Source organism: Pseudorca crassidens, chromosome 8, assembly GCF_039906515.1.
Source record: "Pseudorca crassidens isolate mPseCra1 chromosome 8, mPseCra1.hap1, whole genome shotgun sequence".
Lineage (NCBI taxonomy): Eukaryota > Metazoa > Chordata > Mammalia > Artiodactyla > Delphinidae > Pseudorca > Pseudorca crassidens.
Genome location: NC_090303.1, coordinates 8,408,055 through 8,511,281, shown reverse-complemented (window position 1 = coordinate 8,511,281; position 103,227 = coordinate 8,408,055). Strand labels below are relative to the sequence as shown.

Below are 103,227 nucleotides of genomic sequence, written 5' to 3'. Positions count from 1 at the left end.
TCCCCTATCCCCTGCATCGGCAAGCGGATTCTTAACCACTGCGCCACCAGGGAAGCCCTAAACAACTTATTTTTTAACACCTTGTTGTTCCTAATCCTCAGGTGTCACTAACATCCATTCCCACCAGAAGCCAATTCTTTACTGTAATTGGTTTATGCCGTGCATTCTTTACAAGCTGATCATCTACCCTGCGACCCCACCCCCCACCCCCTCTTGGCCTTTAACAATGCTTTGCCGAAACCCTTCGGGGAGCTCAAGGCTTTTCAGGGAATGAGTCACCTCATCTCATTGCATGGCCTTGCAATAAACCTTTCTCTGTTCCAAACTCCGACGTTTTAGTTTGTCTGGCCTCACTGTGCTTTGGGCACACAAACTTGTGTTAAGGATCCCAAATAAACCCATCTTTGCCGTAGAAATAACTGGCAGTCTTATTTGTTTCAGGTCAACAACCCATTAATGAGGGAACCAGAGGATGACAAGGCTGCTTCAAAGGAGAATGCAGGCAACTGACTATGTGTACACAGCCAGCGAAAAAGAGCAGAAAAGGAAACTCTTGGGATGAGATCGATAAATCAAGCAGAAACCTGGTTAATGTTCTGAGCTGGCAGAGGTCATTTGCATTTTTACCAGATAAAATCATTTACATCACCACTGGAGGAAAAAATTTGCATCTCTATTACACAACAAAGCTTGTGTTTGGTTTTCTACAAGTTAACTTCTACCCTTAAAAGAGTAATAAGGGCTTCCCTGGTGGCGCAGTGGTTGGGAGTCTGCCTGTCAGTGCAGGGGACGCGGGTTCGGGCCCTGGTCCAGGGGGATCCCACATGCCGCGGAGCGGCTGGGCCCGTGCGCCACAACTGCTGAGCCTGCGCTCTGGAGCCCGCAAGCCACAACTACTGAGCCCACGTGCCACAACTGCTGAGGCCCGTGTGCCTGGAGCCCATGCTCCGCAACGGGAGAGGCCACTGCAATGAGAGGCACGCGCACTGCAACGAAGAGAAGCCCCCGCTTGACACAACTAGAGGAGAGCCCGCGCGCAGCAACGAAGACCCAATGCAGCCAAAAATAAAGAAAAAAAAAAAAAGAGTAATAAAATGCCCTCATTTAAAATAGTAAGTCAGGGCTTCCCTGGTGGTGCAGTGGTTGAGAGTCCGCCTGTCGATGCAGGGAACACGGGTTCGTGCCCCGGTCCGGGAGGATCCCACATGCCGCGGAACGGCTGGGCCCGTGAGCCATGGCCACTGAGCCTGCGTGTCCGGGGCCTGTGCTCCGAAATGGGAGAAGCCACAACAGTGAGAGGCCCGCGTACCGCAAAAAATATATAAATAAATAAATAAAATAAAATAGTAAGTCAAAGTTACTAAAATCCCAGGCAGGACCCTTGGTGGTCTTGTCTGATACTGTATTACCATGACAATGAAGGCCACCAAGCCTCTTTTCTGCTTGACTTGCAAGTTCTGGTTCCAACAGGTGTGGTCTGGTGGTGCATGTTTTAGAGTCATCAGATGAGTAAATATGTTGAAGTCTGGAAAGCTTTTGGGACATGCATTAGGTAACATCTATTTCCCTGACCCCTCCCTTCACCTCCAGTCACCGGTAGGTTCATGTCCTTTATTATCCTGTACCTCCTGGTGTGCGCACCCAGCACTTTGCATCCTATTCGTGGAAGTGACTATCTCTCCCTTTGGACACCAGGCAGAGTTTTCTTGCCCCCCTCTATGTACTGGCTCTCCAGCTCAGGGTCTGGTACAACTTACAAGTTCAGTAAATGCTTGTTGAATAACTGTATAAATGAGATGGAATCTGAGCCATGTTGTGAAAAAACCATGGTAGGTACGAGGTAGTGGGGGGAAGAAAGTCAGTTCAGCAGAGGCAAGGACATCGCAAACTTACTAGCGGGAGGGTGGGCTTCAATGTGGGCCAATTGTGCGGGGAGTACAGGCAGGGCCAGCACAGGAGGATGCGGGCATGAAAGCACCACATCTAAGCGAGAGGTGAAGCGCAGGGATTCTTCCATTCTCCGTCTGCCTCATCCTTTGGCCGTCCTTGCCGTCACACGTCGGGAGGGTGCACCGCCCCCACGGTGTGCAGGGATGGGAGGGACGGTGAAGAACCTGGAGGCACACAACGGGTTCATGTATCTCCCTCTGGAACAAGCCTCACTCCGCGGAGACTTTGCTTCTTTTAAAAACCTTACCAGGTCTATTCAGGGGTGACTGGGCGGTCTCCTAGGAGGGAGGAAACAGCTGGCCCCTCCCCTCCCATTCGCCAGCCTCTGCGACTCATCTCCCAGCTCCTGGCGCGCGCACTCCGGCGGGGCTGACCCTGACACCCCGTAGCTGAGCCGGGGGCGCGCGAGCCGGGGGCGCGCGCGGCGAGGGCTTAGCGGCTCAGCCCGGCTCCCCGCCCGCCAGCCCGAACCCCTGTGACTCCGGGCCGGGATCCCGCCCGCCAGCCGGCTGGCCCCCTCGTAGGGGACGTGCTGCTGGCCCGCGCCTGCGACCAGGAGGACGCGCAGCCATGGGCCGCCTGGCCGGGAGTGCGGCGGCGCTGCTGCTCGGGCTGCTCGTGGAGGTAGGGCCGGGCCGGGCGGGGCTGAGCGGTAACGGCACCGAGGCGCCCGGGAGACCGTGTGCGGGAGCCCTGAAGGCTGAGGGCCGAGAGCCGCGGCCTCACGGACCCGCACAAGCCCCCGTGCGGAAGGCGTCCGCGCCCTGGTGACGGGGTCGTCCCAGCCCTCCCCGCTCCTCCGACGGCCCTCAGTCCCCCCGCCCCGCGTTACCGATTCTCGCGCGTGGGGAGGACCCGGGAGAACCCTTTGCGCGCTGTGCGCCCGACCCCTCCCCTCGCCTCCCCCGGGGGCCCGGGTCTGGTGGGGCTGGCGGGCGGGTGGTCCCTGAAGCGGCGCAGGCGCAGAGTCAGGGCGACCAGCGGTTTGGGGCTGGGGAGGGGGCGCCGCCGGGTCGGGGCGCGACCGCGCGGAGACGTGGATGAGGGAGGTGTCACGGGTCCCCGAGTGAGATGGCGGGACTGAGCAGGAGTAAATGTCCCCGCCGGTGAGGATGAAGCGCAGTCTTCCGAAGCGAGAGAAAACCCCCGAAGAGCCGGGGTGGGTGTGGTCTTTTGGAGCCGAGACAGGGGACTTGTTGAAGCGACGGCGGAGGAATTGCTGGTGACCGCAACCTCGTGGGGACCTCGGCTGCCCCCGGCCGGAAAGTTGCGCCCTCAGATGGCGACCACCCCCTTCTTGCTACAGCGGTTTCTTTAAAATGGGAGCTAGTGGGGCCCTAGGGTGCAGTCTGGATTAAGGTTTGTTCTATTCCCTGCTCACTTCCATTATTTTGAATGAAATTTTATTAAATTAATGAAGTCAAAGTAAATGAGTGGTGAGGTTCTTACGTTTTCTCTTTTAGGTAGTAAAACTCTGGAAACGACTCCTTGGTTTTCTTCATGTATAAGGAAATCAGTGTTACAAAATGGGAGGGAGAGTCTGAGCTCTCCTGAAAAGAAGGTTGATGGAAAAGTTTCTTGCCCCCGGCCCTGCCATAGCAAAGACTTACTCTTTTTGTTCTTCTGTCTCCCTGGCTGAGTGGTTCATGTTTTTGTGGAGTGCCCTCCACTTGCGTCCTTTTTGTTGATTCATAATTTTATGACCTTAGGTATCACGTCTCCTGGGTGATCACCAGACAGATAATGGAGACGTGAATCTGAGACCACTATTCACATAAAAACGCATGCATCTGTACCTACACATGCGATCCCCCCACTGTTAAATCAGCACTTGGTGAAATTACCTAGCATTTCGTTGGTTCTGCCTCCTGCACGTCTTTAGTGTGTGTGGTGCTGTGCCCTGTACGTAGCCTAGACTGCTTCAAGGACTCAGTTCTTTTCAAAATACTTAAGCCTGGGACACAGCCTCTCAGATCACTCGGAGGGACTGCTCTGAAGGGTTAAGGGAGGAGCCAGGATACAGAGGAGGTTTTTTTAATATAAAATTATTTATTTATTTTTGGCTGCGTTGGGTCTTCGTTGCTGCCCGTGGGGTTTCTCTAGTTGTGGTGAGTGGGGGCTGCTCTTCGTTGCAGTGTGCGGCTTCTCATTGCAGTGGTTTCTTTTGTTGTGGAGCATGGGTTCTAGGCACACGGGCTTCAGTAGTTATGGTGCGCGGGCTCAGTAGTTGTGGCTCACGGGCTCTAGAGCTCAGGCTCAGTGGTTGTGGCGCACGGGCTTAGTAGTTCCGCAGCATGTGGAATCTTCCCGGACTAGGGCTCGAACTTGTGTTCCCTGCGTTGGCAGGGGAATTCTTAACCACTGTGCCACCAAGGAAGCCCCCTATAGAGGAGTTTTTGCCAAACAAAAACAGAAACCAAACAAAAAACCCCCAGGTAGTTGGAACATCAAAAGATTACTATTAAAGAAAACCAGACATCTCAGGTTAATGAATTTAGCACTTTTCTATGTATGGGAAGTTGCAAGAGTTTGAGCATATTGAAATCATTCCTTTGATATGCACCTCAGCTATCTGGGGCCAGTATCCTGTTTTTCTCCATCCTGAATCCCCTCTGGGTGCACAGTCTGGGAGACGCGACGTTCTTCAGGAATTTATCATCTTAAGAGAGAGTTCAAATCAGGCCTGAAAGGTTCAAATGATATTAAGCAGAACTGTGACAAACACTAAAATTTTTTTTGCGGTACACGGGCCTGTCACTGTTGTGGCCTCTCCCGTTGCGGAGCACAGGCTCCGGACGTGCAGGCTCAGCGGCCATGGTTCACGGGCCCAGCCGCTCCGCGGCATGTGGGATCTTCCCGGACCGGGGCACGAACCCATGTCCCCTGCATCGGCAGGTGGACTCCCAACCACTGCGCCACGAGGGAAGCCCATACACTAAAATTTAAAGGAGTAAATTGATGCTTTCACAAAGTCAGATATCTAGATGATTGGTAATTTTTGTTTTCATGGGATGGTGTGGTGTAGCCCACTTTTGCACGACTGTCCCAAGCACCTGTTTTGTTTGTGGTAGAGGGGTGTCTCTCTGAGGAATTAAGGAGATTTCTTTCTAATGTATCACATGGAATCTTACATGTGAGTTATACATCTGAGATCTTTTCATCTTGAGTGGGTTGCTCTGAATTTCATCTAATATTGGTTGTTATCAGTACGCCTCTGATGCTTTTGAGGTCCTGAATCACATACATAAATGTGCTATTTCCATTGCCGAGTATGTGATGAGGCAAAGAGCTCTCTTCAATTTGAGGGCCTAAGACAACGGGGGGAGATGTTTGAAGGCTTCTGACAGCCAGCTGCAACCTGGAATACCTGTCTTTGTTCTGCTTGAGCTGGTTTCACTGTGGCTGTCGTGTAGTTGACCATAAACCACCTGGCAGCCTTTATGCTGCCCTGGCCCTCTGGCATCCTGTTCCTAGGCAGCACCGCGCAGGGTTGTGTGGGGCGGGCTTGGGGCGGGGGTGGTGTGCTCGGGAGAAGTCCTTGAGCATGGAGGGTGTCTAAAAGTTGTTTAAGAAGGGCTTTCCTCCCCTGCCTCACATCCTCCTATAGAAGTTCACTTACCTGTTAGACAGCTAGACTGCGTGTTGGTTTTTCACTTAGCAGAGTGCTTCCCCTGTGTTCTAAGCACATGACAAATATTAACTCGTTAATCTTCTTAGCAATTACTTTTAGTCCCATTTTTGTGTCAAATGGGGATGTTAAAGAGCTTGTCCACAGTCTCACTGCTGTGACGTGTGAGGGCCTGAGATGCTAACCCAGCCAGCGGGGCTCCGACTGCCGCATCCTGTGCCTCTCCCACTGCTGGACACAGAGACATGGAGAGAATCTGTACTCGGTCTGTCCCGAGGCCAGTGGTAGACTTGGATGGGTATGGCCCCACGAAAACCAGCAAAATTCCCTCTAGGAACTCAGCTCCATTTAGGGGACCATATAATTTAGCATGCAAACTGTGACACTGGAGAGTGACGCTGGGGACTGTTAACAGTCGTGCCCGCACAGCAGGCATCAGTAGGACTGTCCTGGAAGCCCTGGCCTGTGCTCACCCCAAAGCCCAGGCAGAGCTGTTAGTAGGAGCCGGCTGGGGGGCAGCATTATCCCTTCCCTGGGGAGGCTTCTGGGACGCTCATCACTGAAGTGACCTTTCCTTTCTGTTAACCGGACTTGCCTGTGAATCGCATGGGAAGCCGGCAGGGACCCTTATTTCATCTTCCCTCCTCCCCAGTTGCTCCGTGCCAGCTGGGTAGATATCCCAGGCACGTGGGCCATGGGGCGCCCACAGAATAGGGGAATCCCGCGGCGCTTCTTGGGTCATGAAATGCTAAAGTTGTGTGTTGTCCTCCTGTCCACTGGTCTGTGTGAGGCCCTGTGAACAGTGGCTGCAGGAACGGTGACGGTGCTGAGCCGTCTCCCAGTACCCCTGGTGAACTAGTCCGCTAGTGCGCTGGGTGGCAGCCGCAGCATAGAAACTGAAGAAGAAAAGCGGTTCCAAGCCTGAGTATGGCTTAGCAGAACCCGAGGAGTCATTAGGTGCTGAGCATATGCGCCCCCCGTGGGCTTTTGTCAGAATACGTGGCTTTCTGGATATTGTCACAGCAGTCTCTTTCTAGAGGTCAGGTTGTTGACACGTCTGTAATATACTGAGCAGTATTTGTTACGCGTTCTGTCCTTCCTGAAATGATCCCAGAAATGTGTAATGCACTATTTAGTATAAATCCCCCTGTGCCAGGGTTGGGGGCTCTGCTGCATCCATCCGTGGGGGAAAGAACTCTACTAGGTTATTTTATTCAAGAGACCGGCATCAGTATCTTTCTGTTCCTCCCCTGGAACCCAAAGCTGGAAACCTTGAAGTGAGGCCGCCATGTGGTTCAAACTTATTCCGGCCAAAGAACATCCCTTCTGGGGCTAGAAAAAGGAGTGGTCTTCTCTTCGAGAGAGAGGATTGGAAGGGGAACATCGTCTTTTGACACTAGGGAAATTCACAGGATTACTGAGTATTTTTCTAAAGTCCTTTGTATTTTGATGCCCAGGAGTCTTGAAATTAGAACCAAGTCATGTTTAAGGGTGTTTTTTGTCTCATGCCAAATGTTTTTTGTACCCTGGAATTGCGATGAATGTGGCAGCCCTTGGACGCCAATTTTCTGAAATAAACTACTGCCACCTTCCCACTCTTCAGAGTTTTTAGAATCTGAGCAACATGCAGTTTGAGTGAAAGAGAAGACTGTGGGGGAGTTTGTTATCTATGGAAGCTCCACGGAGGCTGGGTGCTGAGGACGAGGGGTGGCAGTGATACGTGAGCCTGGTGGCGAGGGCTCCACTCTGAACTGGGGGAAACTGGCTCCGGGTGTGTGAGGAGGGCCTGGGGCTCTGGGCCCTGACTTGGGGCCCTCCCTGGCCCTTGCTTTCCTGTGGCTTGTGCAAACCTATAAAGACCAACGAGGGGGCCGTGACTCTAGAAGCACATGGATCAGGCTTTTGGCCACTGGATTATCTAGCCATGGGATGGCAAGTCCTTTTCTTAGAACGTCCATTTATCCGCTCAGTGAGGCCTCAAATGTCACCCTTTTGATGAGGCCTACCTTGACCACCCTATATAAAATCTCAACCCAATTCTCCTCCCAGCACTCTGGCTCTGACCAATTCTCTCCTTTCTCTGTATCTCTTACCTTCAAAACATGATGGAATTTCCCTTCCACAATCTACACATTATAGGAGCAAAGGTTTTGATCCATTTTGTTCACTGAAATATCCCCAGCTCCTGGAACAGTGCCTGGCACACAGCAAGGACTCAGTAAATATTTGAATGAGTACAAAGAACAGTGGTAATGACCCTGCAGGAGGGAGCTGACTAGGTCTACAGTAGGAGAGGGGAAGGTAGCTGATCAGCTATGACTCTGAAGGGGGCCTTGTGTGTTAGGACTTAGAGCTAAATCATTATTTGAACACCTCTGGTGATGGAAACTCACTATCTCAAAGCAAGGCATCAGCTTTTTGGACAATTTTAGTTGTTAAAGTTTTCTGTTATACTGAGTAGAAATGTCCGCATTGTTTCTACCTGGTTCTACTTTTGTACCCCTTGGGCTTTTCAGAATAAACATGTTCACAATGACAGTCCCTCAGTTGAACACAGCTGTGCTGGTCTCCGCGCACCCCCTGTTCCCCACCCCGTGTTCTTCTCCTGGCATCATTTCCTTCTGTTATTTCTCACAAGATGTGGTTTTGAATCATCTCACCGTCCTCACAGCTGCCCTCTGAAAACTGCCAAACTGGATGAACAGTGGTCAGGAAATCATCACTGTCTGAAAAAAATGGTCCTAGAAAAAGGCCACTCAAAGTGAATCCACTTAAAACAGGGATCAAAATTTCATAGTTAATAGTGAGGAAAAAGTTTCAGCTTAATTTGGAAAAACAAAGCCCAGATAATAAAACTAAGATAATTCCATCCCAAGTACCCATTTTTAGAATTGAATCAATTTGGGCGGGGGAGATTAATTTCTCTGATAAAAGTCTGTGATGCATAATAGCATAGTCTTCACTTGACCTTGAAAGTTAGTGGCATGATCATAGTAAGGGACTTTTCTTTTTTTCCCAGAATTATTTGCTCGAGTGATCAAACCCCGCCGTACGTCCACCTCTAGCTTCTCTTGGTCTTTTTTATTCATATCATTCTGTTTGGGGCATCTGTTGGGTCATTATTAACGGGTACCTGCCAGAGCCTTTTGTCTCTTCCATAGACTTCGCGTATCTTTGCAAGATCTGCAGGGTCACTTTGCCGTCCATCTGTGTGGTATTTGTGTCGTACTTGCCTGTGATCCTGACACCGGAGGCTGATTATGGAGCTGCTGTGTTAAGTGGGCTGCGGTGTTGGTACACTGTTTTAGAAGGAATGAGTTCAGTGTTGGGTGCATTTTGTCATGCAGCCTTTGGCTTGCCTCCCATCTCTTCCCCATTGGGACTTGTTTGAACAATAAGGACACTCTGTTCTGTAGATGTGGTCTCACTGGCACTGTCACAGCCCTTGTTTGGACCTTTGCATTATGCAGAGAAGCCAAGAGATTTACACTGAGTTTGCAGTGACACAGATGTTTTTAACATCTGTTGGTGGTAACCCACAAATCCTCATAACAGTTGTAGAGTGTTGAGTATAATATATAAAACCTAAATTGAGGACTATATATTAATTCTATTTTACATTACTTCCTTCATCTCATCTCCTTAAGCCTGTCAACCTCTGTTTGAATGCTATCTTTTAAAATCCAGTACCTTTATGGTTTTGTGCCATATACAGATTTGATTATCGTACCGTGTCAGCTTTGCCCAATGGAGTAAAAAAAATGTTAAATCGAGCCAAGTCAAAGATGGAGACTTACATCTGGGTTGAAGTAGATGATTGAGATTTTTTTAAAGTTAATTAATTAATTTTTGGCTGCGTTCGGTCTTCGTTGCTGTGCACAGGCTTTCTCTAGTTGCGGCGAGCGGGGGCTACTCTTCATTGTGGTACGCGGGCTTCTCCTTGCGGTGGCTTCTCTTTGTTGTGGAGCATGGCCTCTAGGCGCACAGGCTCAGTAGTTGTGGCTTGCGGGCTCAGTAGTTGTGGCTCGCAGGTTCAGTAGTTGTGGCTCACGGGCTTAGTTGCTCCGTGGCGCGTGGGATCTTCCCGGACAAGGGCTCGACCCCGTGTCCGCTGCATTGGCAGATGGATTCTTAACCACCGTGCCACCAGGGAAGTCCCTGGTTGAGATTTTGACTTGGAGAATACTGATGTCCTTAATTTTAAAAAGTCAGAATTTAGATTTAAACGTGCAGTGTTTTGAAGTGTTTGATCATCTGCCCTCTGTGAGGAAAGATCCAAGAGTCTAGCCAGATATCTAAATTTGGGAGTTATCTGCGCTCATGCTGCAGAGCAGTTGAGAGCCTTATGCACGGCCGTTGTGTTCGGTGAGTAGGACACGGTGACCTTTGCTGGTTGGGGTAAGGAGTCAAGTGGTCAGCGGATACAGGGAGGCAATGAGTATGAATATATATATTTTCACGAAGTGTAGCTGCATACTTCGAAGCTCTTGATTAGAGCACAACATCCTCCGACCAGAACAAAGAAGTAGTATCTTATAAATCAGGTTTGAAATTGATCGATTGTGTACTTGAGGCACAGAAGACCCCTGATGGGAGTTAAGTTTCTTGTTTAGATAGTGTCTTAGTGCATTTGAGCTGTTATAACAAAATACAAAATACCACCTACCGGGTAGTTTATAAACAGCACAATTTCTGGAGGCTGGGTGGTCAGTCAAGGCACCAGCAAGGTCCAGTTCGGTGAGGGCCCTCTTCCTGGTTCAAAGCTGGCGCCTCTGGCTGTGTCTTCCCATGGTGGAAGGGTAAGCAGTCTCTGTGGGGCCTCTTTCATAAAAGCATCTATCCCACTCGCGAGGGCTCCACCCTTGCGATCTAATCACACCCTAAGTGCCCCTACTTCTTAATCCCACCGCATTGGCGTTAGCACTTCAGCGTGAATTTTGAGGGGACATGAACATTCAGACCATAGCAGATGGCAACATAGGGATGTTTTGTGGAATCTCAGCCCTTTGTGTATTGGCTGGGAGTCTTTTGGGTAAATTACTTAGGCTCTCATTGACTCCACTGAGTCACCTGTAAGAAGAGAAGTGCCCCAGGGTAGAGGGAAGCTTGGGGGAAAAGCCACCACTTGGAATTTAGCTCTGCACAGTTTGGACCAACAGATTGTGAACATTGTCAGTTGTTTCTAAGCAAGGTGCCTTGCCCAGGTTCCCTGCCAAAATGGAGAGAGGGCTCCAAAAATACCTTTTTATTTAATAATTGTGCTTTCTTCCCTTTTTAGTATATCTGTGACTAGATTGAAAAGAAACTTGGTCATTAGTGTCCAAAACAAGGGAAAGGAAGATTGTGATTACTACCATCTTTGGCTCTCAATTTTTGCTCTGGGTAAAGCAATAAAAGGGTTCAAACTAGAATGCTCTACCCCTTTGATGCTTTTTGGATGGCGGAGCAGAAGGCAGCATCCACAAAGGTAACACCTTGACTTTTAACTAACTGGGAGTAAAGTTGAGTGAAACCCTTTGGCTCTGTGGCTGGTCTCCGTCTCTTGGTATCTTGTGATTTATGCCTGTGTTGTCCAAAGAATCAAACTATGGCTTCCTGGAGAGAGTGGGGACAGATCTTAAACTCTTATGGGGGGGGGCAGGGAGTGTGGGAGTTAGTTTGATTGTGAGAGTTTGTGAAAGTTCCTAGTTGTGGTACTTTGTTTCCTTAGTTGTATAGAAAACAAACGGATGAGAAGGGGGTGGGGTGTGTGAGGCAAGTCCCACAGCCTCAGGGCATCGTTCTCACACTGCTGCAGGGTCTCCCCACTTGGTTAAAATCTCTGCAACCTCAGCTGCTCTCTACTGACTTCAAGGTACATTCCAAGCAGTTCAGGATTCTTTTTCCGGAACCCTGGCTTCTTTCTTTTGTTCTTTTTTACTTATTTCTTGTCACTTTCCTCCTGACCGTTTTTCTCTAGCTCAGAGAGTGTCAAACCTTTTGTTTGTATACTCTCTTAAGGAATTTTCAAAAACTGTATACCCCTGCACATATTTTTTGAGTTGACTTGCAATATTTTTATCACAGATTTTAAATGACGAATGAATTGGATCCAGTGAGATTATTGGATTTGATCTCTTGTGTATTGTGAAAATTAACTATTTAAAATTGAACTAGAAGAGCACTCAGTGTATACAGTGGAATTTAAATACCAGGAGCAATTTGATACTGATTATTGTAGAGGAAGGATGTCACTGGCCACATCAGTTAACAAAGGTTGTTGCGGCCATCAAGCCCTCAGCCACTGCAGCCTCCCCAGACTGTGCACCCTGAGGGGTTCAGGATAGAAAAAAACAGGTTACCGGCCCTAAGTAGTTAAGATGCAGCTCAAAGGAACGATTTCAAAGAGCCTAGACTCTTGCATCTTCCCATACATAGAAAAGTGCTAAATTCATTAACTTGAGATGCCTGGTGTTCTTTAACAGTAATCTTTTGATGTTCCAACTACCTGGGAGGTTTTTGTTGTTGTTTTTAGAGAAAGACAGAGATACAGATATCTCTCTCTATAAATCTATCTCTTCGCTCCTCCCCGACCTCTTCAGAATAGTCCCTTAGAGCTACCTGAGAGCCTGTCTCCAGGGCTTAAGTCCTCAGTGTATCTCCTGAATAAAACATAATTCTCAACTTTTAGGCTGTGCACTATCATTCCTTTAAAAATATGCAAACAAGCTCATCTTTAACAGTTGGAAATTTTACATCACCTCCTTTTCTCTTTGATCTGCTTCCATTCTGCTTCCCACACAGAACTTTAATGAAATCTATGCTTGAAAGTCTGTTTTTGCCATCCTCTTTTTGGTCACAAAAATATATATCGAGTTAATTTTTAAAACGTTTCCTCAGATAAACGATTAAAAGATTAAAAATTTACTAACAGAGTTATCATTACAGTTATTACACATTCGATGGAAACACTGTAAATATATTACCAACTGAATATTAGTAAACAGAAAAGTTTACTGGCAATAATTTTCTGAGTGGGGTGGGGGAGGATTTTATTTTTTCAGTTGGATCATGTATCACGGGTAGAAATGGAAGAAGTTTCATATTGAACTTCTTCTGAGTCATGGGCCCAAACCTCACAGTAAACTGTGATCAGGTCATTTTTCAATTTAATTTAAAGCAAAGAGTTTGAGAGCGCCTGAGGTGCAAAGTGTGTGTTGACAAAGGTAGTCTCCTTGACGGAACTTCAGTGAGGTTCCTCTGTGCTGTCTTGACTGGGCCTCTCCCTGGCCTTCTTCGTCTGTCTGCGCTGACCCACGTTTAGCAAGGATCTTGCTACATTGTCCCCCTATCCTTGATATGCGATTACTTTGACCTGCCTTCAGCAAGAATTCTGTTAAATCAACTTAGCAGGAATGCCCCTCCCATTGATATGTCCTCTTAGTGATTTTCCGTCCCTTGATTCCTTCACTCTGTTCCTTGGCTGTAAATCCCCCCTTGTCCTTTTTGAGTTTGGGATTGAGCTTCATCACACTCTCCCCTGGTGCCATAGTCTTTTTTTTCGCGGTACGCGGGCCTCTCACCGCCGTGGCCCCTCCCATTGCGGAGCACAGGCTCCGGACGCGCAGGCTCAGCGGCCCAGCCGCTCCGCGGCACATGGGATCTTCCCGGACCGGGGCACGAACCTGCGTCCCCTGCATCGGCAGGCGGACTCCCAACCGCTGCGCCACCAGGGAAGCCCTGGTGCCACAGTCTTGAATAAAGTCTTCCTTACCATTTTAACAAGCGGCAGAGTAATGTCTCTTCGACAGAGCTGATACCAGTATTTGCAATGGCCTTAGAAAGACACCCTGAACAGTTTTCAGTTCTAGACCAGCACATCCTGTAAGAGTAGGAATGGGTGGGAGGTGTACCTTGTTTTGTAGAGAGATGAAGGGTGGTTGTGAAAGGGGAACTAGCATGGCCACTTGACCAGCATCTTCACCAGAGCCTGTGTTCCCAGGCAGGTCAGTTTTAGGAAAGAGGGCCTCTGGGGGTTAAGGTCTAGAAATTGCATTTTTAACAGTATGTGGAATTGAGACCACAGGTTCCTTGATGTACTTCGTGCTTTTACCACTTTCTTGCAGGAAAGGAGCTGGTGTTCAAAATCATGACACCTGGGCTTTGGTCAGCGGAGCCGGGTGTGAGAGGCCATCACTGTGGCAGCTGGTCCGGCTGCCATGTGGTCAGCTCTGTGGGCAGTGGCTGTTCTTGGAGACCTCCTCCTGGACAGGAGTCATACTTCTCCCATAAGACTAGAGGGGTCAGCCTCTTCATTAGGCCACCATCTGGTCCCTTTCCAAGTGTCAGCATGACCTGGTGGTGACGTATTTCGTACAGCTGCCGAGAGTAGAGGTAGGTTTATTTAGTGATGATTGTCACAACTAGAATTGAGACCTTTTCTGGATCCCTCCCTTGTGATCAGAATTGGTTGTGTGTCTAGTTCTTCTTTTGGTAGTTGACTCAGGATCTCATTGAAATCATCATCTGTCCACCTAACACCTGACATCCACCTGACCTAAGTTGTCTATGTACCTTGAGCACAGATATAATTAATACAGGTAAGTCTTCAGAAGGAAACTTAAAGTGATTTAAAGCTTTTCAGTGAAGCTAGCTCCTCTCTGACCTTGAACTCTGACCTTCCCTTTGCCTTCTCCTCTGGTTTTTAGCAAGTCTGCATTATTATTGCTGAAAAGGTCTGAGGACGCTAAAATAGCTCTTTCTTTGATGGTCAGCTTCACCCGTGATGCCAGGGTCTGGTGGTGTCCCTTTAGCCTGCTGTGTTTTAGGCCATGGTCTGAAGTCCTTACTCTGTGGGGTCTCTGGCTACAAGGAGGCCGGGGTGAGAGTGCGGGCGGATATGTGAGTGAACACGGGAGGGAAGAGGTTGCACAGTGCAGTGCAGTCACGCTACCTCTGTACAGGGAGATCACGGCTCCTGGGAGAGCCGTCTCCTGAGCAGAGATGGTTGGAATTGGTATCAGCAGAGCTTTTATAGGGTGGCAGAGTCCCCCCACTGATGAAAGCGGCATCTTCCATGCAGTCGTGCACATGTAAACAAGTCAGCAGGTGTGAAACATTCACATTGTTGTATGAGCTTACATTTATTTCTCTGGGGAGAAGTTTAAAGTAAACGTGAAAAAATAGGATTTTCTTGTGTGCCTCTAATTATGGAGTACTCATTAGACTGTGTATCCACTAGAAGGCTTTCAGCCCTGAGTAACAGGATTCTGTCCTTGTGGTTGCATTGTGGGTCGCGACAATCCTTCATGATATGCAAATAAATCAACTTCCACAGCATCTCTGTTAGGACATAGATGTGTTTGTTCTGTCCTGGCCTAGCAGTATGACTTGGTTCCCCTCGCTCCGACTCAATATTTCCCAATGGGAAACTCGTTTTGGAGGAGGATGGTGTTAGATGGGTCCTCAAGGACCAGCATTTTCGAATAAAAAATCAATCCAGTGATTCAGATATAAACACATATAGAGACCTTCTTGCTAGTATGTGGCGTTAATTACTTTTTTTTTTTTTTTTTTTTTTGTGGTACGCGGGCCTCTCACTGTTGTGGCCTCTCCCGTTGCGGAGCACAGGCTCCGGACACGCAGGCTCAGCGGCCATGGCTCACGGGCCCAGCCGCTCCGCGGCATGTGGGATCTTCCCGGACCGGGGCACGAACCGGCGTCCCCTGCATCGGCAGGCGGACTCTCAACCACTGTGCCGCCAGGGAAGCCCAATTACTTTTTTGAAACATCTTAGAGTATTTTTAAAACTCTCCAACATTCTTTACTTTCTCTGATTTATAAGAGATGATGGTGATGATGTGATAACTAGCACTTACTGTGTGTTTACTATGTGCCAAAGACTATTTTTTTAAAAAATTTTTGATACTTTCCAATTTTCTTTTTCTCTTTTTTCTAGCTTTACTGAGGTATACTTGACAAATTAAAATTATATATATTTAAGGAGTATAATGTGCTGGTTTGATATGTGTATACATTGTGAAATGATCACCCCATTCAAGCTCATTAACACTTCACACCTCACGTCACCTTGTGTATGTGTGGTGAGAACACTTAAGATCAATTCTCTCAGAAAAGTTCAAGTACAGTTTTATTAATGACAGTCACCGTGCTGTACCTGAAATCTCCAGAACTTAGGCATCCCGCATAACTGCATCTCTGTACCCTTGGACCAACACCTTTTCATTTCCCCATCCTCTCAGCTCTTGGCAACTGCCATTCTACTCTCTGCTTCTATGAGTTTAACTCTTTTACATTCCACATATAAGTAAGATTAGGTAGTATTTGTCTTGAGTTGTCTTATTTCACTTAGCATAATGTCCTCCAGGTTCATCTATATTGTTAAATGGCAGGATGTTCTTTTTTTTAAGATTTTTTTTTTGGATGTGGATCATTTTTAAAGTCTTTATTAAATTTGTTACAATATTGCTTCTGTTTTATGTTTTTTGGTTTTTTGGCTGCAAATTGTGTGGGATCTTAGCTCTCTGACCAGGGATCAAATTGTACCCCTGGAATTGGAAGGCAAAGTCTTAACCACTGGACCGCCAGGGAAGTCCCAGTATATTCTTCTTTTTTAAGACTGAATCGTATTCCATTATACATATAACATTATATTTTCTAAATAAATAAATTTATTTAAATAAGTTACTTTTATTTAAATACATGTATATTTATTTACTTTATTTTATTTAAATAAATACATATATATAAATATGTAAAATTTAAATGAATATATAAATAAATTAAATTTTATTTTACGTAAATATGTATTATATATAAATATGTTTAATATGTTTATATATATATATATATATATATATAAATAAATGTTTTCTTTATCTATTCATCCATTGTTGAACACCAGGGTTGTTTCCTCATCTTAGCTACTGCAAATAATGCTGCAGTGAGCATGAGGGTTCAGATATCTCTTCAAGATAGTGATGTTATTTCTTTTGGAGTCGTACCCAGCAATGGGATTGTTGAATCATACGGTAGCTCTATTCTTAATTTGTTGAGGAGTCTCCATGCTGTTTTCCATAATGGCTGCACCAGTTTACATTCCCATTAATAGTGTGCAAGTGTTCCCTTTGCTCCACATCCTTGCCAACACTTGTTCTCTTGTGGTTTTGATAATAGCCATTATAACAGGTGTTAGGTGATATCTCATTGTGGTTTTGATTTACATTTCCCTGATAATTAGTGATGTTGAGCTGCTTTTCAGGTACCCGTTGGCCATCTGTATGTCTTCTCTGGGAAAATGTATTTTCAGGTATGTTGCCTAATTTTATTGGGTTATTTATTGTTTTGTTTGTTTGTTTGTTTTATTTTTTTGTTACTGAGTTGTATGAGTTTCTTGTATATTTTAGATATTAACCCCTTATCAGGTTTGGTTTACAAGTATTTTATACCCCTCTGCAGGTTGCCTTTTCATTTTGTTGTTTCCTTTGCTGTGCAGAAGTTATCTAGTTAGATATTTAGTTACTTGTTTATTTTTACTTTTGTTGCCTCTGCTTTTGGTGTCATATTCAAAAACATACTGCCAAGACCCATGTCAAGGAGCTTTTTCCCTGTGTTTTCTTCTGGGTGTTTTGCAGTTTCAGGTCTTACATTTAAGGCTTTGAACTGGTAATGCTTTGATCTGTTTGAAATTTTTACAACCTGTTTTGTGAACTGTGATGTGATCTGTCTTGCAGAATGTTCTGTGCGCACTTGAGAAGTGTGTGTATTCTTCTGTTGTTGATGGAAAGTTCTGTATATGTCTGTTAGGTCTATTTGGTCTATAGTGTTGTTCAGCTCTGCTGTTTCCTTACTGGTATTCTCTTTGGGTGACTTATCCATTTTGAGAGTGGGATACTGAACTCTCCTGTTATTATTGTGTTTCTGTCTATTTCTCCCTTCAGATCTGTCAGTATTTGCTTTATATATTTAGATGCTTTGATGGTGGGTAAATATATATTTATAACTTACAGTTTCCTGTTGAATTGACCTTTTATCATTATGTAATGACCTTCTTTGTCTCTTTTGACAGTTTTGACTTAAGGTCAATTTTGTCTAATATAAGAATGGTTTACCCTTGAACAATGGGGGTTAGGGGTGCCAACTGCATGTAACGTTACAGTGAGCCCTGTGCATTCAAGATTCTGCATTCACAAATTCAACCAACTGTGGATCGTGTAGTACTGTGTACGTATTTATCAAAAAACATCTGCGTAAAAGTGGACTAGCATAGTTCAACACTGGCACAGTGTTGTTAAGACAACTTAGGACAACTGGGGCTTCCCTGGTGGCGCAGTGGTTGAGAGTCCACCTGCCGATGCAGGGGACACGGGTTCGTGCCCCGGTCTGGGAAGATCCCACATGCCGCGGAGCGGCTGGGCCCGTGAGCCATGGCCGCTGAGCCTGCGCGTCCGGAGCCTGTGCTCCGCAACGGGAGAGGCCACAGCAGTGAGAGGCCCCCATACCGCAAAAAAAAAAAAAAAAAAAAAAAGAGGGACAACTGTGTAGCCACTCCTGCTCTCTTTTGGTTAACATTTGCATGGAATATCTTCTTCCATCCGTTTAAGCCTATGTGTATTTTTAAAGCTTGAGTCTCTTGCATGTAGCATATAGTTGGATATTGTATTCTCATTCATTTAGCCACTTTGTTTTCTTGATTGGATAATTTAATCTGTTTACATTTAAAGTCATTATTGACAGGTAAGAACTTACTCTTGCCATTTTGTCCAGTATTTTCTGACTTTTTTGTAGTTTCTTTGTTCCTTTCTTCCTCTTGAAGAATGCCCTTTAGCGTTTCTTGTAAGACAGGTCTAGTGGTGATGATTCCCTAGTCACCACCATCATCTAGTGGTGATTTTGTTTGTCTGAGAAAGTCTTTGTCTTGTCTTCATTTCTGAAGGGCAGCTTTGCTGGGTATAGTATTCTTCATTGGTCATCTTTTTCTTTCATCACTTTGAATATATTTTCCCACTGTCTCCTGGCTTGTAAGTTTTCTGCTGAGAAATCCACTTATAGCCTTATAGGGTTTCCTTTGTATATCATAAATCCTTTTTTCTCTTGCTGCTTTTAAAATTTTCTCTTTGTCTTTGACTGTTGATAATTTAATTATAATGTGTTTCTGTGTAACATTCTTTGGGTTGATCCTGTTTGGGGACCTTTGAGCTTCAGGAACCTGGATGGGCATAATACCCCTCTCAAGATTTGGGAAAGTTTCAGCCATTATTCCTTTAACTAAACTTTCTGGTCCTTTCTCTCTCTTTTCTCCTTTTCAGAGTCCCATAGTGCATCTGTTGAGTTGCTTGATGGTGTCCCATAAATCCCATTGGCTGTCTTCACTATGTTTCATTCTTCCCCCCCGCCGACTGGATAATTTCAAATGACCTGTTTTTGAGTTCACAGATTCTTTCTTCTTCTTGATCAGGTAGTGCTGAAGGAATCTGTTGGATTTTTCATTTCATTCATTGTGTTCCTCAGTTCCAGAATTTCTGTTTGGGTCTTTTTTTATGATTCCTCTTTTTTGAAATTCTCATCTTGTCCGTGTGTCGTTATCCTGATTTTGTTGAGTTGTCTACCTGTGTTCTCTTGTAGCTTATTGAGCTACCTTAAGACCATTGTTTTGAATTCTTCGCGAGGCAAGTCACAGATTTCCAGTTCTGTATGGTGGGTGACTGGGGCTTTATCAGTTTCCTGTGGTGGGGCATGTTTGCCTGATTCATCGTTGTCCGTGTAGCCTTGTGTTGGTGTCTGTGCACTTGAAGGAGCAAACACCTCTTCCTGTCTTTACAGGCTGGATTTTAGTAAGCAAAGACCTGCTGCCCTGTCCCCGGACTGATGGGCCTGCCTCAGGGATTGCATTGGAGCAGGGCTAGAGCCTGGTCACTTGGCTGCCACCGGGTCTGCGGCTGTGTTCACCGTTGGCGGGCTTGTTACTGGGGATGCAGGTGGGTTGAATCCTGTCTGTCACCTGGGTGATGGGCCTGCCTCCAGGGCTGTGGTTGAGCAGCCTGGTCATGGTGCCATTTCTAGGCCTGTTACCAGGGTCATGGGTGAGGGTGGCATCTGCTGTATCCCTAAGCGTGCTCCCACCAGGTCTCTGGGTAGGCGGCACTGCCTCTGGGACCAGGGTAGAGTGGGGTTAGAATAGGGTCACAGGGCTGCTTCAGGATTTGCAATCAGAACTGAGGTCAGCAGACCTGCCAGTGGGGGCTCGGACAGGCGTGTCTCACACTGGTTTCCTGGGTGGGCGGTATTGCCCCTGGACCATGGCATATTGGGCCTGGAATCAAGTCATAGGGCCCTTTGAGGGTCTGCAGCTGGGACTGAAGTCAGCAGTCCTGCTACCAGGGGCAAAGGTGGGTATGGCTGGGTCCCTGGGCCGGCAGGAGTGACTCTAAACCACCTTAGAGTGGGGCTGGGGCCGGTCACAGGTCGGGTCTGAGGTTGGAGATCCTGTTAACAGGGGCATAGACAGGGTGGCACCTCCTGGTGCCTAGGCAGCATGGCTCTGTGCAGGACCGTGGCCAAGCTGGGCCACAGCCGAGTCCATGGGGGCAGGGCTGCTTTCGGTCTGTATCCAGGGCCACTGTCAGGGAGCCTGCCTTCTCCCAGCGACTCTTCTCGGTCTTGGGCTCCACCAGGGTTTTGCAGCTTTGTACCTGGATCCCAAAGCTCCCATGAGGACCCTTTGGTCTGTGGATGGATGTCAGTTTGTTCTTAACGTGGGGGATGTGAGCTGGGCACCTTCTATTCAGACATCTTGCTGATACCCTGCTAAGCACGGCTTTAAACACTTGACGTTTCATCTCTACAACCCTTCTCTGAGTTTAGTGCTGCATTATATCCATCTTGCAGGTGAACCAGGTGAGGCGCAGGAGATTAAGAAACTTGTCCAAGGTTTTCTAGCTAGAGCCAGGATTCCAACCTCGTCAGACTGGCTTCAGAGTTTGTGTTCTTAAATACTGTTGGTTCCCCTGCCCCAGGTGTTTACGTTCGTATAATAATAATGTTCTCTTCTCTGCGGGTCCTGTCTGGGCTGCCCTGGAAGGAGTTCCCGCTAGATGGTTCACGTTTAGGACTTTTTCATTCTCAGAGTCTGAGAAATTCAGCCGTGTTACCCTAAGTGATATATCTTTATTGTAAATAGTATATGGAAATGGGGACTATGGGAATTTTGGTTCACGGAATCCAGAAACATATGAACAAGCTTAAGATCTGGAAGGTAGCTCAGGAACCAGAGTGCCTCATTGGGTTGTCTTTGTGGCATTTGAGTCACATCTCCTGCTGACCTGCCCCCCACCAGCGCCCCTGAGCCCCTACCTTGCTAGGTAGGCTGCAGTCAGGGGCCCAGCCTGTTCGGCCCAGTGCTTTGTGCCACCACGGGTCAGGGAGGGTTTAAGGGGGCTTGACAGGCACTGTGGGAGTGGAAGACTGCAGAAGCAGGCTTCAGAGGTGCTAGGCGAGTGCCTTGTATTTGTAAATGTGACTGCTTGGTCCCTGCACACCTACCCATTGTGGCATTGCCATGTAGAAATTATTATGAAAATCTGTTGGAAAATATCTTAGAGCACATATAAAAGAAAACAAACAAAAGAGTGGGTTTTGGTTTATGAACTCTTTGGCATTATTCATTAATTTATATTTATTTCCTCTCTTTATTTTCATTAGTAGAGCTCATTGAAGGAATTCTAGTGCAAGCGGTCTTTTTTTTTTGTTGGCTGCGTAGTATATGGGATCTTAGTTCCCCCACCAGGGATCGAACCTGTGTCCCCTGCAGTGGAAGCACGGAGTCTTAACCTCTGGACTGCCGGGGAAGTCCCAAGCAGTCTTTAAATCAGTGGGATTATAATCCTTGAAAGGCCTTGCTAAGTAGAAATTACGTGAGTGAAATTTGGTTTTCTTTTTAAAACTCATCATAAAGACTTATGTTCTCAGGCAAAGGCATGCCACTCCTGTGAAAATAATTAGCCACTACTGCTGTATTTAATAATGAGGTATGGGGCAGGGAGATGAGGGGCCCATACTTAGCTTTTGCTACTTGGACACTTAGGGAAAGGGCCACCTAGAACAATACACTGGGCTAAGATGGCACTCCCGCCCGTAAGAGCCGGATCTCATCTGCGCCCAGTGTGCCGCGCACCGTTTTAGTTGTGTGCCTTACTTGTGTTCCCCACGCGAACCTTGTAAATGTCGTCACTCCACTTTACAGGGTGCAAACTAAGGTTGAGAAGTTAAGTGATTTATTAAAGGTCACGTGTGCAGTCAAAGAAGATGGTAGGAGCTTTCTTTTCAGCTTTCCCGTGTGGGGAAACTGAGGCACTAAAGTTTAGTGGTTGTTGCAAGTCAGCATCTGTTATACATGTTGTCCTTCAAGGGCTGGGGTTTGAGCCAGGGAGAAGGGAGCGGGCAGCAGTGCTGACGGGTGAGGGGGGTGTCGACACAGGGCCCCCGCCTTGCCCAATCCCCTGCACCCTCACCTTCTATCCCAGCCCCGCGTTTCGCTGCTTTCCTTCCCCCTTTTTTTTTGCGACTTCTCCCAAGTCTGCAGACAGGCTGATACTTTTTTAAAAGACTTTTTAAAGGTGTATTTCTCTGTGTACCTTAAGTTTCAGGTGGATCGTCCTTTGGCTTACAAGCATGTTTCAGTGTAACGGGCTAACTTGGAAGCAGCACCACTTCATGAAGCTCTTCTTCCCAGCACACAGCAGCACCCCTCCTCAGGGGCTCTTCTTTCACCGTCCCCGTCCCGACCTCTCGTCTGCACCTTCGATGCTCATGTCTTCTAGGCTTGGTTGAGCACCTCCTCGTCTTCCCGTTCTCTGAAAGATCCCGAGGAATCTCATTCACATCTAAATCTTCAATCACAGTATTTACGCCAATGTCTCCAGAATCTGTGTTTCTAGCCCAAGAATTCCCTGCTCAGTGACAGCCCTTATCGATCCAGTTGCCTAATAGAAATCTCTCAGACCCTGTATCTGAAACAGAGCCCATCCTTTCTCCAAGTGGCCCCCGATGGTTTTCATCTTGGTCAGTGGCCGCGCCACCCAGCCAGGAGGCTGCTCCAGAAGCCTGGACCACTCCAGCCCCGCCCCCTCTGCATTCTCCGCAGTCCTGTTGACCCTTCCTCCAAGGTTCTAGAATGCACCTCTCTCAGGCCTCCGTCCTGCACGCCTGCCTCAGTCCTGGCTGTTCTCCCTGTGGACGGCCCTCTTCCTTCTGCCTGTGTGATCTCTTGAAACCCTAACCCAAGCTGTCACTTCCTTATTTGAAATCCATGAATGAACCTAAAATTTCACCCACCCTTAGCTTAGTTCAAAGTGCCCATCGGTGCCCCGTCCGTTCCTTAGGTGATGTGTGGTGTTTCTGTCCTGTCCCAAGCCTTGCTGACTCCACGCCCTTGCCCTGACCAGGTGCTGTGTCTAAGAGTGAGGCGGCAGACGTCACACATTTTTAAGTGTGTTTTTTTATCTTACGAGAATTAACTGATCACTGTACGAGTTTTAGAGCCTGTCTCGTCAGCAGTGAGTGGGGGAGGAGGGCCTCTGAATGGCTCGTTCTCTCTGCCTCGCCTCTCTTTACCCGTGATCACAGTTCTGGATGAGGGTTCACTTTCTGGAAATCACAACGGGTTGGAGGGAAAGAGATCCAAGATTGTAAATTTTGAACAGGGTGGGCAGCGTTGCTAAGATGCAACCAGGATATGCCTGTCAGAGCAGAGTCTTTCTGAATGGTACCTGCTGTGTTGTGCAGTGTGCCGTCCGTGGTGCCGACCAGGACGGACTTGGGAGCAGCCCTGCTGTGAGGCTCCAGGGTCTGGAAGGAAACGATGCCTGGCTGTGCGGCTTAGGAAGAGTGTGAGTGAGTGTGTGTGTGTGTGTGTGTGTGTGTGTGTGTAGGACACGGAGCACGGTGATACCAGTGGAATCAGAGGTTGGGAGGGCTTCTTACGTGGTGATGAATGACCTAAGCAGCTGTGGTGTGTGCAGGGATGGAGCTGCTGGGGTTGGGGATATAGGGACTGGGGGCGTCTGTTAGGGCTGAGGGGAGCCCCAGTGTGTCTCATTGGTTTTGTTCCGGGAAATATTTAAAGCAAAACCAAAATCTTGAGGCCTAGGTCTGTAATCTAAATATTGTTTGTCTGGCAGGAGATGAATTGGCGCTTACAGCTAAGCCTAGGAACCTTGTTTTAGGGTCTATGTTATAGGTAGACAGCCTCTGGCTCCCCAGGCTAGTCGTCTATTTCCCTCACTTTGAAAGCAGGCCTCCTACAAAGATTTTTCACTGGTGAGAATGCCACCAGCCCTGCCCTGACTCTTCCTCCCAAGTGGTACAAAAGTGGAAATGAAAATATATCCCCATTAAATTATGCTAGGTGGTGGAACTGTAGTTGCTAGGGACTAGAGGCATTAAAAACTTTCCCCCAGGGCTTCCCTGGTGGTGCAGTGGTTGAGTGTCCGCCTGCCCATGCAGGGGACGTGGGTTCGTGCCCTGGTCCAGGAAGATCCCACATAGTGTGGAGCGGCTGGGCCCGTGAGCCATGCCCGCTGAGCCTGCGCCTCCGGAGCCTGTGCTCCGCAGCGGGAGAGTCCGCAACAGTGAGAGGCCCGCGTACCGCAAAAAAAAAAAAAAAAACTTTCCCCCAAACCTCTCCTTTTTGTGGAAAAAAAAAAAAAAATCTTGAATTGAAAATTTAAAATTAGCCGGTACGACGGATGAACGATGGTTCCTTTCCAGCAATAACCTCCTGGCGGTGTAATGCACACTGGGAATAAGGTTATGAGATGCAGTTAACTCCTGTGCCTACTGTTGCTCCCTGAATGGTTTCCAAGTTTAATTCCTTGTAGGAAGATTGGCAGTTGTAATTATGTTGTCAAGCGTTTGTCTTTTTTGCTGTAGCAACACTGACACCCAGACAGAGAGCTCCGCCCTGACTTTGACTAGCGCGAGGCGCAGGTCTTGGTCGCGTGTCTTTCCCAAAGTATGTCATCGTTCATCAGCACTTTGCAGCCAGTGCTGTGTGTACTTTTTTCTCTGGGTTCAAGGGTACAGTCTAGGGAATCCTGTGTCTCTTCCTCACAGCGTTCTGTCAACTTTCTGAGTTTAGCACAGTTGGCACTTGGACATTCTCCTGGGAGAACAGGGCTCCACCGGCTGCCTTATCACTTTTTTCTATGAGTGAATCTCTGTCAGCTGCTTGGTAGATCAGACTCCATGACCTGAGGTCTCCCCCAGTTTGGGGAGGTGATGTGATGTGGTAGAAAAAGGGCAACTTTGGAGCCAGGCAGGCTTGAGTTTTAAACTGACCTCTAGCATTTCGTTTTGGGGCGTGTGTCGCTTAGGTTTCCTGGGCTTCCTTTGTAACCCAGGGGAACTCTTGCCGGGGGTGTGTGAGTGTGAAGGTCTGCCAGGTAAGAGACATTTAGTAGACCGTGCCTTATGTCCTTAAAATGTCTTATGCTTTCTGATAGGAGCAGCCGTTCAATGTAAGGTGGGAAGGAAAATACTTGCCACCCCATTTCTAGAGACAGTGTGGAGAGAACAGCCTGTGAAGGCAACTTAAGCTTCTAGCGGGGAGACGCATTTTGTGCAGAGCTTTTGAAATCACCTAACTTCTCTCCTTGCTGTTCCTAAATCCCAAGGTCGATCGTGTTTGTCCGTCTCGTCTAGTCCTTTAATGGACCGCCTTACCCATGCAATGCATGTTAAAACCCAGCAGAAGGCCCGGGCCTCGACGGCAGCGGGTCCCACCATGGCCTTGGTCCTGTGTCGCTGGTCTCTGACTTGCCTTCCAGCGCCGTCCCTCCACCTCTCCGCCCTTTATATCAGTTCAGCACCCACTTTGTATTGTCCGTGTGCTCCAGCTTCCATTCCCTCCTTTGCTGTGTTTCCGTCTGCCTTCTTCCTGTACCAGAGGGAATCCAAGCCCTCTTTCTCTGCCTCATGGACCCTTCCCACTCAGGACTTCCCTTTGGAGGAATGAATAAGACGACCCTTCTCCGTTTATTTTTGTGCACTTTAGACATTCGCTTGGATGGGAAAATTGACCTTGGAGATATGAGGTGTGCTCAGAATCTGATTTGGCACTGAACACGTCTTGTGCTGTTTCAGCCCGCTAGGAAATTTGTAGGTAATTTGCCAACCAAACTGGACTGATCAGTGTTTCCACAGAAGAACCTGTCCCTTTGCTTCTGGTGGCGCTGTTCCCCGCCCTGGGAACGCCCTCTCTCTTTGTCTTTCTGTTTTCACTTCAAATACAGCCTCCCCCGGGAAGCCTGTCCTGATGCCTCAAGCCAGTGTAATCTCTGACTTTCCAACTTCATAGTTAAAACATTGCTATGTTTATTATGAAAATGAAACTAACGCATTCTAATCATGGAATAATTTTAAACTAGAGAAATACACAGAGAAACAAAACCACGTCTCATAATTCACCAGGACAGGAGCTGTCAATGTCGAATGACGTTTTCCTTCCAGCCATTTTCTTTGCATTCTTCATACAGTGGTCATAACCTGTATAAAGTTTTGTATTCTCCTGTCATGATCACTCCCATTCCGTTTTTTTTGTTTTGTTTTGTTTTTTTGCTGTACGCAGGCCTCTCACTGCTGTGGCCTCTCCCGCCGCAGAGCACAGGCTCCGGACCCGCAGGCCCAGCGGCCATGGCTCACGGGCCCAGCCGCTCCGCGGCATGTGGGATCCTCCCGGACCGGGGCATGAACCCGTGTCCCCTGCATTGGCGGGTGGATTCTTAGCCACTGTGCCACCAGGGAAGCCCTTCCATTCCGTTTTAAATTACCTGTAAACATTGTAGTAGCTGTATAATATTTCATGATGTCGCTATTGATTGACTCATCATTCTTCTGATGTTGAATATTTAGCTCGTTCCTTATTTTCCTGTGTTTTAAGAATCCTAAGATAAGCATCTTTGTGCATTTTGGATTTTTTTTTAAGATAGGTTTCTAGAAATGGTATAACCAGACCAGAGCTCATTGACAGATTTTTTTTTAAAGAATGAAGTGGAGGGCTTCCCTGGTGCCGCAGTGGTTAAGAATCCACCTGCCAATGCAGGGGACATGGGTTCGAGCCCTGGTCCGGGAAGATCCCACATGCCGTGGAACAACTAAGCCCGTGCGCCACAACTACTGAGCCCGTACTCTAGAGCCCGTGCTCTGCAACAAGAGGAGCCAACGCAGTGAGAAGCCTGCGCACTGCAACGAACAGTAGCCCCCGCTCACCGCAACTAGAGAAAGCCCACGTGCAGCAGCAAAGACCCAACGCAGCCCAAAACAAATAAATTAAAAAAAAAAAGAATGAAGTGGACCATTTTTATTTAAAAAAATAAACTTATTTATTTATTTATTTTTGGCTTTGTTGGGTCTTCATTGCTGCGCATGGGCTTCCTCTAGTTGCAGCGATCGGGGGCTGCTCTTCCTTGCAGCGTGCGTGTTTCTCACTGTGGTGGCTTCTCTTGTTGTGCAGCACGGGTTCTAGGCATGTGGGCTTCAGTAGCTGTGGCACGTGGGCTCAGTAGTTGTGGCTCACAAGCTCTAGAGCCCAGGCACAGTAGTTGTGGTGCACGGGCTTAGTTGCTCTGCGACATGTGGGATCTTCCCGGACCAGGGCTCGAACCCATGTCCCCTGCATTGGCAGGCGGATTCTTAACCACTGGGCCACCAGGAACGACCCCAAAGTGGACCATTTTTAAAGTCTTTATTGAATTTGTTACAATATTGCTTCTGTTTTATGTTTTGGTTTTTTTGGCTGCGAGGCACGTGGGTTCTTAGCTCCCTGACCAGAGATCGAACCTGCACCCCCTGCATTGGAAGGTGAAGTCTTAACTACAGGACCGCCAGGGAAGTCCCTATTGACAGATTTAAAGGCATCTGATATGTCTTACCAGACTGACTTTCAGAAAGTTTACTTTTTAAGCCAAATTGATACTCCCTCCCGCAGTGTGTATGACTACAGGGTCAAATATTATATGTTTGCTTATTTGAACAAACATACATTTTCCCCATGTTACAAGACGCAGAGGTTTAAGACACTAGCATGTGTGTGTGTTCACTGGGTGTTGGCTGGTGTCCTCTCGGAGGCGGACCAAGAGTCCACCCTCTTGTCCCACTCTCACGCCAGGTAGACTGGCCTCTCGGCTGGTGTTGGATTGGACTGAGTTACGCAGTGATAGGAAGTGGGATTCTGCCGGGAGTCCTTGGACTGATGCCGTGCCCTCTCCCAAGCACCGTGTTCTCCGGTGTCCTCCTTCATTCTGCTCGGCTGTTCTGGCCCCTTGACCCCCGCCCTGTGGTCCTCAGGGACCTGGGCTCTGGGGGCATCCTGGAAAGCAGCCAGTCTGGATGTGGATGACCCAGGGGCTGTTTTCCTGGTCAGGGCAGTCAGTCCCTGCAGTCACCCTGATGGGAGTGGGTGAAAATGAGCCTTTTCCTGATTTGAGAGCACCATTTTTTCCTTCAGAAAGGATGGAAGTGGAAGCTTTTAAATATATGGGATTTCTATACGCGGGCCTCTCACTGTTGTGGCCTCTCCCGTTGCGGAGCACAGGCTCCGGACTCACAGACTCAGTGGCCATGGCTCACGGGTCCAGCCGCTCCGCGGCATGCGGGATCCCCCCAGACCGGGGCACGAACCCGCGTCCCCTGCATCGGCAGGCGGACTCTCAACCACTGCGCCACCAGGGAAGCCCGGGGGATTTCTTTGAGAATAGTTCCACATTCTCTTGTCTGGAAAGCAGGCAAAGTCTTCTTCATACAGTTGGGTATGTGTCTGTCTAGAATGTAGCGTTTGGGGTAAAGGAAGTCGATAAAGCCTTGCATGCGTCAGCATACGCTTCCTCTCTTTGTTTTGTCTTCAGGGTAAGTGTTCAGTGCAGAGTGTCTGCCCGTGCAGCCCTGACTCTACCAGTCCCCCTGGGGAGGATGTGAAGGTAGAGCAGAGTGTTTCAAAGGGTGGGAAAAGTGAGAAGGTCTCTAAGAACATGGGGCCCTGGTTCTGTCCCAGTTGCAAAAATGACGTTTGAGGGTCACTGCCTTTCTCAGCTTTTGTCCAGATGAGTCACAGATTTGGGGTTTTGGTAGAAATTAAGCCATATCACCAAGGCTCCTGTTCCGTGGATTGTGGATGCCTGACCTGGGGGCCCCTTGCCCTGAGGGAAAGGCAGATGGTAAAAGACTTGGGCCCCTTGCTAACCTTCTTGTCCCCTGATGTCTGTAGAAATGGGCCTTTGCTTTAAGAGCCTGGGTGTTTGTAATGCTTGGGAATGGTTTATGATGAGTTAGTCCTGTCTCCTTTATCAAGCCTTTAGGTAATTTCGGGTCCATTTGGAATACCTGGTCTCCCGCTGCCTGGACTGTCCGTTGTCGGCTGGGAAACCTCTCAGATGTGCCTTCTCCCTGCCATGCAGGACCTCACGTGACCCTCCTCCAGTGCTGACATCAGGCCCTGTATGTGACCAGCCCCACTGTCGTCACTCCAGGCTGTTCCGAGACATAAATGGTGATAAAACAAGACGCCCCTCTCTCCCTCCTAAGATTGTTGATCTTGTTGGTTATTGGGAGATGCTGTTTTTTCATTATCCTGTAGTACCTGTTGCAGAACCCGTAACATTTGCCAGCTTTTCCTCATATTTCGCTTACTCCTAGCTTCATCTCATCCCAGGTAATGGGAAGGAAGGTGGTGATCCAGCGCGGTCTCGTCATGTGAAAGGCATGTTGGCGGGGGGGCAGGGGGAGGGAGACGGTAGGTACCACTCAAGGTCCAGGTGATTGTCGACAGGGCCTTGGATTTGTCCCAAAAAGCTGAACATCTAGCTTTTTCTGTAAAGTTTCCTTATCTTAAAACTGCTGTGGGCCAAACAAAACGCATCCGTGGGTGGCTAGCTGGAGATGACCGTTCCGAGCTCAGCTTCCGGTAAGGGCTTGCATGATTGGTGCATTTAGTTCTGGGTGTTCAGAGGTCTCTGTAAAGGAATTGTCCTGCTGTTTCTCGAATTAAGTGGTTCTGTAACTCCCAAGAAGCTGGCAGGATTTATTGGTATGCAGAGACTTAAGTATAAGTTACGGATCCCTGCACTTAAATGTCACAGAACAGGACTTCACTCTAAGCTTAGCCAACATGCCCCGCCTCAGTACTCCACGTGGCATGACAGTTGGGAGGAGCCTCAGAGGTCACTTGGGCGCCCCTCGTTCTCTTCGGGCCTCCGGGGGACGGGATGACCATCCTCCTGCGGGATTCTATTTGTGAAATCCCTGGGGTCTCTTGTGTCTTGTTCCCCAGCCTCGGGGGGTGGGGCAGGGTTTGACAGGAATGTTAGCAGGCGTGAGCTGAGAGGATTGGAAAAATATCTAGCGCACCAACATCCCGCTCTGCTTCCTAGAGCCGTGCCAGCTGCCCCCATGTCCTTACCACTGACCTGGGGCTGCTGAAATCCAGGTCACAGGGATTATGAAGGGCCCAGTTCTGCCACGCTGGACACTTGGTGTCCTGTGGGTCAGGAGAGCTGACTCGCCAAGCTCACTTCTGTGCTCAGGTGCGGGTTCACTCATCTGTACCCCGAGGCCTGCCCATCAGCCCGTGTCCCAGAGGCTTCCCCTCACACTCAGGATGAAGCCTCAGGGCGAGGCTTGAGGGACGGTCACCCCGACCAGTCCTTCCCCATCCCGCCTGCCTCTGCTCTTTGCGCTTGAAAGCCAGGAACCTTCGTTGAGGTTTTGTGGACGTTGTTGTTGTCTATTTGTTTTTGGCACAATATGTATATTTTTAGTCAGCTTTTAACTTTGAAAAGAGTTTAGATTTATAGCAAAGTTGCAAAGCCAATGTAGAGTTCCTATATACCCCTTACCCATTTTCTGCTAATTTAACATCCGCTATTGCCACACTATATTTGCTTAAAAAAAACAAACCTACATTGATAATGTTACGATTAATTAAACTTCTGGCTTTATTTGAATTTCACTAGTTTTCCCACTTGTGTCTTTTCCTGTTGCAGGATTCCATGTTGAATTTAGGCTTAGTTCAGTGTTACCCTAGCTTCCTGCCTCCCTTTCCCTTTTCTTTCCAGGTTCTCTCTGTGTAACCATTCTCAACCTGGGGCACTCCTGGGAAGGGGGTACAGCTAACACAAACCCACGTGGGGGGCTTCTCAGGGGCCTTGGAAGCAGAATAGGGGCACAGCCACCCCGAGCTCTGTCGGACGTGTAACCGGTGCGGCCCACAAGCTGGGACTCCAGCTGCAGTCATGTCTGTTTTATTTTTCCAGTCACACCAGGGTGTCATCATACCTGCATTTCTCTCTGGGTAAAGTCAGCTATGCCCACCGGGCCAGAAGGTGGGAGCAGGAAAGGACACAGTGTGGACCGCACCCATGCGCGTCGGCCGTGTTGGGGCTGGCGGGAGGCCCCGGCCAGGCGCCGGCGGGTGGGCGAGCTCCTCCACCACAGCACCAGGGGCTCCTCACCTGGTCTCACCCGGTACCTTCTTTGCTAGAAGCCATGTTCACAGCTTATACTGACTATAAATGATGTTTGCTGTATGTAGCTGGTTTATTTTTATTTTATTATTATTATTATTATTATTTTTGCGGTACGCGGGCCTCTCACTGTCGCGGCCTCTCCCGTTGTGGAGCACAGGCTCCGGACGCACAGGCCCAGCGGTCACGGCTCACGGGCCCAGCTGCTCCGCGGCACGTGGGATCTTCCCGGACCGGGGTACGAACCCGCGTCCCCTGCATCGGCAGGCGGACTCCCAACCACTGCGCCACCAGGGAAGCCCTATTATTTTTTATTTTTAAGAAAGTGACATATGCATATCAGTGGAAACGCTGAATAGTGCCAGAGCTTAAAACTAAGAAGAGTAGCCCCCTTATGCCTCTGCTATGGTGGTCTGCTTCTGAAAGGCAACGACGTTCAACTTTTTTAGCTGGTTCATTTAATATTTGCCTCCAGATTTAAAAATAATACACATATACTTCTAGCTGTAGACTCAGCGGTGTTGGACATTATCTATTCAGTCTCTCTCCCTCTGTCCTCTCAGTGTATTCGGTTATAGCAGTACACGTACGACACAGTTTGTATACAATATTTGGCTAAATCCCTACCCAGATCCTCATTATTATGACCGTTTAAACTTCGCTGACTGTTGAGCCATGTAGAATACTAACATTTTACCTCTTTTATTGGACAACTTTTTCGTTTTACCTTGAGTTCAAAGAGGCCTCATGTTTTCATTAACTTAGTTTATTTAGAATGCGTGGCTGAGCTCCCAAGGTCTCCACCAGGCTCTGCAGAAATCCTCAACAGCATTTTCCAGAGTTTAACATCAGATGACATTGTCAGTTGCAGTTCCCCTCTGGGGAGGCCCTCCCTGGAACCCTGAACTCTCTTTCATGCCACTCACACTGTGTTCTCCTTGGGAAGAACATTCCGATATCAGAAAGATGACTGATCCTCTGAATTTTCTCCCATCTGATGGATCTTGGGATGTTCTGGCTGATCACGTTTCTGTCTGCCTTGGCCTCTGGAAGCTGGGCGCCCACCTCCTTCATCCACCAGCCATACTGCCCCAGATCACCAACGTTGTGTTATTTCGTGTATGTCGTTCATTCCAGTTTCATCATATTGATATTTTCCTCTTGTTTCCATTTTGCTCAGCTGTCATTTAAAAAAAATGTATCTTAGAAATTAACACAAACGAATACATGCTGGTTGCTCTTATATTTTTTTAAAGCAGTTTAATTGAGATATAATTCACATACCATACACTTTGCCCGCTTAAATTGTACAGTTCAATATATTCTAGTATATTCACAGGGTTATGCAACCATCACCATGATCTAATTTTAGAATATTTTTTACCTCCTGAAAGAAACCTCATGTGCATTAGCAGTCACTCCCCATTCTGCCCCACCCCGTGCCCAGCCCTAAGCAACTGTTGATCTACTTTCTGTCTCTCTAAATTTACTCGTTACGGACACGTTATGTAAATGGAGCGTACAATATGTGGTCTTCTGTGACTGACTTCCTCCCTGTTATAGCACGTATTAGTACTTCATTCCTTTTTTATTGCCCAGGAATAGGCCAAAGTATTTATTCATCCGTTGATGTACTTTTTGAGTTGTTTCCACTTTTTTTTTTTTTTATGCATAATGCTGCTCTGGGCATTTGTGTACAAGTTTTTATGTGGATGTATGTTTTAATCTCTGTTGAGTGCATACCTGGGCATGAAATTGCTGGGTCATATGCTAACTGTTTAGCCTTTTGAAAACCAGCCAGAACGGTTTTCAAAGCGGCTGCACCATTTTATATTCTCAGAATCAATGTACGAGGGCTCCAGTTTCTCACATCCTTGTCAACACTTTTAATTGTGTCTTTTTTATCATAGTCATCCTAGTGAGTGTGGTGTCTCATTGTGATTTTGACTTGCATTTTCTTAATGACTAATGATGTTGAGCATCTTTTTATGTGCTTAATGGCCATCTGTATTTCTTCCTTGGAGAAATATCTATTCAAATAATTGCCCATTTAAAGAAGAACAATTTTATTGAGTTATAATCCACATACAAGCAATTCACCATTTAAAGTGAACAAGTCAGTGGTTTTTAACATTCAGAGTTGTGCAAGTCAGTGGTTTTTAACACTCACAGAGTTGTACAAGTCAGTGGTTTTTAACATTCAGAGTTGTGCAAGTCAGTGGTTTTTAACATTCAGAGTTGTGCAAGTCAGTGGTTTTTAACACTCACAGAGTTGTACAAGTCAGTGGTTTTTAACATTCACAGAGTTGTGCAAGTCTGGTTTTTTAACATTCACAGAGTTGTGCAAACGTATTACCACAGTCATTCCTTTGTCCCTTTTTCATGGGTTGTCTTTTTATTGATGAGTTTTAAGACTTCTTTATAGAAGTTGCTTATCAGCTGTAGGACTGGCAAATATTTTCTCCCATTCTATGGGTTGCCTTTTTACTTTCTTGATGGTGTTGTTTGCAGCATAACAGTTTTTTTTTGTTGTTGTTTTTGGCTGCGTTGTGTCTTCATTGCCGTGCACGGGCTTTCTCTAGTTGAGGCGAGTGGGGGCTACTCTTTGTTGCGGTGCGCGGGCTTCTCATTGCAGTGGCTTCTCTTGTTGTGGAGCATGGGCTCTAGGCACGCGGGCTTCAGTAGTTGTGGCTCACGGGCTCAGTAGTTGTGGCTTGTGGGCTCTAGAGCACAGGCTCAGTAGTTGTGGCGCACGGGCTTAGTTGCTCCGCGGCATGTGGAATCTTCCCGGACCAGAGACTGAACCCATGTCCCCTGCATTGGCAGGTGGACTCTCAACCACTGCGCCACCAGGGAAGTCCCAGCGTAACAGTTTTAAATTTTGCTGTAGTCCCGTTTATTTATCTATTTTTTCTTTCAATACATTTGCCTTTGGTGTTTTTTTTTTTTTTTTTTTTTTTCCGGTACACGGGCCTCTCACTGCTGTGGCGTCTCCCGCTGCGGAGCACAGGCTCCGGACGTGCAGGCTCACGGGCCCAGCCGCTCCGCGGCATGTGGGATCTTCCCGGACCGGGGCACGAACCCGTGTCCCCTGCATCGGCAGGCGGACTCTCAACCACTGTGCCACCAGGGAAGCCCATGCCTTGTGTTTTTAATTGGTATTTATTTCTATAGTCTCCTCAGACCTTTTTTTTTGTTTTGTTTTTTGTTTTTTTTGTTTTTTGCGGTACACGGGCCTCTCACTGTTGTGGCCTCTCCCGTTGCGGAGCACAGGCTCCGGACGCGCAGGCCCAGCAGCCATGGCTCACGGGCCTAGCCGCTCCGCGGCATGTGGGTCTTCTCGGACCGGGGCACGAACCCATGTCCCCTGCATCGGCAGGTGGACTCTCAACCACTGCGCCACCAGGGAAGCCCTCCTCAGACCTTTTTTGAGATCAAAGTCAGACATAAAAATAAATAAGACAAAAGCTGTGTGGCAACGGCATGGACTCTCGGCAGGGAAATCAGTAATGAGTTTTCAATATCGAAGCCTCATTGGAGGCAAGGACCTTTCCAGCGTCAGGAGGGATCAGTTGCCTTCAGCCGGGCGTCCCTAAACCTTTCTTTTTCAGCCTCTGCCTCAGGCTGGTGTGGGGCAGCAGGTGGGACCTGGAAGAGAGTTGGTCCTCGAGGCTGATCAACCTCCAGTGCTGTAGCCAGTGCTTCACTCCTGCGGGGAGGCGGGCTGAGGAAGCACGGATGGGGGTCCCCAGCAGACAGTTCTGAGCCAATCACAAGGACAGAGGGGGGTTCATTTATTTCATGAGCTAAGAAGAAATTGGTTGGCTAGCCAGGAAGTTTAGCCACATGTATACCATTATTTCTGTGAGAAAATGGGTCCTAAATTCTAAACCATCAGTTTAGAAATAGACTTTTGGGGGCTTCCCTGGTGGCTCAGTGGTTGAGAATTCGCCTGCCGATGCAGGGGACACGGGTTCGTGCCCCGGTCCAGGAAGATCCCACGTGCCGCAGAGCGGTTGGGCCTGTGAGCGATGGCCGCTGGGCCTGCGCGTCCGGAGCCTGTGCTCCGCAACGGGAGAGGCCACAACAGTGAGAGGCCCGCGTACCGCAAAAAAATAACAAAAAAAGAAATAGACTTTTGAAATGTGATCTCTTTCTAAGTTGGGCTGTACCTGTGCTCATTCATCAGTGTTCTTTTCAGTAGCTGTTCCACCACATGGGGGCTGTGTGTGTGCAGTTTTATGTGCATTTATTGAGCCTGCCTACGAGCGTCACTGTCCCAGGACCAAGGCGGCGTGCCCGGGGCGGCCGTCCTCCTTCAGACCCCGCAGTCTGTTAGGGAGAACGTGAGCTGTGCCCGAGGCTGGTCTGAGTGGGCTGTGGCCCTTGCTCATGAAGAGCTGATGATTATCCAGATGTGAATTAGAGCCTTTTTTTCTCTTCCTTTCAGACTCACATTTGGCCATTTCATGGCTCATTAGTTTTAAGGACGGGCAGAGAGAGATGAATAGGGAAAAAGTGAATTCAGTTTGGAGCTTTTTAAAAAGTGGTGGATGTGAACTGAAATGGCATTCTTAAATGATCTGGGGATTTCATCTATGTTGATCCTGTTCTATAGTATCATAGATAACTGATTTGATGGGTTTTTTTAAACAAAATGAATGCATGTATATGGTTAAAAAGGGGTATGAAACGGAACGTGAGGGCCTCTCTCCCTCCCCAATTCCTCCCCAACGCTAGCCTCTCTGCAGAGATAGCTACTGTTAAGTTTCTTTTGCTGCCCTCTGAATTTTAAAAAATGTATATGCTAGATACCTTGTTAAAGGTACACAGATGGGATCATATTACACACAGTGTTCTGCATCTTGTTTCTCCTTTTTTCATAAGGGATATTGCTTGGAACTGTTTCCGTGTTGGCATGCACTGACCTACTGCATTCCCCTTAGAACTGCAGAGCGTTCCTTTATATGAATGATCATGACTCTCTTCATCTGCTCTCTTTTCGTGGACATTTAGGTAGTTTCTAGCTTTTTGTTGTTACAGTGCCCCATGAAACTCTTGGGCAAGTGTCTGTCTTTTGCTCTTCTGCAAGTTTACATTAATGGATTGTTATGTTTCCCTTAAACCATGAAAGGTCCTGGTTTACAGTGATTCCCAGCTGGGCCGTGGAATCATGAGGCTTTGGACTGTAGGCTGATTTGTTGTATATGGTTTGGGTGCAGCCTGGTAGGAGACACTTGTATTCAGATTTTGTTTTTGAGAAGATACTGGAGCATGAAGTTAGAAAAGGACCCAAACATATTGTCTATTTTGGGGTGCTGAACTTACACTTTGTGTCTTTGTAATACTTTGAAGGCTGCAAGGACCCTTGGCTAAATCTTTGCCTGGATTTGCAGATGGACTGGAGGAAGTAGCTAGGTTAGAGAATACAGGCCCAAGCAGGACACAGGCAGCTGTCCCGAGTGCGGGGAGCATGGGGGCGGAATGGGTGATCAGCACTTACTCTTTCTGGTCTACAGGAATAGACTTCGCAACATTTCCTGGTCTAGAAGCACTTTCACAGTTAGATGGAGGTATAGTCTGCAGAGTGGATCAGTGGTAAAAGTTCTCTGCCATGTCAGCTGGTGAGGACAGGTGTCTTGAAGCCCAGGGTCCGGGCATGTGGGGATGTGGCAGGGGGTAGCTTGGCCTGACTGAGCTGGACAGGGGTTGGGTGATTGCGTCTGGCTGTGCGAGCCTCCCTGCTCGGACCTGCAGTTTTCCAAGCAGAGATCTCGACCTCCTCGTTGGCTTGTGAAGAGCTAGCAAAAGAAACGAAGGGTGTAGACAGGAGATGGCCCTGGTCCATCTAACCCCTGCCCCCCCCCCCTCCCCCAGTACCTGGCGTGGCAGTCAGCACTTACTAGCACTTACTAAGTGGGTTTTGGGAGGATGAACTTTTGTGGATAGTTTGGGAGTTGGAGTTTCATGAAATGGTTTGGAGCAGTTGGAGTGGGAAGACCTGGAAGATACAGGAAGGTTGGTTGTTTCTTGATGGCCAGGGAAAGGGTGGCAGTCCCATTTTCATGCTTTTACACATATTAGCTCATAGAGTCTTTATAACACCCTCAGTGAGGGAGATGTTATTATCTGCATTTAATGGATGAGGATATGAGCGGAGTCAGCGTTTTACTTATGGTCGATCTGTAATGGGTTTCGTTCGTGTGGCCTGTCGATGGCAGGTAACTGTGGGCCAGCCACTGACTGTGCTTCTTTGCTCTGTGTCTTTCCTGGCACCCAGCGTGATGCTGAACTGAACACAGGATATCCTTATCCATTCAGGTGATCGTAGGGCGGATGGTTGAGTTTGCCGAAGCCTGGCGCAAAGTTGGGGCGTCTCTTCTCAGGAAGAAGAGTGTTGTTCGGACGTTGTACCTTATCTTCCCCAAAACTCGAACGTAAGCTTACTTTGTCTGACGTATGGTATGCCTCTACTTGCTCAAAAAAAAAAGCGGATGGCCTGATCGCTGTTCCCTGCTGGGTTTAGTTCATGTCGATTTTCTTTCTTTTTAAATATTTATTTATTTGGCTGTACCGCGTCTTAGTTGCGGCACGCGGGATCTTCGTTCCTGCACGTGGGATCTTTAGTTGCGGCATGCTAACTAACTCTTAGTTGCAGCATGTGGGATCTAGTTCCCTGACCAGGGATCGAACCCAGGCCCGCTGCATTGGGAGCGCCGAGTCTTAGCCACTGGACCACCAGGGAAGTCCCTCGATTTTCTCATAGTGAAAGCATCCTCAGGAATGATGTGCGAGCGAAAGTGCTAGCTGCCTCACCTTAGAGAGGCTTGCAAGAGGTGCGTGGCTCGTCTTTCATGGCTTCGCTGAGCACTGTGGGTGCTCAGGGCACACAGATGGACTATGGGGGAGCAGCCTTTCTCCCCACAGTTCCAGCTGGTTCCGGAAGAGGGACCTGACAGCCCTTCCCAGTTAGGGAATTACACAGGGTTAGGTGGAAAGGTCTTTGACTCACCATCGACATTCGGTCAGCTGTCAGAAAATGGCCAGTCCCCTCCCTCCACAAGTTTCTGACTACTTGGAGTTTCTATTAAACCCTCCAAACTTCTTAGACACAACTTTAAATCCAGTTTTGCCGCCAGTTCTCCTGCCTCCGTCCGCAGTTCGGCTGCAAGAGCTATGGATTTCACACTGTACGATCTATTCTGTTCACTTTCTGTGAAAGTTCTGGGGAGTTAGTGCATTTCCCGTCTTGCGGGGAGCAGTGCGGTGTGCCTGCATTGACCCCGGACGGGGGTTGGGGGGAAGCGTGCCTTTCCTGCTGCTGACGCCCTGCCCCGACAGTCGTCAGAACTGCTGCCCTGTCGTCACTCTCCCCAGCACCCCGGCCGGTGTCCTCCACCAGCGGTGTTTTGTTTTCACATCAGTCTTATTGTTCAATCCTGCGCGTGTCACATGCTTTCCCATCACTCTCGCCCTTCTTTTGGAGACGCGCCGGGATCTTGTCCCTCTTTGTTCCCTCAGCAGCCCTCACAGCACGCTGGGCTTTCAAGTTGTCTGTCCTCGCTGCGCAGAGTGTCGCCTCGGTGTTAACTGGAAAGTGAGCAGGGCCGGGGTCCAAACTGCAGTGTGTTTAGTCAAATCAAATTAAAACTTTTTTTTTTTTTTTTCGGTACGCGGGACTCTCACTGTTGTGGCCTCTCCCGTTGCGGAGCACAGGCTCCGGACGCGCAGGCCCAGCGGCCACGGCTCACAGGCCCAGCCGCTCCGCGGCACGTGGGATCCTCCCAGACCGGGGCACGAACCCGTGTCCCCTGCATCGGCAGGCGGACTCTCAACCACTGCGCCACCAGGGAAGCCCTCAAATTAAAACTTTTGAGCAGGCACTAGAGGAGGAGGATACGTGAGCATTTCCACAAAAGCGTTTCCTGAACCCCTGCCCTGGGCCATACGTTGGCGGTCACAGGGCGGATGTGACAGGACCCCTAAACTCCCGAGGCGCCTGGTCTGCGGGAGGAGAGCACCCGAGCAGTGGGTGGGCAGGGGTGTGAAAGAGTGGGCCTCACGGGGACAGCACACAGGCACTTGGAGACAGCCTCATACCAGCTGCCAGGTGGGTGCCACACGCTCCCTGATGTAAGAGGGATGGTTCCCCCCCACTGCCATCACAGCATGAGACGGCCCACCCCACGCTAAGCATGCCTCCAGCCTCAGCAGCCTGCCCATTCATACAACACTTTTAGGACCAAATAAGATAATGCAAATGAAACTTTTTGTGCTAATGATTTTAGTAAAATTTAGAGCCCCAAGGAGAAAACTAACATCTCCTTTTCTGAAAGTTCAGGAAATTTTCATCCACGCGACACTGAGCCGTGCCCCAAACCATGGGAGCTCCAGGGAAGAGCATTGCAGGTGGAGATAAAGAAGACCTAGACTTGTCTTCAGGAGCTCGCCCTCTAGAGGCGGTGGATGGCAGGGGATGGAAGGTGGCCATGGAGTGGCAGAGACTGGAGCTCTAGTGGGCTGGGGGCCGTGGCCAGGACCTTCCCTGGTTGTCTGGATTTTAATCTGTCAGTGAGACATTTCAGGGTTTCTGGGGAAACCGGTACAGGCCAGGCTCTCTGAGCCCCACCACTTTTGCTTGTTCCGTATGTATGCAGTCCTGTCTAGGCTCAAATTATATTCAGAAGGAAGGGTTTTGTGACCTCCAGGAAAGAAGAAAAGAGAGAAACGTGCAATGAATGGGGATCCACCGGAGAACCGCAAGCAAGGAGTGGGTGTGCTCGCTCTCTTCCCTCTGGGCTGTCCTCTGCAGAGCCCTGTGTAGCCACCCGAGCCTTGTAGTCTCGTGAGAAGGGAGGGAGGCAGGTGCAGTGCCAGCAGCGCCCCGAGCCTGGCCTCCCGGGGTGCAGGAGGTCATGCGGGCTGTTGAGGATGCAGGAGCGGCCCTGGGCTCTCCTGTCCCCACTGGTCTCCACCTGCCTCTCCTCGTCTTCCGCATCCCCTCCTTTACCACGGGCAAGCCCATACGCGCTCGCTCTTCATCTCCCGGCCCCGGACCAGGCTCGCTGACCAGGTGCGTGGGGAGGAGCTGGCCCTGGCGGGCTGGAATGCTGTCTTGGGTGGCGCTGCTGCTCCCAGCTAGGAGCCCGAGGGGCCAGAGGCGGTGGAGGCTCTCTGCTGGGATGCCAGGGTGAGGTTACAGCAGGCACGGGGTCAAGGTGCCAGGTGGCAGGTGGAGAGAGGTCCCCAGCTCAGTAGAGAACCGCGTTGCATTCTGGCCTGTGTTGTGCTCAGGACACCCGCAAGAGGGCCACAATGGAGACACGTGGGGGACTTGAGGTCAGACTTGGGGAAACTGCACAGCAAACTCAGAAGCAGAAAGCCAGTTGGGGGCAGTACTGAACATCGGGCTCTGAATGACAGACGGAGGCAGAGATGCGGCGTGAGGCTGTGGGCAGCCCCAGCTTCCCAAACAGCTGCCCGCCCCGGGAGTAGAATCGGCACATGCTGCAAGTAACTGTTGAAGGACCTTGTCCTTGCCAGGACTGCACAGGAGAAAATTGCATGAGAATTGAAGCTGAGTCCACCAGTGGAATTTGTCATCTGCTTGCATTTGCTTTTTTACCACCAGACGGTCTTCCTCTTCTCTCTCCATCCCCTGTTCCCTTAAGGAAAAAAAAAGCTGTACAAAACAATCTCCGTCACAGATTTTTAAAAGCAGGACACAGTGACAGCTATTAGAAATGATAGCTGACAAGCTAGGAGACAGAGCTATAAAAAGTTTGCTGACATTCTTCCAGAAATGTGCTGCATTGGGCGGAGAGCCATGGCTGTCTACGATACTTAAAGAATTGCTTTCCTTTTTGACCCGAGTTCTGCTCCTCCATGTGGGTGTTTTCCCCCAGCCCACCCCAGCCCACTTCCTCAGTAGGAGAAAAGGTGAGGCGGCACCCAAAACAGAGCATCAAGACGGTGATGTCCCCACGAGATCAGTTGCGTGTAGCCGCTGTCAGATGTGGGCCAGCAGGTCATTCAGACTACGTGCCCTGGACTGTTTCAGGGCATATGTCCGTTCACTTTTTAAACTCAGATATTATGCACCGTGTACCTGCAAGGGCCAAGTGTGAGGTCATGCCGATGCGTCCCTGCCCTCCCGTTTAGGGGGGGCAGGGGTGGTGACAGCAGGTGACGCCAAGCACTGCGCCCGCTGTGCATTTCCTGGAGAGACGAGAGTCCAGGAGATGTACGCATGGGGCTCAGACGGCACCGGGGTGGTCAGTTCAGCAGAGTCCTCCCGGGTAGATTCAGATCTAGGAGGAACTTCATGTTTAAGCTGAGACCTGAAGGAGGAGTGGCGGCTGCTGTGGAGTCGGCACGGGGATGCCTCTGGTAAGTCGAAGCTGCAGGACGGGACTTGCGGGGCACAAGCAAAGGGCTGCAGGTTCCTGCCCCAGGGTGAGGGGTAGGTCACGTCGCCTCTGCCCACGGGGAGCCACGTCAAACCTCAGCTCTTGTCACTCTCTTGTCCTCTTTACAGTTAGAATCCAGACTTTTAGAAACCTATCTGTCATCACACAATCCGACACACATTCCTTCCAAAACATAAATCGAATAGGGAGGGAGGGCAGTACACAACCTAAGTTAGGGAATCCTTACCTACTCTGGCATTTTTGCTCTCAAAGCTGCTGCTGTTACTAATCAGTCTTTCTAGGCATTCCTCTCCACACAAGCTGAGAAGTTGCTATTTTCTCCTCTGTCTGGTGGTTAAGTTTTGGGTCTGCCGGTAAAGACTTAGGCCCAGTACATATCTGTTATCCCATTTGTGGGGACTGTGTGATGTGGTTGGAAACAACGTATCTTTCTCACATTCTCACTCACTCCCCATGAGGTCATTAAAGCAGCGTGTCCCCTGCCCCCCGGCCCGCGGTTGCAGAGCTGCTCTGTTGGCCTCTTCACGTTGCAGCTCTTGAGCTCCGGGCAGTGCCATTGAAAGGGGTGCCTTTCCTGGATTAGGCCCTTAGGGAGAGTATTGAAGGTCTGGTCTTTCTGTAGTGCTTCTGTTGGAATTGAGCCCATAACCAAGGTTGATTATATTCGTTTGTTGCCAGCAGATAACAGTGGCACTGCTATTTCCATCTGTTATCACTGCTTTCAGATCATTCTAATTAAATCTCCTAGTCATCAGTTTCTGAATGAATTATGTTTTGGGGCATTTGGAAAATTTGTCACATAAACCCTTTGGGCCGCAGCCCATGCATTCATTTCATGTTGTTTTGTGCCCCAAAGTTGCACCTCTGAATATTTTTAGGAGCTGAGAACTCTCTTCTAAGGGCACGAGGGGTTGTTTTGTGGTTTGCCTCTAAGACGGGCTTTGGGCCCCCTTGGTTTGTGGTTGTTCATGGCAGGTCAGCCATTCTGAGTACCTTTGTTTTGATTTTGCTCTCAGAGGTACAGTAATTGGTAGTTGACATAGCTGAAGTATAATCCCTAATATCCCGTTAAAGGAGATGGAGGTGGGCTCTTCCATGTGGTTTCAATTGTCATTTTAGTTCTCTTCTAGACAGTGAAATGATGCCTAAAATAAACCTCATTCTGACTCCTTGTGAGAGATGTGTCAGACATCCCAAAGAATGAGATTATGCATCATTGTGGCACGGGAAACGGCAGCATCTATATACTGCCAGAGAACGTGCACAGACGTTAGAAACCGACTGACCTCATTCAAACCCAACTTTCTGCTTGCTTCTTGTGTTAACCTTGGCCAAGTTAATTCACCTCTCCCATAGTTTACCCCTCTGTAAGTACATAAGCTGCCTAATTCCCAGGGTTGTTAGGCTGTTGCATGAGATTTCATATGAAAAGCCCCTGGAGGATAATAGGTTCTCCATAAATGGTGGCTGCTACCTTACAATTGAGCCGGTGTGAAAAGATGCTCTACCTCATTGTTAGGGAAATGCCGGTTAAAACCACGGTGGGATACCAGTACAATACCAGATGATTAATGTGGAGAAACTGGACCCTCATACATTGCTGGTGGGAATGTAAAATAGTGCGGCTGCTTGGAAAACAGGAGGTTCCTCAAAAAGTTAAATGTAGAGTTGCCACCTGACCCAACAATTCCACTCCCAGGTATCTACCCAAGGAATGAAGACACAGGTCCACACAAAGACCTGCATGTAAATGTTCATAGCAGCCTTATTCATAGTAGCCAAAACGAGGAAACAACCCAAATGAATGGATAAACAAATTGTGGTGTATCCATTCAAGAGAATACTATTTAGCACTGAAAAGGAGTGAACTGCCGATAAATGCAAGGTTGATGGACATATGCAGACATGAAAGACTATAAGTTGTATGATTCTTATTTAATTGAACCTTGTAGAAAAGGCAGAGCTATAGAGATGGAGAATTGGTTGGTGTTGCCTGGGCTGCAGTGAGAGCTGGACTTGACTGCAGAAGGAAATGAGAGAACTTTTACGGGGGATGGAAATGTTCTAAAACTTGACTGTGGTGTTGAATGCACAGCTGAGTAAATTTCTAAAACTCAGCAAGCTGTGCATTGAAAATGGGTGACTTTTAGGAACTCCCTGGTGGTCCAGTGGCTAGTACTACATGCTTTCACTGCCGAGGGCCTGGGTTCAATCCCTGGTCAGGGAACTAAGATCCCACAAGCTGTGCAGCTCGAGTCCCCCCAAAAGAAAGAAAAGAAAGAAAATGAGTGACTTTTATGGTTGTGATTTTGTGACTTATAGTGAGAAATATATACCCCTGTAAAGGTGTCTGTTGTTAGGTTAAGGGAGTGACTTTTGGAAAGCCCGTAGGTAGTCTAAGGATGGGGGCTGCTTCCAGGGGAACCAGCCATGTGATTAGAGGATTGGAACTTTCAGTCCACCCCCAGATCTCCAGAGGAACGGACAAGAGCGGCAGATTGAATCTGTTTACCAGTGGCCAATGATTGCATCATGCCTGTGTAATGAAGCCTCCATAAAAACCCAAAAGGATGGGGTTCACAGGCTTCCAGGGTGACCACGTGGAGATTCGGGAAGAGCGGTACACAGAGAGCATGGAGACTGTGCCCTGCCCTTCCCCCAGACCTTGCCCTATGCGTTGCTTCCATCTGGCTGCTCCTGAGTTATATCCCTTTACAATAAACCAGTGATCTAGTGAGTAAAATGTTTCCATGAGTTCTGTGAGCTGCTCTAGCAAATTGACGGAACCCAAGGAGGGGGTCGTGGGAACCTCCAATCTATAGCTGGTTGGTCAGAAGCACAGGTGACAACCTGGACTTGCGATTGATGTCTGAGAGGGGAGGGGAGTAGGGCAGTCATGGAGGACTGAGCCCTTGACCTGTGGGCTCTGACGCTGTCTCCAGGTAGTGTCAGATGGAGTTGAAGTGTAGGACCCCCGGCTGGTGTCGGAGCATTGCTTGGTGAGGGGGAAGCCCACGCACATCGGGCATCAGATGTGTTGTGAGTGTGGTCATTGTGTGTGAGGGAAGCACAGGAGGAGTGTGGCTTTTCCAACGCAGTGGTGTATAAATTAAACCTCATGTTGAGCTGGAACTTGGATGACATGACAGTCTCATAAATTACGCTTTCTATTGATAATTACGTTAACAAAATAACGTGGTTTTCAGAACTCTTGTGTTCAGGTGAACAGGAGCGCTGCACGCCTGTTTTGAGTGCTTCAGGGGATCCTGTCTTTTGCACTAATTTAGGGTTATGTGCCTGTTGTTACCACAACAGCTTCTGATTATTGTTAGAGGAACTTAAGACTCAACGGAGAGATATTTGTAAAGTAACCCAAAAGAAATCACACTGTCCAAAAATAACACTATACAGTTAAGCTTATATATAGTCCCATTCTTTTTCCTATGAATATACATTAATATTTATTTTTATATTGTTAAAATCAAGTATATGTAATGTGTTTAAGACTGACTGCATAAAATGAGCATTTTCCATGATGTTAAAATTTTTATAAATACGGTTTTAATTACTGACTACGTGAGTATTTGTTTCAGTAACCCCCTCTGGCCTTGTATATTCTTTTTAACAAACTTTGCTTATCTGTTACTTCTTATTTAATTCCTACCTGGATAACGTTTACTTTTGTCAACCAATTATATTTCCTTAATTTCAATATCTCTTTATATCCACTCTCGAATTCTGTATTGGACCGCAAATGATCTGCTTTTTAAAGTGACATTTATCATCAGTATTTTGAAATATATCTTTTCATGTTATTTTCTCTCTCCTATGATGTATAACAAAAATATACTATCTTAGATATACTATTTTACTGACTTTATTTTTCTTAGCAAAATATTCCCGTGCTATTGTATGCTTCTCTACAATGTCTTTTGGATGTGTTATAATATTGTTAGCCAAACCCATATTCTGAAAATTTTGGTTATTTCCAATTTTTATTAATAACATTTTTTCACAATTGTTAATATTATTTCCTTGGGATAAATGGTTTTTTTTTAACATCTTTATTGGAGTATAATTGCTTTACAATGGTGTGTTAGTTTCTGCTTTATAACAAAGTGAATCAGTTATACATATATCCCCATATCTCTTCCCTCTTGCGTCTCCCTCCCTCTCACCCTCCCTATCCCACCCCTCCAGGCGGTCACAGAGCACCGAGCTGATCTCCCTGTGCTATGCGGCTGCTTCCCACTAGCTATCTACCTTACGTTTGGTAGTGTATATATGTCCATGCCTCTCTGTCGCTTTGTCACAGCTTACCCTTCCCCCTCCCCATATCCTCAAGTCCCTTCTCTAGTAGGTCTGTGTCTTTATTCCTGTCTTACCCCTAGGTTCTTCATGACATTCTTTTTTCTTAAATTCCATATATATGTGTTAGCATACGGTATTTGTCTTTCTCTTTCTGACTTACTTCGCTCTGTATGACAGACTCTAGGTCTATCCACCTCATTACAAATAGCTCAATTTCGTTTCTTTTTATGGCTGAGTAATATTCCATTGTATATATGTGCCACATCTTCTTTATCCATTCATCCAATGATGGACAAGGGATAAATGTTAATAACCCTGTTTAAGTTATGTACATTTCAAAGGTTCTTTGACATATATTGAAAAATTGTCCTCCTGAGACATTATACTTCCAACAGTATCATGTGATATGTATTTTCCTTCATGCCTTCATCAACTGTAGATACTAGGTCTTTTTCTTTTTCATTAAATAATTTGATATATAAATCCATACTATTATAATTTACATTTATTTGATTACTAATGAACTGCATCTTTTCAAATAGGTTTATTGATCTTTTGTGTTTCTTCTTTGAAGAATTCTCATTTCTATCACTTTTATTTTTTCCTATTGGGATTTTTATCCTTTCTTATTGGATTATATAAGCTCTTTATTGTTTAAGGGCATTAGTCTTATTCTATTTGAATGCTTTCCTCTATTTTCCTTTTAATTTTGGTGATCTAATTGAACTTGAGGAAATCTGCTCTCCTACCATTCTTTTATGAAAAACCAAAGCAGATAAAGCAGAGACTTTATTTAGAGTAAGTTATGGGAGTTCACAGAATTTTCTCAGGGCTATGCAGCTGGGACTACTTATGTCTTATAGTCTCCATGACCCTAAGATCTTCAGGATATTAGTAGATAGTGCTACCTCTCTGTTGGTTATTTGCTGGCCATTTATGATGTGGTTTCTTCTGTAAGACACTGGAAGATTCTTTAATTCTGTTTTCTTGAGTTTCTCTGCTTTTTTCTCCTTTAATAAATGATGTTTATGAGCAGCCTCATACTCTTATTTCTAAAGACAGCAGCAACAACAAAACAAACACAAAAAAACCAAGGTTCCTTGGAAATGTGCTCCTGAAAAAAATGAATGTCCAGAAACCCAAGGATTAAGTAATAAACACTTAGGGAATTGATTTAAATTCCAGTACAGGAATTTAAAGCATGATCATTCCTATTTATTATTTGAAATTCGGAGACCTTGAGATAATTAACTGTCACTCCCTCCATAAATTCTTGATCAGACTTCAAGGCCTCTCCACGCCTCGTGCCTCTGTCCCTGGTCCTGAGCACAAAACCCACCAGCGTCCGGGAGGCTCCCTCTTTCAGACTGCAGAGTGTGGAGCCCATGCTAACTGGGCTGAACTGAACGCAGCCGGATCTCAAGGCGCATCTGAGTTCAGCTTTTGACCAGTGTGAAAGCAGCACCTTGTCCCAGCACAGCGCGGAGAGAGTCGTCGGGCTGATTTCTCTTGGGGCAGAGCAGATTGTGGGCTTACTGGCCCACGGACAGACTGGCTAAAGTTATTACCACAATAAGTAAAATAAGGATCCTTACTTTCCAGGTGTGGGTGGGATTAGTTCTGTTAGTGAAGCCCTCGTTTGCCAGTTTGCTATTCATTTAAAGATCCCACCTAAACTGCCACTGAACAGAAGGAAGAATGGTAGGATTTAGATAAAATCCTCCGTGCTTTGAATCCCTTCGACTTTGCTCTTGACTACCACGTGTCCCAAAGTCACAGGTGGATTCACTTCTCTCAGAGTCGATCAGAATTGTGGTACAGCTATTCTTTGAGCTTGGAATAGAAAAAGGATGTACTATTTTATTAAATGGTGGCATCCTGGTTCTTCCTATAGGCAGTAGAGATAGATGTAGAATAATTTATGTCAGCATGACGATTATTATTTGGGATTAGCAAGGATTTGTTCTTTGGGGCTTATTTAGATCTTGGCTAACTATGGATAACTATATTTAGGAGGGCTTAACTACATTTATAGATATCCTAGTCCTTCAATAACAGGCCACTGGGATTCTTTCCTGAGTACAGATGTCTTACAAGCCTTTCCAGTTTAAAGCTTACATTCCCTCACTTGGATTTCTCCTGACACTAGATGTTCTCTCACAATTCCACAGATTCTGCTTTGTTAATAGTTTGTAAATTGTATGTCGCTACTCTTTACACTCTCTTCAGGAAATAGATGCTTGTGCTATCAGTGCTTCCACTAGACACATCACGAGCTCTTTGAAGGCCTGCCGTTTGCCCGGAACGTGGTAGAGCATCTTGGCTATTGTGGGCGCCCAGTCAGTGACAGAAAGTAGCCGACCTGACCTCTCCTAACAAGTGTATTTTCTGTTTCAGTAGAGGGTCAGTTTTTGAGAAATCACGGTAGTATCTTTGCAGAATGCATAGAGCTACTTTTAGGGGTAGACGTAAAACCCTGAAATTGATTTTTCCCCCCTTATTTACTTTTCAAAGTCTTTTTGGAGAGGGGCTTATTGTTTTTAGGGAGATTTTGGAAAACTGCATACCACAGAGTTTTCCAAAATGTAAGGTATTACATATTTAGAATCTTTGTTCTCAGGAGGTTCGGAAGCATGGCTTCTGCTTAAATGATAGATGGTCACGGGAAAAATGAGCCTTGGAAGTCATTTGTTCTAGAGAATTGAGAAAGCTGGCTTCAGGGTGTGCATTTCGGGCTAGAGTTGCTAACGGTGGCTGTGGCATTTAGTCAGCTATGCCCCGGTCTGGCATTTAGATATGTGCGGTCTCAGTTACTTCATAAAGCCGTCTTATACATTCAGCAGGGAGGAGAGTCTGTCCTGTTTTATTTATTTTTGACTTTTTTATAACATCTTTATTGGAGTATAATTGCTTTACAGTGGTGTGTTAGTTTCTGCTTTATAACAAAGTGAATCAGCTGTACATATACATATATCCCCATATCTCCTCCCTCTTGCGTCTCCTTCCCACCCGCCCTGTCCCACCCCTCTAGGTGGTCACAAAGCACCGATCTGTCCTGTTTCAGAAGTAAGGAAGCTGAGATCCGGACTAACTGGCAACGTGGCTGGTGAGTGGCAGTCAGGATTGGAACCCAGTTTTCTAGGCTTTAATCCATCCTTCCTCTGTGGGGTGGATTCATCCGGGCCCCTGTGCCGTGGAACCTGGCACAGTGCTTCTGTCTGCTTTTCCCCATGCTGCCATCTGCCTGCCTGTGGTGTTGCCTCTGACAGCCCAGCATTGTTGGGCAGTATTCTGGAAAGCCCCGCGTCACTCATCCTTTACAAACTCCCATTTTGACCACATCTGCAAAGTTCCAAGCTGTCTGGCTCTGCCCGGAATCCTGGTGTTTATGCTGATTTGGAAATTGCAATCGGTAGGCTAACTGTGGCTCTGCTGGTGGACTTTCACTTGGCAGGAACTGGCTCTTCATCCTGGGTGGTTTCCAGCAGGAATCTCCCTCTGCACTTCCTACCTGTGGAACCTAATCTCCATTTTTAGCACGAGGCCTCTCGGATGCTGTGCAAACCGACTTGGACACCGGTGTGCAGTTAACCAGCGTTTACTGGAGGAGAGACTCAGCAATGGAAAGGATCAGAGCTCCCCAGTCCTCATTCACTGTTTTTCAGTTGATTCATGAAATGTGACTTGCGTTCTTCCTATTCTCCAGCTCTAAAATGGTATAATAATGTGTTAACTTTTGTGAGGTACCATATATACGTGTTGCTACGGTATCGACATTCCTTACAGGAAAGCTGTTGTAAAAAGTCCAGCGTCCAAAAGTAGTGAAGACCTTGCCTGGATATTAGCAAATTTCAAGCAGCTCAGTTTAAAAGGGATTTTTCTCTTCTCAGGAAATATGGCCGCAACATTTTCTTAAGAGAATCTCTAATAAAGGAACAAACGGGGTTCATACTTTAAAAATTGGTCTTACTTGAGTGGCTTAGTGAAAAATGGTGAAAGGTTATCAGCAAAGAACTGAGAAAGAGTAACAAACAAGCACCAGTGGAGTTACTGGATACCCCAGCAAACGCTGGGAAGAGACTGTGGGAGGTCTGAGCGCGAGTGGGTGGAGCTAGTGACCTTGGCATCTGAGGGCCCAGGAGGAGAGGGTGTCCTTGTAAGTTTCGTGTGCGCGTTAATCCCAGCTCCCTCCATGTGGTCACTCCTGGCAAAGGGGTGGCCTGTGTAGGAGCTCCGTGATGGCACTTAGGGAATCTCTTTGGGCCGGGGAGAGTGGAGTTAAAAAAAAATCTGGGCCCGTTGCCCTGAGTCTCCGTTGAGATGCCTTTTGGGGTGGCCAGGGCAGCAGGAAGGGAGGTTTTGTTTTTTTTTTAATTTTTATTTATTTATTTTTGGCTGCGTTGTCTTCCTTGCGGTGCACGGGCTTCTCACTGTGGCGGCTTCTCTTGTTGCAGAGCACGGGCACTAGGCACGTGGGCTCAGTAGTTGTGGCATGCGGGCTCAGTAGTTGCAGCGCAATGGGCTCCAGGTGCGTGGGCTCAGTAGTTGTGGCTTGCAGGCTCTAGAGCGCAGGCTCAGTAGTTGTGGTGCATGGGCTTAGTTGCTCTGCGGCATGTGGGATCTTCCTGGACCAGGGCTGAGAACCCGTGTCCCCTGCATTGGCAGGCGGATTCTTAACCACTGCGCCACCAGGGAAGTCCAAGGGAGGGGTTTTGGACTTGGGCTCTGGTGTCCTGAGCTTCGGGACTGGCATCAGGGGCACCGTTTCTTGACTGTGTGTGGAACTTGAGTGTCAAATTCCAAGAAAGTGTGTCTGTCTCTAGCGGTGATGGAGAATGAAGAAGAGACGTTGGAAATGCCACCTGGAAATAAGACCCAGTTTCTCAGTTTATCGTAGAAGACTCTAGTGAAATGAGTTGTAATTTAGGGCAGAGACCTGAAATTGCTCTTCCTTGCCAAAATAAATTGATTTCTTCAGCTGTCTGAACTTCATTTCTTGAACTGGACAAGAGCTAACCTAGTCTAAATTAAACTCATTTTCCATTAATAAAACTGGGTCACTTCAGGTTGCCTGAATGTGCTTCTGAGTGTCTTAAAGCATATATATATTTTTAAAATCCCACGTTTCATGCTCTTTTCATAACTCATCTAATTTAGCCAGCATAACACATAACAATTTTTTAATATATTTATTTATTTATTTGGCTGTGTTGGGTCTTCGTTGCTGCGCGCGGACTTTCTCTAGTTGCAGCGAGCGGGGTCTACTCTTTGTTGTGGTGCACGGGCTTCTCATTCTCATGGCTTCTCTTGTTGCAGAGCACGGGCTCTAGGCATGCAGGCTTCAGTAGTTGTGGCTCACGGACTCTAGAGCGCAGGCTCAGTAGTTGTGGCGCACGGGCTTTGTTGCTCCGTGGCATGTGGGATCTTCCCGGATCAGGGCTCAGAACCCGTGTCCCCTGCATTGGCAGGCGGATTCTTAACCACTGCGCCACCAGGGAAGTCCAACACATAACATTTGAACTCACTTCTCCCTTGGCATTCTGCAATAGATTTGGGGTCTGTTTCTGAACTTCTACAGCTGTCAGGCAGACTGAGGCAGGAGGACATCACCATACTCCTGCAGGGGTAGGCACTGGACAAGACAGTTCGTCCCTGCCTTGCCCAAAGAAAGCTTTGTTTTCACTGTGCCTTTTCCTGCTGGTAGGGAACGATGAACATGGATCATGGAGGTAGGAAGTCGTGTATTTTTAAAGTGATGGCATGAGTGGATTAATTTTAGAAGAGCCTTGCTCAGCTAGGTCAGAGCGTTTCTGCTTGGAGCGCTCACTTGCAGTTGGTGCCACTGGCTTCCTCTTACTTGTCAGGTGTTTGAGATACTGAAGCCTTCAGGGTGGCATCGCACCTGCTCTGCCCTGCCCTCCCCTCCAGAAAGTTCAGCATCCACTTCCTTGGAAAACACAGGGAAGTCTCTCCTTGTCCCCCTCTTCCGTCTTTCTCCTCCCTGGGAATGATCAAGGGCAGGGCCCCTGCGGATGTGTCAGGTCAGTTCTGCCTCACAGAGTCTGGCAGACGAGGGTGCCCACTGGGGAATCAACGACTTGAATATGGCTTTTGGAAGACAGGGGACCCTTGAACAACGTAGGTTTGAACTGCATGGATCCACTTATACCTGAATTGTTTTCCGTGGTAAATACGACAGCACTACACAATCTGTGGGGACGGAGGGCTGACCAAAGTTCTACGCGAATTTTCAACTGTGTGGACAGTGGGTGCCCCGAACGTCTGCGTTGTTCGAGGGTCAGCTGTATTCTGAAATATAAAGGTCTGGAAATGTTAAGACTCTGGGAAATGTCTTTCAAAACCAAAAATTGGGTGAAATCTTTGTAATAATTTACTTCTATCATTCTTTAGATATTTGAAGTGTCATAGCATGTGAATTTTTAAGAATGGATTGTTTTTAATCTGCATTTTTAATGAATTATTCATCCCCATTTAGTTTTTTATTTATTTGGCTGGGCTGGGTCTTAGCTGTGGCACACGGGATCTTCGTTGCAGCCTGCTGGGTCTTGAGTTGCGGCATGTGAACTCTTACTTGTGGCATGTGGGATCTAGTTCCCCGACCAGGGATCGAACCCGGGCCCCGTGCATTGGGAGCACAGAATCTTAGCCACTGGACCACCAGGGAAGTCCCCCCACCCCTTGTATTTAGAGCTATGAAAAGCTAGAAAAATTATAGGGAAATAGATGTTTTCCTATGTTTTCTTCTCTTTCAAAAATTTTGAAGAAATAACAAGTCATGTTGGGGATGGATCTCCCTCTAGTTCATCGTCCCCCCAACCCCTGCTTCTCACGCTTTAAGCTGCATTCACTCATCCTTCCTTGTTTCTTTTCATGGGATCTTCTCAACAATATGCAAACTACTTTTCACTGACAAAGCTTTTCTTCCTTCTATTTCCAGTGCACAGAGGCCAAAAAGCATTGCTGGTATTTTGAAGGACTCTATCCAACCTATTACATGTAAGTATTTGCACTTATCTGTTGGTTTGATTCTGTGGGCACATCTTTCTCTGGGAATTATTTCTTTCATAGGTCACAGGACTGGTTATGGGATGGGGCATGCCCAGCCTCACGAGGCCTCCACCCCACAATGAGCAGGCGACCTCCCTAAGGATGCTCTCCACCCAGACCAGCTGCTCTGAGGACAGCATGGAATTCTGGGTGCTCTGTTCTGTGAGGCATGTTAGCTTGTACATGATTGGTCACAAAGGGCAAAATGTCTGAACAAGGCCAGAGTTATGCTGGTTTATACAAATCTTCCTAGGCAAAGGGAGGAAAGGTAGTGGGAAAGAATTTTGAACTTGAGCAGGACAGGACAAAGTACTTAGCTCAGCTGCTGTGACTGTGTGAGAGAGAGAGAGAGAGGGAGGGGGAGAGAGAGAGAGAGAGAGAGAGAGAGAGACGACAGTGATCACAAGGGTCACCCAGCCTGGCCCCTCCCCAGGCAGGTGCAGTCAGCCTTGTATGGCTCTTGGTTCAGGGCAGGTTATGCCTCTTCCTGTGCCCTCAGCACCTGCCAATATTACTCTTATTAAAAGCATTGCCATATTTTCTCCCTATTGTTTTTCTGTATTTTTAATATCTGCTGTGTTAGCCACTAGCTCTGCTGAGCCACCTGCCTAGGTGGCCAGATTAACTCTCTAGATTATTAATTATTATTTTTGATAGTGTTTTGAAGTTCTGTAAGTTTTGAGTGGAATGAGCCCAATTAATTTTTCCCAGAAACTCTTCTATTGAATTTTGTGAAACATGAGAAATTTCAGTAATGCATATAATTGTGTTATAGAAGAAACACTCTCTTTTCTAGTATATAGGGAGATTGGACAGGAAATACTACACAAAGAGGATTAGTTCTTAATTGGCTAAGATGTATGTTTTTCTTACCTGGCATTCTTGGGGAGTTTTTAATCTCAGAGAGACCAGTGTAGGTGGGGAAGGTTGCTGGGCTGTGAATGGGGACGAAGCACAGGGAAATGGGCAGTTTTCCAGCCTTGGCTTCATATCAACAAGCAGGAGTCCTTACTGCCCTACGTGGTGGGAGTCCTGGCAGAAATCCTCTGCAACTGCAAAAAGACAAAATCCACTTGGAAGGTAAAGCAGCAGCAAAAGGGCTTCGGTTCTAATTACAGAGTCGTCAGGTTGAAGAAAAATGGTTGTGGGATAAAAGGGAGATGAAAAACTTGGTTCTTAGTACAGTGGGTTTTCCCTGGGAAGCTTTAGTTCTTGATTCAACTTCTTACGCAGGTGTGGCAGGTGTGAATCAACCGTGTCTTCCTTTGAGCTCTTTCTCCAGCTTTTTTGTAGATCAGCTGATGAACCATTTCCTGGTTTTTCAGAGGTTGGTAGTCAGAGGTCCTTGCTGTTCTTGTACTTACTTGCTCGTTTGTTCCTTTATACGTTATTTATTCACTACATATTTTGAAAGTGTTTTTGCATTGACAGAAAATACAGAGACAAGCCCTGTTTTGTCACTCAGACCTGCTGGTTTGGATTCCTTTCACCTCTCTTCTCTGCTGATAGTGAGGGGAAGGGTCCTAAAAATTAAAAAGTAAAGTCACTCTGCTTTTAGAGTACTGAAGCTCAGTATAAAAGTAACAACAGGTGACATTCATTGAGCACTTAATATAGGCTAGGCAGTTTTACGTCCCTTACATGAATTTATGTCACTTAATCCCCTAGCCATTCCTCTCCTCTCTGTTCCCACTGCCTCCACCTGAGTCCATACCTCTGTCAATGCTCATCTGAAGCACTGTATAAACTCCCCCCGCCCAGTGTTACTGAGCTATAATTGGCATATAACATTGTATAGGTTTAAGGTGTATAACGTGATGATTTGATACACTTATATATTACAAAATGATTACCACAATAGCGTTAGCTAACACCTACATCACATCACATAATTACATTTTTTTGGTGATGAGAACATTTAAGATGTACTCTTTTAGTAACTTTAAAGTATATAATAAAGTATTGTTAACTATAATCACCATGCTGTACATTAGAGCCCCAGAACTACTTATTTATCTTATAACTGGAAGTTTGTACTCCTTAACACGTCTCCTCATTCCACGCCCCCTGCCCCAGTCCCTGGTAACCACCATTCTACCCTCTTTTTCTTTTTAATAAATTTATTTATTTATTTTTGGCTGCATTGGGTCTTCGTTGCTGCGCACGGGCTTTCTCTAGCTGTGGCGAGCAGGGGCTGCTCTTCATTGCGATGCACGGGCTTCTCCTTGCGGAGCACGGGCTCTAGGCGCACGGGCTTCAGTAGTTGTGGCACTCAGGCTCAGTAGTTGTAGCTCGCGGGCTCTAGAGCACAGGCTCAGTAGTTGTGGCGCACAGGCTTAGTTGTTCCGCGGCATGTGGGATCTTCCTGGACCAGGGCTTGAACCCGTGTCCCCTGCATTGGCAGGTGGATTCTTTTTTTTTTTTTTTTTTTTTGTGGTACGCAGGCTTCTCACTGTTGTGGCCTCTCCCGTTGCGGAGCACAGGCTCTGGACGCTCAGACTCAGCGGCCATGGCTCACGGGCCCAGCCGCTCTGCGGCATGTGGGATCCTCCCGGACCGGGGCACGAACCTGTGTCCCCTGCATCGGCAGGCAGACTCCCAACCACTGTGCCACCAGGGAAGCCCGGCAGGTGGATTCTTAACCACTGTGCCACCAGGGAAGTCCTACCCTCTTTTTCTAAGAGTTCTGTGTTTTAGATTCCACATGTAAGTGAGATCATAACGATTTATCTTTCTCTGTCTTATTTCGCTTAGCATAATGCCCTCAAAGTCCATCTATGTTGTTGCAAATGGCAGGATTTCCCTCTTCCTCAGGACTGAATAAAATTCCATTGTGTATATATGTACCAGATCGTCTTTATCCATTCATCCATCGACAGACAGGTTGTTTCCATGTCTTGGCTATTGTGAATGATGCTACAATGAACCATAAGATTGCAGATACCTCTTTGAGATCTTGTTTCCACTTCCTTTGCATATACACCCAGAAGTAGAATTGGCAGCTCTATTTTTAATTTTTTGCTGTTCTCCATAGTGGCTGTACCAATTTACATTCCTACCAACAGTGCACAGGGTTCACATTTTTTCCACACCAACACTTATCTTGTCTTTTTGATGATAGCCATTCTAACAGGTGTGAGGTGATACCTCTGTGTGGTTTTGGTTTGCATTTCCCTGTTGATTCATGATGATTGAGCACTTTTCATGTACCTGTTGGCTATCTCTGTGTCTTCTTTGGAAAATGATCTGTTCAGTTCCTCTGCCCATTTTTTTTTTTTTGCGGTATGCAGGCCTCTTACTGTTGTGGCCTCTCCCGTTGCAGAGCACAGGCTCCAGACGCGCAGGCCCAGCAGCCATGGCTCACGGGCCCAGCCGCTCCGCGGCATGTGGGATCCTCCCGGACTGGGGCACGAACCCATGTCCCCTGCATCGGCAGGTGGACTCTCAACCACTGCGCCACCAGGGAAGCCCCCCTCTGCCCATTTTTTAATTGGATTATTTGGGTTTTTTGCTGTTGAGTTATATGAGTTCCTTGTATGTTTTAGATATTAATCCCTTATCTGATATATGGTTTGCAAATATTTTCTTCCATTCAGTAGACTGCCTTTTCATTTTGTTGAGTGTTTCTTCTGCTGAACAGAAGTGTTTTAGTTTGATGTAGTCCCTTTTGTTTTTTGTGTTTTTGTTGTTTGTGCTTTTGGTGTCATGTCCAAAGTCATTGCCAAGACCAGTGTTGAGGAGTTTCAGTTTCTTCCCTACAGTTTCTTCTAGGAGTTTTAGATCCATTTCAAGTTAATTTTTGTGAGTGGTGTAAGATAGGGGTTCAATTTCATTTTTCTCCATGTGTTTCTTCAGTTTTCCCAGAGCTATTTGTTAAAGAGACTATCTTTCCCCATTGGATGCTTTTGGCTCTTGTGTTAAATATTAGTTGACCTTTTATGCTAGGGTTTATTTCTGGGCTTTTTATTCTGTTCCATTGTCTATATTCATGTCAGTACCAAACTGTTTTATTACTGTAGCTTTGTTGTATAATCTGAAGTCAGGGAGTGTGATACCTCCAGCTTAGTTCTTTTCAGGGTTGCTTTGGCTATTCAAGGTCTTTTGTGATTCCATACAAATTTTAGGATTGTTTTTTCTATTTCTGTAAAAATGCCATTGGAATTTTGATAGGAATTCCAGTGATGCTCTAGATGACTTTATAATGGATCTCCTTTCATTCTCTTCTCCCATCAAGTTCTCACTTCTTTCTAAATTACTGAAAATTTTGTGTCACTCTCCTACTTAAAAACGTCAGGAACAAAGTTCAAATCCTTAGCCAACTGTAAACAGGTTTCCATGATACTTGGCTGGTTTTATCTTCTTTATTGTGAGTCCCATGAAGGCAAGGCCCACAGCTTTATTTTAAAAATTTTCTTATTTGTCTTTTTTTTTTAATTGAAGTAAAGTTTATTTACAATGTTGTGTTAGTTTCAGGTGTACAGCAAAGTGACTCAGTTATTTTTTTTTATATATATATATATATATATATATAAAGAATATATATTCTTATCAGATTCTTTTCCATTATAGGTTATTACAAGATATTGAATGTAGTTCCCTGTACAACAGTAGGTCCTTGCTGTTTATCTATTTTATCTAGTAGTTGTGCCTGTTAATCCCAAACTCCTAATTTATCCTTCCCCCCTTCCCCCTTTGGTAGCCATAAGTTTGTTCTCTATGTCTGTGAGTATATTTCTGTTTTGTATTAATGAACTTATGTATGTTCATTTGTATAGTTTTTTAGATTCCACATATAAGTGGTATCATGTGATATATGTCTTTCTTTGTCTGGTTTACTTCAGCTTAGTATGATAATCTCTAGGTCCACCCATGTTGCTGCAAATGGCATTATTTCATTCTTTTTAAAAAATTTTTGTTGAAGTATAGTTGATTTACAATGTTGTGTTAATTTCTGCTGTACAGCAAAGTGATTCAGTTATACATATATATATTCCTTTTCATATTATTTTCCATTATGGTTTATCACAAGATATTGAATGTAGTTCCCTGTGCTATATGGTAGGACCTTGTTGTTTACCTATCCTGTGTATTATAGCATCTGCTAATCCCAAACTCCCAACCCTTTCCTCCCCCACCCCTCCCCTTGGCAACCACAAGTCTGTTCTCTATGTCTGTTTCTGTTTTGTAGATATGTTCATTTGTGTTGTATTTTAGATTCCACATATAAATGATATATGGTATTTGTCTTTCTCTTTCTGACTTATTTTGCTTAGTATGATAATCTCTAGGTCCATTCATGTTGCTGCAAATGGCATTATTTCATTCTTTTTATGGCTGAGAAATAATCCATTGTATATATGTACCACATCTTCCTTATCCATTCATCTGGTGATAGACATTTAGGTTGCTTCCATGTCTTAGCTACTGTACATACTGCTGCAATGAACACTGGGGTGCATGTTTGAAATAGAGCTTTTGTCTTTTCCGGATATATGCCCAGGAGTGGGATTGCAGGATCATACGGTAATTTTTAGTTTTTTAAGGAACCTCCATACTGTTCTCCATAGTGGCTGCACCAATTTACATTCCCACCAACAGTGGAGGAGGGTTCCCTTTTCTCCACACCCTCTCCAGCATTTATTGTTTGTACACTTTCTGATGATGGCCGTTCTGACTGGTGTAAGTTGGTACCTCATTGTAGTTTTGATTTGCATTTCTCTAATAATTAGCAATGTTGAGCTTCTTTTCATGTCCCTATTAGGGCCCACAACTTTTAAATGAACTCTCCATGCTAGGACAGTGCCTGGCACACAGGGGACATCCCTGAATGTTAAGTGGATTTGAGTGGATGCTTTTCCATCCAGTCACCACCACTGGTCAGCATTGGCTCTGCTGGTTCCTCTCAGGCATTTCCATGTTCTCTGCCGGGCAGGGTCCTAAGTTTCTCCTTCCTAGTTGGCTCTGATATAGCATCTTAGAGGGTCTTCACACAGTGTTGTGTGTCCACTGAGGGCTTCTGAGATTGGGCCTTGATGTGTGCATCTGCTTGGCCTCAGTGTGTGGCATAGTACGTGGCACTTGATGCTTGTCTTCACGTTTGCAGTTTGTTTACTACCAGCTTGTTTTGCCCTGATTTCATTTCCCATATTCTGGAACCTTGTCCTTAAATAGATCTTTAAGTGTTCTGGGGTCCAGAAGATCAGGGGTCAAATATTTGCTCTATTACTTTTTTACAAAACTGAGATGAAACTTACCACGAAAAAAGAAAATTACAGGCCAATATCACTGATGAACATAGGTGCAAAAATCCTTGACAAAATACAAGCAAACTTAATCCAACAGTACATTAAAAGGATCATACACTGGGTTCAAGATGGCAGAGTAAAAGGACGTGCTCTCACTCCCTCTTGTAGCAACACCAGAATTACAACTAACTGCTGAACAATCATCAACAGGAAGACACTGGAACTCAGCAAAAAGGATACCCCACATCCAAAGACAAAGGAGTAGCCACAGTGAGACACCAGTAGGAGGGGCGCAATCACAATAAAATCAAATCCCATAACTGCTGGGTGGGTGACTCACAAACTGGAGAACACTTATACCACAGAAGTCCACCCACTGGAGTGAAGGTTCTGAGCCCCACGTCAGGCTTCCCAACCTTGGGGCCTGGCAATGGGAGGAGGAATTCCTAGAGAATCAGACTTTGAAGGCTAGCGGGATTTGATTGCAAGATTTCGACAGGACTGGGGGAAACAGAGACTCCACTCTTGGAGGGCACACACAAAGTAGTGTGTGCATCGGGACCCAGGGGAAGGAGCAGTGACCCCATAGGAGACTGAACCAGACCTACCTGCTAGTGTTGGAGGGTCTCCTGCAGAGGCAGGGTGTGGCTGTGTGTCACCGTGAGGACAAGGACACTGGCAGCAGAAGTTCTGGGAAGTACTCCTTGGCATGAGCCCTCCCAGATTCCACCATTAGCCCCACCAAAGAGCCCAGGTAGGCTCCAGTGTTGGGTTGCCTCAGGCCAAAAAACCAACAGGGAGGGAACCCAGCCCCACCCATCAGCAGACAAGTGCATTAAAGTTTTACTTAGCTCTGCCCACCAAAGCAACAGCCAGCTGTACCCACCACCAGTCCCTCCCATCAGGTAACTTGTGCAGGCCTCTTAGATAGCCTCATCCACCACAGGGCAGACAGCAGAAGCAAGAAGAACTACAATCCTGCAGCCTGTGGAACAAAAAACACATTCACAGAAAGATAGACAAGATGAAAAGGCAGAGGGCTATGTACCAGATGAAGGAACAAGATAAAACCCCAGAAAAATAATGAAATGAAGTGAAGATAGGCAACCTTCCAGAAAAAGAATTCAGAATAATGATAGTGAAAGTGATCCAGGACCTTGGAAAAAGAATGGAGGCAAAGATCGAGAAGATGGAAGAACTGTTTAACAAAGACCTAGATGAATTAAAGAACAAACAAACAGAGATGAACAACACAATAACTGAAATGAAAACTACACTAGAAGGAATAGCAGAATAACTGAGGCAGAAGAACGGATAAGTGACCTGGAAGACAGAATGGTGGACTTCACTGCTGCAGAGCAGAATAAAGAAAAAAGAATGAAAAGAAATAAAGACAGCCTAAGAGACCTCTGGGACAACATTAAACGCAACAACATTCACATTATAGGGGTCCCAAAAGGAGAAGAGAGAGAGAGAAAGGACCCGAGAAAATATTTGAAGAGATTATAGTCGAAAACTCCCCTAACATGGGAAAGGAAATAGCCACCCAAGTCCAGGAAGTACAGAGTCCCATACAGGATGAACCCAAGGAGAAACACGCTGAGACACATAGTAATCAAATTGGCAAAAATTAAAGACAAAGAAAAATTATTGAAAGCAACAAGGGAAAAATGACAAATAACATACAAGGGAACTCCCATAAGGTTAACAGCTGATTACTCAGCAGAAACTCTACAAGCCAGAGGGAGTGGCATGATATACTTAAAGTGATGAAAGGGAAGAACCTACAACAAAGGTTACTCTACCCAGCAAGGATCTCATTCAGATTCAATGGAGAAATCAAAAGCTTTACAGACAAGCAAAAGCTGAGAGAATTCAGCACCACCAAACCAGCTCTACAACAAATGCTAAAGGAACTTCTCTAAGTGGGAAACACAAGAGAAGAAAAGGACCTACAAAAACAAACCCATAACAGTTAAGAAAATCGTAATAGGAACATACATATTGATAATTACCTTAAATGTGAATGGATTAAATGCTCCAACCAAAAGACACAGGCTTGCTGAATGGATACAAAAACAAGACCCATATATATGCTGTCTACAAGAGACCCACTTCAGAGCTAGGGACACATTCAGACTGAAAGTGAGGAGATGGAAAAAGATATTCCATGCAAATGGATATCAAAAGAAAGCTGGAGTAGCAATAATTATATCAGATAAAATAGACTTTAAAATAAAGAATGTTACAAGAGACAAGGAAGGACACTACATAATGATCAAGGGATCAATCCAAGAAAAAGATATAACAATTAGAAATATATATACACCCAACATAGGAGCACCTCAATATATAAGGCAACTGCTAACAGCTCTAAAAGAGGAAATTGACAGTAACACAATAATAGTGGGGGACTTTAACACCTCACTTACACCAATGGACAGATCATCCAAACAGAAAATTAATAAGGAAACACACACTTTAAATGACACAATAAACCGGACAGATTTAATTGTTAGTTATAGGACATTCCATCCAAAAACCGCAGATTACACTTTCTTCTCAAGTGCACATGGAACATTCTCCAGGATAGATCACATCTTGGGTCACGAATCAAGCCTCAGTAAATTTAAGAAAATTGAAATCATATCAAGCATCTTTTGTGATCACAACGCTATGAGATTAGAAATCAGTTACAGGGAAAAAAAGGTAAAAAGCACAAACACGTGGAGGCTAAACAATACGTTACTAAATAACCAAGAGATCACTGAAGAAATCAAAGAGGAAATCAAAAAATACCTAGAGACAAATGACAATGAAAACACGACGATCCAAAACCTATGGGATGCAGCAAAAGCAGTTCTAAGAGGGAAGTTTGTAGCTATACAGGCCTACCTCAAGAAACAAGAAAAATCTCAAATAAACAATCTAACATTACACCTAAAGGAACTGGAGAAAGAAGAACAAACAAAACCCAAAGTTAGTAGAAGGAAAAAAATCATAAAGATCAGAGCAGAAATAAATGAATTAGAAACAAAGAAAACAATGGCAAAGATCAATAAAACTAAAAGCTGGTTCTTTGAGAAGATAAACAAAATAGATAAACCATTAGCCAGACTCATCAAGAGGGAGAGGACTCAAATCAATAAAATTACAAATGAAAAAGGAGAAATCACAACTGACACTGCAGAAATACAAAGGATTATAAGAGATTACTACAAACAACTCTATGCCAATAAAATGTTCAACCTGGAAGAAATGGACAAATTCTTAGAAAGGTATAACCTTCCAAGACTGAACCAGGAAGAAATAGAAAATATGAACAGACCAATCACAAGTAATGAAATTCAAACTGTGATTAAAAATCTTCCAACAAACTAAAATCCAGGATCAGATGGCTTCACAGGTGAGTTCTATCAAACATTTAGAGAAGAGCTAACACCCATCCTTCTCAAACTCTTCCAAAAAATTGCAGAGGAAGGAACACTCCCAAACTCATTCCATGAGGCCACCACCACCCTAAAACCAAAACCAGACCAAGATACTACTAAAAAAGAAAATTACAGACCAATATCACTGATGAATATAGATGCAAAAATCCTCAACAAAATATTAGCAAACAAAATCCAACAACACATTAAAAGGATCATACACCATGATCAAGTGGGATTAATCCCAGGGATGCAAGGATTCTTCAATACATGCAAATCAATCAATGTGATACACCATATTAACAAATTGAAGAAGAAAAACCATATGATCATCTCAATAGATGCAGAAAAAGCTTTTGACAAAATTCAACACCCATTTATGATAAAAACTCTCCAGAAAGTGGGCATAGAGGAAACCTACCTCAACATAATAAAGGCCCTGTATGACAAACCCATAGCAAACATCATTCTCAATGGTGAAAAACTGAAAGCATTTCCTCTAAGATCAGGAACCAGACAAGGATGTCCACTCTCGCCACTATTATTCAACATAGTTTTGGAAGTCCTAGTCACAGCAATCAGAGAAGAAAAAGAAATAAAAGGAATCCAAATTGGAAAAGAAGAAGTAAAACTGTCACTGTTTGCAGATGACATGATACTATACATAGAGAATCCTAAAGATGCCACCAGAAAATTACTAGAGCTAATCAATGAATTTGGTAAAGTTGCAGGATACAAAATTAATGCACAGAAATCTTTTGCATTCCTAAACACTAATGATGAAAAATCTAAAAGAGAAATTAAGGAAACACTCCCATTTACCATTGCAACAAAAAGAATAAAATATCTAGGAATAAACCTACCTAGGAAGACAAAAGACCTGTATGCAGAAAACTATAAGACACTGTTGAAAGAAATTAAAGATGATACCAACAGATGGAGAGATATTCCATGTTCTTGGATTGGAAGACTCAACATTGTTAAAATGACTCTACTACCCGAAGCAATCTACAGATTCAATGCAATCCCTATCAAATTACCAATGGCGTTTTTTTTTTTATAGAACTAGAACAAAAAAATCTTAAAATTTGTATGGAGACACAAAAGACCCCGAATAGCCAAATCAGTCTTGAGGGGAAAAAATGGAGTTGGAGGAATCAGACTCCCTGACTTCAGACTATACTACAAAGCTACAGCAATCAAGACAATATGGTACTGGCACAAAAATAGAAATATAGATCAATGGAACAGGATAGAAAGCCCAGAGATAAACCCACACACCTATGGTCAACTAGTCTATACAAAGGAGGCAAGGATATACAATGGAGAAAAGACAGTCTCTTCAATAAGTGGTGCTGGGAAAACTGGACAGCTACGTGTAAAAGAATGAAATTAGAACACTCCCCAACACCATACACAAAAATAAACTCAAAATGGATTAGAGACCTAAATGTAAGACCGGACACTATGAAACTCTTAGAGGAAAACATAGGAAGAACACTCTTTGACATAAATCATAGCAGGATCTTTTTCGATCCACCTCCTAGAGTAATGGAAATAAAAACAAAAATAAACAAATGGGACCTAATGAAACTTTAAAAGCTTTTGCAAAGCAAAGGAAACTACAAGGAAGACAAAAAGACAACCCTCAGAATGGGAAAAAATATTTGCAAACAAATCAACGGACAAAGGATTAATCTCCAAAATATATAAACAGCTCATGATGCTCAATATTAAAAAAACAAACAACCCAATCAAAACATGGGCAGAAGACCTAAATAAGCATTTCTCCAAAGAGGACATACAGATGGCCAAGAAGCACATGAAAAGCTGCTCAACATCACTAATTATTAGAGAAATGCAAATCAAAACTACAATGAATTATCACCTCACACCAGTTAGAATGGGCATCATCAGAAAATCTACAAACAACAAATGCTAGAGAGGGTGTGGAGAAAAGGGAACCTCCTACACTGTTGCTGATAATGTAAATTGGTGCAGCCACTGTGGAGAACAGTATGGAGGTTCTTTAAAAACTAAAAATAAAACTACAACATTATCCTGCAATCCTACTTCTGGGCATATACCCAGAAAAGATGAAAACTCTAATTTAAAAGACACACGCACCCCAATGTTCGTTGCAGCATTACTTACAATAGCTAAGACATGGAACCAACCTAAATGTCCATCAACGGAGGAATGGATAAAGGAGATGTGGTATATATATATATATATATATATATATACACCACATATATAATGGAATATTACTCAGCCATAAAAAAGAATGAAATTATGCCATTTGTGGCAACATGGATGGACCTGGAGATTATCATACTACTAAGTGAAGTAAGCCAGACAGAGAAAGACAACTATCATATGATTATCACTTATATGTGGAATATAAAAAAAAAGATACAAATGAACTTATATACAAAACAGAAATAGACCCACAGACTTAGAAAACAAACTTATGGTTACCAAAGGGGGAAGGTAGGGGGAGGGATAAATTAGGAGTTTGGGACTATCATACACACACTGCTATATATAAACTAGATAAACAACAGGGACCTACTTTATAGCACAGGAAACTCTACTCAATATTTTACAATAACCTATAAGGGAAAAGATTCTGAAAAAGAATATATATATATTTATATATATGTGTATATATGTGTGTGTGTGTGTATTGTGTATATATATATACACATATATACACACACACATATATGCATAACAATCACTTTGCTGTACACCTGAAACACAACATTGTAAATCAACTATAGTTCAATTAAAAAAAAAAAAGAACAGGTGAAATTTACATAACAGAATGAACCATTTTGAAGTGAACAGCGCGGTGGCATTGTAGTTCGGGGCCTGTGCATGGCCAGCACTGAAATCATATGCAGATGCATACACACCCAAGTGTAGCTTGCATCTGTGCTGTGTATGCACACAAGGTTGGTTCTTACACAAACCGACCTTGCCACTTGCCTCCACCCTTGAGGCGTGTTGATGTCCTGACACACCCACGGGCTCAGTGTGCTGCTGGCAGAAGAGCTGCTTTTTACCGTCTGCTCCATTTAGCATGTGAAAGCTCATCTCCCGGCTTTCCATCAAGCTGGGGCAATGGAGTGCTTATATCCAAGGGGAGTCAGGAGCAGTGACTTAGATGTATTCTACTCTGTCCCAGCTTTCGTCGCTCAAGGATCGATTTGCTGCAGGCTAGATACCAGCCGCAGACCGATCACAACCTAGGCTAGAAGCACTTGCGCCTGTGTGTCGTTCCCGGAAGCCAACCCCATCGTGGTTTCTGTGGACGTGGCACAGATGGTGGTGCAGGTAAAGGAGACTCGCTTACAGCTCAGGCTTGCCCTTGCTGGGGGCCTGGGCATCAAGGTCCAGCACTGTGGTCTGCATGGCACACCAGACCTGCCTCTGGACACACGTCCGGTGCCACGTGCTTACTGCTCGAGGAGCCGGATGCTACACCTCCTTCGTTCAATCCCCCGATGCCTGTTGAGTGTCTGCCACATGCCGGCTGTTGGGGTCCGGTGGTGCAGGTCAGGGGTGGTACTGTGCCCCAGGGAGCTGGGACACAATAATGTGTGACCGACCAGTTAATATTTTGAAGCACCTTTAACATTAAATTGAAAAATCATGAGTTATGACAGATCTCATTTAACAAATATATTCCTGGTATATTCTGCCTTCCATTTCTTCTGGGCAAAGTGCTTTGTGTAAGATTCTCCTAGATAGATAATTCCTGAAAGATATGTTGACTCAAGATGGTATTTTAATTCTGTTTGAGGGTTCCCCCCTGTGGAAAAACATGTTACAAACAACACCTCTGTTTTGTGCTTATAACTTACCACGGAGCACACTGGGGAGAGAACATGCAGGTCACACACTTGTTTTACAGATTTTACTCTTGCTTTTGAAATCTAATTTCATTTGACTCACCAGAAGTCCCAGAAGTAGACACTCCTTCTGCTTCCTTTGTCTGTCTTCATGTTCCTGAATTTCATTCTAGCATTGTAGTCATCAAGCTACTAGAGGCTAATTTTTTTAAAAAGATAATTAGGTTTCCACTGTAGCTACCTGGACGTGTAAAATGACTCTCCCCTGATTGGTTTGTTGATCCAAACTATATCTCTGTCTGCCCTCTCCCTTCATCAAGGTTTTTGATTTCTTTAATTTTTTCATTTATGGAATATGTATATGTACAAGCAAAAGGTATTCTCATTTTTGAAGAAAAAGTCCCTTTGGAATCTGAACAGAGAAGCAACACATATTTCAACCCTCTTTCCTATGATTTTTTTCTTTCCATCTGTCCTTCACTACCTTTCTTTCCTATCTACAGTCTGAGCTTTCAAAAGCTTTTAATTGAAATGTACCTTTTCTTTTTTTTTTGGCTGTGTTGGGTCTTCGTTGCTGCACACGGGCTTTCTCTAGTTGCGGCGAGTGGGGGCTACTCTTCCTTGCAGTGCGTGGGCTTCTCATTGCAGTGGCTTCCCTTGTTGCAGGGCACAGGCTCTAGGCGCGCAGACTTCAGTAGTTGCAGCATGGGGGCTCAGTAGTTGTGGCTCACGGGCTCAGTAGTTGTGGCTCACGGGCTGTAGAGTGCAGGTTTCAGTAGTTGTGGCTCGTGGGCTCAGTAGTTGTGGCTCATGGGTTCTAGAGTGCAGGCTTCAGTAGTTGTGGCTTGCGGGCTGTAGAGTGCAGGCTTCAGTAGTTGTGGCTCGTGGGCTCAGTAGTTGTGGCTCGTGGGCTTTAGAGCACAGGCTCAGTAGTTGTGGCACACAGGCTTAGTTGTTCTGCAGCATGTGGGATTTTCCCGGACCAGGGCTCGAACCCGTGTCCCCTGCATTGGCAGGCAGATTCTTAACCTGCACCACCAGGGAAGTCCTAAAATGTACGTTTTTTGTGCTTTGGTTCTGGGCTTACTAGATACATCCTCTTAGCAACAGTGTGATTTAAAAATAGCAGGGAGGTCACGTGGCCTCACCAGTCCCGTCCCTTTGCTTTCATTCTCGACTTGAGTTGTTCTTGGGCCAAGGACTTGCTCATTCAGCCCCTCTGTCTGCTGCAGGGGCGGGTGAGGTGAGCAGATGGGGACGGGCCTGCTGAGGAGCCCTTGCCACTGCGTGCAGGCCTGCACACGTCTGCAGGGCCTGGCTTCCTTCCTGTGTGTTCAGAGTCCAGAGGGCACTGCAGACCAAGGTGGCAGTTGTCAGGGAAGAGTCCCAGTGCAGTGTCACATCCTGGAGCACTTCGATGCCCTGGTGGCTGGCGGGAGCGCCTGTCCTGCTGGGAGGTGCACCCCGGGCTCCGCTCCTGCGTGTGCAGGAGGGCAGGCACGGGGCACGGGGCTGGCTCTGCTCCAGCTGCTCTCACCAGCAGACCCCTTGGCCTCTACGCCTTGGTTCTTGGGGTCCCGTGGCTGTGGTCATGGTCACTACCACATTCAGTTTCTGAGAGGGTAGATACTGCCCTGCGCGTCCTTAGCGTCTATAATCATCACTGATATTTGCAGTTTCCTGGTGGCTTGGAGAGGGTCAGTGGGTCTGTGTCCAGAGGTGACCAGATGGGGCCCCTGACTTTAGATGTGGGCACTGCTGCCCCAGAGAGAGGCAGGAGGGCTGGGCGAACCTGCCTCACTGTGGGGTACAATCCTGGTGACTCTGGGAGGGCCCTTCCGCTTGTCTCCAGTGTCCAGAGGGGCCCTGGTGGACCACCACGGCCACAGTCGACCCCCTTGTGGGCAGAGGGGGCCTCTCAGATCAGGAACAGTGTCTGCCTGTCGATGAGAAATGTCACGCTTTCTGCTGAGATCTGTAGCCCCGAGGCTCGCTTGCCCACAGCCGCCGTCCGCGGAAGGATGTGAGTGTCCAAGGGCAGAGGTGGGAGGCAGAACCAGGTGGAAGGCGGAGGGTGCTGGGTCTGTGTCGGCCGCTTGGACTCGTGTGAGTCTCCAAGTATGGGGCCCAGGGACCTCAGGGCCTTCTCTGAAGTTCACGGTGGTGGAAGGACGTCAGTGCCCTGGCGCACCCGCCAGCACTCACCGGGAGCCACCCATGCTTCCGCGTCTCCCTCAGACCAAGACGGAGCAGAGCGTGTCCCTGACTTTTCCCAGACTGTAGCTGAGGCGGAGCGCTCCACGGCGGCGAGGAAATTGTCCGGGAATTAATCGTAATACAAAGACTAAGAATAATAACAGCTGACATTCATTGAGTGCTTACGGCACGCAGTGGACTTCTCTGAGCACGCTACATGCATACTCTTCCGAGAGCTTTTGAGAGCGGCCCCTCTCTCCTCCTCCCCTCCCTTCTTTTCCCTCCGTTTCAGCTGAGGGACCTGTGTCCTTCTCGTCCTTTGGTACCACGCTCCATCCTCGGACTTACTGTTGCTGAAATAAAACATCCATTGTTTCCTCCCTAGACTGGGGGTTCGTTGAGGGCACGAGTTCTGTCTTCTGTGCTGACACACTGTCAGGCACATGGAAAGCACTCGGTACTCGTTTAGTAACTCACACGTGGTGGCCTGGAGCAGGGTTGGGGAAGGAAAGAGTGACTCACTGTCATTCTTCAGTGATGGAAATTGTTTTAGGGGCCTAATGTCAAGAGACCTCTAGCCCTGCTCTGCCATTAGGTTGCTCTGTGATCTCGATCAAGTCTCCTAACCTTTCTGGGCCCCAACTTCCTGGGCTATATAATCTCCAAGGTCTTATACTGCTTAATTCTATGACACCCTCTGGCTGGCTGTGCAGAATCATTTAGAGCATAGAGAACAAACAATGAACGACCAAGCAGGCTTATGTGTTGTAGCAGAGACAAGGGTACAGATATGAGACGGTTTTTAGCGCATTAAGGGTCCAACCTGCTTGCCAAGTACAAAGCAATCACCTAACATTTCCTTTCTAAGCAGTGAGTCATCTTTCTTCTGCAGGTCTTAGTATTGACACAACAGTGGGGAGGAGATGTTAATCACACAGTCAGATGGTGGAATGGATCTGGGAGCCTGGGACCACTCCCTGCTCCAGACTGGGAGGTTCCTGAGATGTCTTATTAGGTGCTGAACTGGGCCTTCGTGGGAGTCAGGTACATGGATGCTTACTTAAACCATGACTGTTTTCATTGGATTTTAAACAAGCCAGAGAAAGCTGGTGATTTAGACGTGCATGTTTCCTGTTCTTTAGGAATAGAGTTGGATCTGGTAATTCCTTCCAGAAAATTGAGGGTAGGTTAGAAATGGGTTGGGTCTTCTTAACTAGACACGAGTGATTTAAAAACAAGATGAACCAGTGGCGCCCTGTAGAGCCGGCCAGTGGGAAAGGACCCAAAGGGGGTCCTTGATTTACCTATAGTCTCCTGGAATACCAAGGAAACCTTAAGACCCTCCCTACCTAGTTTTACAAATGAAGTAATTGACAGCACCCACCTGGGCCCACAGTGTCTTCAGGGGCCTTACTGTCTGACTGGGTCACACCTCTGGCCGCCACGTGGATGGAACAGAGCTGCAGGGCATTTGGGTCCTGGGTGTTGTGTTTGCACACTTATTCTAGTTTCTGGTTCAGCTCTTAAGTACCACTGAAGAAGAGAATGTGGGGACGCTTGTCTTAATCATCTCCACTGAGACTTGAGGGAATCCCCAACTGCCCAGCTCAAGGGAGAGAGTGAAAGGCAACAGATGGTTGGAAAGCACTTTGGTCAGACATATAAAAGGAAGATAGGATGCATGAAACAGTGAGGACACACATCAGGGTCATGCACTGATGACCCTGACGTGTGTGCTTTGTTGAGTACCTGTTACGTGCACACCACCGCTACGGGGGAGGGAGTGAGCGTGTACCAACCCTGGGAGTAGAGACACAGGGGCGGGCCTCAGGCCCACCTCCTGCAGCTCTAGGAAGGGCCGTTCCTTCCAGCACTGCCCTCCTCTGGCTATCGGTTTCGACCAGGCCATTCTCAGGCCCTGTGCCCAAGTTTCCCATTGGAGTGTTGAAGCTTCTTTCAAAGTACTCCCATTACCCTGGTTTATCGTATCTTTCTTTCTGGGTTCATTCCTCAGCTGTGAATAATTAATGGTGTGAATGGGTGAAGTGTTTGCAGGTGTCAGATCAAGATCCCAGATTCAGGCTTTGCAGAGCCTGCACCCAGCTAGGAGGTTGGTGCCAAGGTCAGTTCAGGGGCCCTGCGACACAAGGTCCCCCCGAGCAGTAGCAGGCTGTGTTGTGACCTGGGCCCGGTGCCCTGCGCCCTCTGTGCCCAGCTCCCCAGCAGCTTGGGGAGCCTGAGGTGTGTGCAGGGTGGGGCAGGGGAGGGGGGGCTTCAGCTGGTGAAGCAGCTGAGCACAGCCTTTGGAAGCAGCCTGGGGAGGGGGAGGTGTCTGGTCTGGGGACAGATACCGAAAAGAAGAATTTTTCTCCTCCCTCACTCCTTGTTGTTGGGCTTCTCATTGAAGACTGCTGGTGTAAGTTGGGGGCATTTTCGTGTCCTTAGAACAGGGAGAAAGGTTTCACCGTCATCCCCCTTTCGGATCGCTAGACTCCTGTTGTGGTCTGAATATTTGTGTCCCCCGCAAATTCACACGTGGAGTCCTAACCCCCAAAGGTGATAGTATTAGGAAGTAAGGACTTTGGGAGGAGCTGAGGTCCTGAGGGTGGAGCTTTTGTAAATGGGATTCGTGCTCTTGTATAAGAGCCTCCAGAGGGCTCCCTTGCGCCATCCACCATGTGAGGACACAGGCTGTGAACCGGAAGGGGGCCCTCACCAAAACACGACCATCAGCTTGATCTTGGACCTCCCAGCCCCCAGAACTGTGAGAAGTAAATTTATGTTGTTTGTAAGCCGGTGGTATTTTGTTATAGCAGCCGGAACAGACTAAGACAGCCTCTAAAATGTCATGTTTCTCTATATATTCTGTAACTGGATTTTTTCCCCTTAACTATAGATTATAAATCTTCTTCTAAATCAGTATACAAAGCAACCTCATTGTTTTTCTTAATGACAGAGCGTTCCCTGGGGAGGTACCATAGTTCTTTTACACATTCCATTATAAGCATTGTACATTCAGGTAGTGCCACTTTTGTTTTGTTTTTACTACTGAAGGTCTGCATATCCTTACCTGTTATTCCAGAATTTGAGACAGTGACCATAAACAAATTTTTTAATACTTGGTAGCAGGAATGGATTTGGACAACACGAGGCTTTTAAAATTCTTTTTAGAATTCCATTTAGTAGGATGTGCTACTGAGGCATATTAAAGTTTTCAGGAGTTTATCTGAGGAAACATCAATTCACATTGGGCAGTGATGAGCATTCCACCTCCAGAAGCCAGGGGCGAGGTGTTTATAGAGAATCAAACAAGGAAGTGATTTGATTGGCTACAGTTTAAGAGCTTGCCTAGTCTGGGAAAGTCCTGTTGGCAGTTGGTCATTGGTTTCCTTCCCAACATGAGGCATTCACGGGAATCCACTCTGCCTTAGGTTTCAGTTTGCTTCCAAAGGCAACACAACTGTCAGAGCCCCCTCAGGCTAACGGCCTTCTTGTTTGAGAACTTTAACAGACGTTTTGTGTATTTCAGTGCAGATTTCTGCTGGTAGTGTTATGTAGCACGTGGTTACCTATCTTATAATTCATGAATCCAGACAGTTCTCAGTCTCCACATATCTGGTCCCCGGAGTTTGGAGAAAGGATTCTGATATGCCCCCGTACTCACTAAACATCTTCCTACACGTACTAGAACTTATTTTGTCGTGAAATGGATTTGCAGAAATAGAATTGCTGAAGCAAAGGTTATGCTTGTTTCATATTTTAATAAATGCTGTTAGTCTCCCAAACGTTGTCGATATAATCGGCCATCAGGGTGTGAGAGCGGCTGCTTTCGACCATCCTCAGCACCACTGGGTGTAACACCATAATCAGAGGACGCTTTGTACTCTGGGTTCTTGTTAGTTATGTGTTGTCTCATCCCAGGGAGTCTCTTTCTGCTGCGACATCACTTCCGCTGAAGGCAGACACATATGATGTGCCGGGAACCATGGTAGGCACCTGGGCTATACATAGAGGAATGAGATAGGATTGCTCTTGAGCTCATGGTCTGGTGGCGGATCTATAGATGCCTTTAACGGTGAACAAATATTGTACGTGGTCAGAGCTGGAGACCCAGCAAAGGGAGGATCCTGGCCTGGCGGGGAGGACGAGGGGATGGTGCTGAGAAAGACCTCACAGAGCTGATCTTTGACGGCTGACGAGCAGTTTCAGAGGCTCTAGTGAGAGTGTATTTGGGGCAGCACAAGGCTGGAGTGTAGGCTGCCCTGCCTACGGCAGGGGCTGAGATGAATAAGGAGGGGGAGGGGCCTTGAATGTCCTTCTGAGGAGCTGAGACTTCCTTCTGCACAAAGCAAGGCAAGAGCACCAGCTTGGCCTCTCAGAAGGCTGCTGGCACAGCACTGGGCTGGGAGGTGGAGGCTGGAGCTAAGGAGGTTGCTGTGTAGTAAGGGCACAGCGTGGAGGGTCTCTTTCAGTGAAGATGGGCTGAGAGACCGGTCGGTGGGCTCCAGTGTATCTCAGAAGCATCAGTGTGGGGCTGAAGAGTGGTCTCTGCTTGGCAGACAGTGAGAGAGGGTGCAGAGAACGGGTTCAGCGAGGGGTCTCGCAGAAGGGGGAGAGGGGGGCGGTGAGTTGAAGTTCTTGCAGAGCATCCAGGCAGTGGGGCTTTGCTTCTGCAGCTCCGGAGGGTCCACGGACAGAATGTAGATTTGAGAGTTCTGAGCAGGTAAGGAAAGTGAAACCAACTCAAGTAAAAGTCAAGCTGAGAAAGTCAGCCGGGTGTCAGCCTGAATCCAGGTTTCTAGACTTTTGAGCTAATGGGGACTGGAGTCTGTCTGCTTTCCAGAGCTCATGGCCACACTCATCATGCCATTTATATTTGCCTTACTTGTGTTATTTCAGTGAAATGCAACCTAGTATCAGGTTTCAATTCTATAAGATCACGGGAGGACTTCTGTTTTTCATGTTCAGTATTGCCTCACTGACCAGCATTTATTTTTTAACCTGAGGGTTAATCAACCCAAGCTATAGAAGGATAAGTTTCTTGTTTTCCAGGTTAGAGTTGAATAGAACTGATATTGAATGATCAGCAGTTTACTGAAAGGAGGAAGAGGAGAAACCTCTACCCCAGAAACACAAGGGCAGAGTTTCAAAATCTGGAGCTGGCCAAGGTCAGCAGTCATGGGAAAGCGTCTAGGCCATCTTTCCTTGTCCGCTTACTCAGCTCCGGGGGCAGCTGGGCTTGGAGGCAGCGGCTGTTCAAGGGTTAAAATGGCGAGGAAATGAGCACTTTCTAACCCATTCGGTCTGTTAATTTTAGGGCTTATAATAAGCACTTACAATACTTCCTCCGTGGAAGAAGTAGAGTGGAATTTCCCTGTGTAAATCCCATAAGCCACCCTAAGTACAAGCAATTTTGGTTTATTCCAGTTTGAGATGTTTTCTGGTAAAAGATGTGTCTCTGGAGGAATGACTCCCAGGGCACGTGTCCTCCCAACCCCCAAAGGCTCAAGATCGGGTCTCATCAGAGCCACTGTGGTCCCTTCTTTAGAGCCCATAGATGTGTGACTTTGCCATGGAGTGTTAAAAGGTCATCAAACTCTAACCATCTGTTTCCACAGACGGGCACATCCCCGCCTGTCAGGGAGATCAAGTCAGACTGGAAGGAAAATATTCTGACATATGAATTGTCAGCTGAGATTGACAGAAAGAACCGTCAGTTCATCCTCAGATCTGTGAAGTTTTTGACTTGACAGCCAGACACGTATAAGGTCTAAAACCTGTGATTGGAGAGATGAAAGTTCTTTTTTTAAAAAAATTTTATTTATTTAATATATTTATTTTTGGCTGCGTTGGGTCTTTGTGGCTGCGCGCGGGCTTTCTCTAGTTGTGGTGAGCGGGGGCTACTCTTCGTTGTGGTGCGTGGGCTTCTCATTGCAGTGGCTTCTCTTGTTGCGGAGCAGGGCTCTAGGCGCATGGCCTTCAGTAGTTGTGGCACGTGGGCTCAGTAGATGTGGCTCACGGGCTCTAGAGTGCAGGCTCGGTAGTTGTGGCATATGGGCTTAGTTGCTCCGTGGCATGTGGAATCTTCCCGGACCAGGGCTTGAACCCGTGTCCCCTGCACTGGCAGGCGGATTCTTAACCACTGCACCACCAGGGAAGCCCGAAAGTTCTTCTGAAATGACTTTTTCTTACAGATATTCAATATTGAAACTTATGAGAATATGTCTATTACCTCTTGTGTGATGATGGTGTCACGGATTTGTGTGGGTCCAAACTCAACATATTGTACCTATTAAATACGTACAGTTGTTTGTATATCAATTATACTTCAGTAGAACTGTTTTTTAAAAAAAAACAATCAGGAAAGCCAAAACAGCGTCTCCTCCCCTGCTATGTTCCTGCCGGGTGCCCCGAGAGGAAACACCGACAAGCGGGTGGTTCTCCGTCCCGGCTGTGTCCTAGACTCACCTGAGGAGCGATTACCAACCCACAGGCAGAGGCGTGTCTTAAAGCTGCCCAGTAATTGGGAGGTGAGCCAGGGTCGAGAACCACTGCTTTCCAGAGTGCTCATCACAGAGTGACCACCTGAAGCTGCAGAGGTTCCTCCTGGGCTGCCTCCTTTCCTGTTATACGCCCACAGGTGGAGGGTTCTGCTACTTCGTTCAAATGGAGAACTTTCCCATGGCAGGTTTGGGCCCTTAAGGAAAAGCTGGAGAGATGGTCTCCATGTTAGGCCATAATAAGGCTAAAAATAAATAAATATTGAAACATTAAATAATATTTTAAAAGCTTGTTATAGGAAGGTAGAATTGGTGGTGAGTAGTATATTTTAGGATGATAGACTCAATATTGGGAAAGAGATGGCTGTGACACATTGATACCCATCTGAACGGGAAGAGTGCTTCGGGGAATTAGTGGGAAACCCGAAATGTCACGAAGATCGCAGAGACCTAGTTTAAGGAGGGAAGAGGCGGGAATTCCCAGGATGTCAGTATACTAAGGAAACAAGCAGCCTGCTGGGGTGAGATTTTAACAGCGCACGTGCGAAAGATGAAGAGTGGGCTCATCACCCAGCGCAGGGTGGTAGGGAACCTACATGAAGGCTTCAGGAGAATCATCTAAAACAGATTATTAAAGGGGCCTTTTGTGATCATTTGGAACTAATTTGGGTTTGCCTGTTAACGTCCTGTGAGGTTGGGCTCATTTTTTCGATGGGACCGTGAGACGGGGAGATCTGTGACTTGACAGTGTGCCCGAGTTGCATGAAGACATTTAATAGCAACTCACTCCGTATTTCAGCTGATAAGATAGAAAGTCTGGTCTAAACAAACAGGCCAGTTAGGTAGATTTGTGGCTGGTGTAATAGCTGTACCTATAAAAGTACGATTAGTAAAATACCACCATGGAAGGAAGGTCTTTAATGGAATTGACCATTGGCTCCATCATCACTATTTTATAATTGATTTGAATGAAAATATGGAAGGCATGCTGTAGCAGTCATATTCTCAGGTTGTAGGGAGAGGGGTATCGCATCCAGCTCTTTCTTTTTAAAAGTTCTTTTAAATTTTTATTTATTTAGTTTATTTATTTTCGGTTGCATTGGGTCTTCGTTGCTGTGCACGGGCTCTCTCTAGTTGTGGCAAGCGGGGGCTGCTCTTCGTTGCGGTGCGTGGCTTCTCTTGTTGCGGAGCACGGGCTCCAGGCGCGCGGGCTCTAGAGCGCAGGTTCAGTAGTTGTGGCGCGTGGGCTTAGTTGCTCCACGGCATGTGGGATTTTTCTGGACCAGGGCTGGAACCTGTGTCCCCTGAATTGGCAGACAGATTCTTAACCACTGCGCCACCAGAGAAGCCTTCCATCTCTTTTCTTTTCCTTTTCCTTTCCTTCTTTCTCCCTCTCCCTCCCTCCTTTCCTTCCTTCCTCATTTTTTTTTTTTTTTTTTTTTTTGCGGTACGCGGGCCTCTCACTGCTGTGGCCTCTCCCGTTGCGGAGCACAGGCTCCGGACGCGCAGGGTCAGCGGCCATGGCTCACGGGCCTAGCTGCTCCGCGGCATGTGGGATCTTCCCGGACCGGGGCACGAACCCGCGTCCCCTGCATCGGCAGGCGGACTCTCAACCACTGCGCCACCAGGGAAACCCTTAACTAATGTTTTATAGGGAGCTATTTTCTACATATTTTTCTACATAAAACAAGTCAATTTGTACTGGAATTACCTACAAATTGTGTCCAAGGTCTTGGATCAAATTGTGCATTTCTCCCAACTACTTTTTTGTTTTTAAAAGAAAAAAATTGCCAGGAACCTAGATCACAATTCTGTGATCATTTAATACGATTGAGAAACAGCCTTGCCCACCCTCGCACACACCCAGTCCACTGCCCCTTGGACTGATATTGCTTTAGTGAAAGTGTCTCTGTGAAAACCAAAGTGCAGACGTTTTCACAGCTCCTCTCTTTTCATAAAGAAGGCGGGGCTGGAGAAGAGTGGGAATATTGAAGGAGGCCAAAATAACCGCTTGGAGCCTGGACCCTGACCTGCTCTGGACCTGCCCTCGGAGGGCGAGGGCCTTTCTCAGGGATCTTCTGGGGGAGGGAGGGTGCTGAGCGCTGTGAGTGTCAGCATCGCGGGGGCAGGACAGGTGTGAGCAGCCCTGGCCCTTGTCAGCACTTCACACGAGGATGCTGGCCTTCAGACTTAAAACAGCGCTGTAAGGAGCTCCTGCCCACCCACCCCTTTTGCTTATGGGGAAACTGAGGCTCACAGCGGTTGAATAACTTGCTAGAAGTCCTGCAGCTGGCAAGTGGCAAGACCAGGACTCAACCACCTGACTTGTCTGACTTCGTAACCTCTTCCCTTGACCTCGCTGGCCTTGTCGGTACAGAGTCCCATCTTCTGACGGGGGTCAGCGCTGAGCAGGGTCTACAGCGCTCTGATGCTCCCCTCTGGTTTCATGCAGGTGTTTGGTCATCCAGTTACAGGGGCCTCCCTGGAAGGAAACCACTGTGATTCTGCCCACAGGATATGGAGCAGACAGGTGCTTTGCATGACACTGTCCCTCTCAGCGCCTTCTGTTTGGGCCACCCGTTTGGACTACCACAGCTCCGCTAGTTTCCTAAAGTGCAGTGGTGGCAGTTCTGTCCTTTGCACTGAAGTCTGCCTGGACCTCCCGACTGGTCTGGCCCTTCTTCCGCAGGGTGCTGACGGCCTGTGTCCTCTCTCCCGCAGATGCCGCCCCTACGAGGACTGCTGTGGTTCCAGGTGCTGTGTGCGGGCCCTCTCCATCCAGAGGCTCTGGTATTTTTGGTAGGTCACGACTCTTCCTGGTCTCAGCTGCTCCCCCTGCCCTCCCCCAGGGGTCTGCCCGGTCAGTTTGTCACAGCCAAGGTGACGTCACCTTCCCCTGAGGACGTGGTCTCTGGGTGGCCTCAAGAAAGCGGGTACGTTGGGGCTGGCTTCATGTCAAGCACTTCTGCTCACGGAGTTTGGAGAAAGCTCGTCCCCATTTCCACAGACTTGTGGCTCAGAAAGCAGACTTACTCTTTCGGAAGCTGGACTGTACAGAAGCTGGTCCTTCAGCGGCTCCTCCACCGATTTCTGAAAGGGAGCTGAGGCCAGTTGTGTTAATCAGAGAATCGGCCCATCTCGTTATAACGTTTCCACTGCCTGGAAATCTTCCGTATTCGCATTGTGTCAGCTGAGTCCTGACGTTCCAGACAGACAGCCCGCATCCTTGCCCATCTTCCAGCTCAACCGGGGGAAGTTGGAAGACCTGTCTGGAGTCTGTAAGATTGGACCTTGGGAGAGAATGAGGGAGTAAAGCTGACAGGAACCTCCCGTGAGTGGCCACCCTCAGAGGATGCCTGTTTGGAGGTTTGCCTGAAGATTCATCTGACTTTGTAGATGAGAGGTAGGCTTCAGATGACAGAGATGGCAGAGTATGTGTGGGAAAGGATTTGCCTAAAACCAAAAGGGCATCTCCTGTGCCTGCCGCGCTCTCCTCTGCACCACTGCAGAGGTACAGTCTTCGAGGCAAACCCCGTGAGGGATTAGGACCCAGCTTTAAGGTTTAAGCTTCTTCATGGGTTTCAGATTCTGACATTCCTGACGTCTAAAGACTTTAAGGCCTTTCCTGAGCATGTGGCGGCAGACACCTGAATTTCTGGTGAGATTTTTTGCCTTTGCCTCCTGACGGCTGTTCCTAATGTTTGATTAGGGAAGTCAGCAGGAAGTGGGTACTCCACCTGCCACGTTTTCTTTAATAGGAGACCCTCTTCTCGTTCTCACCATCACCACCTCCTTGATGGGCCTTTGGCCATTTGGGGGCTGGACTCACCTGTCACGTCGGGCCCTGAACAGTGCCACGCTGGTGTTGGCTCCTCCCCACCTCCTAGTTGCTAGTGCCTCAAACTCTATAGTAGAAGGAGAACTTTTTTACCCTGAGATTTTCCACATGTGAACACCTCTGTGTACCTATCAAGGTGGAAGGGACTGGTGCCAAAGCTGGGGTGAGGAGGGCCGGGGGGGGGCATTTCAGAGCTTTGCCTGGCTTTACACACGCGCCCCCTCAGAACTTGCCTCCCCGGGGCCTTGTGGTCGAGGGTCCCGAAAGGGATCAGCCGTGCTTCTGGTTGGCCTGAAACACCAGGCGAATGATGATGAGATTGTGGAAATGCTCCTAAAAAATGAGAAAACGTGTCAAAGTTTAGACATCACGTGATTAGAAAGAAGGAAAAATGGAAAGTCCAGGAGAGCTCTGAGGGCCTGGCTGCTAGAGCAGCTTCTGTCGACCTTCCCTGGAAGCGTTCGTTTCCTGAGCTGGTAGCCGGTGCTTCTGAGCTGTCGGCCGGCGTCACTTGTCAGGGTCAGGGCACCTCGGCGAGCCAGTGGGTCCCTACACAGAGGCACCTCATGAGAGCCGTGGAAGGAGGGCAGGTCTCCAAGGTCGGGGTGCCAGATACCAGAAGGTTTGGTTGAGTTCTTTGAGTTGAGATTCTGATACCAGATAGCAGCTTCTAAACTGGGGATACAGCCAGAGAGCACCTTGAGATGCAAGCCTGAGGTGCCCCAGCTGAAGTCAGAGGACACAGGGTTTCCGCTCCATGGGTTCCTTCTCTCAGTTATGTATCTGGTATGGGGAAGGCCCCACGGCAGCCGGGCTCCTGAAACAGACAGATGTCTAGACACATGGAGAGTTTTAAACCAGTGTTCTGGAAACGAAGCGTGCAGCCTCTGATGCCACAGACGTTGGGGAGAGCTGCACAGCTTCTGACCGGGCCTCAGAGAGGGGCCTTCCCTGCGAAGGGCCCAGCACACTGCACTCAGGGAGGGCCTTCCCTGCAAAGGGCCCAGCACATTGCACAGGCAGGGACGTAGGCATGCCCCTGGTGAGGGGGTGATGGGCAGCTGGTGTGGGGGCAGGTTTGCAGGGCGGGCAGGAGGTTGGCAGGATGGAGCTGGGCATCGCGCGGAAGGAGGGCGGCTCTCCAAGCTGGTCCCACTTGACTCTGGAGGAATTTGGGCTCCTTACCATAACACAAGAGGTTTTGGAGGAGGATGCTTTCAGAAGTCCCTGCCAGCTCTAAAATCTTAAGTAATCTTTAACCAGGATAGTCAAATGAAAGCCCCAGGATCAGAAAAGGTGTAGAGTTGGAGAGCGCACTGCAACAGAGTGCAGCCTGGCAGGTGAGTGCAGCCCTGCTGCCAGGGCTGCCGCGGGGCTGGGGGCTGGGGCAGGCCGGCCCTGGATCTGCAGGGGCTCTGCTGCTGCCTGGGGCCTGCACTGGGAGCTGAGAACTGCTGTTCCAAGTGCTGCGGCGGGGAGGCAGGAAGGGACTGGAAAAACAAATTGAATTGAAGAAACCGGATTACTTTTGATGACAGAAAAGGCACATACTTCCTCTCTTGATCCCAGGGAAGCTCCCCAGACCCGCTCAGCAGTGGAAGAGAATGTCTAGGAAACAATCGTCCTGTAACTCACAGCACTTCCAAGAGCTGCTTTCATACCGTGGCACGCCTTCCCTCACGGCCACCCTGCTTCCTCTCGCTGCTACCAGAAGCTCATTCCCCTGCACCCTTGTTATTTTCTCTCACACTACTGCTTCAGTAAGGACTGAGTCTGATGATTGCCCCCCAAGCCGGGAGTTGGTCTCCTGCCATGTGACTTTGTTCTTATTAGCTTGCACCTGTGTGCTCGCCAGCAGCCCACGGTGTGAGGTGTGTATCACTTTTATGTGTCTAGGAAGAAATATGTATTCCATTTGACGGTGTAACCGACATTTTGGCTTGTCTCGTGGAAGAGACCGAGACCTCGTATGGCTTCTGCATTTCTGATCCAGAGAGCCTGGCCCCTTGGGAGTGAGCAGTAGTGTTACTGAGAAGGGAAGCCCTCACGTGCACTTAGCTTCCCTGTGCCTTACCTTTCTGCCCAGGTGTTTAGAGTTGGACCCAGGGTTGAACGTAAGATTATCCTGGAGTCCAGATGAAGCTGTCCCCTTGGGCTTCCAGCATCTGACTTCGGAGAGGGCCTTGTTTTGCACACCTTGGATTCCTCTAGCTCCCCAAGACTGCGCCCCTCTGACCCCCTCCCCATCTGCAGCTCACAGCTGTCCTCTCTGGGTCTCTCACCCACCCAGCTTTTCCTGTGGGAGCACCTGTGCTGTTCTTTCCACCCAGAAAGAAAGCTCCTTCCCTTCCCTTCAATTTGTCTCTTTCTTTCCATCATTCAGACTCAGCTCAGATGTCGCTCCGAAGGAAAAGAAGCTTCCTCGCTCTGACAGATGCCCTTGTTAACCCTCTTGTTGCATTGAACTGTACCCTTGAAATGATGAACACAATTGTGTGTTATGCATGTTTTACCCGCCACTCCCACCCCGAACCTATGTTGTATCCTTGCTTTTCTTAGCGCTATCAGAGCTGTAAATAAACACTTTTGTTAATTTGTTGTTTACTGTCCCCCTCCTCTATGAGAACTCAAGTTCAGTGAGGGGGAGACCCCACCTGTCTTACGCCCTGGAATGCACAGACTGGTGCTGGGAGCATGGCAGGTGTTTAACAGAATTTTTGTTGAATGAATACTGAATTAGACGAGAGATCAGAAAGCCACAATTTCAGTCCTTTTCCTGAATCATTTCCTGTCTGGTGCCCCTGATCTTTGTTCGTGTTCAGTGCTCCAGGGTTGTCTGGTAAACGCTTACTGACTGACTAATGGACTTAATTTAACCCTTAACATTATGTTAATTATTCTTGAAGGCTTTATTGTCTCCTCTTTTCTTAAATTTCATTTGTGTGTGGACAGGTGCCTTTAGACCATGACATGGCCAGCTCTGCTGTGTGTGCATCCTTCACAAGAGTGTGCGTGCGTGTTGAGTGAGGTTCTGGAAGGTTCTGTGAGTCCCATCGTCATATCAGTTTAGAGATGGGCAAGTTTCTCAGTTATGTCTGTGTGGAACAGACAACTCGGCCCTTCTCAGAATGACTCCCCCTGTTTCTAGAAAAACAGGTGTAGTGCAAATGTGAGGTGGGAAGAGTCATTCATTATTTATTGAATGCCAGTGATACATCTGAGAATTCTTAGATGATTTGGACAAAGGTCCGATCCTTAGCTGTCCGCTCTGTGTCCATTAGACTGTAGGGTCATGGTAGAAGGTTCAGCCATACTTAGAACCTAGAGATTTAAAAACAGCCTGTTTATTGATTGTGAGTGTTTTCTCTATTCCTATAGTTTCTCTATAATTAAGAAGTGCTCTAGGAAGGGCACTTAAAAAAATTTTTTTTATGGATGTTCATATAATAACGGAGAGAAAACTGCTAGAAAGGATCACGTGCTTACTCTTCTTGCTTTGACAGTAAAGAAAAGTGAGGGAAATAGACAGTGAAGACCAGCAGTAGTGTTCAAACTGGATTGAAAAGGCATCTCCCGTTTTGACTAAAATATCGAGTTGAGGTCAGGAAGGTAATTGCACCAGCCCTTTGAAGCCAACAGCCATTTGGAGCTTTTGAAGCAGAAAGCTCACTTCGAGAGCTTCTCAGCACGAGTGGCCTCCATCCAGGGGCACCCAGAGCTCTGCAAGCCGGCTGTCTCCCTGGTGTGCTCCACCGGGCCCGTCCCGGGGGAAGGTGGTCGGGGAGGACCAGCCAGGGAGGCCTGCCGTCTGCCCGGGCCTCTGCCTGGGGCCTCACCCTGTGCTCTCGCCCAGGTTCCTCCTGATGATGGGCGTGCTCTTCTGCTGTGGAGCCGGCTTCTTCATCCGGAGGCGCATGTACCCCCCGCCGCTGATCGAGGAGCCGGCGTTCAACGTGTCCTACACCAGGCAGCCCCCGAACCCCACTCCAGGTCAGCCAAGCCCTCTGTCCTTGTCTCTCCTCCTTTCAGTTTACATGTTCTCTGTAAGCATGTTCTCTGCCACGGAATATGCTGGAAGAAAAAATTCAGGCCGTGCTTATTCATTTAAGTTCTGATGATCAACCTTACTGTGCATCTGTGCTGGTAATAAGTGCAATGTCTGCTGTGTTGTGTGTCTGTCACCTCTTATTCTTACCTAATTATTGGTGCATCTTTTATGCATGTTTATGCAGCACATTATTTGCTCTTTTTTCCTAAAAATTATTTCATGTGTAAATTTTTATGTAGAAACTGTACTGTCCATGATATTCTTAATGCTTCTGGACTAAATATTAATCGTGTTACTAAATGGTGATTTGCTTAGATAGTCTGTCCTTGCTGATCATTTGTTTTCTTTTGTTTTGCTTTTCATTCGTTCATTCAATAAGCGTTTGCTGTGCGTTTATGAGTATTGTGAGTACTTATTAATTGTGCTGCTATAGACATGTCTGCACAAGTTACATTTGGCCTATTTAGGGAACATTACCCAGAGTGGTACCCCAGGGTCAAAAAGAATTCGTGGTTTCCTAATTCTTATAAAACGCTGCTTTAACTACCTAAACCTCAGACATACTGTGGTGGGTGAATTCAAGTTTCCCTCGGGACACGAGCCCGTTCCTTGTTTTGAAATTACATGTGAGATGTTTCCCTTCCCTTTGGGGGCAGGGGGCGCCAGGGACTCTGCAGGGCTGGGGAGGCACTGCTCCTTGAGCTCCTGTCTTTGGGCCCGTGTGGTGGGCCAGTGGCTGCGTGGCTCCCCTGCGTGCCACCTGCCCCGTCAGGCTTCCCACCTCCAGAGTGTGGGTGGGTTCCCTCTATTCATCACACGCCACAGGGAGACAGTCGGACATCTAGAGTTCTGTTCCAGTTTTTACAGAGTTCCGGTTCTGTAAGATAAGTCCTAAGATCTGCTGGACAGCGTGGGACCTATAGTTAGTAACGCTGTGTCGTATACTCACGCCTTTGCTGAGTGGAGGTCTTATGTTGTGTCATCACAAATTCAGAGGGCAGCAGGAAATGCTTGGAGGTGATGGACAGGTTTATGGCATATACTGTGGTGACGGCTTCACGGTGTATATGTATTTCGAAACTCATCAAGTTGTAGACGTTACATATGTTCACCTTTCTGTATGTCAGTCACACCTCAAAGAGAAAAGAAAGAAGTTGGGGGGTTGAGCGTGGGAAGAGCTCTCTCTCATCTGCCCTTTAGACACAGAGATGCAGAGATGGGCATGTGCTGGTCTGTGTTTTATAGTTTTATTCCACCAAACACTCCGCCGGGTTTTCTTTTATTATTTTTTAAAACGTTGCTAAAAATCTGAATATGTGTTTTCCACAACAGTTCTGAGGTTGCTGTAGCTTAAACTTTCTCTCAGGGTTAGTACCACTTTTCATGCATAAGTGGATTTTTATTCTTTCATATTTGGAAAGATTTGAACAGCTTCAAATCTATGCTCCAGCATAGGGCAAAGTGAAAATTTTCAGTTAAAATGGGAGGCCAAACCTAGATTTTATCTGGCTTAGTCTGAGTTGTCAGTCCTTTGATTTTTTTTTTTTTCCAAGAAGCAGACAGTAGATCAGAGACATGGGTAAAAGACTAATGAATTTCCTTTTCCTTCTGTCTTCATGACACGGATTTTTAGTGGCCTGTGTGGCCACAGATGCAAGATGCCGCGTGTGCTTGGCCCACAGCGTCAGGCCTGGGCTGGGGCCCGGGAGCGGAGCTGCCTGCACACAGCGGCCTCTTTTCTTTCTTTCTTTTTTTTTTTTGGCAGTACGTGGGCCTCTCGCTGTTGTGGCCTCTCCTGTTGCGGAGCACAGGCTCCAGACGCGCAGGCTCAGTGAATGACCTATCAATGAAAAATTAATACAAAAACATATGCAATGTAAGTGAACTGACATTTAAAGGTAAATTCATAGCCTTATTCTTTGTTACAAGTTTAAAATAAGAAAGTGAATTAGCTGACCTCTCCTTGAAAGAGGTTCAGAAATTAATAAACTCACAGAAAGCAGTAAGAAGTACATAATAAAAAATAAAAATTAATTACAGGAAAAAGAAAAATCGATTTGCAGATCTAAAAGTTAGTGCTTGGTGAAAGGCAATAAAAGTAAATGATATTGCTAATATAGGTCCAGAAAAAACTTTAATTGGAAAAGATACATGCACCCCTATGTTCACAGCAGCAGTATTTGCAATAGGCAAGACATGGAAGCAACCTAATGTCCATCGACAGATAAATGGCTAAGGAAGATGTGGTATATATACACAAAGGAATATTACTCAGCCATAAAAAGAATGAAATGATGCCATTTGCAGCAACATGGATGGACTTATCATATTAAGTGAAGTAAGTCAGAAAGAGAAAGACAAATACCATATGATATCACTTACATGTAGACTCTAAAATATAACACAAGTGAACTTCTCTACAAAACAGAAACAGGCTCACAGCCATAAAGAACAGACTTGTGGTTTCCAAGGGGGAAAGGGGTGGGAGAGGGATGGAGTGGGCGTTTGGGATTTCCAGATGCAAACTATTATGTATAGAATGGATAAACAACAAGATCCTGCTGTATAGCACAGGGAACTATATTCAATATCCTGTAATAAACCATAATGGAAAAGAATATAAAAAAGAATATATATATATATATGTCACTTTGCTGTACAGCAGAAATTAACACAACGTTGTAAATCAACTGTACTTCAATAAAGTAAATTTTAAATAAAGTAAATGACATTGCCAATCCCATCCCTGATAAATCTAATTAGTAAAGCTGGATAAAGAAGAAGTAAAATCATAAATTGAAACATTACATATCCAGAGATTAAAAATTACAAAGAAGTACTCCTGAAATGGAAAATTTTGGTAAGATAGGAAAGTGTACATTACCAAAGATTCATTAGAATATTGAAAATTTCAGTGGTCCACAAAGCAAGCAAGAGTTTGAGGATGTTTTGAAAGAGTTAGCTCTCAGAATGGCTCCAAATTCATATGGTATCTTTGAAACTTTTAAGAAACAGTTCATGTCAATGCTTATGAATTACTACAAGTATAGAAAGTTATGGAAATTACCTAATTTGTTTTGTAAAGCTAGTATAACTTGTAGAACTAGTGTAACCAAAGTAAAATTATATTGGATCATGTTTAATGATCGTAAATACAAAAATCTTGGGAAACGGAATTAAACAGTGTGTCTGCTCGGTTGGGGCGCTTGTCAGTCGACGCATCTCTGCTGAATCTAGGGCTCCCTCTCAAATCGCACAGAGACTCTCAAGGAGGAAGAGACGATGGCTGCAAGGGGTGGAATAACTTCAAGTCTCCGGAGAAGAAGGCTGTGGCCGGCTTAAGAGCGCAGCCCGGGGCGGGTGGTGGAGCCCGGGGAGCCTGGGCCGTGACAGCCCCCAGCCAAGCCCTTAGTCCTCGGATGGCGCCCAGAATGTCGGTCCCTGACGTCACCAGCCTTCTCTGGTTTTGCCCGTCCCTCTTTAGCCGGAACTTCTTCCCCCATTTCCTCACCCCGTCGTGAGACACACGCCACAGTGGCAACAGCCTGGGCTTGCCAGTACACTACTGGGTGCAAATTCCAGCGCCTCCATGTGGCAGCTGTGTGACCTTGGCACGTTTTGTCTCGCTGAGCCTCCGTGTCTTCAGGAAAGTGGATGCAAGGCCGATACCCTTGCTGTCCCCACCGCGCCCTCCGCATAGGGTAGAGATGCAATGCAGGTGAGGGAACAGCGGGGGCAGCGGTGTGGCTGCAGCCGTTTTGCCCACTTCTCCTGGTCCTTTCCTCTCTATCTCCTGGAGAAACAGTCTTCCTCTAACTCCAGCTTCTTCACAGACGCTCTGTCTTTTCTTTCTCTAACTAAACCATCTACCGTAAGCCTTCAGAATTGAAGGGCAAGTTCTCTTCTCCCACATTCCGCCCCCGCTAAGTTAGGGAGATGGTGCAGGTGTCCCCTTGTCTCCTGGCCATCATTTCTGTACCCTTACAGTCCCGGCTACTTTGAATCCCATGCCAGTTGGCTGTGCCGCTCTTTGTCACCATTTTGCTACTGTCTGTGAGCATCTCTTCTTTGAGGACTTGGGAATGTGTCTGCTCAAATCACCGACCCGCAGTGGCACGCAGTACAGAGGCTGCCTGTGTGAGCGCCGGGTCCTTCTTCCCACGCACGGAACTGTGGGTCCCTGTGTGCTGCTTCTCTCTGCCCAATTGACAGGACATGTTGGGTGCCCTCCTGTGTACCAGGCTCTTTGCTAGACAGTGGGGTTCAAATGTTGAACCAGGCTTATAAGGTCCCTGCCATCATTGAGCTTATATTCTCTGTAGAAATCCTCTCTCTTTCCTGTATTTCTGCCCCTACCTCTATAAACGCACTCAAGCATTTCCCATCCTTAAAAATACTTCTGCCGTAAGAATATACAGTGGGGAAAACACAGTCTCTTCAGTAAGTGGTGCTGGAAAAACTAGACAGCTACATGTAAAAGAATGAAATTAGAATATTTTCTCATACCACATACAAAAATAAACTCAAAATGGATTAAAGACCTAAACGTAAGCCCTGAAACATAAAACTCCTAGGAGACAACATAAAGCAGAACACTCTTTGACATAAGTCCTAGCAATATTGTTTTTGGATCTGTCTCCTAAGGCAAAGGAAACAAAAGCAAAAATAAACAAATGGGACTACATCAAACTAAAAAGCTTTTAACAGGGAAGGAAACCATCGTCAAAACAAAAAGGGAACCTTCTGAATGGGAGAAAATATTTGCAAATCATATATAAGGGGTTAATATCCAAAATATATAAAGAACTCATGCAACTCTACAACAAAAAAACCAAACAACCTGATTAAAAAATGGGCAGAAGACCTGAATAGACATATTTCCAGAGAAGATATCCAGATGGCCAATAGGCACGTGAAAGGACGCTCAGCATCACTGATCACCAGGGAAATGCAAATCAGAGTCACACCGAGATATCACTGTCAGAATGGCTAACGTCAACAAGTTAGCGAGGATGTGGAGAAAAGGGAACCCTGTGCACTGCTGGTGGGAATATAAGTTGGTGCAGCCACTATGGAAAACAGCATGGAGGTTCCTCAAAAAACTAAAAATAGAACTAATAGAAATAAAATGATCCTGCAGTTCTACTCCTGGATAAAACGTCCAAAGAAAATGAAAACACTGATTTGAAAAGTACATGCCACCCAGTATTCTTAGCAGCTCTATGTACAGTAGCCAAAATACGGAAGTAAACTAAGTGTCCATCAACAGATGAATGGATAAGAAGACCTGGTGTATATGTGTGTGTGGATATATATATACTGCATTACACACACACACACACACACACACACACACACACACACACAATGGACTACTACTCAGCCATAAAAAAGAATAAATTTTTGCCATGTATAACAATGTGGATGGACCTGGAGGGTATTATGCTAAGTGAAGTAAGTCAGACAGAGAAAGACAGATACTGTCTGTTATCACTTACATGTGGGATCTAAAAAAATACAACGAATGAATATAACAACACAGAAGCAGACTCACAGACATAGGGAGCAAACTAGTGGTTACCAGTGGGGAGAGGGAAGAATGGAGGGGCAAGATAGGGGTAGGAGGTTAAGAGGTACAAACTGCTATGTCTAAAATAATAAACAAGGATATATTGTACAGCCCAGGGAAATATAGCCATTATTTTGTAATAACTTTAAATGGAGTATAATCTATAAAAATTTAGAATCACTGTGTTGTACACCTGAAACTAATATAATCTTGTAAATCAACTGTACCTTAATTTAAAGCAGTTTTTTTCTGTTTGTTTTGTTTTGGCTGCGTTGGGTCTTTGTTGCTGCGCGCAGGCTTTCTCTAGTTGCGGTGAGCCGGGGCTACTCTTCGTTGCAATGCACGGGCTTCTCATTGCAGTGGCTTCTCTTGTTGTGGAGCACAGGCTCTAGGCACGTGCGCTTCAGTAGTTGTGGCACGCAGGCTCAGTTGTTGTGGCTCGCGGGCTCTAGAGCACAGGCTCAGTTGTTGTGGCTCGCGGGCTCTAGAGGGCAGGCTCAGTAGTTGTGGTGCACGGCCTTAGTTGCTGTGCAGCATGTGGGATCCTCCTGGACCAGGGATTGAACCCGTGTCTCCTGCATTGGCAGGCGGATTCTTAACCACTGCGCCACCAGGGAATTCCCTTAAAGCAGTTTTTTAAAGAATAAAAAAACCCAAAAAACACGTCTGCCCTTGTCATGCATCCCTTTAGCCACCACTCCTCCCCTCTGGTCTTCACCCCTTACCCTGGAGCAGCTGTTTGCCCCGGCAGCTGGACTTCTGTGCCAGCCATGGTGCTGAAACCGCTGGCCAGAAATCCCGAATGTCCTGTGGGCTGATAAGGTGCGGTGCTGCCCTGTCCCCTCCTGAACCCCGCCTGGTGACACAGCTCCCGCCTCACTGCTTCACTCTTTCCTCGCATTCTCCTTTCATTCTTTGCTGCCGCCTACGCCTCCTGTGTTTCTCCTCGTCTGACTGCTGGCCTTGTCTGCGCTGCTCTCCCCAGCCATCCTCTGGCCCTTCTACACACTCCTCCTGGGAGGTTTCGGCCAAGGCCACGTCTGTGCTGCCACTTCCACAAAGAAGGCCCCAGAGCTGCCTGGGCTCCCGCGGGCCCTGCCCTTTTCCTCTGCCCCTCTCTCGCCTGGTGGGCCCCTCATCAACACCAGGAGCCGGGCCTTTCCGAGGCAGGCCTCTCCTCCTCCCGACGCACTCCACACTGAGCTGGTCCCGGGTCCTTGGATACACCTCCTGGGCCCCTCTCTCGTTCTCTTGTCCCCATTTCTTCTCTCATATTCAGAGGCTTCCATTGTGTCTTTCCCGGACTATTACACTAGCCTCTTTTTATTCATCTTTAACTTTTTATTTGTATAAAATATAAAGGGATTCAGAGATAAATAAAGTATAATCTCTGCCCCTGAGAAGCGCACGGTCCTGGCTGGTCACGGGCTTGTATACAAACATGTCTTGTAAACGAGCCCGTCTCCTGGCAGCAGGCAAGATGCACCAGGAGAAGCAGGTGCCGTCTGTTGGGCCACACAGGTGTGAGACGAGGCAGGAGCTGATGAAGGTGCCACCTGTGGCTGATGGCCGTCCTCCCGACACCCTTGAGTGCCTCTCTGGCCAGGTGTTTCTGTCCTGTACTCTCTCCTTCAGCACACTTGTAGATTTCCAAGACATCCTGCACACCTTGGTGGGCATCTTTCCGGGAATCTGACCTTTATTCAGTTAAACTGTGGCAGAGGAAGATTTGCACAAAAAAAAGACCCTACACGATACACACACAGCGACGACCTCTCTGGTGCCCGAGTGTCTCCTGGGTTGAATGAGGTCTAACTCAGATACACCTGATTTCACTCGTGAACTTAGCCCAGCCCACATAAAACCCGGAGCCCACAGTTTCTCTTCTTGATTCTTTAATTGTTTAGTCAGTATCCTGTCATGTTGTCAACAAGATCAGAAAAAGCAGATCTAAGGTATAGGCTCCAAAGCAGCAGCTCAGGTATTTCTACTGTTAACATGAGAGTTAGGGGGCTTCCCCAGTGGCGCAGTGGTTGAGAGTCCGCCTGCTGATGCAGGGGACGCAGGTTCGTGCCCCAGTCCGGGAAGATCCCACGTGCCGCGGAGCGGCTGGGCCCGTGAGCCATGGCCGCTGAGCCTGCGCGTCCGGAGCCTGTGCTCCGCCACGGGAGAGGCCACAACAGTGAGAGGCCCGCGTACCGCAAAAAAAAAAAAAAGAGAGAGAGAGAGTTAGGGCTAGATTTGGGGCAGGGTGACCAGTATATTCCCTCTTGTCACCGTCTATGCTCTTGGACCCCCCGTGCCCTGAACCCTGGCCCGCAGCAGGGCTCAGCCTGCATCCTACAGCCTCTCCCTGAGACAAGCGCATCCTTCTCCTGCAGCACCCAGGGCAGGGAGAGAGTCCACAGACATGTCAGCCCACCCCGCTGGCATCCGCCCCGTAGGTCGTCGCCTTATCTGGGAACTGGGCTCACCTGGATGACAGGTGCTCTGCCCTGATTAAACGTTAATCCAGCAGGTGGGAGTGGAGCTGATCCTTCAGCAAACTGTCCTCAGAAAGTGCGTGGAGGTGCCGGTGATGGTTCTGGCCGAGATTCGGGGACACAGGGTCCTCTTGTCGGTTCTCTCTGAGTTGACTCACCTTTCCGCGCCCAGGCTGTTCAGGCTCTAAGGGACACTCGGCCCTCTCCGTTGGTAATTTTTTGGTGCACCTCCCCGAGGTCTTGGCAGGGCTGCCCTGGTGTCACTCGGCCTGATCCCGCTAATGTCCCTCCATCACTTAGACACCCTCTTGGGTTGTGGTGCTTTCTGGCTGGCTGCATCCAGTAGAGGAGAAGCTCCGGGAGGCCGGGGCTGGCATGTCCCCTTTGCTCGTCACCTGATCCCAGGTGCCCTGCTGTGTCTGGGCCCTGGCTGTGATGGGCTGTGGGTTTTTTCTGCTGTGCTCACATCTGCTTACCTGTCTTTCAGGAGCCCAGCAGCTGGGGCTGCCGTTTTACACCGACCCTGGAGGACCAGGGGTGAATCCCGCTGGGAACCCTGTGGCGATGGCTTTCCAGGTCCAACCCAACTCACCCCAGGGAAGCATGGCCTACCCACCGCCCCCTTCCTACTGCAACACGCCACCGCCCCCATATGAACAGGTGGTGAAGGCCAAGTAGCCGGGAGCGGCCTGGCACCTGCCTGTGCAACTGGCCGGGGAGGCCGGGGGAGGCTGTCGCCCGCCCTTCCTGGCGCCCCATCACTGTTCACCTCCAGGAATGGTCTTCTGAGCCACTAAGGGCAAATTCCTTTCTGATATCTTCAAAGCAAGCACAGCTTCCTTTCAAGCTTTCCTTGGAGGACCAGTATTTGAATTCACCCCGTGTCTCCTCTGTTGCTTCTGTTTCCAATGTCATCTGTGCTCTGGCCGAGTGGACAGTCCCGAGGGTTGACCCCCAAGGGTGGCGCACCCAGACCCTCAGGGGAGAGACCCCGGCAGAAGGTGAGGCAGGGCGCGTGCAGGTGAGTACGCGCGAACGCGAGGAGGGGCCCAGGGCGCCCGGAAGGCCCCCCACACGGCAGGTGGCCCGTCCGAAATGAGGCACCACAGGGCCAGCTGTGTGAGCCCCTTGCCCGTCAGTCTTCCTCTTCCAAAGGCTCTCAGAGAAACAGGCGTGGGCAGCGCAGCCTCGGAGCCCTCGCTTCTCCATCCCCTTCCTGAAGACCAGAGCTGCCCTCTGCACAGCCAGGGCGGGGAGAGCCCTGGGCACGGCTTGCACCTCAAGGAGATGGGGATCCAGAGTCAGGCCAAGCCGCTGTCTATAGTTACCTGAAAGTCACTAAGGAACGTTATTTAAATTCATGGGAAATTGCCCCCTGCCTCCAACCGGACATTGCGTTTGATGAGCTCTTGGTCTGACTTGGGGAAAAAAGTGTTCGAGCCCTTTTCAGTGTGTCCTGTGGAAGGTGCCGTGGAGTCCTGTCCTGAGGTCAGACTCGGAGTCTTTCCTGGACATCGGCAGCTCTCTGGCCTGGGATCACGGCCAGGCAGCTCTGCGCCCTCCCCTGAGGTAGCTCTGACGGTGCGTTGTGATGGACGCTTTCAAAGCAGACAGGCACATCCGGCTGGGAAGCCACGTCAGCCTCTGGAGAGAGGTGTCCCGGCAGGGCGCAGTCAGTGGCTCGAGCCTGGGTTGGGCAGGCCTGGGCCCTGGCTGGTTGGCCTCAGCAGGTGTACGCCGGGCTCCGAATAGGAGGAGCTTGCTAAGAAAGAGACGGGAACGCAAGACCCCAGGACTGCAGAGCGATCTCTTCAGAAAGGGCTGAACAGATTTCACTGATGATGAGTTCATCAAAATTAGAATAAAGAAGATCTGGTTGGAAACGCAAAGCCTGGCTCAGAAACCTCTCTGGCCCTGGGATCACAGGTAGTCCTGGGGTTGTCAGGGGGCCGGGGTCCTGTTCCTCTGCGTAGCGAGTACTGCCCACGATCGCGTATTTAAACCCAGAGTGAGCCCTGACAGGTCACGTACAGGAAGGGCAAAGCCGCGTAGCCGAGACATGTAGATCCCTGTATATGTAGTGGTGGGGTGAAGTGCTTTTTTTTTTTTTTTTTTTTTTTTTTTTTTGCGGTACGCGGGCCTCTCACTGTTGCGGCCTCTCCCGTTGCGGAGCACAGGCTCCGGACGCGCAGGCTCAGCGGCCATGGCTCACGGGCCCAGCCACTCCGCGGCATGTGGGATCTTCCCGGACCGGGGCACGAGCCCCCGTCCCCTGCATCGGCAGGCGGACTCTCAACCGCTGCGCCACCAGGGAAGCCCAGAGTGCTTATTTTTGAAATGAACTCAACAGAGCCTCTTGAGGAGTTGTCACTCATTGAACCTGAGCGTCAGGACATCTCACCGAGTAGATACTGAGGGTTTTCATTCCCTAGCCCTACTTGCCGTGTCCCTGCTCTACTGGGACACGTCTGTGGTGTAGGAGTGAGGAATCAGGATGGGGCCACAGTGACTTACCTTTTCTAAGGGTGGGGAACCTGGGAGCCTCCCCGGGAATCCCACAGGACACTCCTGGAGCCAGATGAACCCCTTGGAAACAGTCTGTGAACACGGATGCTGCTGCCGGTGTCTTTGACCACCGAGTGTGACCTCCGAACCCCTGGGCCCAACTTCAGTACCTCCCCGCACTCAAGTCCTTGATTCGAACGAGACAACAAAGCGCAACATTTGCTGTTTACAACCCAGGACAACTACATGGGTCCAGAAGGTCCTCTTCCTCCAGGTCATTCGTTCTGCATTTTCAGGCCCAGTTTCTCCCTTTACTGTTCTGAGGAGGAAGCGCGCCGAGAGCTGCCCCTGGCGTTGGACTGGGCGCAGCTGAGTAGCCACCCAAATGTCCGTGACGAAATTTTGTTTATCTTTTTGATAGCAAATGATCTTGAGACAATGATTTACGTAGCACTCAACAATTTTATATTCATGTTTGTGTGAGATAAATTTTGTTTTCCCTTGAACCGGGGTGAGAACCCACTACTGTGGGCACTGACACTGTGTGTGGAAATTCCACTCGCAGTGACATTTCCTGCCCATTCTGTTTCCCCCCGTGCTGTCGGTGGACAGTGCCCACTGCCTGGAGCCGGTCCAGCTCCTGGTGTGTGAAGTTCCAGAGTTCCGTAGCAGGTGTGGCCAGGAGGAGCTGGGAGCAGGTCCGTGCGTGCTTTTCCTCTTGTAACACTTGGCTTATTTCTCTTTTCTGTTCTTTTGATAGGGTCATGTTTCCTATGTATGCAAAATAAAAATAAATTTGGGTGTGTGCTTTGACTCTTTTGCTGGGGAGTGGGAAAGAGGGGAGCGACGAAGTTTCTGAAGAAGGATGCACAGTGGGCTCTCAGTTCAGCTGGGTGGGGTGGAGTGCGTGAGGAACGCACCCAGTCTCAGGAGAACTGGAAATTAGATGCTATCCAAGAAGATAAGGAACTTTTGTTTCACCAACACATTTAAAATATCTAGCTAAGGAAAAAATTATCGGAATAGGAAGACAGAAGCATTAATTATGTGGACTTACAGCTAATACTGATATTAAGTATCTGGGGGCCTGAGTGTGCTTTGCATAGGTAGGGGAGCCTTGATTTTAAAATCCAACTCTAGGGCTTCCCTGGTGGCTCAGTGGTTAAGAATCCGCCTGCCAATGCAGGGTACATGGGTTCGAGCCCTGGTCCGGGAAGATCCCACATGCCGCGGAGCTACTAAGCCCGTGTGCCACAACTACTGAGCCCACGTGCTGCAACTACTGAAGCCTGTGCACCTAGAGCCCATGCTTCACAATAAAGAGAAGCCACTGCAATGAGAAGCCCGCGCACCACAAAGAAGAGTAGCCCCCGCTCGCCGCAACTAGAGAAAGCCCTCGCGCAACAACGAAGACCCAGTGCAGCCAAAAATAAATAAATAAATTTATTAAAAAAAAGAAAGAATCCAACTCTATTTGGTCAGAAACTATTTCTCTCACAGATCTATAGCTGCTACAGTTAGGCTGTATTTTAGATGAATCACCAACTGAGATAATGTTTATCAAGAAGTGTCTTATAATTTACTACATTAAAACAGGACAGGAAACAAGGTAGAAGAGGCCAGCCTGCCTGCTGGTGGGGAACGCAGAGCTGATTTACATGCTTCACTGGACAACCCGCTGGTCCTCAGCTTCCCCCAGTGAAACGGGAGCAGGTCATTTACACATCAAAGGTCATGACTGGAGATGGCAAACAGTACTCACTCTTGTCTGTCCCTCCCAAATTTCACGGAACTCCAAAAAGTCCATAATAGTTATCAAGGCAAAAAAGTGCAAGATCAGAAACTGTAATTTCTGAAACAGAAGGTGAGTTGCTGTCAAGCAAGGGTAGGGAGGGAAAGGCAGTAGTTGGCTTCGTCACGCCTGTCATGGTCAGGAGGAAGTCAGCAGCGTGCCCCCGTGTGGGTGCAGAAGAGATGCGGGTATGGATTGCAGAAGTCGTGTCCTCTCGCCAGAGCCCTCATCCCCCAAAACCTGCTAACCACTCGTGCCCTTGAATGAGTTTCTCCCCTCAGAGGTGACAAGGTGTACTCACAGGCAGCTAGGACCTTTCTCACTGGAGTCTAGGACTGGGCCCTAGGATGCAGGTACAGGAGTTGGATGGGTGGAGGGGTGAGGGGGGCAGAAAGAAGGTGACAGGATCCACCGAGGGCAGAGTCTGGTGGGCGGGAGGCCTCCTGTCTCCAGGTCCCCGGGCAGGCAGTCCCGCTCTCCACGCCCCTTCTCTGCGCTCCCCTGGGGAGATGCGAAGCCCGGTCCCTCCCTCCAGGCGGCGGAGCGGGGAAGGTACGTTTTTCTCGTCCTCAAGTACCCAAAGGCCCCAGTGCCCGGCACGTGTAGTTCGGTTCTGGGGAGACCTGGGAAGGCACGTCCGCGCCTAGCTCAGGCCGGTGCCCGGCCAGCCGAGTCCCCCAGAGCCTGGGGAGGACGCTCTGGGCGCACTGACCTTGGAGACCGGCTCCCTCTGCCCACCTTCTGCGCTTGCTCTCGCCATGCCGTCCTCGTCGCCCTGTGTTGTGGTGAGGGCCCTGGCTTAAAACTCGCCGTGGAGCCGCGCGAGGGACCATACGCGCACATGGACGGGCGTTCCGGACGCCCTGCCTCGGAGTCGCCCTGACGACTCGGGGCACGGGACGTCCTGGTGTCCCCGTTTCCCCATCTGGAAAGTGGGGCTACGGAGGCGCCCAGGGTGTGGTGCGAGTTGGACAGCCAGCGACGCACGCGACACCCCGCGATGAGCCCGGGACCGGGGACCGCGGCTTCTGCGCCCAGATCGCCCGCCCAGAGAGGGGACCGGAGACTGGGCCCCGGGCCCCGCCCCAGCCCCGCCCTGCCCCGAGCCAGGTTGGGGCGCGGCACCTGCGCGAAGCGGGTGGGGCGGCCCCGGGGAGGCTCCAGGAGGAGACCCTGCTTAGCCCTTCGTGGCAGAGTCCCTGCTGATATTTTTTTACTCAAAACCAAACCCATGCCTTTATTTTTAATCTAAAATGAAGACCGTACAGGAAAGCACAAAGCAAAAGGTAAACAGAAATCACCTGCGACCCCAGCATCCCGAGACTGCAGCTGGGCGTGTTTCCGTCGCTTTCTAGGTCCCTCGTTCTGACGACACAGGTGCACCGCGGGATCCTTCGCAGCCCGCTTTCCGCTAGCATTTTTCCTGGCATTTAAATAGTCTCCTGCTTCTTCCCTGCAACGATTAAACAGCGCCCCACCACACGGCTGCGCCGCAGGTGATTTAACCCACACACTCCGATCTAATTTTGGGGTCGCTCCATTTTGTTTTTCATTTTTAAACAGCAAAGTATTCTACACACCCAGAATAATGAGCGTAACTTTTGCCTAAGGCGTATGGTGGATGCCGGCCGGATGCTCGGGAGCGAGCGGCGAGGGGCCGGGCCGGTGGTGGGTGAGGACGCAGGGGACCCGAGTCGCCCTGAACTCCCGCCGGGCCCCGAGGCGCTCCCTCCCGCGCCAGCCCGGACCCCCCGGGCCGTGGACGCCTAGTCCCGGATGACTGTGCGGGCCGAGATCGCCTACAAACCCCCAGGACGGTGGCTGCCGTGGAAAACCAGGCTTTCTTGGGACGCCTCTCAGTTTGCTGGCATAACCGCGGATGCTGCAGAGCAGATGTACTCACGTGAACACGCAAGCCACTCAGGACACAGGACGGAGGCGCCCCGCGCAGCTGCTCCACTGCGCCGCCTACCACCGCCTGCACTTTACGTTTACCACCCCCTGCTTTTCTTCCTAATTTTACCACATATATGTTTTGTTTCACTTTTCGGTATTAATGTATTTCTCCAACTTGCTTTTTTTGCAAAAATTGTTGCTAATTTTTCCCTATTATGGACAATGCTGTGCTGAGCGAGCTTGTGACCATTTTAAAGGTTCATCCACATTTATTTCCTCAGAATAAAACCTTAGACTTGGGTTTCCCTGGTGGTGCAGTGGTTGAGAGTCCGCCTGCCGATGCAGGGGACACGGGTTCGTGCCCCGGTCTGGGAAGATCTCATATGCCACGGAGCGGCTGAGCCTGCGCGTCCGGAGCCTGTGCTCCGCAAAGGGAGAGGCCACAACAGTGAGAGGCCCGCGTACCACAAAAAAAAAAAACAAACAAAAAAAAACCTTAGACTTAAATTGCTGGCTCGAAGCATCTGTACCTTTCTTCCGGCTTTCGGCAAATATTCCCATTAGGAAGATTGTACTGACGTGTCTCACCAGGCTTGGCAGGCACTGCGTATGAGCCACGGTCCATGCATAGCTACCGACTTGAGGAGGGGCCGGAAGCCCCATTTTTGTTCAATTTGTATCATTTACTACATGAATCTCTTACCAACTGTGAGAAGCACCTTCTCGAAAGGTGTGTGGTTGGCAAGACCAAGGCTGGCAAGACTAAGCTCTCATGGAAAAGAGAAGGTTGGGGAGAAAACATGAAATATAGCATATATTAAATAACTGTATTTATGAAATATTTATGATATAGAAACGTAGCACTGAATATATATAGCATTAAGTATATAGATACATGAAATGTAGCTTTAAATATATATTACGAGTGGAGTAAGTAAAACTTCTCTAAGCCGTCCACCCCCAAATACCTCTGGCACTCTTCTCCTGAATGTCCTTCCTTAGTTTATTATTCGGGTGGCAGCGTCACGGTCTGGGGCAGCCTCTCCCCTGTTCTTTGAGGACACACACATCCTACCTCTTGAAGTGTTTGAACCAGCCCAGACCTGGCAACCTGAGTCCTCATTTTCATTCTTCAGTGAGCACACTGTACTCATCATGGGCTCTGGAGTCAAAGCATCTCTGCCGCTGAAACTCACTGGTTAGCCCCCGGTGAGGGATTCTGCACTCTGAGCATCAGCTTCCTCAACTGAACCGTGAGGACAGGAACACCTCCATGTTGTTTGGTTTAATCCAACCCCCATTCCCTTCCCTGTTTCTTCTGTAGAAGCCAGAAGAGCCACACATTTTCTTTGCAACGGGCACAGTCTTGGCCAATGATAGATACTACAGAAGTCTCGTCTGGGCCTCTGGGAAAGATTTCACTTTTGTCATAAATGAGACTGGAGTTGCTGGCACTGCCACATGCAGGTTCACCCTGCTTTCAACACTGATGTGATATCTGGAGCTGCAGCAGCTACCTTGTGACCATGACGGAAAGGCCAAGATGATCACAGAGATACCAGCTTTCATAGGGTTGAACCAATTCTAGGTTTCTTATTACCTGAAAAAATAAATTCCTGTTAATCAGAGATTTTCTGTAGTAACCTTCCTTGTGGGGTGGTTGTGAGAATCATGTGAAGTAATTTTTTTAAGGACTAAATACAGTACCTGACACTGATAAATATTTTATGATTATTTTTAGTAGTGTGATCTCAGTTGCCACAGGGTATTTTCGACTCTGATATATGCATGGCCAGGAGTACGAAGATGCTTGTCGAAGGTGATTCTCTGCTTCCAACTAGTATCAGTGACCTTGGGCAAGTCTTGAACCTCTATGGGCCTCAGTTTCCTCAGCTGCTTATAAAATAATCAAACTTCCCTCTCAGCTCTAATATTCTTTGATTTTATTTTCTTTTCCCTAGAAATCTTTCCATCACAGGATGTAGCATCCCGACCGACGACCAGAGAAGGATGTGGCGGGCGTGTGATATTCCTAGTGCAGTTTACAAGTCCCTCAGGACACCCTGGGACTCCTAACCAGGCCTCTGCATGTGATGCAGTACTGAGTACAAAATACCACCTAAGAAAGTCTTGCCAAAAATGTCCAACCAGGATATAACCACATCTGGAGCAGCGTTATCCGACAGAAATTTTTATGATGATGGAAATACTTGCACTGCCCAGTACAGTAGCCACGGGCTAAATGTGGATATTGGGCAGTTGAAATGAGGCTAGGATACATATAGTTGATTCACCTTGTTATACAGCAGAAAACTAACACAACATTGTAAAGCAATTATAGTCCAACAAAGATGTTAAAAAAAAAAAAAAGAAACGAGGCTAGGGAGATGCAGGAACTGGGTTTTAAAATTTAACTTAATCTTCATGAAGCTAATGTACATGCAGATACTCACCGGTGGCTAGTGGTTACCATACTGGACAGTGTAGCTCCAGAGTAGCTCCAGAGTCCAAACTGAGCCTCCGAGTTGCGGCAAGTGGGAGGCGGCAGGACCAGTTTCCGTGGGGAAAGAGTCAGACAAACTCACGGGGAGATTTATGAGACAACAGTCCTGGTGTCTTCAGAAAGTCGATGTCGTTAAAAACAAAACAAAAAAGCAGGCGAGTGTCCTAGGTTATGAAAAGATTAACAAAATATAAAGCAGGAACCTAGATTGGATCCCGACGGAAAACAACAATACAGACTTAAAGCACTCCTGACTCGGTCGGGGCACCGGACGTGGCCTGGGTGCAGCGTAATATTACAGAATCATTGTTAGTTTTCTCAGGTGTGACACTGGTATTGTGATTATGCAGCACATTATTATAATAGTGATTTATTTTTGGCTGCGTTGGGTCTTCATTGCTGCGTGCGGGCTTTTCTCTGATTGCAGCGAGCGGGGGCTGCTCATTGTTGCAGGGCGCGGGCTTCTCATTGCGGTGGCCTCTCTTGTTGCAGAGCACAGGCCCTAGAGCACAGAGGTTTCAGTGGTTGCAGCACGCGGGCTCAGTAGTTGTGGCTCACGGGCTGTAGAGTGCAGGCTAAGTAGTTGTGGCACACGGGCTTAGTTGCACTGCAGCGTGTGGGATCTTCCCGGACCAGGGATTGAACCTGTGTCCCCTGCATTGGCAGGCAGATTCTTAACCACTGAGCCACCAGGGAAGTCCCTACATCATGTTTTTTAAAAGCTCCCATTGGATCACATTGGTTTACAAACATGCTATTTAAAAAAAAAAAAAGTTTTTTCTTGATCTTATTTCTCTTACCAACTATGGCCCCATTTCTTTCCTCTCTTTTGCAACCAAACTCCTTTTAGCGTTGTCTGTTCTGCTCACCAATTCACCAAGGACCTCCAGGCTGCTGGATGCAATGGCCAACTCCTAGCATTTCTCTCACTTATCAGGATCGGCTGAAACAGCTGGTCACTCCTCTGCACACGTAAAATTTCCTCACTGGCCTCCAGGAAAACAGACCTCTACCCAATGAGGTAGAGGTCTTCTTCTCATCCTCCTTTGCTGGAGCAAACTCCTCCCGATTCTTGGTGTTACGTGGCCAAGGCTCTGCCTTAGCTCCTTCCTTCCCTATTCCCTTTCCCCTCACTTTCTGGGTGAGCTCTCTCAGCTCATAGCTGTAAATAATCAACATGCAAATGACTCCAAAGTGTCAGTTCCCTCCCAGATTTCTCTCCAAACTCCAGCCGTCCCGGTCACCTCAGACTCCACATGCCCTGAGCCCCGAGTGGCCTCTTCCACATCTCAGCTGCTGGCGACGCCCCTTCCAAGGCTAACTCTGCTCTCTCGTGCTCTGCACTGGCCGTCAGGAATCCTACTGGCTCTAGGACACAGCAAGAGGCCGACCATTCTCGCCAAGCCCACATCATTTCTCTCCTGGACCAGCCTTCTGGTTTCCCTACGTCCACCAGGCATTCTCTCAGGATGTCCCCTTCGACGCATAAATCAGATAACGTCCTTCCTTTGCTCAAACCCTCCAGTGGCTCTGTACTTCACCCAGAGCAAAAGCCAAACTCCTCCGAATGGCCTTCCAGGCCTGGGCCTTCCTTCCTCCCCCCCCCCCCTCCCCCGTGTGGTCATTCACTCCACTCTTGAACAGGGCACGGCCTTTGTCAGATGCTCTTTCCACAGATACTCATCTGGCCAACTCCTTCAATTTCTTCAAGTCTTGGCTCAAATGTCACCGTCTCTAGTCTTACTCTGACCATCCTGTTTAGAACAGTAATTTGTGTTCTCTCCACCATCAGTCCCTCTTATTTTGTTTTATTCTATCTTTTTTTCCATATTATTTATTACCTTATAACATAGGAGAACATTTGTCTATTTAGCCTTATTGCTTGTCTCTCGCTGCTACAAACTCTACAAGATAAAACTTTTTGACTGTTTTGATCACTGATGGATTCCAAGTGCCCAGAATAATGTGTGGCATTGAATAAGCCCTTCATGACTATGTGTTGAATAAATTAAGATCCTCAAAGAGATAAAATATTGCAACAAGAAGAGGATATACACAAAAGAGACCCTGAGAACAAGAAAAACTCCTGGAACTAAACACACAATGGAAGGATTCGAAAATAAAGTTGAAATCTCTTGGAAAGGAAAGCAAAAAGGTGGAAGGGAAAAAAACATTAAGAAATAATTCAAGAAAATTTCCTACAATTGAAACACACAAGTTCCCAGATTGGAAGGGCCTACCAAGGACCCAGGACTACGTCGACAGATGAATGGATAAAGAAGATGTGGCACATATATACAGTGGGATCTTACTCAGCCATAAAAAGAAACGAAATTGAGTTATTGGTGGTGAGGTGGATGGACCTAGAGCCTGTCATACAGAGTGAAGTCAGTCAGAAAGAGAAAAACAAATACCGTATACTAACATATATATATGGAATCTAAGAAAAAACCAAAAAGTTCTGAAGAACCTAGGGGCAGGACAGGAATAAAGATGCAGACATAGAGAATGGACTTGAGGACACGGGGAGGGGGAAGGGTAAGCTGGGACGAAGCCAGAGAGTGGCATGGACATATATACACTATCAAATGTAAAATAGATAGCTAGTGGGAAGCAGCCGCATAGCACAGGGAGATCAGCTCGGTGCTTTGTGACCACCTAGAGGGGTGGGATAGGGAGGGTGGGAGGGAGACACGAGAGGGAGGGGATATGGGGATATATGTATACATATAGCTGATTCACTTTGTTATACAGCAGAAACTAACACACCATTGTAAAGCAATATACTCCAATAAAGATGTTAAAGAAAAAAAAAAAAAAAACCAGGACTAGGCTCATCATCGTGACAGAGAAAAAACTGTACAATTTGCAAAGTGCTCACAATCAAAACACAACATCTGAGCACAAGGAAACAAGAATCACTGTGGCTCTGAGGTTCTCGGAGGTAACACTGGAAGCTAGATGTCAGTATGCTGCCTCGAAATTTCAGGAGGAAAGTGGCTTCCAGTGCAGAATTCTCTAAACAATCTCTGATTCAAGTGTCAGGGCAGAACAATGACACCCTTCAGGCAGGCAAGTTCTCAGGACTTTCAGTTCAGCTGCAGGGAGCATGGTCCTTCTTGCTACCGGAGAGCCTCTGGAGGCAGCACCGTCCTGTTCATTACCCCCCTTTTAGTTCCCAGCAGCCAAGCATAAAGCGCTGGATAACTTCCCTGTGGCCTCTCTGACGAAATGGTTGAAAAGCTGGCTTCCTCAGTTCTTGGGACCGTGGGAGACATTTGTATGATTGTGGGTGGATATGTGATTATGCTGCTTGCTACATGCTTTATTCTCTCATGAACAATACTTTAAAGAGGGCGTAAGGTCCCTGTTAACATGTGACCAGCACTGCATCTGATGATGATCTTATGAAAGCCACAAGGATCTACCTGGTACAGAAGCGGGAAGACCTCCAGGGGCATTA

General features: G+C 47.4%; 1 protein-coding gene and 1 long non-coding RNA gene across 2 annotated transcripts; one reads left to right on the top strand and one right to left on the bottom strand.

Annotated features, from left to right (window-relative positions):
• The first annotated feature begins 2,342 nt into the window (after positions 1–2,342).
• Positions 2,343–94,378, top strand: VOPP1 (VOPP1 WW domain binding protein). Its single transcript, XM_067745695.1, has 5 exons — positions 2,343–2,574; positions 52,789–52,847; positions 77,852–77,929; positions 82,822–82,958; positions 91,556–94,378. Exons 1-5 carry the CDS (start codon positions 2,521–2,523, stop codon positions 91,744–91,746), a joined length of 519 nt encoding a protein of 172 aa, XP_067601796.1. The 5' UTR covers positions 2,343–2,520; the 3' UTR covers positions 91,747–94,378.
• Positions 82,139–82,922, bottom strand: LOC137228788 (uncharacterized). Its single transcript, XR_010945356.1, has 2 exons — positions 82,805–82,922; positions 82,139–82,289 (listed from the first exon to the last, which is right to left on the bottom strand). It is a non-coding gene; the product is annotated as an uncharacterized lncRNA (long non-coding RNA).
• Positions 94,379–103,227: the final 8,849 nt, after the last annotated feature.

Coding starts and splice junctions, on each gene's coding strand:
- VOPP1 (XM_067745695.1), top strand. CDS start 2,521: ATGGGCCGCCTGGCCGGGAGTGCGGCGGCGCTGCTGCTCGGGCTGCTC. Junction 52,848..77,851: donor CTCTATCCAACCTATTACAT/GTAAGTATTTGC, acceptor TCTCTCCCGCAG/ATGCCGCCCCTACGAGGACT. Junction 82,959..91,555: donor GCCCCCGAACCCCACTCCAG/GTCAGCCAAGCC, acceptor CCTGTCTTTCAG/GAGCCCAGCAGCTGGGGCTG.